At 51.4% G+C, this 140,430-nt stretch overlaps 3 protein-coding genes and 1 non-coding gene across 7 annotated transcripts; 3 read left to right on the forward strand and 1 right to left on the reverse strand.

Moving 5' to 3' along the window:
• The first annotated feature begins 1,025 nt into the window (after positions 1–1,025).
• PITPNM3 (PITPNM family member 3) lies at positions 1,026–98,058 on the forward strand. 2 transcript variants are annotated; one of them, XM_027517742.1, is made up of 20 exons: positions 1,026–1,104; positions 19,148–19,243; positions 29,276–29,383; positions 53,719–53,766; positions 70,453–70,529; positions 71,083–71,318; positions 74,502–74,691; positions 75,093–75,215; positions 75,841–76,025; positions 79,452–79,624; positions 80,866–81,036; positions 82,829–83,020; positions 83,561–83,709; positions 85,592–85,708; positions 88,577–88,693; positions 88,979–89,127; positions 89,410–89,559; positions 91,447–91,630; positions 92,040–92,168; positions 93,863–98,058. In XM_027517742.1, exons 1-20 carry the CDS (start codon positions 1,083–1,085, stop codon positions 94,163–94,165), a joined length of 2,919 nt encoding a protein of 972 aa, XP_027373543.1. In that variant the 5' UTR covers positions 1,026–1,082; the 3' UTR covers positions 94,166–98,058. The 2 variants fall into 2 exon arrangements, with proteins under 2 accessions (XP_027373543.1, XP_027373544.1); XM_027517743.1 differs by lacking the exon at positions 53,719–53,766.
• TRNAK-UUU lies at positions 82,498–82,570 on the forward strand. The gene has a single exon. It is a non-coding gene; the product is annotated as a tRNA-Lys (tRNA).
• A 158-nt stretch (positions 98,059–98,216) lies between the features above and the next one.
• On the reverse strand, positions 98,217–102,853 carry PIMREG (PICALM interacting mitotic regulator). 3 transcript variants are annotated; one of them, XM_027517745.1, is made up of 6 exons: positions 102,786–102,853; positions 101,922–102,251; positions 100,485–100,780; positions 99,897–99,992; positions 99,229–99,278; positions 98,217–98,854 (listed from the first exon to the last, which is right to left on the reverse strand). In XM_027517745.1, exons 2-5 carry the CDS (start codon positions 102,213–102,215, stop codon positions 99,245–99,247), a joined length of 720 nt encoding a protein of 239 aa, XP_027373546.1. In that variant the 5' UTR covers positions 102,216–102,251; positions 102,786–102,853; the 3' UTR covers positions 98,217–98,854; positions 99,229–99,244. The 3 variants fall into 3 exon arrangements, with proteins under 3 accessions (XP_027373546.1, XP_027373547.1, XP_027373545.1); XM_027517746.1 differs by having other exon boundaries at positions 98,217–98,893; XM_027517744.1 differs by lacking the exon at positions 99,229–99,278 and having other exon boundaries at positions 98,217–98,893.
• Positions 102,854–108,585: 5,732 nt separating this feature from the next.
• On the forward strand, positions 108,586–117,954 carry AIPL1 (aryl hydrocarbon receptor interacting protein like 1). Its single transcript, XM_027519396.1, has 6 exons — positions 108,586–108,681; positions 109,417–109,596; positions 114,591–114,779; positions 115,808–115,984; positions 116,091–116,232; positions 117,752–117,954. Exons 1-6 carry the CDS (start codon positions 108,586–108,588, stop codon positions 117,952–117,954), a joined length of 987 nt encoding a protein of 328 aa, XP_027375197.1.
• Positions 117,955–140,430: the final 22,476 nt, after the last annotated feature.

The following is a 140,430-nucleotide window of genomic DNA, read 5'->3' on the forward strand; positions in this document are numbered from 1 at the left end:
CAGCCGGCTATGGGGGTGTTGGGAGCTGCCAGAGCCTGGTCAGCCATCTGTTGGGCCCATGGATCTGGCCCAGCCCTGGGCTAGGGATAAGACTGCTCTCTCCCCTGGGCCTCCCATCTGGCTATCCCCCAAGTGCCACCGAAACAACTGGGCTTCTCTCATCACCTTTTAGGGCTGGACCGTGAATCCCTGGCCACCACCAGGCAGAAGCTACAACACCAACCTCCCCAACCTCTGCTGGGCCTGTTTACCAGGATGTCTGCCCCCCAGGTTTGGGAAGCGAAGGGGGACTATTGCTCACCGCTAGGCTCCTGGCCTCCCCAAACTGCTCCAGCCTGGAATCCCAGGGGGGCTCTGCATGTGTTTTTACACTTTCCTTTAGAGCTAAGGGCACAGAAATCCCTTCCCCTCTAAGGCTAGTTTACACCCAGGTTCTGGATCCTAGAAAACGATTCCATGGAGTGGGGGCTGATGGAGGGTCCATCTCGTCTCCTATCCCTGGAGCCACCTCCCTCTTGGCTTCCCGGGAACCTCCCCAGGTCCTTTCTTCCTTTCTGTCTCTCCTCTCTGTTCTCTGTCACTCTCCAGGTGCCAGGGTCTCGAGTCTGCTCCAAATTTCTCTCCCAATCTCCCGTCGGTGTTTCGGCCGCAGAGGTGTCTCTAGCGCCCAGTCTCCGTGGCTCTCGCCCACGACTCCCGGTCCGCGTGCCCATCTCCGCCCGGACCGCAGTGTCTCCGCGTCTCCGCGCCCGTCCGGGACTCGGAGCGGAGCGTGTTGGAGCGGCGGCCGCGGCCCCGGGCGGGGGTGCGGGCCCGCGGGGGCGGCGTTGGGCGCCTTCCTCCGTCAGTCCCTCCCCGGCAGCGCGGGGGGGCCGGCGCGGCCGCCGCTCGGCGCCTTTAAGGGAGCGGGAGGGAGCGGCGAGGCGGCGGCGGCTGCGGTGGCGGCGGCCGCGGCGAGCGGGGCGGGGGCGCGGGGCGCGGCGCTCGGAGTCCGCTCGCGGCCGGAGGCGGCTGGGCGGCCGGGACCGGGCTGGGAGCCGCGAGGAGCGCGCGCAGCGCCGCCGGAGCCCGCCGCCCGGGCCATGGCCAAGGCGGGCCGTGCAGGTGAGGGCGGGCGCCGGGAGGGCCGGGCCGCCGGCTGGGGGAGGGACTCGCGCGGCTTGAGGTGGGGGGGCTGCCTGTTCAGGTGAGCCCCCGGCGCAGGTGGGCGGAGGTTCTAGGCGGGCCGAGCGGGCGGCGGCGCGGCCGGCCCCCTGGGAGCGTGGAGAGGGGGCTCCGCGCGCCCCGCGTCCTTCCTGCGCCCCCGGTCACCTCGTGGGACACCGCGTCCCCTCGCCACCGCCCCTCTGGAAAGGGCTAGGTCCGCGGCGCCCCTGCCCGGCCCGGCGGAGGGGAACGATCGCCACCCTCCCGAGACCCTGGGCAGACCCGGGCGCGGGGAACGAAGGCGAGGTCCCGCGGCTGCAGCTCTATCCCACGCCCCTCGCCCAACCCCAGCGCCAACCAGGACGCGCCCCCTTGTCCTGCCGCTCTCGCTATCCAGGGCGCGACAACCCCCCCACCCCCCCGCCCCCAGCTCAGGCAGGAGACCCAGATTTCTTCTGGGGAAGGAGGGGTGCTCCGCTCTGCACCGGCTTGTGAGCAGTCCCGCCCCCTCCCCCTCCCGGACCCTGGGAAGCAGCGCCTCAGGGGCCGAGGTCTGAAAGGGGGGGTGCTCTTCTGCGGTCCCCAGGGCTCTGCCCTCCCCCAGACCCAGGCCGTGTAGTCCGGGGTGTGAGGGAGTGGGCGTTAGTCATTTGTTCATTCATTCAGCCAGACGTTCATTCACCAACATCTGCTTTGTGCCAGGCCCAGAGCTGGGCACTGGGATGAGGAGGTGGACCGGACGCTGCTCCTGTTCGCACTTTCTGGGCCCGAGGGTGACTTGGGAGGTCGCTGCAACGAGGGTGGCAGCAAGCCTGGTCACGGCAGGGCCGGCTTTCGAGGCTGGCATGTGTAAATCTCCCATGAACTCACACCCAGCCTGTGACGTTGGCAGGTGCCATGGCACCCCCTCGGACTCAGCAATGGTTTGGCACGAACCCCACCCTCTCTCCATCAGTGGTGGCAATGATGGAATGAGTGTGAGTTCACTTCTGCACACACTTCGAGTGGATTCTGCTGGGCTGTGTGTGTAAATCCACTGCCGCCCCTCGGATGCTGCCCTGATCCTGGGCCGGGTCCTGATGCTCCTATACATATGCTGGGTGTGTGCTTTGGGTGCCTGAGAATACACTCCTGTTCTGTCCCCTGGAGTCCTGTTGGGGTGGGGCTGGTTGTGTGCGACACAGCCAGTGAGGAACACATCTGAACACTCCCTTTCTCACTTCCCTCCCTTTTCCTCTCCAAAGGGAGGCTCCAGGAGATGACACCCATGGGGCTGGAAAAGGCGGCCTCCCTGGGTCCTTGCCCACCCCCATTCCTCACACAAGAGCACATGGCAGGTGTGTGTCCCCCCCACTGTCCTCGTTCCCCGTGTGCACACGTGTGCAAGTTCATGCACACCCCTTGCACACATCATCTACCCGAGCACCATCAACACAGCAGCAGTTAACAATTGCTGCTTTTACTAGGCACTAGGCAATGTGCACCACCATCCCGGTAGGCAGGAAGTGTTACTCTTCCCTTTTGAAAACATCTGCAAACAGAAACTCAAAGAAATAGCTCCATCCAGGTGGCCCAGAGGGTCTACGCAGAGCCTGGATGTCGGGCCAGACTGTAAGGACTTCTAACGATGGATTTTCTCCATTGCTACCCTCAGAGGTTCCAGCCCTTCCACTTTGGTCTGTGGGTTGTTTGGTCTCTAGACCGAGAGTCTGTGGGAATTTGTTCCTGTGACAGGTGAAGAACTGCTCTGCCCTGAGCATCGGTGCCTCATGCTATTCTAACATCTTGTCTTTCCTGCTGCAATTTCATGCTCGGCCCTTTCCCTCAGGGCAGCACAGACCCCACTTCTCCTCCATGGGTCCAACAGCCCAAGCTCCTCCCTCCCACGCTCAGCTGCCACCCCAAGGAGCCTTTGGGATCGACCCTAGCAAGATCGGATTACTTCTCCTCTTCTGAGTTCTTCCAGGCTCCTTTGCATTTTGTAAAAGTCCCTTCTCTTCCTAAGCCTTCTAAGCTTGCTGACTTGAAGACAGCAGGCGGTAATGTGTGCATGGAGATTGAAGTCTGTGAGGATGGACTGGTGAGCTTTACAAGAGAGGGAGTCCTCGGAGACAGGAGCCCAGGTCCTTCTCTTTACAGCTAGAGAAACTGAGACCCAAGGAGGGGATGTAACACAGACAGGGGTGGCTATTGAGGACCATCTACTGTGGATGGACAGATTGACAGTCAGAAATGATCAGAACTTCATCCTGGGGGTGACATTAGAACTGAGGAAGGGTGAAGGCTGTGAGAATCTGGCCTGTGAATGAAAGAGTCTGCTCTGTGGCCTATGAGGTGTTCTATCTAAATCTGGCCAAGAAGGCCATTGACTAGAGATAGAGGTTTGGGCCTCAGAGCTGCCCTAGTGCCTGACTCCAAGGTCACCAACACTGTAGTCCTTTGAGAGCAGCCCAGACTTGTGCAGTGCACACCCTAAGCAACCAGCCATGGCTGTGTCAACAGAGTCACACAGGAGCTGAAGGGAGGCAGTGAAAGGAGCTTCCATGTTGCCAGGAGAACCCAGGTACAAGAGAAAATGTAATCAAGTCTTAGAAAGGATTGGATAAATGGCAGAGGGTGGATCCCAAATGGGAAGGTTTTAGTCACACAGACCAGGATGGTTATAGTGTGTCCAGTCTTGAGAGAAAAGGCTAGGCAAGAAGAGCCCTTGGTCTTGGCTTGAGGGAACGCTTGATCTACTGGACAAAGGAGGAGAGATGCTACCTATGGGATGAAAGTCTGTAGTAGGGAGGAGAGTGGGAGAGTGGTAAGGGTCTGGGAAATGACCTCTTACAATACAGAGCTATCTGGTTATCAGGCCTCAAGTGTGTTGTAGACAGGGAGGAGGCCAAAGGGGGCTTGAAACAGTGAAGGCTGAATTCCTCTAGAAGCTGGGCCTTTAAAGGCTGGCAGAATTTGGACAGAAAGGTGGCAAGGTGCAGGTAAGACCTCCTAGTCTTGGGAATGGGAAAAATGTGCCTGTAGAGGGTATAAAGGGGGTGGGTGCGGAGGAGGTGCCAAAGGGTGGAGAAAGTTGGCTGGCTGTGGAGAAGGTTCCTGGAGGGGTGCAGAGGGCTTCAAGAAACTCTGGAGAATATGGAAGATGGAAGGGACGCGTAAGGTTTGGGTGTTTTGACAGATCCCTCCTGGGAGGGCAGAGAGAGAGGCCAGCCAGGCAGGGCTCAGTAGGGAAGGGTTTGCGCTGGTTCCTGCCAGCTACCGGGCCCCTCCCTTCCTCCCTACGCCCCTCTGGCCTCAGCAGGTTGGCAGGCGGGTCAACCCCGGGGGCAGGACAAGTGGAAGGCCCCGCCGGGGCAGGAGCCGAGGCAGCAGCCAGGACGGTTTTGGAACCTCTCTGGCTGGGCCAGCGCCGCCACCTGGAGAGGCTGGGCGGGGGCTATAGGGCTGGGCCTTCTTCCAGGCTGGAGGAACCAGTTTATTTGCTCCCAGGTGTTGGGGAGGAGCCAGCAGGCTGGAGTGTATCAAACCCAGTAATTTGAGTCAGTAAAATACTGATCCTTTAGGAGCAGAGCTGGGGGCACGCCTTCAGAAACTCATGTTCAAAGCATTTGCCAGGAGCTGACACTGAGGCCTGGGGAGGGGGGCCCAGTGGAAAAAGGTGGTGGCAGAATTGGGCCCAGAACCTGTGTCTCAGGGATTTGGTTTGAACCCGATTCTGCTGTGTCAGCTGCCCTCTCACCATCCCAAAGTCAGACCTCCTCCTGGGCCTCCGCTTTGTGGTCCCCGGGTGGTGTGTATGGTGGGGGGATGGGGGTGAGGGAAGTGGCCGGATCCCTCAGAGGACAGAATGTTTCAGAACTTGGGAAAGGGACGAGCTCTGAGATTCTCAGGACTTTGGGGAAGAGCCAGGAGATTTGAGGCACGACTCAGAAACCCCCGAGCCTGGGGTACCAGGATGGCTTTACTGTGTATCTGCTGAAGGGCCTCATGATTCTGCGTGGAGATGGCAAATGCACCTTTGCAGGTTCCTAGGGAGCCGTGTGCACATGCTCAGTTGCTTCAGTCATGTCCGGCTCTCTGTGACCCCATGGACTGTAGCCCTCCAGGCTCCACTGTCTGTGCGATTCTCCAGGCAAGAATACTGGAGTGGGGTGCCATTTTCTACTCCAGGGGATCTTCCAGACCCAGGGATCGATCCCATTTCTCTTACGTCTCCTGCTTTGGCAGGTGGGTTCTTTACCACTAAGGCCACCTGGAAAGCCCCTAAGGAGATGGCTAGGGCCAAATCAGACACCAGTGCCCCAACTCAAAGCCCTTCTAAAGCTCTGCCTCCAGGAAGCCTTAGCGGCCTTCTGTGCAGTCATAGAAGTGCTGGAGGTTGGGCCTGTCTCTGGTTCCTCTGCTGAGTTACCTGTCATAGCAGTCAACCTGGCAGGCCCCAGCAGGCTTCAGCTTGAGGCCCTTTGGTGCCTCTTAGCCCTGCCTGTGGTGAGGTTTGGGGTAGTGAGTCAACACAGCACGGTTCGTGAAACAGAGTCCCACAATGAGCACGTGGTCCTGGGCCTGTAAACCCTGGTGGCGGTCTTGGCTGGTGTTTGGGAGTCCAGTGGTGGTACACAGAGTCTGAGGACATGGCTAGACCCCCTTCTCTGGGGCCCTGTCTGTGTCAGACTGGCCAGAATGTGTGATGCTTTCTCATATATGTCTTAGTGGACTGCAATAGTTCATGGATAGAAGAGTCTTGGAGATCTTCCGGTCCTACCGGTTAATAATGCAGGTGGGAGACCAAGGCCAGAAAGGCAAAAGGTTTTACTCTGAGCTCTGGTGTCTTCAAGAACAGAGGGTATGAACTCCCAAGATCAGTGAGGACTTGAGGACTGGGGGCTTCTTTTTAATCTGGGTGCCTCCTAGAAATTCCCTGGGATTCCAGGCTTGGGAGAGGGTCAGTGACTAGCATTCCAGGAACAATCTGGCTCATTTTGGGTAGCAGTCAACATGCTTTCCCATCCAGCAACATGCCAGCGTCTCTTTGAAGTAGGGCTGATGTCATTCCCATTTCATGGATGATAAAACTGAGGCCCAGAATGGTTAAGTATCTGATTCCAGGGTCACACATGAAGTTAGAGGCAGAGCTGGAATTAGAACTCAGGTCTCTCCTTCTCTTGGATTCAGCATTCCTGGGAATTTGACTGTGTAACAAAGAACAGACCTGGCTCTGTCACTGGTTGCTCTTGAACTGCCCCTCTGGGCCTCAGTTTTCTCGCCTGTAAAAGGGGGACGAGAAGGAAAGAGCTGGGGGGACAGGACAGCTCTGAGTTTGCTCTAGTTGAAACACTGCTCTCTTCTTCCTCAGCCTGTCTCCCCATTGCTTCACTGCATTTCGGCCCTCACCTCCTCCCATCTCCCTCCTCATGGGGACCCTCCCAGAGGCTGGTGGGGATGGGAGGACAGATGGGGAGCTGAGGATAGGCATTTGGAGAGCACCTGCCTCCTGGGGGTCCCAGGACCCCGGCCTACCACCACATCTGCAGCCAGGAGCTTTGTGGAAGAGGGTGGCCAGGGCCCCCAGGGAAAGGGCTGGGGGTGGGAGTGGGGAGGAGAGAATGCATAACAAATGAGTTTGGAAATCAAATAGGATCTGAGCTCCCCACCCACTCCCTCAAACCTCTTTATACTCCTTCTTTTAAAATTCTTGTTTTCTGAAGAGAAGGAAAATGCTACCCGGCACCCCTTTTGCAAACGAATGGGCGCCTTAGTGAGTCACGCAGGAGGTAAATGCCACCTCCAGGGCCCCATGTCTGCCTGCCTGCGGAGGCCTGCACAGCTGTGTGGCCACCAGCCCCCATGGGGGTACACGTGTGGGGTGCCCCCTGCCTGTCAGAGGCTTTGGGGTGGGAACTGGGTGCCTGCAGTGGAGCCTCCACCCTGCCTCCTCCAGGCTCTCTCCAGGGTGGCATTTTATGAGGTTCAGTTGTGGGTGGGACCACGGCTCAAGTTGGGGCCAGGCCGAAAGCAGGCATGGCCACATCAGGGCTCCGTTGGAGACTCGGGGAGGGGCTACAGGGGCTTGGCTGTGACCTGTCCGTGGGGTGAATTCAGGACCTTCAGGGAAGGTTTTGTGGCTGTGGGGCTGCCCAGGCTGGGGGCTGGTGGGAGAAGTGGGGGCAGGTGCTAATGAGTCTGTCTCTGGAAACCAGAGTTCAGGGGCACTAAGCTCTTCTCCCCAGGTGTCCTGGCAGGGGCATGGTGTGTGTGCTTGTCTGGAGTCTTGTCTTCCTTTTGGATGGTCGGCCTGTTAATTTGCAGACCTAGGGCTGGGGAGGCCAGGGAGGAGGTGTTCCTCCTTCCCAGATGACCTGTTATTCCGGAGGGAGGGAAGTGGCCGTCTGTTAGCCGGGGATGCCAAACAAGGGTTGAAAGCAAAAATAGAAACATGTCGGGCTTTGTGTCTGGGAGGGGCACCGAGTTCTAGTGGATCCAGAGGCCTCTTCCGAGCTGTCTGCCGCTGATGCTGTGTTTGCTTGGCTCAGTGTTTGCAGAGCACGTCACTCCTGCGCTCCTGACCTCCTCGGGGATGCATCTAGGTGTGCAGGCTCTGGGCTCGGGCTCCAGGGGCTGCAGCTCTTCTGTGAGGCTGTCTTCAGGGGGTTTGGAGTGGCTGTGGCCACCCATCCGTCCCTCAGACACCTCTGACCTTCCCTGGATGGCTCCCGAGTGGTTCAGCTCACTGCTGTCTGGATCAGAGCTCCTTTTGGCCTCCCATTCCCTTCTCATCCCCCGACTTCCCACCTCCCGTGAAGCTGGTCTCAGCTGACCGACTCTGGAATCATCCCTTGTGGTAAAAAGAGCTATTTTCAGCCTTCCCATTACTGCCCAGTGGGGGGGGGGGTGGTGTTTATCCCTTGCTGCCGTTTTGTTTCCTTCTTGTTCAGTGTAAACTGGAGCGGTGTGGAGAGCATTCCACAGCCCCACCTGCGGGGTCCCGGCTGGCAATTCCCTGGTGCTGTGATTTGGCACCAGAGGCAAAGCCTAGTGGGGCCAAGGCCACCTTGGGCCCCCTCCCTGTGCTATAGTTGACCCAGGGTAGCAGGGTCACCAAGGCTCCCGTGGAGTCACCTCGGCCTTGGCTTGTGGGGGCCACTCCCCTGCTGCTGCCCCATTCAAACTGATGGCAGCCTTTGGTGACCTTACCGGCAAGCTGGGCAGCTCACTGAGGTGGGGAGAGTGCTTTAAAAGAGCCCCCAGCATCCTTTGTTGAGTCTATGACAACCTCCATCCCCCCAATCTGGCCTCCCCACGCCCTGGTTGGATGCCTGGGTCCCTCCTGGTCTCTGTTCCCTGGTCTGCATTGCGGGTCCTGGGGTGATTGGAAGGGGCCCCTCTGTCCTGGTTTTTGGGGCTCCCCTCCCCCTCCCCCACCCTTCTGAGGAGCCTGCAGGTGGCAGAGCCATCAGTGGTGAACTGGCAGGTGCATTGGGAGCTCCCGTTAGAGGCAGGAGAAAGCCTCTCCCGTATGGAGCAAGAGTCTGGTGGGACGGAGTGGGGACATCTGGGGCTGGAAAGAATTGTTCCAAATAACTCAAAACTGTTGGGAGCCGAATTGGCAGAGCAAAACGAAAGTACAATAGATAGCCAAAGCTATTAATCACTAATTATCTCCTAAATAAAGTAATTAATGGGTATTTAAGTGGCATATTTATGAGACACCAGCAGGTCTTCAAAAACCACATTTTTTTTCCCCCCAGAGCAACTAGTTGGGCCAACTGTGTCCTGCTTGGGAGACTGGGGTTGTCATCCCACCCTCAGGCCTGCCAACCTCCCCATCGACACCCCTGGGCAGGGAGTGTGACCCCATCTGAGCTTCTCCCTTTGTCATCACAAACAGGAGCAGAGCTCCTCTGAACTGACCTCACTGGGCTGTCCTGGGGACCGTAGGAAGTGCCTGCAAACCCCTGGCAGTGGTGGAAAATGCTGCACAGAATTTAGTGTTAGCTGCAAAAATAGCCTTGAAGTTATATGCTACAGCCCCTTGATGGTGCCCAGTGCTGTTTATGGCCAGGGTCAGGCCGCAGTCGGTGGCTGGAGGCATTGCTTTTTTTTTTTTTTTTTTTTTGAGTCGTTGCTGAATGTGTGGTTGGGTCAAGGCTTAGTTTGTGGCATGGCCTGTGGTCAGCTTCATGGCCTGTTTGAGATGGGGTCCCAGTTATTCTGTGATTGGGGTTGTGACTTGATCTATGGGCAGCTTGAGGTTAGGCTATGGTTGAGGTCAGGGGTGGGCCGTGGTTAGTCTGAGGAAAATTCTGCAGCCTGGAGTCTCAGCCTCAATCCTTGAGTCCACCCCTGGACTGATGGAGCTACCTGGGTGCCCTGGAGACTGTATTCCTTCCAGATCCTGCAGGATCTGGGCTTCAGGTGCTGGGAACCCCAGCATGCAGGCACTTCTGGGGTGCCTGGCATGTCCCCTGAAATAGCCCAGCACACGAGCTCATCAGTGGTGCATACAGCAGTTTGGGAGATAGTTAGGACCTGTTTCTATAGCAACCAACCCCCAACCAGCACTGGTTTCCTTCAATAATGCCTTTTTCTGGAAGCAGCTTCTCCTGGCCTCTTGTTTCTCCCTGGGTGGCCCCATAGCCCCTTGAAGGCTGAGCATGGGCTGTTTGGCCCTGATTGATCTTGTCAGGCTCATCCTGACCCAGAGAGGGGCCTGAGGACATTCCCTATGGGATACTTTCCTGAGAGAGGGCTCTCCTGAGATCTACCAGCATGGTGCTGGGCCATGCTGAGCATAACAAGAACTTTCTCTGGTCCTGGGCTAGGAGAGGCTACAGGCCTGGGGAGGATACCTACTGAGTGTTTTCCTGGAGGAACCCACAGCCCAGTGTAGCAGGCAGGCCTGGACCTAGTCTACAGACAGGCGCTCTGATGGGCACAGGTAGAGGATGTTACGAGACAAAGAAGAGGCAGGTGCCCAGACCAGCGTGGGGGTCAAGGAAGGCTTTCAGCTGGGGGCTGGGGGCTGGGGATCGAGGGTATTTCAGGTACCAGGGGCTTCAACAGCAAAGTCTTGGAGGGAAAGGACATGGCATGGTGGAGTGGGGGTGCTTCCCAGTAGTGACATGTTACTGGAACCCAGACTGATGATGGGCAGTGGGGCTCGGAGAGAGTGTAGGTCCTGGCTTTAGGTAGCTCAAGATCTGGGGGATGGGGGCAGACAAGACACAACCCCAGGGAGCTGCACTGGCAGAGAGGAGAGAGGCCAGCCATGCACCAGAAGCAGCCCCAAGAGTGTCAGGGCTCAGGCTGTTCTAGCTTCTGGGTGAGGCCAGCAGTTCCTGCCCTGCCCTCGGGGCTCCAGTTCCAGGGGCTGGAGGAGAAGGAGAGGGGCCCATCCTTGGGAGCGTCCACTGTGAAAGGATCAAAGAAAGCCCCGCGGATATCATGATTTATTTATTTTATTTAACAAACCCTTTTATAGCACTGTCTGAGTGCCAGGCACTATGCCAAACCTTTTTCAAATATTCATTCATGTGATCCTTCTAGCAGCTCTAGGGGAAGACTGTTATGATCCCCATTTTACAGAGGAGGAGACTGAGGCACAGCGTGCTGTAGTGACATTTATTAAGATCACTTGAGAAGTGCCAGAGCTGGGATATGAACCAGCCCTTCCCTGGTGGCTCCGACGGTAAAGAATCTGCCTGCAATGCAAGAGACCCGGGTTCAGTCCCTGGGTCGGGAAGATCTGCTGAAGAAGGAAATGGCAACCCACTCCAGTATTCTTGCCTGGAAAATTCCATGGACAGAAGAGCCTGTCTTTTCACTACTGGGAGCAGAGAGGGGACAGTGTGGGGCGAGGAAGGCAGGGCTCTGGGAGGAGGGGCAGAGAGGAGGTGGGTCACATCCCTCCCTCCCACTCCCTGCCCCTCCTAGTCCCTCCTCACACCCCTGCCTGCCTGTAGGAGCCTTTCCCAGATTGTGTGCATCTCTCACTGCATCCAGTGTGTAGAAGGACCCCTGGGACCTCAGGTCAGAGCTGAGGAACGGTGAAGTGTGCCTCTATCTGTGTGTGTGTGTGTGTGTGTGTGTGTGTGTGTGTGTGCCTGTGTGGGCCACATCTGGGCTCTGGACTCTACATGTCCTGGCTTCCCAGGTGGCTCAGCAGTAAAGAATCTGCCTGCAATGCAAGACCTGCAGGAGATATAGGTTTGATCCCTGGGCCAGGAAGATCCCGTGGAGGAGGGCATGGCAAATTATTCCAGTAGTCTTGCCTGGAGAATCCCATGGACAGAGGGGCCTGGCAGGCTACAGTTCACAGGGCACAAAGAGTTGGACGTGACTGAAGTGACTGAGCATGCGTGCATGTTCTCTACATGTCTGTGTCCAGGGCAGCCTGATAATTTAGCAGCATTGATGATCAGCAGTTAAACCCAGATGCTTGTGCTTGTAGAACCTGCCATTCTCGTGCCCGTGTGTGTGTATGTGGACACAGGAGACAGACTGGAGACAAGGGACCTGCCTGAATGAGCCCTTTTCTTCCGAGGCACAGATTGCCGGGATCCAGCAGGCTGGCCAGGTCTCAGTTTCAGATGTGTCCTCAGGCAGGACTGGGCACAGAAGCTGTGACCATGGTCACGGGCGGCAGGCTCAGTGCCGGGCACCCACTTTGGCCAGCTCAGAGGTGCTGTGACTCCCTGGAGGCCTGGATATTGTCACTTGAACCCCTGCAGGGCCATGGCGGTCACAGCAGACGCCCATGTTCCCTCCCTCGCTCTTACAGTTGAGGAGAAATTTCTGGGTCCAGCATCTCTTGGAAATGGCCTAAAAGATTGCTTTGACCACTGTCTCTCCTCCCTCCTCTGTTCCCCAGCCTAGCCAACTCTGCCCCTACTTCCTTTAAGGCTCAGTTCTGCCTCGTCCTCCAGGAAGGCCTCCAGGCTGCCTGCCTCTGGAAGGTGCTGTCTACACCTCTCCGGGCTAGGTTGATGTGGTATTTCACCCAGGGGCCAGGCCGCCCACCCCTCCTTTGTCCCTTGCCCTAAGCCGGGCCACGTAGGCTGGGCCCCAAGGCTGGCACTGGGGCCAGGGATTGAGCCCATTCAGCTTTGTCAGAGCTCATACCTCCTAGGCAGCATCTGGTTCAAGGTCTGGCCCAGGAGGAGTTGGCCAATGCCTCCTGCCTCCCTCACTTTACTGGGCCAGGGCTTTCCTTGCTGTGGACTCTCTTTCCCCTCAGACTGGGCTCCCAAGAGCAGGGTGGTGTCTCCCTTCTGGGGTGGGGAGCGCTGACCTTCAGGCAGGAGCTGCCCTGGAGTCCCCAGCAAAGGGCAGAGCACCCACTGTTGGCTCCTGTCTGTCTGTCCATCTTCCAATTCCTGTGTCCATGGGAACCAGGGCTAAGGTGGGGAAGTGGGTGACTGCTGGCTGCACTCATGCTGGGGAGACCCAAGCCTGTGACAAGGTCAGGGAGACTGCACTGGGCCTGATGGTGGCGGGCAGATGGATCAGGAGAGGAGCAGGAATGGCTGCCCACAGCCTCTCCCCCTGCACCCCACTCCTTTGAGCTCTGCTGGGGAACCAGTGCACCATGGGGTGTGAAGGATCGTTTGTTTCTCTGGATTGCCAGGGAAGGATTGGGGTATTCCCTTTTCTCTTTTACCCTGATTTAGAGTGTTTTTTTTGGTCTGTGCTGGATGGCTTGTGGGATCTTAGTCCCCTGACCAGGGATCGAACCCACACCCCCTACATTGGAATCATTGGACTGCCAGGGAAGTCCCTTGATTTAGAGTTTTGAATAAGTGTGATAGAGAAGGTGGGACAGAAGGAGAGTCTGTTGGAGGATGTAGGCTGAGCCCTGGAGACCCTGCAGCCTGGGGGAGAGAAGCGAGGAAGAGACCTGGGCTCCTGCCCTGAGCTCTGCTGCAGAGCACACCCTGTCTGGTGGTCCTGAGCACAGGCCCTGGAGTCAGATGGACCTGGGTTCGGATCTTGCCTCATCCCTTATGAGCTTTATGACTTCAATTGAATGACATCACACCTCTGAACTTTATTTCCTGAACTGTAAGATGGGAATTCATAACACCTGCTCTATGGGACTTGGTTAGGATGAGTTTAGATAATACCTGTGAAGCTGCCAGCAGATCATTTTTTGATCATTTGCTTGTTTAACAAACACCTCTTGGTTCTCTTCTGCCTGGGACCCTATACTGGACACAGAATGCAGAGGGGTGAAGGACAGGGACCTACCTTAAGGAGGTTGTGCTTCTGGGCCTTTGCCCTCACTGATCTGGGATCTAGGCACCCACCTTCTCTGACTCTCAAGACCATATGTGGCCTTTAGCGACCTGACCTGAGACCCCCTACCCCTTGGGAGATTTTCTGAACCTCTTGGGCATCTGAGTCCCCTCTTCTGGAAGTAAGCAGGTGATAGACTCTGGATAGAAGTGAGAACCTTAAAACCCACCTGTCCTGAGCTCCCATCTATGACAGGCAGGTGAGCCCTACCTGCTTGGGCTCCATTTCCTCTCTCACCTCTTCTTATACCTGTTTCCCTCTGTCACTGGCTCCGGCCACGTGGGTTTCTTTCTGCCCCTTACAGGTAACTTTGCCCTTGCAGTTCCTTCATCCAGGAAGGCTCTTACTCTCATCCTCTGCCTGTCCATGCCACGCGTGTGTGCCAGGAACGTGCATGCACACACATGGATGTACACACCAGTGCTTAGGATGTCTGGCTCTTTCTCACCATTCAAGTCTCCACTGACCCTCCACATTTTCAGAAGTCTTCCTCTCATGCCCTCCCAAGACTCTATATCAGTGTTTTCCTTTTTTGAAATATGACCTTTGCCATTTGCTAAAAAAAAAAAACCCTGCATGCTGGAGGAAGAGATGAAGGGAACATCTTCCTCCATAAGCCAGGTGACGGCTGCTTCTTAACATGATCTGTCCTTTTTTTTTTAAAAATAATTTTATTTATTTGTTTTATATTTGGCTGCTCTGGGTCTTTGTTGCTGCTCGAGCTTTTCTCTAGTTGTGGAGATTGGGAGCTACTCTCTAGCTGCAATGCGTGTCCTTCTCATTTCAGCAGCTTCTCTTGCTGCGGAGCGTGGGCTCTAGGGGCCCCAGGGGCTCAGTAGTTATGGCGCGTGGGCTCAGTAGTTGTAGTTCCTGGGCTCCAGAGAACAGACTCAGTAGTTGTGGCACACGGGCTCAGTTGTACCATGGCAATGTGGGATCTTCCCGGACCAGGGATTGAACCTGTGTCTCCTGCATTGGCAGGTGGATTCTTTACCACCGAGCCACCAGGGAAGCCCACATGATCCATTCTTATAAGTTCTTTTTTGCACCAGGGTAGATAACTGAGATCCCCCTACGTGTTAAATACCTGCCTTTCCAGAGGCTGTTTTGAGCAGCCTGTCTGCAAAGAGGGAAGGACTGTAGCAGGTTCAAACTTAGAGTGTGCATTTAAAAACCAGTGAAGGTATTTTGAAAACAAAGAGGATGGCACTAAACCAGATAAAAGATGCTTTTAAAGAGAAAATCAACTGTAGATACTGACCACAAAGGAGATTCAACACTCAGGTGAAGGGTTCATGTGGGAGGAGAAACAGCACTGGTCCAGTGTTTATAACTCACTGGGTGACAGAGTTCTTTTGGAGCCGAATGCCCTTGTCATCATCCCTCGGTGGATGTACGGATCCACGCATTCATGCCTGTCTGTTCTCTAGGCTATGATGACACTGTAAGAGACACTTGAGGGAAAGGGCACAGTGGAGGTGGGAAGAGACGGTTTTCCTTTCTTCCTAGCACTTGCCACTGCTGAAAGGATTATTGCTTCCCTGTTTTAGGTCTGCCTCCTCTGTCCCCCTGTAGACTTACGCTTTGGGAGGGCCCCACTCTGTCCCTCTTATTCACCTCAATGTCCCCCAGCACCTAATACAGTGCCTTGCAGGATGGGCAGCTCCCTTTGACACCCCCGAAGCCCCACTCCCTTTCTGACCATCTCTAGCTGGAAGAACATGTCCTTCAAATGGAGCTGAACCAGGCTCCTTGCAGGCTTCCCCGCTGCCGGGCTCTCCCCACTGGGACTCCCAGCAAGTCCAGCCCATCACATGGTGTGGGTGTTGTGATGGCCTAAGGTGGTGGTAGCCCCAAGGATGGATGCGGTGGGGGAGGCGAGGGAGGGACAAATTCCAGAGCTCCCCTCTTTTCCTCAGGCCCTAACACAAGCTCTCTTTAGGAGGGGGAGGTTGACAGGAATGCTTCTGCCCTTCTTTGTTCGTGGCTGAAGTGAATACTGTGCGGGTATGAGACCCACCATAGCCAGTCCCTTCTCGTTGAAACTTCGCTATTTAAATTCAGGAGACAAATCGACACAGATATATCTTTAGATGAACCCACCACTAATTAAACTCTTGCTGCTCATCATACAAAATTCAAGGACCAAATAGATGAGGTTAATATGACTGTCCTGACTGTCCAGATTCTTGCTTTCTTAGAAATGGAATAGATTTGGACAGCAAGGGATATTTGCACATTCATATCATATGTCTGATAGTTTTTATATCCTTGATATCTGTTGATTGAGAAAACATAAAATAAATGTAAAATCAGGAAGGATTTTAAATGATTATATTTTTTGAACCACAGAAATCTTCGCATACATTTAATGTATACCTATGCACTTCTTTATTTTATTGTATTTTGGTGCTATTGTAAATGGTATTATTTTCCAAATTTCAAATTCCATTTGTTCATTTCTGACATACAGGAGTGCAATTGACTTTTGTATTTTGATTTTCTATCCTGTCATCTTACTATCCTCAATAATTAGTTCCAGTAGGGTTTTTGGGGTTTTTTTTGGTAGATTTTGTAGAGTTATTGTTTTCTAGATAAACAATCATGCCATCTGAGAATAAAAGCAGTTTTATTTTTCCTTTCTCATATGTATACCTTTTATTTCTTTTTCTTGTCTTATTTCTCTAGCCAGAAATTCCCCCATATACATTTGGGAAACGGTCCCATAGTCATGTTAGAAATACTCACTTATGGTGTTTTTGGATTCTTCCAACTCCCTTGCAATAAATCCAGGGTCATAGGAAGGAAATTGCTGATCAGACTGTCATGCCCTCCACACTGTTGTGTGAGAACGAAAAGCTTAGAGCGTCCCCACTGGGAATGTGGGGGAAGACCCAGATTTACACCCAGAAGTGACTCCCAGGTCAGTTTTCCTGATGATCTCTGCCTTTTCTGTGTTTCAGAACGTGCTTTTTGCTTGGCTTCAAGCCATGAAGCTCAAGTGGGGTGTGTGTTTGGGAGTTTGTGGTGGGTGGGGCAGGAGGGCCAGGCAGGAGGGCTGGGGCCCTGGGCTGACCTGTGCTGGCCTCTCCCTTCAGGAGCAGTTTGTGTTCTGGGATCTGGGCTCAGGGCAGGAAACGGTGTCAGCACCCTGCAGGGTAGCTGGGTGCAGTGAGCTGAGGCTGCAGCGGCTTTTCTGGGGAATGCGTCATGAGGTGTGTTCTAGCCAAGGCTGGGGGAATGCCCACCTCGTGCTGGTTCATTTACATCTACTATGTGCCAGATCAGCTCCTCAAACATCAGTCAGAGTTGAAAAGTTTCAGGGGAAAGTCTCTTTCTGGTTACCTATTGCACAGATGGGGGAACCAAAGTAGGGGCATTGCTGATGCAAGAAGCCATGTGTACTAGATGGCCAGGGCTGAACAGAGGAAGATAAACCCTGTGTGCAGGGTGATTTTACTGTTTTCCATTGAATTACAATGCAGTGAATTGTAAGATGCATCACTATTTTCTATACCCCAAGAAAGAATAAACAATGCCAACAAAATTAGGACATGCCACCAAGTAAGATACACCCCAGTTTTAAAGCTGTTGAAGTGTGGAAAAAATGTACGTCTTAGCACTAATAAGATGAATTTATGAAATTAATGGGCATATGAAGTTATATGTGCAGTGGAAACATGGAGTTTTCCCTGCCTCTTCTTACTAAATTTTGCTCTGTAGAGGTAATCCCTATTCCATTCTTCCAACAAGCTCGTGGGGGCACGTATGAACTTTCCTCACTTTATAGCTGGCGAAACTGAGGCACAGACAGGTGACATCATACAGCATCTAAGAGGTGAGGGCCTGAGCTTGAATCTGGGGCTCTTCCAACCTCAGATCCTGAGTTCTTAACTAACATGCTGTACATATCCTCAGTGTGCAAGCAGGAGTATATTTTTCAAAAATGAGATCAAAAGAAACATGGTTCTGGGACCCATGTGCATTTTTTTTTTCTCTTAACCATACTCCGTGGGTATCTTTCCATGTTAATACATAAGGAGCTACTTTATTTTTCTACCTACTGCAAAGAATCCCCTTGCTAACTGTGAATATACATCTGGTCCTCTGTGGGTGGACACTGGGATTTCTTCCGGTTGGTGGGTATCACCGGAACACTGAGTTGATCAACTGTGTATTGCCATCTTTGTCTACTTCTCTGATTACTTCCTCAGGAAAATTACCAGGTCAATTTTCTCCCAACACTTTTATGGTTTTAGTGTTTCCAATTAGACTGGAATTCATCCACAATCTCCAGTATTTCACGTGTCTTGGGAGCCGTCGGAGGGCTTCCTGAATGTGCCAGATATCAGCTGCTTTCCTGAGAGTCCCAAAGTGCCAAGTAAAGAGGCTCTGAAAATGGGGGGCGGGAGAGAGAGGCTCCTGACCCAGCTGTATCTCTGGTCTTCCTTCCCCTGGTCCTGGGGCAGGAGGTGGGTTGGGGCTGAGTTTGGGGCCCCCAGGGGGCCACATTCTCTGCATGCACTTGTTCCTGTCTGCTCTGGAATACCCCCCAGCCTACGTTCTGGCCTCTGCAGATATTAATAATAATAGTAGGCATCATCACTGAGCCTCCCGAGATACTGGCGCTGAGCATGCATTATTTCTGATCCTTCCAGCTCGGGATTGATTGTTGTTGATATTTTATAGACTGAGAAACTGAGGCTGCAGTATTCAGTGGGAATGGCTGCTAGGTTGTAAGTAGCAGAGACGGGGCAGAACGCAAGCTCCGGTCCCCTTTCTCTTAGTTCGGGGCTTTTTTCCCCAGGGGAGGCTGCAGTCCCAGCCTGACTTGCACACGTGTGCAGCAGACATCACTTCTGCCCATCAGGATGTCAGCTTCTCCTCTCCTGCACCCTCTTGAAGCTGGCCATGGCTACGTGACTTGCTTTGGCCAATGACACCTGCGCAGAAGTGTGTCACATGTGAGAAGACGTGTTTACGACTGGGCATGACTTTCTGTGCTCTCCTCCCCTGCTTCTGAAAGCCTTGGAGTCCCTTTTTGAGATGCTGGCATCGTATGGTGGCAGCTATGAGTGACTGCCGTGGCCAGAGCCCCCTTCCTACCTGTGTGTGAGTGAGAAATGAACTATTATTGTGTTAATATTTAATTACGCATCCATTTCTTTTTGGCTAGGTCTTTCACCGCAGCGTGAGGGCTTCTCTCTAGTTGTGGCATGCGGGTTCCTGGGCTTAGTAGTTGTAGCGCGCACGTGGGCTTAGCTGCCTCACGGCAGGTGGGATCTTAGTTCCCCAACCAGGGATCCAACCTGAGTCCCCTGCACTGGAAGGTGGATTCTTAACCACTGGACCATCAGGGAAGACCCTGTTATTGTTTTAAGATCTTTTATTAACACAGCAAAACTTACTTGATGCTTCCTGATACATGTGTCACCTTGGCAATGTCTCTTAACTGCCTCTGGTCTTGGTTTGGGTGTGTGCAAAATGAGCACCCTTGTTCCTGCCCCGCCAAGCCATTTCAGAGAGGTGTTTGGGGCTTAAATGAAAGCACAGCAGTGGGATGGCTCTGTGAGGGGCAGGGCACTTGAAGTCAAGAGGGCAGGGATGTGCAGAGTGCTGACCAAACCTTGGTCCAGGGTCGTCTGCATCTACCTCCTTCGTGCCAAGACACAGTCACAAGCTTGGCTAACAGGTGTGTTTTCTTTGGCAGGTGGCCCTCCCCCGGGCGGTGGTGCCCCCTGGCACCTTCAAAATGTCCTCAGCGACTCAGTGGAGAGCTCGGATGATGAATTCTTTGATGCTAGAGGTGAGTGAATCCCATCCTCCCATCGATAGCTGGGTGACCTTTTTTAGAAGCGCCAAGAAAGGGTGCTACTGGGAGTTGATCTCTCTCCCTACTCAGACTCTGTAGTTCCTTGCTTCATAATCACCCAGTCTGTACGTTCCCCCAGGGCTGGGGCTCAGCGCCCCGTCACGCATTCTTTGAGCTATTTACTGAGTTGCTCAACTATTTCAGGTGCTCACGGTACTGCAGGAAACCAACAGACATGGTCACTGCCCTGGTCAAGCTTACAGTCTAGTGGGAGAGGCAAACATCAAGCAGTGACATGAAGGAAAATACAATCACAAATGGAGAATAAGGGACTTCCCTGATGGTGCAGTGGCTCAGACTTGGTGCTCCCAATGCAGGGGGCTCGGGTTCAATCCCTGGTCAGAGAACCTGATTCCACATGCCGCAACCAAAGATCCTGCATGCTGCAACAAAGATCGAAGATTTTGCCTGCTGCAACTAAGACCTGGAAAAACCAAATAAACTTATACATACTAACAAAAACCCCAAATGGGGAAAAATACCTCTGAATAAGAAGAATCAAATGTTAATAGAGTGATGATGGGGATATCTAATTTAGGGTGGAGGTCCTTAACATCCTCTCTGTAGAACTGAGGGTAGGAGTTGGCTAGGTGAAAAGTGAAAAGAGCCTTAGGCAGAGGACATAGCAGGTATCATGGTGCTGAAGCAGGAAGGATGGGGCCTTCCAGGAACTGAAGGAAGCCTGTGTGCTGGGGGAGAGGAGAGATGAGACTACGTGTAGGTAACATGAAAGATCAGCCTACAGATGGGATGGGGAGCTGGAGTAGAGTTGGAGACCAGTTAGAAAGATCATAGCAGACTTTCAGGGGAGAGACGATGGAGGAGAGGATATATCAGCTCTGCATTTCGGTGCTGGGTGCTTGGCCAGCACACCAGATGTAGCAAGGGGCACTATATAAGTGAGGACGGAAAAACAAGAAGCATTATAAAGGGGACATTCCTGGTGATCCAGTGGTTAAGACTTTGCCTTCCAATGCAGGGCGTGCAGGTTCGATCCCTGGTCGGGGAACTAAGATGCCACATGCCTTGGCAAAAAATCCAAAACATAAAACAGAAGCAATACTATAACAAATTCAACTAAGACTTTAAAAAAAAAATGGTCTACCTCCAACAAAACTCTTTGTATAAAAGCCTTGTAAGGATTGGAGAAGAGGGCACTAAATGGGGCGAGCGTTTCAGACTAAAAGATTGACCTGAGCACAGTCTCAGAGTTGGAGATGGGCAGGGCAGGTGTGGGGATCAGTGCGAGGCAGAGTCTGCCTGGACTTCAGGAGAGAGGACCCTCCCAGCCGTGCTCCTGAACTGTGCAGGGGTGGGTGAGACCCACAAGCCCAGGAGGGTCTTCAGTCTAGGAGGGTCCTCAAGTCTTGCTTGGCCAACTCAGCTCCCCTTTGGGAAGTCACCGTATTTGGGAGATTGACTTACTCCTGAGATAGAACCAGCTTTGAAATGCCTGGCTGAACGGGGTCTTGAAAAGAGAAACGGAGCATGTGCTGGGAAGACCTCTGGACTCAGAGCAGGACAGTTGGAACATGATCTCAGACAGTTGGAACTTGGCGTCACAGAACATGCCATTGACTTGTTCTGTGATGTCGGGCACGTCTGTCACCTGCTCTGGGCCTCAGTTTCCCTATCAGCTCTGTGTCTCCAGAAATGGAGACTGATTTGGGGAGGAATCACAGTGGGGTTGGCGGTGGGATGCTGTCCCAGCATGAGGCTCTCCCATTTTTGACTCTGGGTGCCGAGTCCCCTTCCTGATGCCAGCCCCACACCAGCCCATTTTGGGCTTCTTGCCTGTCTCCCATTGGTGTCTGCTTGGAGTGGCAGCCGGGGCTGACTTTCTCCATAGCAACTAACCCACAGTGTGACAACAACGGCTTCAATATTTTGACGCTTAGAACACTTGCATTTAAAATATTTTTGCAGTTCATCAGGGCTCTGCATTCCCAGATGACGAGGATGGCTCACGGAGGGATGCGTCTGCAGGAGGCGCCGGTCAGCTCCACCTCCATCCCAATGGCCTGCACACCTGTCTTTCCTTTGAGCAGCTGTGGCTCCCTCCTGCTGCCCTCCCCTGCGGACCCTCAGCATTCTGTCCTCTGCTCCTATCATCTCACTGCTCGCTCTGCAGTTCCCAAGTTGGCCTCATTTCTGACGCCTCTCTTACGAGTGGTCCCACCTTCTCTTCCTTCATCTCATCTCCTCCCCACTGTCCTTACTTCCTCCATCTTTCTGTCCCTCCACTATCCCAGGATTGCAGACTCTCCTGCCTCTTTCCCTGACTTCCACCTCTCAGCACTGCCTACCGGACTCTGAACCTCACTTCTCCGCATGCCCCTTCCTAGGTCACCTCTCCCAGAGCATCCATAGCTCTCAGTTGCATGGTCCGCCCACAGGCTGCTGGAACCTTCTTCAGTTCTGAGTTGCCAACTCCCCACCTCCTGTCTGTTCCCTGAGGTGTCCCCGGGCAAGGACTCTGCATGTTTCCTTGGCTCGGGGCAGTAAGAGGTGAAGCCAACCTCCTCCGTTCCCAGGAGCTGACTCAAGCCAACCCGGCAGCTCTCTCAGCATCGAGGGTCCAGCCGTGGGTGTCCGTCCGGCTTGCTGGGTGTGCTCTGAAGGGTCGCCTTCCTGCCTCTTTCCCCGGTCCCGGGCTGAGGTCTGACCTGACCTGGTTGTGGTCTCGGTCCCCACCTGCATCCTCCTGCCTCCGTGGTTCCGCCTCCCCCTGCAGTGGAGCCACACTGTCAGGAACAGAGGCCAGAGCATGGAAGGGGCCTGTCCAGATCACACATCAAGGTGGGACAGGGGCTGGAGCCAGGAGCTTAGTGTCCAGGCCAGGCCTTTTCCTTTGACTTATTAATGAAATGGGGCCCTCCTCCCTCCGTTTCTCCCTCAAGCTCCAGCCCATTGGTCCAGCACTGGGGTTAACCAGGGGGACGGGAGATCCTCATGGATCATGGTCTGGTAGCAGAAGAGAGACTCTTAGGCTCTGGGGGGCTCTGGTTGTGTATGTAAGGAAGGGGAGGGACAAGGAGGGGCACTCAGGACTATGGAGCTCTCTGGGTCTATAGCAACCCCCGGGCAAGATGCCGACTCCCTGGGCCATGGCAGCAGATGTGGGGCCTCAGGGTGATGCTGCAGGGTGGGTGATGGGGTCCAGGTGCCCCAACCCAAGAGGCTCCATACCCTATCCTGTTGATAGAGTCCAAGGAGAGCTGGGGAGCCATGGCAAGGTTGGAGTGCAGAGTGAGGGGAAACCCATGGTGGCCAAGAAGTGACATGCCTCAAACCCAGATCATGTCAGGGCTGGGGGTCCTCAAGGTCTTTGAGTTCAACACCCCCACTCCATTTTATAGGCTGGAAAACTGAGGCCAGAGAACTGGGAAACTTGGTCAGGGTCACACAAAGAGTCAGGCAGAGCAGGGGCTAGAATTCAGAGTCACTCATTCCCTCTCTCAAGTAATTATTGAGCATCTGCCCATCAAGTACCAGGCAGTGTTCCCTGTATGGGACACAGGGCAAGTAGACCCCATCCTGGTCCCCATGGATTTATTTATTTATTTTGGTCATGCAGGCAATGGCACCCAACTCCAGTACTCTTGCCTGGAAAATCCCATGGATGGAGGAGCCTGGTAGGCTGCAGTCCATGGGGTCGCTAAGAGTCGAACACGACTGAATGACTTCACTTTCATTTTTCACTTTCATGCATTGGAGAAGGAAAGGGCAACCCACTCCAGTGTTCTTGCCTGGAGAATCCCAGGGATGGGGGAGCCTGGTGGGCTGCTGTCTATGAGGTCGCACAGAGTCGGACATGACTGAAGCGACTTAGCAGCAGCAGCAGCAGCAGTAACAGCAGCAGCGGTAACAGCAGCATGCTATATGACGCATAGGATATGTTTCCCAACCGATCAAACCCATGCCCTCTGCATAGGGAGTACAGAGTCCACAGACTCCAGAGAAGTTCCCTGGACTGTACAGTTTAGTGATGATGGATGGGAAGACAACACACAAGTGAGTTCTATGGATAAGTTCCATAAATAAAATAATACAAAGGAACAGACATATTGGCAAAGAAGGTAGATGAATGAAAAACGAAAGGTGAAAAAATGAAAATATGTTCACCGTCGTTAGTTATTAGGAAAATACAAACTAAAGCCACAATGAGATACTGCCTCGTACCTGTTAAAATGGCTAATTACGACAACCGACCAGAATGTGGAGAATTGGGACATTCAGACTCTGCTGGGGGGGATGTACAATGGGACAGCCCTTTCAGAAACCAGGTTGCAGCTTCCTAAAGAGTTGATCATCATTAACTACCTTTCCACCCCTAGGTTTTTAGCCAAAAGGAAAGCAAACACATGCCCACCTAAAGATGTGTCCCTGAATGTTCATAGCAGCTTTATGATGGCATCAAAGTAAAAACAACCCAAATGTACATCAATGGGTGTTCAAATAAACAAATGGCAATACATCCGTGTATTTGATATCGGCGATAAGAAAAGAATGAGCTGATATACCCAGTGATATGGATGAATCTCAAAGTAATCATGGGGAGGCAAAAGAGTCAGGCTGAGAAAGAGTGCATACTATGGTTCTATTTATAGAAAACTCTAGAAAAATGCAAACAAGTCTATAGCAACAGGAGCAGATCTATGGTCTCCTGGGGGTGGGGAGGAGGGGTCAAAAGGGATAGGAGAAAACTTCTGAGGGTGATGGTATATGCCCACTATCTTGATTGGGGTGATGGCTTCCTGGGTGTGCACAAATGTCAAAACTTATCAAATTGTACTTTTTTTTTTTTTTTTTTGTCATCCTGTGCCGCTTACAGTTAGTTCCCTGTAATCCTTAGTTCCCTGACCAAGGATTAAACCTGGGCCCTTGGCAGTGAAAGCGCCAAGTCCTAACCACTGGACCGCCTGGGAATTCTCAAATTGTACATTTTAAATATGAGTAGTTTATTGAGTGTCAAATGCTGTTAGAAAAATGGAGGCACCCCCCCTCCAATATAACATATGGGGCTGTAATAGAGTGACTGAGTGAGTAGGAGGTCCCCAGAGGATGTAGCCTTGAGCTGAGAGCTGAATAACAAGAAATGACACATGTGGGGATCTGGGGCAGCGTTCTGGCCAGGGGGAGCAGCAGTGCAAGGCTTTTCCTGGAGCGGTGAGTAGGAAGGTGGATGCGGCCAGAGTGAGCAAGGGGGCACCGGCTTAGTGCTCTGTGTGAGGACAGACCGGCCTGGTACCTTCCAGATATGTTTCTGGGGCGGCCTTGGGCACCCTGCTCCTGCTCTAGGAGGGAGACTCAGAACTCAGAATCTCTAGGAGCAGAGGAAAGTGGTACAGGTTGTCTGGGTTCAGAGCATCCAGGTTCTCCCCAGGGTTGGGGCACTGACCGGTTACTGTCTGACCTCAGGCATGTCTTGAGTCTAGGGGCTCCAAGTCCCTCCTCTGGAGCACGGCAAGGGTACAGGGTTTGTCTCATGGGTGGAGTGGAGGATGTCGCTGTTGGAAGCTGGACAAAGGAGCCCCCGGAGATGTAAAGCACAGGTGTGTCGCTGACCCCTGATCCTCCCTTTCTTTGGAGGAGCAGAAGTAGAGAAGCAGATGCCAAGGAGCTGCCCCAAAGGCTTTTGGGAATGGGCTGAGTGGGGACCCCTATGTGATGAAGAGAGGGCGATGGTATGGCTGCAGGTGGGGGAATGGGGCAAACATGCAGCAGCCAGGGAGGTTAGTGATCATGTGTCCCAGAGGCCTCAGAGCAGGGCGTATCTAGGTCCTTGGAAAGACTGGCATGTGGGTCTGTGGCAAGGAGTGAGAGAGGGAACTGGACCAGCTGATGGTGGGAGGTGACCGAGCCCTGGGCTCCATGAGCTGAAGGTGAAGCCTGCCTGGCACAGGGCAGGGAGATTCTCCGCTCTGAAGTCCTGAGGGTCCAGCAGACACAGAAGCCCCAGCGTGGGAAGAAAGGCTTTTGCTGTATCCAGGCTCTGGCCAGGGGAGGAGTCAGTCTGGGGTCAAGGCCAGGGTCATGGTGCTGGGGGCTGAGCTGAGCCTGGCACCTAGACTGGGCAGGAGCTGGGGTTCACTAGGGGTGAAGTACATGCAAAACCCGTGTCCACACAAGAGGTCACCAGGGCTGGGAACTGGCACGCCAGGAGCAGTCATCAGTAGTTGGAAAGCGAAATCAATAACCAGGATTTTGTCTGAACAAGCCCTTTGTGGCCTCATGGCCTCTGTTGGGAGGCTTGTACTACAATGAAGAGAAATAGAGCGGAGGCTCAGGGCTGAGGCACGAGGCTCCCTGGTTTGTCTGAATGACTCTAAAAGGAGCTTTCTTGGCTGCTCTTTCCATGTGTGTATGTGTGTGTGTGTGTGCTGATGTGTGTGTTGGTGTGTGTGTATGTGTTTCTTGCTTCCACTCAGGGGACAAGCCCATTGTTGCCAGACTGAAGATCTAAGGCTGAGTATTGAGAGCAGGGGCAGAGGATTGGCCTAGAGAGGGAGAGAAAGCTTGTCTGCAAGCTGGGGGAGCAGCTGGAGAGACAGGGATGGGTTGTGGAGGGAGTGTGCAGAGAGTGCAAGGGAGCCAGGGAAAATACGAGAAAGCAGAGAGGGAGAGAGAGCAAGACTCAGTCAGGATGGGAGAGGACACACACACGCAGATACACACACGTGCACACACACACACGAACACAGATACACAAACAGACACACCAAGAGAGCACAGGAGAGAGCTGAAAGAGAGACAGTGACCCAGAAGGAGAGGGTGAGGTCAGAGACCTGCAGAGACAGAAAGATCCTGAGGGGCAGGCATGCAGAGAGAGAAAGAGAAGCCCAGAGAGGGAGAGAGGACAAGAAAGAGAGAGAGGAGAGAGGTTCTGGGATAAAGACAGATCAAGTGCCAAGAGTCATTGTGATGGAGGCCTAAAGGGAGGGACACATGTGACAGACAGCCTGAGACAGAGAAACGTGAGGACCCAGAGGGACAGAGATCAGGGAAAGGGCCAGACGTCAAGCAGAGGGGACCATGCGGAGAGTCTGAGAGGAGATGCATTTCCTAGAAAGACAGACAGAAGACCATGAGGGAAAGATGGAGGCGGGTCAGGTAGATAAATAGGAAGAGGAGGAAAGATGCCAAGGATGGTGCATGCTCAGCCTCAGAAGCTGGGAGCTCTCGGGGTTCTGATAGCGTCACAGACAGCCAGAGACAGGGATCATGCATGGCAGAGGAACTGGAAGCTAGGATGTGTGAGCACCTGCTGTATACCCAGCATTAGACCAGGAGCCCTAGCTCACTCATCTGACTGTCAATTTCCCATGTGGTTTTTTTTTTTTTTTTTCACTAAACTGATTTCCTCCAGGATGGAGGTCATGTCTCACATGCCATATAGCACTGCTCAAGAATCCATTCATTGTAGGATGAATATTAAATGAACAAGCAGACCGCTGCATGATTGGGTCACTGAGCCAGGAGACACAGGCGCTCAAGGTGGGTTACAGGCTGACCCTGACGCCTCCACTGTGGAGCTGGGACAGAACGACATAGGGGCAGACAGCAGCAGAACTAAGTATTAGAGGAGAACACCGCATGCTCTGGTGGTGAGAGGGGTGGTACCTCACCTTCCTGTGCTTCTACCCACATCTATGCTCCTACTGTGTGCTACTGATGCTTACTGACTCTTTACCTTCATTATCTCACTTAGTCCTCACAGCAATCCTATGACATGGGCATTACCCTGATATTTTATGGATGAGGAAATGGAGGCTCATGAAGCCTAGGTCATTGTCCAAGGTCAGATCGCTAGCAGATGGTGCATCCAGGATTGAAAAGAGTCAATCTAACACCATAATAGAACTCTTAAACCCCCGGTGATCCTGCTTCCCCAACATTAATGCTACCTGATATTTGTTTACAGCATTTTGACTTGTGTAGACTTTTCAAGTTTACTATGTCATTTGTTCTCATGAAAGCTTGCTAGAAAGAGTTGTGGAACCAGAGTGTTATTCCTACTTAAGAGATAAGAAAACAGGAACAGTTGAGGGCCATCTGTAAAGGTACGGGTTCACTTGGAGCAACTCAGGACTGAAATTCAGTCAGAGTTCTGCCCAGAACACAATGCAGCCCACAGGTGTAAACCATGTCCAGATGGAACACCCCAGGCTCAGGAAATTGTCTGGGTGCGTGTGGCGCTTGGGCTGCCGATACAGGATGTCCAGGGCAAGCCATCAGGAAGGCAGGATTTTAGGACTCTTGAAATAGTATATCTGGGTTTAAATCCTGGCTCTAGCCAGTGATCTTCAGCAAGTTACTTAACTATTCCATGCTCCTTGTCTATAAAATGGAGATAATAAGAATTTTATCTTTTTAGCATTGTTATGAGAATGAAATGAATTAATATTTGTAAAGCACATAACAATCTCAATGCATAGTAAAGATTTGATAAATGTCATTAAATAGATCAAATAAACACATCAAGTAAGACAGGAAGGGGGAGTGTTCCAGCCTGAAATGGGGTCTAGATTATGGATTCAGAACTCTGGACAGTTCCCCAAGCTTCGGATCCACCATATTGATTCCATCTGCTCTGTGAAGTTCTTTGGCAGTGAAATGGGTCGGATCAGACCCATTTTTTCTCGGTTATGATGAGCTTGAGGATTCTTCTCAGTACCCTTTAATGTCTGTTCTATGAGAAAAAGCGCAAAGCTCTTTACCAGGAAGGCTTGACTCTTTAAAGAGAGGGTGGGGTCATTCCTGTGGTTTATCCTTGAGGAAATGTCCCTTTTTGAGATGAGGGACAGCACCAGATGTGTGTAGTTGAGGTGTAGGATCCAGGGGCTGGTGTTCAGTGTGGTTAGGGAATATGACCTCACCAATTCCTCTGATTCACCCCTAATTCACCAATTCCTGTCCTTTCAGACCAGGAAAGGACAAGACTAGAGACAGGGTTGAAGGGAAGACTAGAGGGAGGATGGAAACATTAAGAGGTTCATAAAGTTGAGATGTAGGTTGAAGTTTCCATATAGCTCACAGCTTAGAGGCAGAAGTCTTCTGCTTTCTCAGTTATTCCAAAGCTGCTCTGATCCCAGCCAAATCTTGGTATGCTTAAATACTGATGGCAACTCCCTCCTTGCGTGAAGAAATGTCCTTAACATCTCCCATGTATAAACAGCCCCCTGTGCACCAAGACCTTTATATTCATTAGCTCCTTTAATCCTCATAACAACTCTATGATTACATGTTGCCAGTCCCATTTTACTGATGGGAAAACTGAGGCTCAGAGAAGTCAAGTAATTCACTGAAAGAAAAACTGCTACCCAGGGGCGAGGCTTTGCTTCTTCTTTTCTTTTTAGAAATTAACGTATTTACTTTTGACTGCATTGGGTCTTGCCTGTGGCACGTAGGATCTTTCACTCCACAGCGTGGGGTCTTCACTGTGGCACAGGGTCTTCTCTCTAGTGTGGCATATGGGCTCCAGAGCATGTGGGCTCCGTAGTTTTGGTGCATGGGTTTAGTTGCTCCTCAGCATGAGGGATCTTAGTTCCCTGACCAGAGATCAAACCTGAGTCTCCTGCATGGAAAGGCAGATTCTTAATTTCCCTGGACCACCAGGGAAACTCCAGGGCTTTGCTTTTACTTCCCAAACACACTACTTTTCAAGAAAGACCACTCTTGGCACTAGGAATGCAGCCTTCTTTGAGTTTTCAGTCTCTCTCATGACTGTTTCTTTGTTACTTTCTTTTACTGTAACATGGAGGTCCTGTAGGATACAACAATGCATTCTTGGAATGAAAAATTTCTGCATGTCTTATACCTGTCTATAACTACCGACACCTTCAATAGTCGAAATCTACTTCAACTCACAGGAAGAAATAAACACTCCTTTGAGATATAAGCTCCTGTTAGGGCTACCTCTACACAGCTTTGCCTGTTCATGCCCCTCTCTGCTTCTTTCCACAGAGGAGGTGGCTGAAGGGAAGAATGCCATCCTTATCGGGATGAGCCAGTGGAATTCAAATGACCTGGTGGAGCAGATCGAGACCATGGGGAAACTGGAGGAGCATCAAGGTGAGATTCCGTTCCTCTGAGGTCTGGGTGTATACCTATATGTGTTTTGGAGAGTGGTGGTGGGGGGGTCAAAGTGATGGCAATTTGGGGCTAGAACCTGGGTTTTCTGTTAAGAGTCATCTGTCTCTCTTGGGACTTCACCTACAACCCCTGAAATCTGTGGCCTGCAGGAATGCTCATGGGGACTTCTGCAGGATTTTCTGTGGCAGAAAAGCTCTAGGATACTTCAACAGAGCTTCCTTTGTCCATTGAATGATCATTCAGGAGGGTGGGTAGTTAAGGGCAGGTGGTGGGGTCCCAGCTCCTAGGATTGCCAGGCCTATGTTGCTGGAATCTTCTGGTAAGGTAGGATAACCACTGGAGGAGCCTTTGAGAATGGGCAGGGGAGAAGAGCAGCAGTTGGAGTTGTCGCTTCCTTTGGTTGAATTGTTGACGAAGGAGGGGGCTGAGGATAAATCCAGAGCCTTTTTATGGAGGGGAGTTTTGACCAGGAGCTTAATCCGCAGGCAAAGCAGGCATATCTTTTCAGGCATCCACCCCTCCTGTCCATCTGACCATTTAGCATCATGAGCAGAATATTTGTTGAGTAGCTACTATGTATATGTGCTTGGTAGAAAGGACCAAGGGCTTCCCAGGTGGCACTTAGTGGTGAAGAACCTGCCTGCCAATGCAGGAGACATAAAAACATGGGTTTGATCCCTGGGTTGGGAAGATCCCCTGGGCATGGCAACCCACTCCAGTATTCTTGCCTGGAGAATCCCTTTGACAGAGGAGCCTGGCGGGCTGTAGTCTATAGGGTCGCACAGAGTCAGCCATGACTGAAGCGACTTAGCACACATGCATGCAGGAGGCACCAAAGGTGATTTAACTGAGGCTTCTGTGCTGTGATATGCGATGCAATGTAAGTCAAAACATGGGTGGGGGGAGTCAACCCTTAATCTGAGGGTTATTGGGTCAGAGGGGAGAGGTGGAATTTTAGAAGGAGGCAGGAGAAGAAGCTCAAGGAAGCATTCTTGACAGTGAACCTATGGAGCCAGGCTTTGAAAGGCAAGTGAAGGATGAAACCAAGGAGTTCATAAAATCTTGGATGACTTAGGGGAACCTGAGGCTCAGAGAGGTGCTGCAGTTGGTTATGGTCACATGGGAGTGAAGAGCAGAGCTGGGGCTAGAACCCTATCTGGGATCCAGGGTGCCTCTGCTTCTGTTAGCTTTTCCTATCCCTCCAGCCCCCTAGTATATCACTCCTCTTACTCCCCTCGTCCCTATCTCCTCTTTTCCTTTCTCTCTTGACCCCATAATTTCTCAGTTATGGTCTGGGCTGGGCTACCAATCCGGAGGTATTCAGTGAAATGGTCCTGCTTCAGCCCAGGAGAATGACCATCTTGGTACTGGCCATCTTGCCCCAGCATCTGTTCATTTTCTTACCCCTGTCCCCATCCCTGCTTCCCCCATTCAGAGCCCTCCCCAAAGCAGGTGGCCCATCCTGAGAAATGCACAGGCCTGGGATGACGGTTCCATTTTACAAACGAAGCACCCAAGGCTCAGAGAAGCTGAATCTTGCCCAAGGTCCTTCAAAGCTAGTAGCAGCATCACCCTCACATTGCTAGTCTCCTGATTCCGAGACCAGGGCTTCACCTTCCAAACTGGACCAAGCTGGGCAGTTCTTCGACAGCAAGGAGATTGAACCAGTCAATCCTAAAGGAGATCAACCCTGATTATTCACTGGAAGGGCTGGTGCTGAAGCTGAAGCTCCAATACTTTGGTCACCTGGTGCGAAGAACAGACTCATTGGAAAAGACCTTGATGCTGGGAAAGATTGAGGACAGAAGAAGAAGGGGACTACAGAGGATGAGATGGTTGGATGGCATCATCGACTCAATGGACATGAGTTTGAGCAAACTCTGGGAGATAGTGAAGGATAGGGAAGCCTGGCATGCTGCAGTTCATGGGATCGCAAAGAGTAGGACATGACTTACTGATTGAATAAGAGCAACAAGGCAGCTCTGAGCTCCTGCAAAATCAGGTCCAAGCAACCCAGAGTCTTAAAGGCAGGGCCCTCCTGGACCACTGTCACATTTACAGAAAGGATGGGCTCTGAGTCTGGTCCCTAAGACCAGTCCAGAGACGATTTCCCTGTCTCTCCAGCCACACATGTGCAGACAGACACTGGGTCTGCTCTTTCCTCCATTCCCACAACCTGGCAGGAGCCCAGAAGGGGTCATGGACTCCAAGTGCTTCCCCAGGACGGTGTTTGGGAGCAATGAAAAGACAAACCCAGACTTGTACTCACCACCCATCTGGCCATCCCCTCCCATCCCAGCCCGTACTTGTCTGCCAAAGAATGTGTGACTCAGACGCAGTGTGAGCTAAGGAGGTGGTGAGTGAGAAGCAGTGTGAGCTGGGAGGGCAGGGGAGGAGGAAGCCGAGGGAGGTCGATGGGAGAGGCTGAAACCGAAGCTCTGGAAGCTAAGAGGTCTGGGTTTGAACCTTGGCCCTGCCTGCCGCTCCATGACTTTGTGGCCAGGAAAGTCACATCACCTCTCCAAGCCTCGGTTTCTCCATCTGCAGAATGGGGCTGGCACACAAGTTGTACGCGTTAAATGAGCTGATACTTGCAAAGTGCATTCAGTGACAGGTCATTATAACGTGGGATGGGGAAGAAGAGGGAAAGGTCTTGCACAAATATAGTTCTAGCAAACACTTTGTGGAGCTCATGAGAGGTTGGATTCGAGGCAGTTGCTTGCCTGAGTCTGAGAACTGATGCTGTTTCCTCTCAGTATGAAATGGGGAGCAAGAAGGAGAGAGGGAGAAGGAGGGGATGAGGAAGAGGAAACCAAACCTGTTTCGTTCCTTCTGAGTTCCATCCCTCTGTGGACTCACAATGTAAATTTCCACAACACGGCAGAGCACACGTGCCAATTTCATTCATTCCAACAGTCACTTTTGGAGCTGAGACATGGGCTCAACACAGGATGGTGGGGAAATAAAGACAAGCAGGCTGGCCTCATGGTCCTTGTAGGAGCTCACAGCAGAGGAAGAGGGTCATGGTCAAGGCAACAGTGTAGTAAGACAGGCTGAGTCTGGGGCCGGAGGAGAGAGCCTCGGGAGACTCTTTTGGGGAGAGGAAGTTTCTGGAAAAGGTTGCAGTCAAAATTGGTGGTACACCTGAGGTAACCAGAATTGAAAAAGACAAATGCACCCCTGTGTTCATTGCAGCACTATTTACAATAACTAGGACATGGAAGCAACCTAGATGTCCATCGACAGATGAATGGATAAGGAAGTTGTGGTACATATACACAATGAAATATTACTCAGCTATAAAAAGGAACCAATTTGAGTCAGTTCTAATGAGGTGGATGAAGCTAGAGCCTGCTATACAGAAAGAAGTAAGTTGGAAAGAGAAAGACAAATGTCGTATATTAATGCATACATATGGAACCAAGAAAGATAGCATGGACAATCCTTGCAGGGCAGCAAAGGAGACATAGACATTTTGGACACAGTGAAGGAAGGAGAGGGTGGGATGATGTGAGAGAATAGCATTGAAACATATCCATTACCATATGCAAAATAGATAGCCAGTGGGAGTTCGATATATGACGCAGCGGTCTGTGACAACCAGGAGGGGTGGGATGGTGAGGGAGGTGGGAGGGAGGTTCAAGAGGGAGGGAACATATGTATACCTAATGCCAATTCATGTTGATGCATGGCAAAGCCATCATGATATTGCAATGATCCTCTAATTTAAAAAAAAATGTGGTGATATAGATCAAGCTCTCACCCTGCCTCCTTCAATGTTCCTGCCCTTAAACGCAGGACTCACTCCAGAGACACCCCCCTGCTCATGGTTCATATCCTGGCCAATCACAGCTACCCTTGATGATGGCCCCAAATCCGTCTCCAGTCAAGACCTCCCCCTTGGGCTCCAGACTCTTACTTTCAAGAGCCCCCTACTTGCTCCACCTGGATGTCCCGAAACCGCTTCACACTCTGCAAATTCCAGATGGAATTTGGACCTTCTTCCTTCTGAACCTTAATTATGTTCTATAGCCTGTTCTTTGATCTTCTCAGTCATTTAGAGCCTGTGTTGCATAGATACGTTCAGACTGCTCTGCTATCTCCAATTCTTGAGGGTGCTAATTCTGGTGCATGCGTGTGTGTGTGTGTGTGTGCGCATTGTGTGTGTGTGTGCATTGTGTGTGTGTGCGTGTATCTGCATGCATGCTATCTGTCCCCCATGAGTTTTGTTTCTTCATTTTTTACTGTGACCTCATCCTGGTTAGCACCCCACCCTTTTCTTTTCTATGGGACTCTTGTGTCCCCCAGCTTTTGAAAATGTCGTTCTAGAGATTGATCTTGTATTTCTGCTGCACCTGAGGGTCTCACTGATCTTGGACATTTATATGCTGAATTTACAGATTTGTTTCCATTCTGCATGAGTGGTGTAAATTTAGACCCTACACCCATAGGTAGAAAGGGCTTAGAGTTTTACTCATGTGTGAGTGTTTTCTCCCACTGTCTGTAGATGGTTTTTTTTTTTCTGCTTCCCCAAAGGAATTTTGCTTTTTTTAAAAAAAATTTATTGAAGTATAGTTGATTTAAAATGTGTTAATTTCTTCTGTACAGAAAGGTGACTCAGTTATGTATATATATATTCTTTCCCATTATGGCTTGTCACAGGATACTGAATATAGTTTCCTGTGCTATAAAGTAGGACCTTGTTGTTCTTTCTGTCTTTGAGACTCTTTTGGGGGACTTGTTATTTTTACCCGTATTAGAGTATTCTCTACGGTAGATGTACCACAATTTATTTAACCACTGTGCAGTGATAGGCATCGGGATTTTTCACCATTAAAACAATGATCCATGCATGAAGAGTATAAGAAGTTGAAACTTGTAATAGATACTGCTAAACAGTTTTCTAAAAGAGCCATGCGAACGTATATCTATTCCAACTGTGGATCAGGTGAACCATTTCTCCCACAAGCTCACCAGACTTAATCTTATCAAACATTAAAATTGTACCTGATTGACAGGTGAAGACGTTTTCTTGCTCTGTTTTGTACTTACTTGCTGGCTAGTGAGAGTGATCATTTTTTCATAAGTGTGTTGACTATTTTCTTTTTTCTGTTTCTTAATTATGGCTTTGTTCATCTCCTATTGAATTGTCTTTTTATTATTAAAAGTGAAAGTGAAAGTTGCTCAGTGATGTCCAACTCTTTGCAACCCCATGGACTATACTGTCCATGGAATTTTCCAGGCCAGAATATTAGAGTGGGTAGCCGTTCCCTTCTCCAGGGGATCTTCCCAACCCAGGGACTGAACCCAGGTTATTGGTTTCTAGGAATTCTTTACCTATTTTATGGATATAAGTAATTTATCTGCTATAGATTTGAAATATTTGTCTCTTAAATTCCTGCTAGTTGGCTGAATTTTCATATTAGCTCTAATAGTTTGTCAGTTAACTCTTTTTTTTTTTTAGGGAGAGAGTGTCAGATTGTTTACAAATCTCAGCAATTATATCCTTGCCAATATTGAGCCAGCTTACTTATTTTTCTTATTCAATTGCATTGCACAGGATCTTCAGATAGACGCTGAGTGGCAAGAGTGATCTGGGCTTGTTTGATCTCCCCCCTTCTCTTCTCGTCCTTTTCCCTCCCCCTTCCTCCTCATTCTTCTCAGTTAAGTTACTGAGGAATGATTTACATTAGGTAAATTAAGCCTTTGTAGTATATGGTTTTTACCGCTGCTTCTTAAATTCCACGACTTCCTCTTGGATTTACTTGTCTGTTAACTGAAACATCTCAAGACATTCTTTCAAGTAGGAACTGCAGATAATCATTTTCTAAGTCTTTGCATTTCTCAACATGCATTCATTTGGCAAGTTTGCCTGCATCCGTAATCATCTTCCAAACTATCTTTGAAGACGTTCCTCGTGGCCTTCTTGCCTTTAGTGTTGTTGGTCAGACGTCTGAGGCAAATTTCTGAGTAATCTGTTTTTCCTCCTTGTTGAAACTCAGTTTTTAAAAGCTTCTTTCTTTGCCTTCTAAACTCACAACCAAGTTTGCAGATGAGGTTTTGTTCTTTGCCGCGTCTGAACTTGGTGTCCTCTTTTTTTCATCACTGTGACATTTTCTTTCAATTATCTCTTCAAGTATTTCTCTCTGTGTTTTTTCCTTCCAAAACTTCTATTAGGTAGGTGCTGGAACCATGTCTCAACTCTCCCTGTCTATTCTTATGTTCTGGTCTTTGCTGGGTTCTGGAGCAGTCTGGTTCCAGCTAACCAACAGTGCACGAATTTTTCTCTTCTTTGGCTCTTTCCTTTCTTCTGATTAACTCTTCTATATAGTGTGTGTGTGTGTGTGTTTTAAAAGCAATCATCTTTTCATTTTCAGGCACTCTGGTTGATTCTTTTTCATAATAATCTAATATGGATGCCTTGGACTCATTCTATGCTTTTTAGAGCATCTATCTCCTTGTTCTTTTCAGAGTTTTCTGGTAGGTCAGAGGAGGATAGAAATAAACCACTCACACGTCAGACTGGATTAATTAGCCAAAGATCCATAAGTGAGATTACAACACAGAGCAGGAGCGAGTTTGGTTCTAATTGTCTAAGGAAGCACACAGCTGTCATTAACATTGTCCAAGGAAAGCAGTCTTGCCAAGTTCTTTTTTTAACTGAGACACAATTCACATATCATAAAATTCATCCCTTTAAAGTGCACAATTTTATGGTTTTTAATATAGTATTGAAGGTGTGCAATTATCACTATTATCTGGTTCCAGAATATTTTTTCACCCCCCTTCCCTCTCCCACAAAAAAAACCCCATATCCATGAGCAGTCACTTCCCACTTTTCTACCCCCAGGCCCCTGGAATTTCATATACATGCAGTCAAACAATGTGTTTTTTGTGTCTGATGTCTTGTCTAGCATAATGTTTTTGAGATCCTTCCATATTGTACACTGAATCAGTACTTCATTCCACTTTGAGGGTGAACAATATTCTATAGTATGGGTATATCAGGTGGCTTCCCCGGTGGCTCAGAGTGTAAAGAATCTGCCTGCAGTGCAGAAGACCTGAGTTCAATTCCTTGATTGGGAAGATCCCCTGGAGAAGGAAATGGCAACCCACTCCAGTATTCTTGCCTGGAAAATCCCATGGACAGAGGAGCCTGGCAGGCTACAGTCCATGGGGTTGCAAAGTGTCAGACACGACTGAGTGGCTAACACACACATGGGTATATCACATATTGGTTATCCATTCATCAGTCAATGGACGTTGGGTTGTTTCCACTTCTTGGCTATTATAAATAATGCTGTAAAAATTTTTGTGTACAAGTTTTTGTGCAAACATATTTTCTTTTGAGTATATATATATATGTATGAGTAGAGTTGCTGTATCATGTGGTAACTGTTTAACTTTTGGGAGAACTGACAAACTCTTTTCCAAAGTGGCTGCACCACTTCACATTCCTACCAAGAGTTCGAATTTCTCTACATTCTTGCCAACACTCGGTATTGTCTGTCTTTTGGGTTACCGTCATCCTCGTGGGAGGAAGTGGTACATACTTGTGGTTTTGATTTGCATCTCCCAAGTGAAAGTGAAAGTGGAGAGTGAAAAAGTTGGCTTAAAGCTCAACATTCAGAAAACAAAGATCATGGCATCCGGTCCCATCACTTCATGGGAAATAGATGGGGAAACAGTGGAAACAGTGTCAGACTTTATTTTTCTGGGCTCCAAAATCACTGCAGATGGTGACTGCAGCCATGAAATTAAAAGACGCTTACTCCTTGGAAGGAAAGTTATGACCAACCTAGATAGCATATTCAAAAGCAGAGACATTACTTTGCCAACAAAGGTTCGTCTAGTCAAGGCTATGGTTTTTCCTGTGGTCATGTATGGATGTGAGAGTTGGATTGTGAAGAAGGCTGAGCGCCAAAGAATTGATGCTTTTTGAACTGTGGTGTTGGAGAAGACTCTTGAGAGTCCCTTGGACTGCAAGGAGATCCAACCAGTCCATTCTGAAGGAGATCATCCCTGGGATTTCTTTGGAAGGAATGATGCTAAAGCTGAAACTCCAATACTTTGGCCACCTCATGCGAAGAGTTGACTCATTGGAAAAGACTCTGATGCTGAAAGGGATTGGGGGCAGGAGGAGAAGGGGACGACAGAGGATGAGACAGCTGGATGGCATCACCGACTGGATGGACGTGAGTCTGAGTGAACTCCAGGAGTTGGTGATGGACAGGGAGGCCTGGTGTGCTGCGATTCATGGGGTCGCAAAGAGTCGGACACGACTGAGCGACTGAACTGAACTGGACAACTAATGATGTTGAGCTTCTTTTCATGTGCTTATTGGTCATTATTAATCTTCTTTAAAGAAATATATATTCAAATCTTTTGTCCATTTAAAATTGGATAGTCTTGAGAAATCCCTGGCAGTTGAGTGGTTAGGGTGTCATCCTTCCATTGCAGAGGAAACCAGCTTGATCCCTGGTTGAGGAACTAAGATCTCACATGCTGTGCAGTGTGGCCAGAAAAACATTGGGTTGTCTTTTTATTGTAGAGCTGTAAGAGTTCTTTATATATTCTGGATGCTATATCCTTATGAGTTATATAATTTACATATATTTCTCATTCTGTGGATTGTATTTTCACTTTCTTGTTAATGTCCTTTGGAGCACAAATTTAAAATTTTTATGAAGTCCAATTTATTTGTTTTTTATTTTATTGTTTGTGCTTTTGGTGCTATATTTAAAAAGCTATTGGCTAATGCAAGATCATGAAAAATTTATTCCATGTTTCCTCTTAAGAGTTTCATAGTTTCAACTTTTATATTTAGGCCTTTGATCCACTTCGAGTTAATTTTTGTATATGGTGTTAGGTAGGGATTCAACTTCATTCTTTTGCATGTGGGTAACCAGTGGTACTAGCAACATTTATTGAAAAAAAATTATTCTTTTCTCCATTTAATTATCTTGGTACCCTTGTCAAAAATCAATTGATCATAAACATATGGATTTATTTTTTTACTTTCACTTCTATTCCACTGATATATATGCCTATCTTTATGCCAGTATCACAGAGTCTTGATTACTGCACACTTATAGTAAGTTTGAAATCAGATGTGGGAGTCACCAACTTTTTGTATTTTGCAAGTTCTTTTCTTGCAAGTTTGTTTGGTTCTTCTGTGTTTCTTGCATTTCCATATGAATTTTAGAACCAATTTCTGCAAAAAATACACCTGCAATTTTGATAGGGATTGTTGTTGAATCCTATAGATCAATTTTGGAAGTATTGCTAATTAACAATATTAGTCTTCTAATGAATGAACGTGGAAACTCTTTCCATTTATTTAGGTCTTCTTTAATTTATTTTAATTATGTTTTATGTATAGGTTTCAGTGTACAGGCCTTCAGATCAGATCAGATCAGATCAGTCGCTCAGTCATGTCCGACTCTTTGCGACCCCATGAATCGCAGCACACCAGGCCTCCCTGTCCATCACCAACTCCCGGAGTTCACTGAGACTCACATCCATCGAGTCAGTGATGCCATCCAGCCATCTCATCCTCTGTCGTCCCCTTTTCCTCCTGCCTCCAATCCCTCCCAGCATCAGAGTCTTTTCCAATGAGTCAACTCTTCGCATGAGGTGGCCAAAGTATTGGAGTTTCAGCTTTAGCATCATTCCTTCCAAAGAAATCCCAGGGATGATCTTCAGAACGGACTGGTTGGATCTCCTTGCAGTCCAAGGGACTCTCAAGAGTCTTCTCCAACACCACAGTTCAAAAGCATCAATTCTTTGGCGCTCAGCCTTCTTCACAGTCCAACTCTCACATCCATACAGGAAAAACCATAGCCTTGACTAGACGAATCTTTGTTGGCAAAGTAATGTCTCTGCTTTTGAATATGCTATCTAGGTTGGTCATAACTTTCCTTCCAAGGAGTAAGCGTCTTTTAATTTCATGGCTGCAGTCACCATCTGCAGTGATTTTGGAGCCCAGAAAAATAAAGTCTGACACTGTTTCCACTGTTTCCCCATCTATTTCCCATGAAGTGATGGGACCGGATGCCATGATCTTTGTTTTCTGAATGTTGAGCTTTAAGCCAACTTTTTCACTCTCCACTTTCACTTTCATCAAGAGGCTTTTGAGTTCCTCTTCACTTTCTGCCATAAGGGTGGTATCATCTGCATATCTGAGGTTATTGATATTTCTCCTGGCAATCTTGATTCCAGCTTGTGCTTCTTCCAGTCCAGCGTTTCTCATGATGTACTCTGCATATAAGTTAAATAAACAGGGTGACAATATACAGCCTTGACGAACTCCTTTTCCTATTTGGAACCAGTCTGTTGTTTCATGTCCAGTTCTAACTGTTGCTTCCTGACCTGCATACAAATTTCTCAAGAGGCAGATCAGGTGGTCTGGTATTCCCATCTCTTTCAGAATTTTCCACAGTTTATTGTGATCCACACAGTCAAAGGCTTTGGCATAGTCAATAAAGCAGAAATAGATGCTTTTCTGGAACTCTCTTGCTTTTTCGATGATCCAGCAGATGTTGGCAATTTGATCTCTGGTTCCTCTGCCTTTTCTAAAACCAGCTTGAACATCAGGAAGTTCATGGTTCACATATTGCTGAAGCCTGGCTTGGAGAATTTTGAGCATTACTTTACTAGCGTGTGAGATGAGTGCAATTGTGCGGTAGTTTGAGCATTCTTTGGCATTGCCTTTCTTCGGGACTGGAATGAAAACTGACCTTTTCCAGTCCTGTGGCCACTGCTGAGTTTTCCAAATTTGCTGGCATATTGAGTGCAGCACTTTAACAGCATCATCTTTCAGGATTCGGAATAGCTCAACTGGAATTCCATCACCTCCACTAGCTTTGTTCATAGTGATGCTTTCTAAGGCCCACTTGACTTCACATTCCAGGATGTCTGGCTCTAGGTCAGTGATCACACGTCTTACACTTATTAAATTTATTCCTAAATGTTTTATTCTTTTTGGTGCTATTATAATCAAAATAGATTGTTTATTGCAAGTGTATAGACATACAATTTATTTTTGTAAACTGGTATTGTATCCTTCCTCTTTGCTGAACTCATTTATTGGTTTTATTTTGGGGGGATTCCTTAGGATTTTCTATTTATTCTGCCTCCAAATAGAGGTAGTTTCACTTCTTCTTGTCCAATCTGGATGGCTTTTATTTCCTTTCCTTGTCTCATTTTCCTGACTAGATTCTCCAGTATAATACTGAATAGAAATGATAAACAAGAACCAGGCTTCCCTCGTGGCTCAATGGTAAAGAAGCTGCCTGCCAATGCAGGAGACATAGGTTCTGTCCCTGATCTGGGAAGATTCCATAAACCAAGGAGGAACAAAGCCCATGTGCCACATCTACTGACCTCAAGCCCTAGAGCCTGGGAGCCACAACTCCTGAGCCCACCAGCTTCAATTGCTGAAGCCCGAGTGCCCTAGAGCCGATGCTTAGCAACAACAGAGACACCGCAGTAAGAAGCTTGTGCACCGCAGCTAGGGAGTAGCCCCCGCTCGCAGCAGCTACAGAAAAGCTCATGCAGAAATAAAGACCCAGCAACAACCCAAAACAAAAATAAATAAAGAAGTGATGAGAGCCAACATCTTACCTTGTTTCTGATCATAGGGGAAAACTTTTAATTCTTTCATCATTAAATATGAGTTAGCTGTGTGTTGTTTTTTTTGTAGTAGTCTTTTATGTTGTTGAAGAAATTCCCTCCAATTACTGGTTTCTTGAGTGGTTTTGTAAAGGATGTTAGATTTTGCCAAATGCTTTTTCTGCATCTACTGAGATGATCATGTGGTTTTTGTCCTTTATTATATTATAATGATTGTAATACAATATGTTGTCCTTCAGTGTATTACATTGATTGATTTTCATATATTGAATAATCTTTCATTCCTGGGATAAATTCCACTTGGATCTTTCCATGGCACTAATCTTTTATGCTCAGGGTTTACAAATCTCTTCCAGATTAATTTATACTAATAGTCTATGAGCTGTCACTTAAAAGACTCTTTACAATCAGGGCCCTTCTTATTTTGAAACAAACTTAGTGTCATCAAGGCCACAATCTCATTGAGACAAAGGGAGCGGTCGTCGTATACGTGTCCTTGATCAATTTTTCTGCCTCCAGCTTTCCAGACAACTATTTTCTTTTTCCCTACTACTTGCGTTCTGACTCTAGTTTATAACCTTATTTCTAGATATGTAGTTCTTAAAGAGTGGTCCCTGGACCCACAAAATTAGCATCACTTGGAAGCTGTCAGAAATATGAACTTCAGACTTATTGAATCAGAATCAGTAGGGCTCAGAATCTGTGTTTTAACTAGCCCTTTGGGAGATTCTGGTGCTTGCTAAATTTGAGAGCCATTTATGATTATGATATTAAGTTGGTTGAAGGAACCCACAGATCCATTTTCCTGCACTCTACTTCCTTCAGTCATTGAGTCTGCTATCTTTCTTCTACACTGTTGGTTTTCCTCTAGTATTTAGTCATATTTGGATACACACTCTGCTTTGCGTTTGCAGCTCCCCCTTAGCCTCTCTCTGAGTGGTGTGGTATGTCTGTTGACTGCAAGCTTCCAGCATCTTATTATTGGGGAGGGTAGGAGCTGCTGCTGGCTGAGTTGAACCATTAGCTTCTGGGTATTTTGCTCCTCTTGGGTATTTTCAGCCTCCCAAGCTGTCCTGTCCCTCAAACTTGGCCCTTCTCACACTTGGGCATGGATGCCTCTGCGTGGTGAAAGCAGGGGTGAGGGGGGAGTCCAATCACCTGGCTTCTCTCCTATGGAAGCCCAGACAGTGGCAAAACCTTCTTTTGCTTCTGTGTTTTCCACCTGTGACCCTGCCAGTCCCTCTGGGCTGCCTCCACCTTTGGCTCCAGACCTTCCTTTGCAGGATTGAGGTTATGGTTTCCTTTCACATGGCTTGGTTTTATGGACATTTGACCTTCACAGTCACACAAAAGCTCCAGGCAGAAAAGGGTCTCACACTAGAGTTTATGCTCTGCTGTTGCCATCTTGAAATTCTTAATCATTTTAAACAAAAACCCCATATGTTCATTTGGCCTGGGTCTTACAAACTCTGTAGCTAGCCCTGCTGCCCTCCATCCAATCCCTCTGTGTTCTGCCTTTTAGAGGTGCCTCACAGTCTCTGATGTGCCAGGACATCCTTTCCTATTTTACAATGCTGTGAAAAATGAAAAAGTCAAAGTGTTAGTCACTCAATCATGTCTGACTCTTTGCGACCCCCATGGAGTGTAGCCTGCCAGACTCCTCTGTCCATGGAATTCTCCAGGCAAGAATACTGGAGTGGGTATCCATTCCCTTCTCAGGGGATCTTCCTTCATTGCAGTCAGATTCTTTACCATCTGAGCCACTAGGGATGCTGCTAAAGATTCACTCACATAAAATGGTTAACGTCATTTTCTGGGGATTTGGGACAGGAGAAAAAGGCTAGATCAGTTTGCCAGTTGACCAATTTTAGCCGATCCTACTGTGATGCTTCTAAAATATAAATCCAGGAGTATCATTCTGCTGTGGAGTTGGCAACTAAGTTTTTGCTTCCTGCAGAAGGAAGTATAAATCCCCCCAGCCTGGCATGTAAGCCCATCCTGATTCTATCCTTTCTTCTAACAATTGTCATTGTCTATTGTCATTATCCCTGCAGGAGTCAGACAGCCCTGCAATGGCTATCATGAAGGATGTTATGAATACATTGGGACTGTCAGGTCATGGCTAGATCTGGCAATCTCAAGGTTATCTCTACTCTGGTATTCATGACTTCCAGGCCATACCTCCCTCTTCCGTTCACACTGAGTTCCAGCCAAATGCCCAGGGGCTGCTTGCTGACTCTCAAGCCCACTTGAGCTTGCCTGTTTTTCCCCCAGTTTCCTCTCCTCTTGTAATTCTGTGCCCTTCCCCAGGGAGCCTCCCTGATGGCCCAGTCTCTCCCAGACCACCTCCCAATTGCCCAGCATAGCTTGCTTGGTCCACCTGTGTAGTACTGACCTGTGTTCTTTCAGCTGTGCCTTTCTGGGTGGGTACTCTGCCTCCCTTTCTGAAGTTGAAGCAGTGAGGGGCTCATCACGCATTCATGCCCTCCCTCCATCATTTATGCATTCAAAACACATGTACTGTGACTTACTCTGTGTCGGACCCTGTGCCGGTCAATGCTGGGGACACAGTGATGACTCAGAAATGGACTCAGAATTGACTGGCTCCCAGACTTGGCGGTGGGGTGGTTACAGGCCAGTGAGCTAATTACCCTAACAAGAGTGAGAACAAGGTCCAGAGGGATCAGAGAAGGACGTGGAGCCAGGGCTGAGTTGTGAGGCATGAAGGAGGCCTCTCGGGACTCTGGCCAGACCCATGAGGGTGCAGCAGGAGGAGGGGATGGCAGGTGTGAAGATGCGGCAGGAGGCATAAGAAGGCAGGGAAGTTCGGAGGGCTGCACAGAGTTCACCTTGATGAAAGTTGGGATGCTAGATATTGGGCTGCTGCTGCTGCTGCTAAGTCACTTCAGTCATGTCCGACTCTGTGTGACCCCATAGACGGCAGCCCACCAGGCTCCCCTGTCCCTGGGATTCTCCAGGCAAGAACACCGGAGTGGGTTGCCATTTCCTTCTCCAATGCATGAAAGTGAAAAGTGAAAGTGAAGTCGCTCAGTCGTGCCCGACTCTTAGCAACCCCATGGACTGCAGCCCACCAGGCTCCTCCGTCCATGGGATTTGCCAGGCAAGAGTGCTGGAGTGGGGTGCCATTGCCTTCTCTGGATATTGGGCTGAGTGGTGGCCAAAGGGGTCACGCGGTCTGGGAGAAGAGGTAGGCGTGGGGATGTTGAAGATGAAACCCTGAACATCAAGGTGCGGAGTTGAAGCCCTTTTAAGAGTATCCCTGGGGACCCATGGAGTAGTTTAAGTGGGAGTGACAAGCCATATTTTAGAAAGAGCGTTCTAGAAGGTAGTGTAGAAGATAACAGGAGGGATCAGGAATGAGTGTGGAGGGTATTGTGATGGGCCAGGTGAAAGGTAATGAGAGTGAATCTTTTCTTTAAAAATTATTTCTTTTCGGCTGCGCTGGGTCTCCACTGCTGCGGGTGGGCTTTCTCTAGCTGCGGGGAGCAAGGCCTACTCTCCAGCTGTGGTGCGTAGGCTTCTCATTTTGGTGACTTCTTTTGCTGTGGAGCACAGGTTCTAGGGCTCGCGGGCTTCGGTAGTTGCTGCACGTGGGCTCAGTATTTGTGTGGTACACAGGCTTACTTGCTCTAGGATCTTCCTGGACCCGGGATCGAACCTGTGTCCCCTGAATTGGCAGGTGGATTCTTAGGCACTGGCCCACCAGGGAAGTCCGGAGGGTGAATCTTGACCTTGCAGCTCAGCAGAGGCTCAGCATCTGGGGAGCACCCTGAGCAGGGAGGGAGGTGTGTGGTTTTTTTTCCTTCTCAGCCCTACTTCGTGAGTTGAGTTACCAGGCTGGCCAGAACCTGGTTCAGACCCCCAAATCTTGGCAGATTGCGAGTCTTCAGCTGCTCATATTCCTGCTCCATGGGGTCTTCCCAGATACTTTTCTGACATGTCAGAAGCTGAATTCCTGATTCCTTCTTCTCTAAGGCCCATCTGCCTGAGTGGCTTCCCCGGCGGCCACTCCATCCTCCCAATTCAGGTGTTTGGTGATTGCGTGTCTGTTCTTGCCTGCACACTTTGCTTCTCTTGCTCTTGGGGAGCTCACAGTTTGATGGAGGGGGATTGGAAAGAGGAAATATAAAATCACGCAGGAACCATGAGAAGAATACACTGTAGCAGCATCTTCTTGGAGGAGATGACAGAGCTGAGATGCGTGTGTGAGGTTGGGACAGGCAGGACTCGTGAGTGACAGAGGACCAGCCCTCCCGGTACCCAGCCCTCCCTGTGTAGCCTGTCGTGTTCGTAGGGGTTACTGGCAGCTTCTGCATTTGAAGAAAACTAGTTGGGGCGAGGCTGTTGGGCCCAGGGGCCCTGGAAAGCTTAGGCCAAGTGGGGTCTCATTTAGACAGTGGCGAAGACAGCTGCACATCTGGTTAATCACCCTCGTCCTGGGAGCCCGCTAATCAGGAAGCCGGCTTCACCGCCTCCAACTCCTCTGCACGCCTGCTGGCGGCTGCACGGAAAGACAGAGCTGAGCCAAGAGTCAGCGGCTGGGCAGGGAAGGCCAGCTCCCCGCTGCTCGGGCTCCACACCTCCCTTGTCACACAGCAAGCTCCTTCTTGTCCAGGTTGGTGGCCTTACCAGGCCCCTCGGACGCCGGGCTCAGGCATTCAAGCTTCAGTAACCCTGAAGTTCGGCTCCAGCCTCTGGGTGCTTCTCCCCAGCGCTCCTTACAGACAGCCCATTCTCCATGCCCCCCTGCTCTCCCCTCTTCAGCCCCTGACACCCCACTTCAGGAAGCACTGTCCACATGGCCTGAGGCATCACCGGAAGCCTCTGCTCTAGAAAGCCCCTTTCTGGGACTTCCCCGGTGGTCCAGTAGCTAAGATTTCACGCTCCCAGTGCAGGGGGCCTGAGTTCCATCCCTGGTCGGGGAGCTAGATCTCACCTGCCACAACTGAAGATCCTGCGTTTGTTGTTGTTCAGTCACTCAGTCGTGTCTGACTCCTTGCGACCCCATGGACTGCAGCATGCCAGGCTTCCCTGTCCATCACCATCTCCCGGAGCTCGCTCAAACTCAAGTCCATTGAGTCGGTGATGCCATCCAACCGTCTCATCCTCCATCGTCCCTTACACCTCCTGCCTTCAATCTTTCCCATCATCAGGATCTTTTCCAATGCAGGCCACAACTAAAAGAAAGAAAAAAAAAAAGATCCTGCCTGCTGCAACAAAGACCTGGTGCAGCCAAATAAATAAGTAAATTTTAAAAACAAAAGTAGAAAGCCCCCCCCCCCCGCCCCCAGTAGGAGGCAGAGGTCATGGGAGAGCCTCCATCAGGTGTGGGGCATTGAAAGGGACCAGATCTGAAATCGAGTTAGTGACTTTCTCCTTCTGAGCCTGTCTCCTTATCTGTGAAGGTGGCCTTTCCCACCCAGGTGTGAGATCTCAGTGACCTAGCAGGTGGGTCAGCACCGGGCAGACCACAAAGCCCCTGCAGCCCAGAGGCAGCCTTTCTGGTTTCCACCACTGAGTCCGCATGGTGGGGGGAGCTCTGACCTCCCTTTGTAACAGTCTTCCTTCTACCCAGGCGACACCAGTGTGAATCTGTAGCAGCATCTCAGTGACACTCCCTCCTGGCTTCTTTCCACCTCTGCACCTCTCCATCACCCCTGCCCCCAGTCTTAATGCCCCAGCTCCACTCCCCCACCAGGCATTATGCCCACTGAAATCCTGCCCAGGCTGCAAATCCTATTTCTTTACTGGTAATGAAATATTGTTTGATTTCAGCATCTTTTAAACCATCCAGGTGAGTTGCTCCCAGGACCTGGCATGAGAACAGGGAGGTGATGGACCAGACCTAGCTCATCCCTTGGCTGGACGCCTCCCCATTCCCCAGGGTCTGGCAGACAGTAGGTCCTGGAGAAACACTGGAGGTGTATGTGCTGTGGTCAGGGCTGCGACCTGTGCTCTGAAAAGTCCTGGGTTTGGGGTGGTGGTGTTGTTCAGTTGCCAAGTTGTGTCCGACTCTTTGTGACCCCATGGACTGCAGCACACCAGGCCTCCCTATCCCTCACTACCTCCTGGAGTTTGCCCAAGTTCATGTCCATTGAAACAGTGATGCTATCCAACCATCTCATCCTCTTCTGTCCTCTTCTTTCGCCTTCAATCTTTCCCAGACTTTTCCAATGAGTCAGCTGTTTACATCAGGTGGCCAAAGTATTGGAGCTCCATCTTTAGCACCAGTCCCTGGATTTGGGATGAATGATCTCAATTCTGAATGATTTCATCTTCATATCTGTGCTTTGTAAGTGCCGCCTGATGGACAGTGGAGCACATGCCGGGGGCTGGGAACTTGGTTTACGCGTGGTGCTGTCCACATGGCCTGAGCCATCGCCGGAAGCCTCTGCTCTAGAAACCTCCCTTTCCCTCCCTTCCAGGATGGGCTCTTGGCCTCCTGCTCTCCTGCCCTCTGGCTCCCTGGCCCCACCCAGCTTCCTCCTCCCTGTACCTGCCCACAGAGAGCTACTCTCTTCCCCCAAGCAGGGGCCTGGGTGCTGGGAGAGTTGGGGTCAGAGGCATAGATCCCAGTTTCTCAGGGCAGAGCAAGTGTCCCCGCCAGGGGCTGGCAGGGCTGCAGTGCGTTCGGTGGGTGATTCAGACAAAGCAGGCCTCTCACCCACCCATCCAGGGACCTAAGGCATTTTGATGCAGAGGCTGTAGTACTTTTGGGAGTCGCGTGCCTGCCCAGGGGGTTGGGACAGCAGGCAGTGGGAAGGGTGGACGCATGGCACCCAGCTTTCTTGCTCTCAGTCATGGCACAGTGCCCAGGTCTGGCAGCTGGTGGGAGGGGGAAGCTAGGTGGCTGCTGGGCTTGGGGGCCGAGTTGAGGAGTGGGGCCCCCAGGCACCTGTGAGTGTCTACACTCACCTCTTGAGTATCCCTGTGCATGAGAGAGCATAACATTAAATAGCAAATAAAAGCTACCCAGACAGGTCAAGAAAGGACAAAGGGAAAAACTGTATTTTTTAGTGCCTTTTAATAGTCTTTTTTCTTTTTCCTTTTTTTTTCGCCACATCACAGGGCTTATGGGATCTTAGTTCCCCAACCAGGGATTGAACCGGTGCCCTTGGCAGTGAAATCATGGAATTCTAACCACTGGAGCACCAGGAAATCCCTAGTTTTTCTTCCTTTCTGAACGAGGGCCCCTGCATTTTCATTTCGCACTGGGCCCTGCTAATGATGTAGGTGGTTTGGGGCACAGTAGAAATGGCAGGAGACTCGGGTTTGGAAGAGTTAGTGACTCCCTCTGCCTCTCCAGGCACAGTTTCTTCTCTGCTGCGGTGCCTGCTCCCCTACTCCTGCCTTTCCTTGGGCTCAATGTACAGCAGACACAGTCCTGTTTTCTCTCCCTGTCAAAGCTCCCTTTGCCCCGAGGCTCTCAAGTTGTGACTCTGCCACACCCTCCCTGGGGTTCCCGGGTCAGAGTGAGTCTCTGCCTCCTTCTTGGTCATCTCACCTTGACTTTCTCATCTCCGCATCCCCCACGGCTCCTGGCACAGTGCTCAGCAGAGAGATGAATAGAAGGGGTTTTGTAAGTGAGTGTCTTCATCTCCGTGTGAGGCTTCTGTCCTGCTGGGTGGAGGGAGCCGACTTGCCCTGTGGACTCAGCTTGTTCTCAGACCACATGCTCGTGTTCAGCTCTGACCCATAGATCTGACATCCGATGCGGGGTTTGAAGTCACCTCATCGTGCTGGCAGTGGGGGCTACTCTGAGAGGATGCCCAGGCCTCTTTTCCACCTGGGTCTCCTCTCTAGAGCACATGACCCCTGGCCTGGGGAGCACCGTGAGCTGGCATCCAGCATTAACCATCGAGTCTCTCCACCCCGCTCCATCTGGAGTCATGCTGGTGACAAGGGAGACAATGCCTTGAACCAGTTGTTAAAAGTATTGATAAATAAGTAAATGAACCAACAATAAGCCCAATCCTTGTGGCTCAGACGGTAAAGAATCTGCCTGAGCTGCCGGAGACCTTGGTTCAATCCCTGCGTTGGGAGGATCCCCTGGAGAAGGGAATGGGAACCCACTCCAGTATTCTTGCCTGGAGAATTCCATGGACAGAGGAGCCTGGTGGGCTACAGTCCATGGCAGGCTACAGACCAAAGTGTCAGACAGGACTGATGCGATTAACACTTTTACTTTCACATCTTGAATGGCTGCTGTGTGCCAGGCTGTGTGCTAAGGACTTTACACTCGTTAATCATTTGATCTTCACAATAACTCTCTAGGTAGGCGCACCACTACCTCCATAGAGTAGAAGACTGAGGCTTGCGGAGGTTAACCTGTCCAAGGGTACATGTCCAAGATTTGAATCCAGGTGTTTATCCATAATGCAGTACAACCCAAGGGCTTTCGGTACTTGTAGGGTCCTCAGAGACCACTGGACCCACACTCAGTCAGCCAGTCAGATCAGTTGCTCAGTCGTGTCCGACTCTTTGTGACCCCATGGACTGCTGCACGCCAGGCTTCCCTGTCCATCACCAACTCCCGGAGCTTGCTCAAACCCATGTCTGTCGAGTTGGTGATGCCATCCAACCATCTCATCCTCTGCCGTCCCCTTCTCTTTTTGCCTTCAATCTTTTCCAGCATCAGGGTCTTTTCCAGTGAGTCAGTTCTTCTCATCAGGTGGCCAAGTATTGGAGCTTCAGCTTCAACATTCAGTCCTTCCAAAGAATGTTCAGGACTGATTTCCTTTAGGATTGACTGGTTTGATTTCCTTGCAGTCCAAGGGACTCTCAAGAGTCTTCTCTAACACCACAGTTCAAAAGCATCAATTCTTTGGCACTCAAAACGTGGTCCACTGGAGAAGGGAATGGCAAACCGCTTCAGTATTCTTGCCTCAAGAACTGCATTAACAGTGTGGAAAGGACCACACTAGATTGTGGGAATGAGGCTCAGTGAGGGAGAGGGATTTGCCTCAGTTCACACAGCGAGTCCATGGGAGCCTGGAAGGGAATCTCAACCTCCTGACTCCACCTCTTTGCTCTTTCCACTCTCCACTCCTGCCTTTGAGAGTACCCAAGGGCTCTGATCCCAGGGAGGAGGGAGACAGATTGGGATTCAGGTGACATGAGGTGAGAAGGCAGCCCTGGCAGACAGAGGGCTGCAGAAACAGGGTGATGGATTCTAGTGTGTGGCAGGTGGGATGGTGGAAGGGAGTCGCCCATCAGCTCCTGGATTATTGGTGGGGAGGTGGTGGAGGTTCCTATATGGGAGCCACCCTTGAGTCTGCAGGGAAGGGACCTGCAACTTTGTCCGGGGAAGGGCTTGAAGGGCCCCCAGGAGAGGCCTGGAGGCAGCTTCTCTCTGTATCCCAGAATCTTCCTTGGATAATCAGAGTCTTTGGGGGAAGCTGTGGACACATTTTTTTTTTTTTCAGGGAACTAACTCAGACTTGCTCAAGAAGCTGGGGATACCAGACCTGGTGTCTATAGGTTCTGCCATCAAGGTCAGAAGAGAGGGTCCTACCGGGACAGCAGGATTCTGCCTCTAGCTAGAGATTTCAAGCTGGAGGTGTGACCTCTGTGTTGCCTACCCTGCACCTACATGCCAGTCTGACCACTTCTGTGCTGTCCCCCAGGTCATGGACCCTTGTCCTGGCAGAGCTGGGGGACCCTTCAGCAGGGCGGAGTGAGGCCTTCCATTGGACAGATGTGTATAATTGAGCCCCCAAAATGTGGTGCCAGAGAACAAGGGCCAGGACTCCTGATACCAAGGGGCTCCTCCTGGCTGAAGATCCTTGGGGGTGTTGGTGGCTCCCTGTGGGCTGAGGTTGAAGACCTGGGACTCCAGTCCTCAGATTCCAGCCTTGCTCTGGCTACAGGGAGTTTTCTAGATCCTGGGGGTTTGGCTCAGGTCCCTTTCTGAGCCCTCCAGTCAGATGGGGTGGGCTCCAGGTGAACATTTCAGATGGAAGGGATTTGACCATTGCTGAACCTGACCCTGTGAGGCCCTTGGGATGCAGAGATGACCTTTGTGAACAGCGGTCCTGAGAATTGAGGCCTTTGATGGGCAGGCAATGTAAATCAAAGCCTTTGTGGAAGATGTGGCCCCGGGATTGATTCTCAATCTAGCTGGTAGGATACAGAGGGTTTGAAAGAGAAAGATGGAAAAACTGTAATGGTGTACCAGTGATTTGGCTGGTGGAGGTGAAGCAGGAAGGGGTGGGCAAAGGTTGGTGATGTGGGCGGGGGCCACTTTAAGGAGAGGCTTTCTTGTCAGGCTCAGAGTTCGGTGATGGGAGGGCTTAAAGCAAGAGAGTGGCTTGGGAAGGCCAGCTTTCAAAAGATTAATCTGGTGAAGTCAGAGGCAGAGAAATCCAACAGACAAATATAAAGCCAGAGAGGTGAGTGTCTGTTAAGAGTCGCCCTTACATCCGCTGCGCCTGGGTGTGTGAATCAGTACATACACCTCTCTGGAGAGAAATCAGGCAATAAACATCAGGAGTGTGAAAAAGGTTCCTGCCCTTTGACCCAGAATTGTCCTCCTTTGGCTGTATTTTAAGGAAATCATAAAACATGCAGAAAGAGCTTCAATCACAAAGATGTCCTTCACAGCAGTAATTATAATGGTGAGATTTTGAAACTTTCTGCCAATAGGATAGTTTTATTTTTATTTTTAATAAAAATTTTTATTGGGGTATAGTTGCTTTACAATGTTGTTTTATTTTCTGCAAGGTGGATCAGCCATATGTACACCTATATTTCCTCGTTTTTTGGATTTCTTTCCCATTTAGGTCACCAAGGAGCACTGAGTAGTTCCCTGAGCTGTAGAGTAGGTTCTCATTAGTTATCTCTTTTATACATTTACAATAGGGATTCCCTGGTAGCTCAGCTTGTAAAGAATAAACCTGCAATGCAGGAGACCCTGGTTCAATTCCTGGGTCAGGAAGATTCTCTGGAGAAGAGACAGGCTACCCACTCCAGTATTCTGGCCTGGAGAATTCCGTGAACTGTATAGGGGTCACAAAGAGTCGGACATGACTGAGTGACTTTCACACACACGTACATAGCCGTGTATACATGTCAATCCCAATCTCCTAGTTCACCTGGAGAAAACCATAATTCCAAAAGATCCATGCTGCCCAATATTTATTGTAACACTATTTACAATAGCCAGGACATGGAAGCATCAACAGAAGAATGGAAAAAGGAGGTGTGGCACATTTATACAATGGAATAATACCCAGACTTAAAAAAGGAATGGTATTGTTCCATTTGCATAGGAGAGGTATGACGAATTGCTAATAGAATAATTTTAAAGTCAACCATGATGTGGTTTGGGCTTCCCGAGTGGCTCAGTGGTAAAGAATCTGCCTGTCAATGCCGAGGATGGTCACAAAAGAGTCCGACACGACTGAGCGACTCAACAGCCACAACAATGATGCAGGCTCTCAGTAGGAGGTTCCAAAGCCATTGGAGTGATACTTACAGAGGTTTCATAGCTTTATGTATTTCTTCACGCTTCCACTTAAAGTACACAAGGTGTGTTTTGTGCTTCTTTATTGTCTATGATACCTTTCAGAGCCAACCACCATTCACCTATTTGTTGGGAATACAGAGATAAATGACATAATCCCTGCCCACAGAGGGCTGGTTTGATCTCAGTCGGCCCCAAAGAAATGTGTGTGGAAAAAAGCCTGGAAAGAATGACATAGAATGGAGCCAGTTTTCCCTCAGTTGTGGGATTATAAGGAATCTTTTCCCTTTTCTATGTTGGTTGGAGTTTTCCAAATGTTGCATAAGGAGCTTGTATTACTTTCATAATTATAGAAAAAAGCTTCTCATCAAAAGACAGGAGCTTTGCAACAGCTTAAGGAGACAGGATGGATTTCTATATTTAGGGAGTGTGTGTGTGTGTGTGCATGCGCGTGTGCTTCATTCATTTATTCATTCAACGAATATTGGCTGAGACACACAGTTCTAGGCCTAGGGACACTCCAGTGCACAATACAGAAGTACTTTCCCCTGGGGAGGGCCAATCTGGTGAACTAGGAGAGGGTAAGGAGGAGAGAAGCAGCCAGAGCCCCCAGCATCCTGTGACTGACTGAATGTGGACATGGGACAGGGAGGGGGTCACGGGTGGTTCCCAGGCTCGGTGAGAAGGTGGTGCCTTCGTTGAGGTGGAGACTTGGGAAGAGGGGCAGCTCCAGAACCCACTCTGTGGTCATGGTGCACATGGGCGATCTGATGAACAGATGTCCAGGAGGTGGTGTGGATCAAGCACTTAGGAGAGAGGCTGTACTAGAGGCAGAGCTTTCCGGTTGTCTGCAGGGCTGTGGTGACCCTCATGGGTGAGAGTAAGAGCAGAGAGAAACCCACATAAGCATCTGCTTTATGAAGGTGAGCAGGCAAAGGTGAAAAGGTGTCCAGGATGCACTCCCCGGGCAGTGGCATCAGGGATCCTGCTTCGTCGTGTATAAAGGTATAAAGAACCCAGATCTGGGGGTGGCAGGGGTGGGGCAGGGCATGAGGGGGTGGGGGAATCCCTCCGCCCACCCCCTGCTCGGGGAGGCAGCAGCCAGACAGGAGGGACTGAGGTGGCCACTGTGGCCTCCCTGTGTCTGGCCAACAGTGATGGGGTGTCCACTCACCTGTCTCTTCTTCTTCTGCAGGAGAAGGGAGCACGCCGTGCACTTCCAGCCTCCTCCAGGAGAAACAGCGTGAGTGCCCCCCAACTGCCCCCCAGGAGTCTCTTTTTGTTTGAAGGGTCCAAACTCCCTCACCCACTTGGGTGGTAGGGTCTTCACCACTGCATAGGACCAGAGGGCTGGGGCCACTGTCTGCCTCCGGGGCCTGAGGCTGGGGGTTCCAGGAGGAGGAGGCCAGCAGAGCAGGTGGAACCACGGGAAGCCTCGTGTGGGGTCTGCTTGTGGGTAGACAGGGTGGGGGGAACGGGAATGGGGAGAAAACCCTCTGAACCTTTGAGATCGACTCTTTTGGGTGACTCGACTTCCAGGAACCGCAGTGGGTGACCCGGTCACCAAGGCTGTGCCAGGGCTCAGGACCCTTAGGTCCCATCACTCGGAGGCTGTGTCTGCAGAGTGGGGTTCCCAGGTGCTTGTGGTCCTTCCAATGATGCAGGCTCCTCCAAGTTTCCTTCTGCTTGTGTTTTCTCAAGAGGCTGAGCGCAAGGTTAGACCCAGGAGAGACTTGGTAAAGATGTCCGTTTCTGACGCAGCAACCTCAGGCCATCTTTCTTGGAGGTTTGGAGTGGACTGGAAGATGTCTTTCCTGTTGACAGTATTGAGTTTTACACGAGGCAGGGGTATGTGTGTGTCTGGGGGAGTCTGGGCTCAGACTCCCCTTCCTTCTCTCTCCTGCTCTCCTTTGATCTGCGGTTGCAGCTTTGTGGGGCTCAGCCCATTCTCAGACCCTACCACCCCATTCCCCAGGCTGAAGTCTTTCTTCCTCCCAGTTCTTCCATCCATCAGTCACAGAAAGGGTACCTACAGCACCAGCTTCCCATGACCTGCCCCGAGTAGGTGCATCGGTCTCCGAGAAGGTTTCTGTGCACCTAACGTCCAGTGGAAGTTCATAGATGAAGCTCAGGGGTTGGGAGGCTTGGGTATCTCTGAGAGGGGTGCCCCCTCCTCACCCCACCAAGGCTCAGGCCAAAAAGTTCACGGGGCAAGGGGAGGGGCAGCGCAGAGAGTGGGCAGTTCTCTCTCTCTCTCGTGTCCTTACAGGATGTGAGGAACCAAGCCCTGTATGAGGGGATCTCTGTGTTAAAATGTACCCGCAGGATTTTTTTTTTAAACAGCTTCCTTTATTTATTTACTTGTGTCTGCACCGGGTCTTCGTTGCTCCACAGGCTTTTCCCTAGTTGCGGCAAGTGGGGGCTACTCTTTATTGGAGTACACGGGATTCTCATTACAGTGGCTTCTTTTGATTTTGGGGAGCACCGGCTGTAGAGTGCAGAATCAATGGTTGTGGCATATGGCATGTGGGATCTTCCCGGACTAGGGATCGAACCTGTGTCCCCTGCATTGGCAGGAGGATTTTTATCCACTGTACCACCAGGGAAGCCCCCCAAGATTGTTTTTTTTTTTAACGATATGCACGCTTATTATTTTATTGACCATGCCATACAGCATATGGGATTTTAGTTCCCTAATTAGGGATCAAACTTGTGCCTCCTGCAGTGGAAACATGGGGTTCTTAACCACTGGACTGCCAGGGAAGTCCTTACCCACGGAATTTTGATTTATAGAGGTGACTGAGTGAAGCCCAGAGAGATTAGTGCTTTTGACAGAAGGATTTGTTATTTACACTTCTCCAGGGGAGGGACCATGGGGGAAGCACCAGGTCGGTCAGGAGGCAGAAGGAGCGTGGGGAATGCATGGCCCAGAGCCCGGATTGTGTTTTCCACAGGAAAGGCATGGCAGGGCAGAGGAAACAGCTGAGGGCTGGTTGGTCTGAATAATGTTGCACGCTCTGGGCTACAGGACGGTCTCTAGTTCTAGGGTTCCTGGGCAGGGGGTTGGATATCGGCTTGATGGGTGAGAGTTAGATAAAGGAGTTGATTGGAGGTAAGGACCCACGATTGGTTGGTTTGCACAGAAAGGCACGTTGAGTTGTTTATTATCTCTAGGAATTAGCATGGCCCGGGAGGGGCAGTCTCTCCTTGGCAGCTAGACTCCCCTGGAGATGTCAAAATATCATAAAATAAAAGCAATGGATTAATCATGTTCATCAGGAATGTGAGAGAGAAACCGAACTCAGGTCACTCCTTCTGGGCCTCTGGGAGGAAGAAACCACAGCATCCTCAAAGGGAAAAAACATGGCCACCTGCCGTGGGGCTGTCTCCACGACGCCAACCACAGGTCTGTTCTGCATAGATGCAAATACACTGATCAGACGGTTGGTGTCTTCTGCACTTGGTTGGAAATATGTGTGTTTAAGGAGAGGCAAAGCCATTTTTTTTTATACCATGGTTATAGATTTTAGTCAGAATGATATTGCTGAAGGTTGTCATCCACGTCTGCTCCTAAAGCATATTCTTGTTTAGTAAAGAATAACTATAGATGCATGGAAGAATTTCAGAGCTGAAATGGTCATTGAGGGCGGTAATTCCCAAGCACAAACCCAACATTTTTGACAATGAGACAAAACGACAGTCTGTAATGTGTTTTATTGTGATGTTGAACCCATTCAGTTGCGAGAACAGGATTTTTATTCCATAATTTTGTCCTGTCTACACATTATGGCATTCAAATACCTTTTCTTTTATGAAATAATGGTGGTAGTTGTTGGTGATTTGCAGCAAAATAAATGTCTGTGACCCTGAATAAAAACAGAATAATGGCAATGCCTGACATTTATAATGTGCCCTATCATTTATGCTATACTTCTGTGTATATTATCTTATTTAATTTTTACATTTGGTTTTTCAAAACGTCACTAAAAACAAGGTGGGAGGTGGTGCAAATTGCCCTGACTGAGGAGTCAGAAAATCCTGGGACTCGTGCGTCTGAGCTTTAAAGGTATCAGACCTGGGTCTGAAGCCCAGTTGCTTCATTTGCTCTCTGTGCTGATTTGGGCAAGTTACCTAACATTTCTGGGCCTCGGTTTACTCCATTGTGGAAAGGTGGTCATAATGTCTGCTTTACTTCTAGAGTCACCGCGGGCATAGCGGTCATGTACGTGGGTGTCAGGGTCTGCACCCCACACGTAGGAAGCGTTTCCTGGTTCTCACTAATTATGGGCTTTTGGATGAGGTTACTACACCTGGTGCAGGTGTAGGAGCTGCATCTTAGCATCTCTTGGAGTGCGGTCTTTTCCGTGCTCTACTGGTTCCGTGGCCGGCTCCACGTCACTCTCACAGTCTGAGTGCCCAGGGAGCCCTCCTGAGCTGGCCATAGAGACTGGGAGGAGTTTGGGGATGGGCCTGCTCTGTTCCCCATCCCTTCTCCAGTTGAAGCCACCATCGTCTTCTCTCCTGGACAAATCCAGCCCCCCATGCTGGCCTGCCTGCCTCTGGTCTCTCCCACTTTGATTCTTCCTACAGAGTGTCAGAGAGACCTTCACAGGTGGCAGACTTGTTCTCATACCCTGATGCCCTTTCGTGATTCCTCTCCAGTAAAGGATGAGACTTTCCTCGGCATGACCTAGCTGCCCACCTTTCCCACATTGCTTTCCCCTTCCTTTCCACACTGACTTCTAAAAGGAGCTCCAAGCACAGTTTTCTCTTAAGCTAGATGAAAAGCTGGAGCAGTGCATCCAGCCCCCTGGAGGGGATGGTAGCAGATGCTAGCAAGAGATGCTAGGAATGACTTGGGCTTCCAGAGTGATTCCCTCAGGACCCAGTCCTCTTGGCCTCTGCCCTCTACTCCATTCACAGCTGTTTGGATCAGGGAGTGGGTCTACCCATTTCCTGCCGGAACCTACTGTCACCACAGAGGAGGCTGGGGGCACAGCCATTGGTTTGGTGGGTGTAGTAACTCTCCTTCCCCTGCCCACGAGGTCCCATTCCAGGGAGGAGCGTGACTCCCAGGAGACCCATGGCTGCGTCACTCTCTCCATCCCCCCTCCTTTGCCCTCCCAGCAGCTTCCCAAGGCACTGGGCACTCTACATGGATCTTCACGAACACCTGGATGCTGGGAAGGGCTGCAGTCATCACAACTGTGTCACACTGAGAAGATGAATGCACGCATGCTAAGTCCCTTTAGCCGTGTCCAACTCTTTGTGACCCTATGAACTGTAGCCTGCCAGGCTCAGGGGTACACAACCTTCCACCGAAGGTTCTCAAACCCAGATCTCTTCACTCCTCTGTCTCCAGAGCTTAGTCTCATGTCTGGTCTGAGCTCCCATTTTCCCCCTTTCTGGTCACCCCAGGTACTGGGAGAAGTGTCCACTGTCCCCTGTGTCACACAGGTACCCTCTCCAAGAGCCAGCTCCACGAACACCCCCCCAAAACCGTGCAGTCCAGGATGTGCACAGAAAAGTGCAGGTCAGAGGGACTTCCTCTCTCTCATCTGCACCTGTGGGGGGTGGGAGGAGGGGGCAGGCAGACAGGAGGACTTCCTACTGTGCCCTTGGAGTTGGACCCAGTCTGTGTGGAATACAGTGTGACCTGCTCATGTGACCTGCACTTGTGGTCATCAAATGGCTTTCCCAGGGCCAGTGTAGGGCAGCAGGCAGTGCCCAGGGCATGGGGTGGGTCTGTTCATGGCCATGCCTGCTTGTTAGAGCGAGGTGAGTAGTGGATCTCTGAACTCAGTGGACCCCAACAGTGGTCCATACTGAGTCCCAGTCCTGGTCCCAAACCATCCCTTGATCTTCATCCTGACCAAACCTCTACCCAAGGCACTGACAAAGTCCCAATGTCTCCCAGGCTGTGTCCTGGCTCCAGTCCCAGATTCTGGGCTGACCTGGACTTCTTGACCCCAGTAACTGTCAGAAGAGCCCATAGGTTATCCCAGAAAGGGAGAGGGGGAAGATGACCATGCTGTAATGGGGACGTGGCTTGACTTCACCTCCCACTGCCTGGGATCAGGGACTAAAGAAATAGCTCTGAACGTCCAGACCAGCCACCAAAGGGCTACCCATCCTGTGTACCCTCATCCCCTTGGCACCCCCAGGAGCCCCACATAGGTGTGGTGCATGAAGCCCCCAGCCCATGGCTGGCCTCCCCACTGTCTGCCTGGTAACTGGTATCTTTTCCTGGCCTGTGTGGGCAGCTTGCTGAGCACAGCTGCAGACGGGCTATATTTAGCCGGCTTTAATGAGCTCAGGGTGGCAGACGTCCGCCTTGGGAGCACTTTTCTTGCGTGCGTGTGCGTAAGCCGATGCTTGGCATGGTCCATTCGTGTGTGTGCGCGCGCACGCGCACATGCAGGGAAGTGTGTGCCTGTGCATTTGTGAGTGTGCACCACTGTGTGTGTCAAAGCATCAATGCAGTCATTTACGCGAGTCTCTGTGTGCTGTGTCTGCTTCGCCTGGGACGTGTGCAGCTTCTGACACACAGAGGGGCACAAAACAGGAACAAATGATTAGTTCATTCATCTGCTTGTTTGAAAAATATTTAATGAGCCTTTTTTATATGCCAGGACCTTAATAGTCTCTGGGGATAAAATGGCACAAAAACAAACCCAGTTCCAGCCTTGAAGGACCTTACAGTCTGCTGGGTGTTGGAGGAGGGAAAGACAAGTGAAATAACCACAAAACGGAAAGTATAAGGATTAGTCCCAGGAAACAGAAAGCCATGGTGCTTTTGGGAGGAAGAGAGTGAGAAGGGAAGACCCCCTGGAGGAGGGAACACTGAGGTTTCTGTAGGGGCTATCTGGGCATAGAGGGTGAGAGGTCGAGTCCAGACACAGAGAACAGGATGTGCAAAGGCCCTGTGGCCAGAGGGGCAGGAGATGCTTGAAAACAGTCAAAAGGCTGCCGTGGTTGAGCTCAGAGAGGGTGAGATGAGTGGTGGAGAGGCAGGTGGAGATTGGGGCCTGCGGGAGGACCACACAGGCTGTGGTCAGGATGGGGGAAGCCGCGGAAGAGGACAGTGGGGGCTGATGTGACAAGATTTCTGTAGGGCAATTAGAGTCTAGTCATGATTCTGTTGGGGATTTCCAGCAGGAAAAGGAAGGCTCTCAAGCAGCGTGACTGGGGGAGAGTCTAGTGGGCGGGACTTCCTTCCCTGGTTGAGGAAACCTACGGGCAGAGGACAATGCCCTGGGCCTCTCCCAGCCCTGAAGGTCACTGTATGGAGAGTCCTCACCCTGAACCCCGCAGAGCCTGGCCTTGAGGAGAGGGGCCGTGGAGGGTCGGCCTGTGGTGATCCGGTGAGGGGGAGCCTTATTGGGGAGTGGGGAGGGGGAAGCTGGAGGGGAACTTGGAGCCTGTACTGCAACATCCACTGACTTACTTGTGAAAGAACCACCCCTTCCTTTATTTTTTTTTGTAAAGCTGTTTCAGTATCGAGACAGGGATGTTTCTTTGTTTTTCTAGAGGCCACTTTGTAATTTTGACTCTGCAGACCCACCCAGCTGGACTGGTGAGACAGCCCCACTCTGGGATTCCAGGGGTTTCCCTTTTCCTCCTCTTCCTGCCTGGGTTCCAAGGCCCCCAGGACTCTTCTCCACCACCACTGCGTGGGCACACACGTGTGTGCTGGGAGCTCTCTGTCCACACTCATGGCCTCTGTGGGGCCCCAAGCCCCAGCTCCCTCTGTCCTGGTCTGTGGCTCCTGGCTTAGGGGCCAGGCTGCTTGTGGCATAGGGCAGTCAGACCCTCCTCAGATCATCCTCTACCTTCCTGGACTTGCAACAGTCCCCTGAGTTGGGTGGGCACCCCTGCTAGGTCTGCCTTCTCCCTTAGGCCTGGGGCAGAGGGTGGCGATCTCTTTTTAGTCTCAAGGAACCTCTGTCTCCTCAAATCCCTTTCTTCTGAGAACAAAAGGGCTTTTGGAAATAAGATCCGGGAAGCTCTGCCACAAAGCTCCCCAGAGGCAAAGAAGCTGGAATGGGGAGGACATACAAATTGGTATCTCAGAAAAAAACAAAACAAAACAAAAAAACAACACCCTGCTCCGTGCCCTTTGAAAAAAATTTGTATTTTTAATATGTCTCTAGAGTAGATAGCACACGGACATGGTATAAAATAGAAAATTCTAAAGGGACGAAGGTAATGAGGGTGTCTCCCTTTTTCCAGAAGCCACAATTGTGACTAGGTTCTTCTAGAACATTCCAGAGATATTCTCTGCATACACGAGCATCTCCATGAATATTCATTTATATATATCTTTATATATACCCCACACAGATGGTAGCATCCGGTGCCTTCCAGTCTGCACTGTACTTTTCTCAGATGATAACGTATCGGGAGTATTTGACTATTGAATACATCGAGGGAGCATCCTTCTTTGCAAAGCGTGCATATTTCGCTGTGGCCTGCTTTATTGAACCAGGCCCCTGTTGGTGGGCACACAGGTTGCTTTCCTTCTTTCCTTTTTTCCTCTTCTTTTTTTTTTTTGGCTGAGCTACATGGCTTGTGTGATCTTAGTTTCCCGATCAGGGATCAAACTCACGCCCCCTGCAGTGGAAGTGTGGAGCCCTAACCTACTGGACCATCAGGGAATTCCCACAGAGGTTGCTTTCTGTCTCTTGTCCATACCATAAGGGCTGTGATGATGGTTAGTGTTGTATCCACGTCGTCCTGCACATAGACTTGGGATTGCTGGGTCAAGGGCATTCTGTGTCTGGAATGACCTTGCCACACTGACCTCCATGGAGGTTGATCTGGTTTTTTATTTCACCAGCAATGAATGAGGAGGGGCTGATTTACCACACCCTGGTGGGAGGCTGGGTGTTGATAACTGTTCAGCTGAGAAGTGAGAAAGAGGCATTTTAGAGCAATTTCTTTTCTTTTTAAATTAATTTTTACTGGAGTACAGTTGCTTTGCCACGTTGTGTTAGTTTCTGTTGTACAACAAAGTGAATCAGCTGTACGTACACATGTATCCCTTCTTTTTTGGATTTCCTTCCCATTTAGATCACTACAGAGAACTCAGTAGAGGTCCCTGAGCTATGCAGTTGGCTCTCATTAGTTATCTATTTTATACATAGACCAATAGTGTGTGGGGCTTCCCCCGTGGCTCAGTGGTAAAGAATCTGCCTGTAATGCAGGAGTCGCAAGGGATATGGTTTCGATCCCCTTGGAGGAGTGCATGGCTACCCAGTGCAGTATTTTTGCCTGGAGAATCCCACAATCTCCAGAATCCTCCTGGAGAGGAGCCTGACGGGCTACAGTCCACAGCATCGCAAAGAGTCAGACACGACCGAAGTGACTGAACACGCATGCATGCACCAGACTGTGTATATGTCAATCCCAATCTCATAACTCATCCCACCCCTTTCTTTCCCTCCTTGGTGTGCATATATTTGTTCTCTACTTCTGTGTCTCTATTCTGTTTTGTAAATAATCTCATCTGCACCATTTCTCTAGACTCCACATATAGGCCTTAATGAATGATATTTGTTTTTCTCTTTCTGACTTCACTCTATATGAAGGGATTACCGTGGGGGAGTGTGCTGTTGGGTTCCTTTGTGTGCTGACTTTCAAGCAGGGCCAGGGCTGGCTTGATGGGGGTCCCTTAGAGAGTAGGACCCCAAAGTTCAGGCAGCCTCGCTCCTCTGCCTCCCTCCCAGGGATTGCTCTGTAGGCCGGCTGTGGTGTGGAGGCATTTAAGCATTTTATTTATTTATATTATTTTTCATTGTGCTGGGTCTTCATTGCTGCATGTGAGCTTTCTCTAGTAGTGGTGAGCAAGGGCTCTTCTTTATTTATTTATTTGGCTGTTCCAGTTTTAGCTGTGGTATGTGGGATCTAGTCCCCTAACCAGGGATCAAACTCAGGCTTCCTGCATTGGGAGCATGGAGTCTTAGCGGCTGGGTCAGCAGGGAAGTCCTGGGGCTATTCTTCATTGCACTGTACAGGCATCTCATTATGATGGCTTCTCTTGTCGTGCAGCATGGGCTCTGGAGCACTGGCTCAGTAATTGTGGCTTTCAGGCTTAATTGCTCAGCAGCATACGGAATCTTCCTGGATTGGGGATTGTACCTGTGTCCCCCTCTTTGGCAGGTGAATTCCTATCCACTGCACCAACCAGGGAAGTCCATGTGGAGGCACTTAAAAGACTGACAAGAACACTCCTTTCCTACCCGCACCATCGGGGGTGATGCTTCAGGAGGATGAAAGAGCCCTTGCTGGGTGACCTGAGTTCATATCCGTACCCTTTCACTTAACCTCTCCGAACCTCAGTTTTCTCATCTGTAAAATGGGCAGAACACCTCGGATGAATGTGAAGTGTGCCTGAATGAGGACTAGAAACTTAAGACACATTTGAGGAAGACTGCGTTTATTATAGGAGAGTCCCCAGGAGAGAAGATGCCAAGCCCTTCCAGCATTGCTGTGTAGTGGCAGGAAGGGTTCTTAGGTTGTATGTCTGAAACCTTCCCTGGGCTCGATTCAAGATAGCCACACTGGTTTCCCCCAGGGGAATGGCTCCTTGGAGCTATCCCCAAGCTCCCTTGTGGTGGCCAAAAGTGTGTTTTCAAGAGTTCGGATCTGGGACCTAGACCCTAGTGAGGGTCAGGCCTTAGTGGAGACCAGTATCCCTGGAGGTTTGGCCTCATTCTCCAGATGAATCCAGGCTGACTTGATGGGCTTCTGACCCTGAAAGGGTTGAGGAGTCACAGGAGGGGCCCCGGCCTCTAGATCCCCCGCTCCTAGATGAACAGTTCTTGCCAGCACCCCTGCTGAGTGACCACTTACACCCTTACTTGTACAACATCCTGAAGGGCAGAGAGCATCCTGCCTTTGGGCCAGCATGGGTCACTCTTGAACTGTTAAACAGTCCTTAGTTGTGCTGATTTGGAACTCTCCAGAAACTATCCCCACTCCCATTCATCCCACACCTTTGCTTCCATGACCCAAACGCAGCTCAGCTGGGATTTGCAGGCTGCCACTGTGTCCTATGGAGCCTTCTTCCCCAGGCTGGGCTTCATTCCTTAACTTTCCTTCCCAGTTATTGGGTTCCAGACATGTCCTCAAAGTGGCCTGAGCTGCAGGGACAAAACAGGGATGACCCCTCCTCATTCCAAAGTCTCTAGTGTGTGCAGCCTCAGAGGCTGACTATCTTTAGGGGGTCCCATTACCCTGGCTCCAACAGTTTGCAGCCTTTGGTCACATGACTGGCCTTGGCCACATGACATCTTTGTCGTGTGACCTGACCTTGATCATGTGACCCTCAAGTACTAAGAGATCCTCATAGTCACCTGCTGTATGTCTGATTCATCTTGGTACTTTCAGCCCTGACACAGGTTTGGGCAATAGCCAATGGAAGAGGAATTGGCAAGTCATGTCAAGTTGAATTTTTAACTCAAATGCAGGATGGTGACTCACTCATCGGGTTTCCCATTTGTTCTTTCCTTCCATAACATTTCTTTTCCTTTTTGCGTTCTCTCATTTGCTCTCGGCTCCCAGAGGGCAGAGCACTTCACTTTGTTTTGTCTGTAGTATTTGCATTTAGTAGAATCAGGAGTTGTATGATAGCGTGTTGAAAATGTTCTTATTGTAAATATGACACATACTTGTACTGCATCCATTCGATGTATTCATATAGTTTTAAATGAAAAGAAATGAGTTTGCTAGAGGAAAATTGGAAAACAGAGAAAAGTAGAAAGTTAAAAAAAATCACACATTGTCCCACCATCCAGAGAAAACCACTTATAAACACTCTGTGTTTTCTTCCGCTATCAGGCCTCTAACCCTTCATCTCACCCCTCCACCTAGATTGCTATTTTGCATAAAGCCCAGGAATGGGGCTCCAGGGAGGAGGGTGGCCTGAAGTCTGTCTGGTGAACAAGGTCGGTGGCTTTTTTAATTGTTCTCTGGAGCCCTCAGTGGTTGCCTAAGGCAAGGGTGAGGGGAGTAAGGAAGTGGGGCTCTGGGCCCCCCAACCTGCTTCAGCCAGAGCTGCCCACTTTCACATGTTCTACAAATTGGCCTCTTAAAGAAAATTGCGCTGGACAAAAGATTTCACTGTTTCAAAAAAGTTTTAAAACTAACCAACAAAGGCTCATTCTTTTCCCTGCTTCACACCATCCCATCCGTGTCCTGGCCCCATTCACAAACCCACACTCCTTGAGCTGCTTTGACAGCCGAAGGTTCTGACCTGGTTTGTCATCTGCCAGAGTCCCTCCTCCCCAAGATGTCCTAAGCCCTTGGTGCTTGCTCAGGTTCCCAGTCCAGTGACCCCACCCAACAAGCAATGAGATGGGGTTGGCCAGAGAGGTCCAAGTGAGCCTATCAGAGCTCTGGGGGCCATTGCTTCCTTTTCTAATGGCCCCCCAAACACTTGTTTTGTTTTTTTTTTTTTTAATTTGCAATAGATCTTGTCTGGAATTTGACATGACACTCCCTAGGTGCAATCAACCACTTTGAAAATCCAGGTGACATCTGCCACCTGCCATGTTCTGGTTCCTCTTCCTTCCTCTAAGATCCCTCAAAGCAACTCACCCATCCTGCCTGCAGGTCTCATTAGGGTCCAAGGGTATTATTCTGCTGGGCATGGATGCTTGAGCTCACGCAGCACGCTTGGACTCATGGAATCTCGGACTGCCTGACTCTTAAGAGGGAACACAGGGGACTTCCCTGGTGGTTCAGTGGTTAAGACTTCACCTTCCAATGCAGGTGGTGTGGGTTTGATCCTTGCTCGGGGATCCATGCCTCATACCCCAAAAACCAAAACATAAAGCAGAAGCAATATTGTAACAGATTCAATAAAGACTTATTAAATGGTCCACATTAAAAAAAAAGCTTTTAAAAATAGAGGGAATATAGTCCTACCCTCTCATTTTGCAATGGTGGGGAGAGTGCTCAAGATCACCCTCTGACTAGGGCATACATTTCCCATCCTAGAACTCTATGTCCGTATCCTGTGTGTGTGCCCTTCTCCATGTGGGTCTCCCTGGGGAGGGGGTGGGTTGGGGCCGTGGTCTGAACCTCCTGCTTGCTGCTGGATGAAGCTCTAGATATTCCCAGACATTTCTAGATCTAGCTCCTGTCTCCCGCTTCAGAATGGGACAGCCAAGCCACTGGGCTCATCCAGAAAAACATGTGTGTGTTTGCCCATGCGTGTGCTTCAACGTGCTCTAAAGGATTAGGTATTTTTGCAGACCTGTCTCAGAACGTGCCATGTGGTCTCAAGCTGTGTCTAGTTCTGTTCAGTTGACCCTGGGGGGTGACTTAAGAGAGAGACAGGGTGACTGTCAGGGCTGGTAGAAGGAGGGTAAAATTCAGTGGTCAGCTTTAGCCTGGGGGCACTGCCAGCATCTACTCCTTGTGGGTCCCCAGTCGCGGATGGCAAGAGAGATGGAAACGGAGTCTTCGGCCAACCCGGGTGACACTCTGCTTAGGGTGCCGAGTGTGTGGGTGACGACCTTGGCTTTTGTCTCGAGAGCAGTGCGGCACATTGGTAATTAGAAGGGATAATCACGATTTGTGCCTTTCCAAGGTTGTGATTAAGCAAAAATAGCCTCCATTCTTCAACTGGCAGGAGGAGCCATGGTGAGCTGCGTGGGCCACTGGTCCGGGTGCCAGTGCTGGCAAGGGTGCCGAGCACAGGCATGGCAGTATCTGACTTGCCTCAGAGCTCATCACAAAACGTTGTCACAAAAACAGCTGTGGGCTCACCCCACCCCAAATCTGGGCACGGCAGGGACCCAGCCTGAGTAAGGCCTTGCAAACAGAAATGAACAGGAAGTGGGAAGAAACAGGCAGCCTGACAATGAAGTCCTGGGGCTCCTGGCATGTGGCTTCCCACCACCCAGGAACCCCTGCCGCCAGCTCTTGTCACCAGTGGCTCTGGGGCAGCCTTTAGGGGCAGAGTGATGAGGCCCAGGCCAGACTGCTCTAGAATTCCCAGAAGTTCCCTGATAGCACTCCTCTGGGGACTTCCAAGGAATGTACCTCCCAGTGGATGATGCTCCCTTGATCCTGATTTCTCCTAGGGGGCTGATAGCATAGAGATGTCTCCTAGGTCATGTGCACCCTGGGATCTTCACTTGCAATAAGTTTTCACAAAAATGCCATGACCACTGATAAGCCCTGCTCTCAAGTGGTCCATAGTCTGATGAGGAAATAGACAAGTAATCTCACAGCCACAAGCCAGGCCCCACCAGGCACACTGTGAGATAACCATCTCTGAGTAGATCTCAGAAAGCTTTCCAGAGGTGGTGACAATTGAGTGGGGTCTTGAAGGTTAGGTAGGAGTTTGCTGGTCTGCAGAGGAGGAAGGCCTTACCAGGCAGAGGGTTCAGGATGAGCAAACGCATGGAAGAGTGAGAGCTGTGTCTCTGAGTGATTCAGAGCCTGTGGCCTCACTCATTGTGGTAGGAATGTCTGGTTCTTAGAGGAGCAGAACCCTTGTGGGCAAGATACCAGCAGACGGGTACTAAACTGCCTTTCAGCTTGTCTATAGAGGTCTCTTCTAAGACTGGAGATGGGGAAACTTTGCTCCTGTTACTCAGCTCTCAAGGGGCCAGGATCCAGATCTGGCAGGTGAAGTCTACCCTCCTCCCCTCTCCTAGAGCAAAGCATCTCTGACTTTTGTGCATTAAAAGGAAGCAAGTCTGTGTCTTCAAACAGCTTGCGGGGGTCAGGCTCTTCCCCTCAGCTAGAGAAGGGTTGAGGGATGCTGAGGGCAACCCTGCTGGTCTCTTGTCTCCTCTGAGCCAGGAACTGCCTCAGCATTGTTTGCGTCCAGGACTCAGCATGGTTTGATGCCCAGAGCATCATGTGGGCCCCAAGGGAGCTGACCACAGGAAGATCAAGGATGCAGGTGCTCTGAGTCTGTGTAATCAGCGAGGGTACAGGATGCGGTCCCCACCTAACACAGGGCATGGTGCCCAGGAGATGGCAGGACCCTCATGTCTTCCCTGCAACTTATTTATAGCCTCGCCATGGTAATTTGTGGCAATCACAGTATTTAATTCTGTAATCACACTGCAAGCAGGCATCCAGCCCAGTGAGGCTGGGGAGCCTGCCAGGTCTCAGGGAGGGACTTGGGGGCAGGGCAGGAGTGTGGAGGCGGTGATGTCCCCATCAGCTTCTAGCCCCATTGTGTCAGCCGTGGCCCTGACTCTGTGCCCCACCCACCCACCCCGATGCACCCTGGATCATAGTAATTAATAAACAACTACTAACACTTACATAGCACTTACCATGTTCCAGGCCCTGTCCTAAGCACTTTTTGTATATGGGTTCCTTTATCCTCATCATCCACTCTATAAGGTAGCTTCTATTATTTTGCCCATATTCCAGATGAGGAAACTGAGGCACAGAACTCACAGCTGGTAAGAACCTACATTTTGGGACTTCCCTTGGGGTCCAATGGTTAAGAATCCACCTTTCAATGAAGGGGGACATGGGTTTAATCGCTGTTCATGGAACCCAGATCCTATGTACTGTGGGGCAACTTAGCCCGAGTGCCACAACTATTGAACCTGTGAGCTCTAGAGCCCATGTTTCATAAGCGAAGCCTGCGTGCTGCATCAAAGATCTGGTGCAGCCAAAAAAAAAAAGGGCCTACATTCATGTTCAGGCATTCTGGCTCCAAAGTCCACGGTCCCAGCTAGGTCTCTCCCAGCCCCAGAAGTGAGGGGTCTCCCAGGCTTCCCGCCCGTGACCTCAGCTCTGCCCAGCTCCTGGTTCCTCCTGGTCCACCTGCCCCAGAGCTGCACACACGAGGATGCACACACTACGAAGCATGGTCGCTTCATCCTGGGGAAGTGACCGTCAGCGTCCCTTCTTGGGGTTTCCCCTTAGCAGACTGTTTCAAGTGCAGTGGGAAGAGGTCTTAGGGACTTCGGTCTTCAAGGTGTCACTTATCATTTTGTGCTTCTGTGTTTCTCTCCTGCAGAAAGGAGATTGTCATACTGCCTCATTGGGAAGTTCCTGTGGAGGTCAGGGGGATGGGAGGGGAACCACTTTGTCAGGCATCGTCTTCCACTAAGTGTGGGGCAGCTCGCTCAGTCTTATTAGTTGTGTGGTTTGGGGCAAGTGATCTTGGTTGTTGGAGCCTCAGTCTTCTCGTCTGTAAAATGGGGCTAATAAGAAAAGGACCACAGCTCAGAGGCTAACTGTGGGGGCTATATGAGATAGTACCTGTAAAGCTCATAATGCCTGGAACATAATAAGTGCTCAATAAGAATGTGCCCTTTACTGGTGTCTTTTATTATGATCTTGTCCTGAAGATGGGGTGCAGGCCTCTTTTAGCCAAGCCCAGGGCAAGGTCTACAGGATGTTAGAAATAAGGCAGAAGAGCCTGAGCCACTGAAGGAACCTGAGTAAGTGCTGGGCAGAGTCCAGCCTCAAAACAAGTTTTTTTTCTTCCTCCTTCAAGGCAACCCCCTCCATCATCGGGGAAACGATTTCCTGTCTGTTTGGGCAGCAGCTCCAAGCTCATAAAGCAGTTACCCTTAGACCAGAGTTGTGTCCGTGAGGACACAGTATTTCAGAAATGCACTTCCCGGCTAAGCAAAGCTTCTCACTTGGAATTCTTTGCAGAAGTGCCCTCCCCTGGGGCCAGAAACGGCTGAGATGTTGTTGACTCAGAAACATGTTGGCCAGGGCTCTCACCCACACCCACCAGAGGGTTGCCCACAAAGCCTCTGGGAAGGCCGCTCCCCAGACGTGACTCCTAGTGGGTGCTGCAGTCTCACAACAGGGGGTGGGGGCGGAGTGGGAAGCAGAGAGGGCCATCCTGTCTAGAACCCGCTGCTTTAGCGGTGAGTGAGTTCCCAGTCATTGGAGGCAAACAAGTGGCTCACAGTCCAACCATGTGGTTCAGCCACACAGAGGAAACAGTACCCTTCTTATGGGGAGAAAGGAGAGGCGGTGAGGATTTCTGCGTGGCTGGCATCACTGGGTGGGCCGTGAGGGGGCCATTGGATGTATTAAAGGCCTCTCTCCACCTGAGAGTCCAGTGCAGTGGCTTTCAGAAATGTGGGTGTTAGATCAGACAAACTGTTCTGTAAGGGGTCAGATAATCCTTTGTCGACTGTAAGGACTCTGTGATGACCAGTTGACTCTGCCACTGTGGCACAGGCAGCCACAGACAATACATAAATGAAAGAGCTGGCTGTGTCCCAATAAAACTTTATTTACAAAAACAGATGGTGGGCCAGATTTGGTCCACAGCTCTCGTGTACGTAGAGGAACAGGAGCTCAGGCAGGGCTGGATGCTCAGAAGTGCTTCCTAGGGGAGGGGGTGGCTGCTGAGAGAAGCAAGGAAAGAGTCTTGGCAGTGGTTGGCCCCGAAGCTCGTGGGTGACAGCTCATGTGGTCCTAGATGCTGGCTTTGCCTCTCGGAGGCTCCACCTCCCCGGGACCAGGGTCCCATCATTTAAGGCTTTGCAGTCACTTTGAGAGCTTCAACCAGATCTTTAAAAAGTATTTTATCCAGCATCTCTAGCTATTTTCAGAGAATGCTTGGTCCGAGTTTCCATCTGTATCTGGGAGTCACGAGATGACACTCATCCTGCTGCTGAAGTTACTGGGAGAGGAAGAAAGAGCAGGAGAGTTACCTTCTGGGACACCCCTCCTGGCCTCAGGGACCTCATCATGTCTGGCCTCCCTGCCGGCCTCCCTTTCCCAAGGAGGAGAAAGGTTTTAGGTTGTGTTGATGTAGGAAGTTGGGGCTGGGTGGCGTGGCCCTCCCAAGCTCCAGATGCTATCGTTCCAGTTCTCCTGGGAGCCCAGGCCATGGGCCAGCCAGGGCCCAGGGAGTGTCCAGTCTCTGTGAGGGAGGCCTGAGATGCTGAGTCCTCCATTCCCCACCCTACAGGAGAACTGTACCGGGTTTCCTTGAGAAGACAGAGGTTCCCAGCCCAAGGAAGCATCGAGATCCATGAAGACAATGAGGTGGGTTTCTGGGGATGTCTGGGCCGCCTCTGGGTTCAGAAAGCTAGGAAGAGTCGCTAGCCGGTAGACAGGCCAGCCAGTCTTCACCCAGCTCCTCACTGGCCTTTCTGTGTGACCTGGTGCTGGTCTCTGTCTCTCTCTGGGCTTCCCTGGTAAAGAAGCCACCTGCCAGGGCAGGAGACAGGGTTTCGATCTCAGGGTCGGGAAGATCCCCTGGAGAAGGAAATGGCAATCCATGCCAGTATTCTTGCCTGGAGAATCCCATGGACAGAGGAGTCTGGCGGGCTACAAGTCGGATACACTTGAGCGACCAAACACACACTGTCCTTCTTTGGGCTTCCAGGACCCCGTACAAATAAGAAGAGCCTTTTGGGACTCATCCCACACTAACACAGAGGGGCTTGCCCTCCTGTCAGCCCATGCCCCTCACTCTGAACGCACAGGAGGTGCCATCAGAGTCCCCTGTGTGTGCGTGGTTCTCTGAGTGTCCCCTGCCTTCCCACCCCACCCCACTGCCTGTCTCTCTCTCTATCCTGATTGATGTCCCCCTCAGGAAGGCTGCCCGCAGCGCTCCTGCAAGACACACGTCCTCCTGCTGGTGCTGCACGGGGGGAATGTCCTGGACACGGGCTCGGGGGACCCATCCTGCAAGGTGGCCGACATCCACACCTTCAGCTCCGTGCTGGAGAAGGTCACGCGCGCCCACTTCCCCGCAGCCCTGGGCCACATCCTCGTCAAGTTCGTCCCCTGTCCCGCCATCTGCTCGGAGGCTTTCTCGCTTGTCTCCAAGTGAGTTCCTTTCTGCTTGTTTGGGCTGGCTGGGCCGGGTCGGGGGTGCCTAAGCAGAGGGGCTGCCCCTGCCACATGGGCAGGTGGGTGCCTGCCAAGGCCTCCCTGGGATGTCAGATCCTGACTGACCATGAGCATCACTGGAGGAAAATGATCAGCAAGAATCTAAAGGGATTAACATGCACCAAATTCTCTTCTGCCTGGGACTGGGTGGCGCTGGTGCCCCGCAGTACATAGCTCAGACTCCCTTGCTGTGCTCAGCAGGCCCTGGTCTTGTTGGTCCAGATAATGAAGTTGAGGCATTGAGAAGTTAAGCAGTTTCCTCCAGGGTTACGCAGGGACCCAGGAGTCAAAGCCAGGCAGCCCCACTCTTGATCTAAGTCAGAGCCAGTAGAGATCGAGGTGGCACATGGTGTTGTGGACACTCAGAGAGAAGGCCAGGGAGGCTTCCTGGAGGAGGTGATTTTTGGGTGTGCTTTGAGAGTAGCGTAACCTGGTGAGGGGTGTGGGCTCTTCAGTCATCCTGAGCTTGAGTTCCAGCTCTGTGACCTGGGTGGGGGGTGGGGTGGGAAGGGCAGGAAGTTGTTTAACCTCTCCCTATCTGTTTCCTCATCTGTAAAGTGGGGATGATCATGGTATATCAACCATGTCTTAGAGTTTTTGTGAGGATTCTGTGTGCTAGAATGGGTGAAGCACATGGTAGGGCACAGGGATGGGCTGGGACTTGCGTCACCATCCTCGTAGGAGCACTGTCCATTGGCAGACAGTGGGCTGGGGCGGGAGGAGGGAACCCCACTGGCTGGAAGTGAGGCAGTGTGCTCTCAGGGCCTTGGCTCCTCATCCAAACCTGCCCTGGAAACTCTGCAGGATAGACTGAGAAACCGGGGGCCCTCAGGACCTGGGGGCCTATGGGAGACCCTGTCCAATGATCCAGGAGCCAAGTGCTCTCCAGATGCCCTCCCTGTTGAGGGGGTGCCTGGAGCCAGTCGGGAGCCCTGGATGCACCTACAAAGCAGTGCCTAGTATGTGTGGTAGATGGCTGGGACTGGAGCCGGGAACTTTCTGTAGTGCAGTGAGAGGGAGGCCAGTGGCACCTCTGTCCTGGCCTTTACCCTCTTTCACAGCCTCTGCAAAGAAGAACCCCCTTGGGGAGGGTAGAAAGGGACCCCCAGCCTAGTGCCAACTCCCTAGGGAGATGGAGAAGGGGCTCTGCGTCAAGTGTGGCTGTAAGGAGAAGGGCTCAGCTCCGCTGGTTGGTGGGTGGGAGCACGGGGAGCACATGCAGGGGTCTCACATGTCCCCTCTGAGAGAGAAAGGAAAGTCTCCTCTGCCTTTGAGATTCGTCTGTGTTCCCAGAACTCGGGCTGGGCAGATCTCTATCAGAGCTGGAAGAAAGGAGATTAGCTCAGGAAGGAAAATGTATTTCCCCAACGTGTTTAATGGCCCAGATCCCGGGTGTGATTTTTGTTAAACTGCTAGGCGGTAGGCCTCCCCCTGGGGCGTCTGAATCCGGAGGGGAGGAGCCCTGGAATCTGCATCCTGACTCCCTCTGGGCTTTGGCTCGGCAGCGGGTTTGGGAAGCTGAGTTGAAAGAAGACTCTGTCTGTCACACTCCAACAGTCGGAGTTAATTGTGTTCCTTCACAATCAATCTCAGTCCTCCAGCAACCCCCTCGCCCCCAGGATATCTGACCTCCAGAGCTGGGTCACCCAGTCCAGGCCGATCTCCAGGAAGACATATGGCCCAGGGACACTGGAGGGGCCGGAAAGTGGGAGCCCAGCGCTCCCCCAGGCAGCATCTTGCCTGGGCCATCAATCAGCCCTAATCACTGCTGGGAGGGAGCTCTTTCTCAGATAATTAAAATCTCTCCGGCTGCAATTGAGGGCTGTTTCCTCTAATTTGTGATTTTTTGGAGATGAGGAATGGCTGTCAGGCTGGCCTTGCGCAGCAGGGGCTCTTTGTCACCTGCCCAGGGTGCCCTGCACCCTGTCACCTTCCGCAGTCTCTGTCAGACTCCCACTGGGATCAGTGTTGGGTCCTGGGTCAGCCCGAGCTTGGACTCTGGGGGAAGGGCAGGCTCTGGGGAGGGGGTGTACAGTGCCCCCCCTCTGCTGAACCTCCCAGCCAACTGGGCCTGATGCCCCTGGGGACAGAGGTAGGACGGGTGAGGGTGCAGGCAGGCACGGGCCACTGGGAGCTGGTTCCAGATGAGGCTGAGCTGCCCAGAGAGAGAGGGGCAGAGAAGTGAGGGAGCCCATGCAGGAGCTGACAGTCAGTCCACTTGTTGGGGGATGCTGCAGGACAGGCTCTCTCAGTCCTTTCTGGGGTCACAGACCTTTCTGCAAAGCCCATGAAGGCTCTGGATCCCCTCCCCAGAAAGACAGACATGATACCATACATGCAGGCGCATGGCTGGTGTGTGAGCCCTATGCCTGGCACACCCTCTTTCCTCTTTCTAGCTTCCCTAAAGACTTCCTTGAGTCATAGATCAAACCTCACCTCCTCCAGGAAGTCTGCCATGATGACATGTTCCCACCCCCTTTTGGCTGCCAGGTGGCACTAGTGGTAAAGAACCCATCTGCCAATGCAGGAGACACAAGAGATGTGGGTTCGATTCCTGGTTGGGGAAGATCTCCTGGAGGAGGGCATGGCAACCCACTCCAGTATTCTTGCCTGGAGAATCCCATGGACAGAGAAGCCTGGCAGGCTACAGTCCACAGGGTCGCAAAGAGTCGGACACGACTGAACCAACTTAGCATGCATGGATATGGGATCTTAGTTCCCCACCAGGGATTGAACTCTGCAGTGGAAGCATGAAGGCTTAACCAATGGACCACTGGGGAAGTCCTGACATACCCCCATTCTGACCCACACCAGTGGTGGCCTCCTCCATAACTGGTGTGTCCTTTGAGGCGGGCAGAGAGCCCTGCTGTCGTGGGAGACTCCAGGGGCCACACGATGGCTGGCACGGGATGGACACACAGCGGGTCCTCACAGGCTAGCCACTCCCCCCATGCTGGGATTCACGGCTGGGGCTTTGTCTCCTGCCTGGGTCCTCCTCAACAGCCCCGACCCCAGGGCCCAATTTCTGGTCAGCATGTGCTCTCTCTCGCCCCGTCCACGACTCCAAGCCCACCCTCCTGCCTGGTCCCAGGTGGACTTACCTTGGCTTCCTGTCTGCAGCCTGAACCCATTCAGCCACGACGTGGGTTGTCTCAGCAACAGCCAGGACCATGTCCCTCTGGCCGCCCTGCCCCTGTTGGCCATCTCCTCCCCACAGTACCAGGATGCGGTTGCCACTGTCATCGAGCGAGCCAACCAGGTGTATGCGGAGTTCCTCAAATCCCCCGATGGGATTGGCTTCAGTGGGCAGGTAGGACAGCCTGCCCTCACCTCCCTGACCTTGTCCCTGCCCTGAGAGATGTTGGGACCTGCCGGAAGGATCTAGATCAGGCTGCTCTGCAGCCCTAGCTTCTGACATCCTAAGAGGCTTTTGAGATCTTTGGGTCTGTCCTCATTTTACAGATAGGAAAACTGAGGCCAACACCTGAGTTCTGATTATCAGCCCATGCTGATCTGTGACCCAAGTCTGACCCTGACTGTAGCCTGGTTTCCATCCTCAAGCGGACCCTCCTGTCCCCATGTTGGGACTCTCAGTGCCTCCCTGGGACAGGCTCCTTGTTCCCCTGTGGACCGGCTGGCTGCACTCTGGCTGGGTGTGGGGCAAGGGGGCAGCAGTGGGCAGGCCCGCAGTCCCAGCTCTGCCTTCTGCAGGTGTGTCTCATCGGGGACTGTGTAGGGGGCCTCCTGGCCTTCGATGCCATCTGCTACAGCGCGGGACCCACGGGTGACAGCCCTGGCAGCAGCAGCCGGAAGGGGAGCTTCAGCAGCACCCAGGTGCGGGCCAGATGGTGGGGTGGGGGAGGGGATGTCCCTGGGAGCCCCCCCCGGGGAGCAGGGCCTCTCGTGGGGGAGCAGTGTTAGCCCTGGTTGGTGCTGTGACATCCAGGTTACAAAGTGTTCACAATCCTGCAAGAGTGGTGGGAGATTACTATCACAGGTGAGGAAACTGGAGCTCAGAGAAGGCTCATTTAGCCTCAGCTCCCCAGAGAGCTCTCCAGAGTCCCACTGGATCACTGAGACCTTTTTTTTTATATATAATTTTAATAAGTTGATATTTTGTATTTTCGTTTTTTAAATTCAGTTAAAGAAATTTTCTGGGTGTTTTTGGGCCATGTGGCAGTAGGATCTTAGTTCCCCAACCAGGGATTGAACCGGTGCTCCCTGCAGTGGAAGTGCAGAGTCTTAACCACTGGAAGGTCAGGGAAGTTCCTTCAGTGAGCCCTTTGGACTTAGGGGACAGCCCTGTGCCTAAAATCCCATCTTTTTTGTGTGTGTGTTGTGGCTCCCATGCTCCTTTTGGAAGAAGTACTGCCTCTCGCATCTTAGGAGAAGGGGGTTCATTTGTCCTGGGGCCCCAGAGTGACCGCAGTGCCCTCCTGTCCTCTGCTCGGCCCCCAAGGACGCCCCGGTGGTGGTGGAGGAGGATTGCAGCCTGGCGGGCAGCAAGCGGCTCAGCAAGAGCAGCATCGACGTCTCCAGCACCTTGGAGGATGAAGAGCCCAAGCGGCCATTGCCACGGAAGCAGAGCGACTCCTCCACCTATGACTGCGAGGCCATCACCCAGCATCATGCCTTCTTATCAAGGTAGCCGCTCCTTGTGCCTGCCCTGCCGCCTTCCAGCAGAGCGTCCAGGGGAACAGAGCCTCGGCCCAGTCATCTGGGAGGCCTGTGACCAGTCACATGCCCCAGCTTTTTCTATGGGGGGCCCAGGGACCAGCACTGAAATGCAGGGACTGAGGCCACGCCCCACGGACCCTGCACGGAGACCGGGGACTCTGCATGCTGGGCCTGCCAACCCCATCCGCTCAACTTGCAGAGAGATGGGACAGTTGGTCTCACCAAGAGGGTAGATGCTGCCCAGCCTACTTCACTGATGGTTTTAAGAATCTGGTGAAAGAACAGAAGTAGGTGTGTTTTGTATTTCTTAGCATTTCTTAGTATTGTGTTCTTGGTATTTCTCAAATGGGCCAGCAAAGGCCAGGTAGGTCAGGAACTTTCCATGGATCACACAACCAGTTACTGGAGAGCCGGGGTCTCCCAGTGCCGGGCACCAGTATCCTTTTTTTTTTTTTTTAAATTGGGGTATAGTTGCTTTAAACGTTGTGTTAGATTCTGCCGTAAGCAATGCACTTTTATTCAAAGACCAGCCAGGTCCCTCCATGGAACTGCCCACCCTTTAACTTTCTAGAAGGAGCACGTTAATGGACACTGGTTAAATGAATCTGTTGTTCTTCAGTCTTTCCGACTCTTTCTGACCCCAAGCACTGTGCAGCGTGCCAAGCTTTCCCGTCCTTCACCATCTCCTGGAGTTTGCCCAAACTCATGCTCATTGAGTGATGCCATCCAACCATTCATTCAGGATTCATATGAGTATTTTTTCAGGATTCATATGAGCATTGAACATAAGTCCAAGTGAGAAGAAATGCCTCTTTTCTTCTCCCCTTTCTCCTCAGTTCTCTCCTCCCATCCTCCTTTTCTATCCAAATGATAAGTAGCACCAGGTCATCACAACATTTGGAAAATGTATCCTCTCACCACTGCTAACACATTGGATATTAATTCCTTTCAGTATATTTTTTACATGCTTTGCTTGTGAAAGCGAAAGTCTTAGTCGCTCAGTCATGTCTGAGAGTTCAGTCATGTGTTTGCGATCCCATGGACTGTAGCCTGCCAGGCTTCTCTGTCCATGGGATTCTCCAGGCAAGAATACTGGAGTGGGTTGCCATTTCCTTCTGCAGGGGATTTTCCTGACCCAGGGATTGAACCCAGGGCTCCTGCATTGCCGGCAATTTCTTTACTGTCTGAGCCACCAAGGAAGATTTGCCTGTAGGTTTACTTAGAGAAAAAAAAAACAAAACAAAACTCTTATATTATGGTCTTTCACCATATGATGAAAAATATTCTTAATATAAATATTCTGATAAATATTCTTAACAATGTTTTATTAAGTGAATGGATGATATCTTGCACAGTCCCAGTAACTGGACACTTCGGCTTTTTTTCCAATTCTTTATGATTATAAACAGCAGTCCGGAAACATCTTTGTGCATAAATGTTTAGGTATATATTAGGGCTATTTTATTCAGATGGGTTCCTGGAGGAAGAATTATTAGGTCAAAGGCTCTGCATATTGAAACCTCTGACTATTCAAAGGCCCTCTGAAAGATTATTCTTGAGAGAAGCAGCTACATTTCAAGTCAGGTTGCAGGGTAAAATCCTAACATTTCTGGTTCATCCTTGAAAAATCCTTTAAGAAAACCCCACATTTGGAGAGTGACGTGAAGTTGGAGGCTCTCAGTGGCTGGTCCAGTGCAGCCAGCTCTTTCCTCTGGTGCAGGGACAGATGGCTGTTTCTCTGGCAATTAAGTAGTTGGTATGTGTTTAGGGACCACGCTGTACATGAAATATGAATTGTTAAACAGCAGGGTCGTCATTCTCACTGCAAGATGCTCCAATTGCAAGAGGCAGAGGGTGTGTGGGGATTCAGATTCCACTGCCCAGACCCTCGCCCACAGGCGATGGGGGACTGGCACACATTTCGAAGCTTATTTCTAAAATTCCCTTTTTCCTCCAACTTGCGTATTTTGGTGGAATTTGCATTCCATTAATGGATTCATGGGGCTTCCCAGGTGGCTCAGTGGTAAAGGATCCGCCTGCAATGCAGGAGATGCAGGTTCAGTCTCTGGTTTGGGCAGATCCTCTGGAGAAGGAAATGGCAACCCACTTCTTGCCTGGGAAATCCCATGGACAGAGGAGCCTGGCGGGCTACAGCCCATGGGGTTGCAAAAGAATTGGCTGGGACTTAGCGACTACACAATAACAAAAATGTATTCATAGATCGTGTGCCACTGGATTTTCTGAAACCCTGAGTGGTACCTGAATGCAGCTGAAAGTTTTGGGAGGTCCCCAGTTTTCCTGCCTATTTTTGGCAGCCTGCTCTGGGTCTGCACATCAACTTGAGCTCTTTGAGGCAATGGTGCCTGGGATGGGAACCATTGGAATTCTGTGTGGCTCCTGTTTTTCTCTTTAAGCTCGATTTCCTCTGTGAGCTGGAGGGGAGGAAAAACCAAGCTGTTTGCATCTGTGTCTGCGGGTTGCCTGGAACACGAGTTACCATGAAAGCCCTCATCCTGGCAGGACCGATGATGCCCAGCTGTCCGGCCAGGCTGGGCTTCTCTGTTGGACAGGAATTCACAGTGTGGCCATCACAAAACCAGCACGATGAGGCAGGAGGCTTAGGTTTCATGTGCTCAGTCCGTTTTAAGGAAGATTATTTTATTGGATCACAGTCACATGGGTTTATTCACGTATCGCCCGAGTGCCATGCAGCAGTGTGAAGTAGATGTGATGGAGGCGATATGGACCCCAAAGTCTGAAATATTTACCATCTGGCCCTTTATAGGAAAAGTTGGCTGACTCCTGCCTTAGTCAAATGTTGGCCAGGCCTTGGTGGCAGATGCTGAGATGGTCACCAATTTGTGTTGGTGATCAAGCAAGTGGGTCCCGGGCTGAGCCCTGCCGCAGAGATCCAGCGCTGGGTGCTGCAACTCAGACATCAGGCTGCCCTGCTAGGTGCTCACTCCTGAGTGCTTGTTGTTGTTCAGTCGCTCAGTCAAGTCTGACTCTTTGCGACCCCATGGACTGCAGCACACCAGGCTTCCCTGTCCTTCACCATCTCCCAGAGTTTGTTCAAACTCGTGTCCATTGAGTTGGTAATGCCATCTCATCCTCTGTCGCCCCCTTCTCCTCCTGCCCTCAGTCTTGCCCAGCATCAGGGTCTTTTCCACATCAGGTTCCCAAAGTACTGGAGCGTCAGTATCAGTCCTTCCAATGAATATTCAGGGTTGACTTCCTTTAGGATTGGCTGGTTTGATCTCCTTGCTGTCCAAGGAGCTCTCAAGAGTCTTCTCCAGCACCGCAGTTTGAAAGCATCGCTTCTTCAGCTCTCAGCCCTCTGTATGCTCAGTTCCCCCCCTAACCTGCACTCCCCTGTCTTCCTCCCTGGGCCAGCATCCACTCCAGTGTGCTGAAGGACGAAGCCGATTCCCCAGCAGCCGGGGGCCCCCAGGTCCCCGAGGTCAGCCTGGGCCGCTTGGATTTTGAGGTGTCCGACTTCTTCCTCTTCGGCTCACCCCTGGGCCTGGTCCTGGCCATGCGGAGGACAGTGCTGCCCGGACTGGATGGTGGGTGTGATGCTGGCTGGGGCCTGAGATGCCTTTGAGTCACTAGGGCACTGTGTCAGGACCTGGAACTGGGGAGAGTAGGGGTGGGGAGGACCAGAGAATTGGGGGTAGATGGAAAGAGAGGCAAGGAAGAAGAAGAAAGGGATGGAGGCAGGAGGGAGAGTGGGGCAACTTCCCCGATGGGGCCAGGTGAGGCAGCCCCTGGTGGATTTCACTCCCTACCACAGGCTCCGTTGCCTGGTTGTCATGCTTTCTGGGAAGAGAAACCCTACTGTACCCACCCGCTCCTTCCCCAATACCCAGGTAGGCCCCCTGCAGCCAGGTTGGTCTTACTGCCCCCTGCAGATCCGCCCCCTCCACCTCAGTGCCTCTGCTTGCAAGGTCCCCACAGCCTTGAATGCCTTCCCCCATTCCTCTGATATACTTCCAGAGGTGATTTGCACCAGAAGATGGTTTAGCAGTGACTCTGAGGATATAAGAGGCTGGAGGCCCCTGGGAGCACAATGGATCAGGGATCCTCCAAATTCTTTTGTCCCAAAGCTTACCAACAAACTGCACTACGACTGTTGATCGTAGATACAAAGTCGGGAGTGGAGGGGCTCTGATAGAAGTAGGGGAAACAGGCAGAATCTCACAGCTGTGGTTAACGTTGCTAAGAAAACCTAGGGTTCCCGGGATGCTGGACGGTCCAGTGCCCTGACTGAGACCGACAGGGCAGCGAGATGATGCGATGAGGCCTCAGTGGAGACACCTGCTGGTCAATGGGAGAAGTGTTCGGCCCTCTCTGACAAACTAAGTTTACTTACTACCCCAGTTCTGGGAATTTAGCTGGGCAGAAGAAAGAGGCAGCTGATCCTGAATGAAGGACCCTAGGTCTGCTTCATAGATCAGGTAGCAACTAAGTGACAGCCAGAATTGAAAGGAGTTTGATCAATGGAAACAGTGGAGGACATCCTGCTAAAAGCAGGGGGAGCTTGAGCAAAGGCACAGAGAATGGAAAGCAGCTGTCCATCACGGCCCCAGTGCTGGGTGCCTACAGTGGTGCTTCCAAGTGGGGTAGGTTGGCAAGGCCTTGAGGGTTAAGCTGAACCAAGTGGCTTTGATTCTGTTGGTAGCAGGAGCCATGGAAGGTTCTTGAGCAGAGGAGTAGGTTTCTCAAAGTTGCAGTCGAGGGAGCCTCCTAGGACCAAGGCAGCAGGTGTTCAAGGGGCTTCCTGTGTGTCCTCCCCCCACCCCCCAAGGTTTCCAGGTACGTCCCGCCTGCAGTCAGGTCTACAGCTTCTTCCACTGCGCAGACCCCTCCGCCTCCCGGCTTGAACCACTGCTGGAGCCCAAGTTCCACCTGGTGCCACCTGTCAGCGTGCCCCGCTATCAGAGGTTCCCACTGGGCGACGGACAGCCCCTCCTCCTTGGTAAGCTCTCGGGGGTGTCAGAGTGTGCTGAGCTGGAGGCTGGGCTCCATGCAGGTGGTGCCCTAGGGCCACCCTCTCTGGTCCAGCCCGTCCAAGCTGTCAGATGTCAGAGTGGCTAGACTCACCTGAACAAAGTCTGAACAAAGTACTTTTGGGGGAGTGGGGGGTGGCGTGGACAGGAAGACCTCTGACTCACCTGCCTTTGGGGCAGCCCACCTGTGTGAGCTCCTGCTCTGCAGGAGGCATCTTTGGGCTCTGCCCCCTGATTAGCTCCTGTGTCTGGGGCCAGCGTAATACTGGCTGTGTAATACTGAGATGTCAGACCTGATTGCAAGTCTGGGATCCATGCTGAGTGCCTGGACTCTAGAGGTGCAGGTCAGGGAGTGGGTCACCCTGGTGGGCTTCTTGGAAGAGGGGGTCTTCAACCAAGGCATTTGTACAGGTGAAGAGCTAGAGGGTGGGTTTTGAGGGATCTTCTGGGTGGAGGAGCAGCAGGAGCAAGGGAGGTGGACTGGGGGAGGGCCAGTGGCCTACGGGGCTCACATGGGGTAAGCTAGGCATGGACTGGGTTGAGGCCAAGGGGAGGCCTGGGATGGACAGTCAGGGCTTGGAGATCAGAGCCTTGAAAGTTTAGCCAGACCCTGTTCAGAGATTTGGGCCAGATTGGAGTTGGGGGGCCGGCGGGGGGGGGGGGGTGGCGGAGGGGATGTGCTGCCTTGCGTGTGTCTTATTCAGGATTTAAACCCAGCTTACCCCTTTCCACCCCATATCAAAGGAAACTTAGTTTCCAAAGTCCTGTTTTGTCAGGAGTTTTTATTAATAGAGGGGTTCTATAGATAGAAAAATGAAAGTCACTCAATCGTGTCCAACTTTGCGACCTCGTGGACTATAGCCCTCCAGGCTCCTCTGTTCATGGAATTCTCCAGGCAAGAATACTGCAGTGGGCAGCCATTCCCTTCTCCAGAGAATCTTCCCAACACAGGGGTCAAACCCAGGTCTCCCGCATTACAGGCAGATTCTTTACCTTCTGAGTCACCAGGGAGAAGGGCATCCTAAAATGTGCCGGTCTCTGGTCAGGGCATCCTCCTGCCCCCAGAGGGCGCCCTTGCCCCCAGGCTCATTTACGTCCGGGCTCAGCCGCAATCCTCCAAGGCTGAGAGGAGTGTGTTACAAAGCTCATGGTTGTCACCTGTGACCTCAGCTGGGGCTTTGGGTGCAGTGTCCCAGAGGTGCCCTCGGCAGCTCTGTTGGGGTTGGAGTGACGGTTGGGACCCTGACTTGTGCCTGCATAACCCATGGCTTGGAGGATGTGAAACCAACGGGTACCTGGTGAAGGGGTTCTGGTCAGGCCCTGGGATGAGAGGTGTGGGCTCCTCCCCAGGTGCCCAGACTCCCACCCAGCATGGGGCTGGCACTGCCCGGGCAGCTCCATTTGAGACCCACCACTTGTCCTTGAGGCGGGGCTAAGTAGCTCAGTTGGTAGAGCATCAGACTTTTAATCTGAGGGTCCAGGGTTCAAGTCCCTGTTCAGGCATGCTGCCCTCTATTTTGGGCTTCCCTCACAACTCGGTTGGTAAAGAATCTGTTTGCAATGCAGGAGACCAGGGTTCGATCCCTGGGGTGGGAAGATCCCCTGGAGAAGGAAATGGCAACGCACTCCAGTATTTGTGCCTAGAGAATCCCATGGATAGAGGAGCCTGAAGGGCTACAGTCCATGGAGTTGCAAGAATTGGACATGATTTAGTGACTAAACTACCACCATGCAGACTTGACTGTGAAATTCCCCCTCCAGCTGATGCCCTGCATACCCACAGTGCCCTCTTCCTGGAGGGCAGCTCCCGGGGGAGCCCGCCGCTTCTGGATGCCCCCGCCTCACCCCCTCAGGCCCCGAGATCCCAGCGCCAGGCACGGAGGATCAGCCAGGGCAGCTCCAGTGAGAGCTCGGAGTCCTCGGACAGCTTGGCCCCCGTGGGTGCCTCCCGCAGTGAGTGAGGGTCTCCTGGGCCCCACCTGGATTCGCGGGAAAGGGGCTTCCTCCGGGTGGGCACTGGTTCCCTGCCAGGGCTGTTGAGGATCGTGGAGGAGGGGAACAGGACATCTAGACTGAGCTCTGATCTCAGAGAGAACTGTGACCTCTGACCTGGACAGGGGTCCTGACCTCTGACTGTGGTCTGAGCTCTGACCTCAGCCAGAGCCCTAATCCCAATGTTCAGTTTCCCCACGGGAGTCCCTCTGACCAGCAACCCTGGGGTGAGACTCTATATGTCTGTGGATCTGGCCCTCGTTCTGGGGATCAGTTTGCAGCATGTGACCTGGAGGCCAGTTGGGTGGGTGAGGGGACTGGGGGGGTCGTTGAAGCTGGGGAAAGACTGGCACATGTCCTAGAGCTCATTTTGAGCTGAGTGCTCTGGCTCCAAATTCGTGTCCTAGTGGCGTGTCCACCACTGGATCTGCACCCTGGGGGTCCCACACGCACTGCCTCTTGGGTCAAGGTCCAGTCCTCACCTCCCTCTCGGATCCACAGTCACAGCCAAGTGGTGGGGCTCCAAGCGCATCGACTACGCCCTGTACTGCCCTGACGTCCTCACAGCCTTCCCCACCGTGGCCCTGCCCCACCTCTTCCACGCCAGCTACTGGGAGTCCACGGACGTGGTGGCCTTCATCCTGAGACAGGTATGCCGCCCCTGCCTGGGAGGGCCCAGCCTCCAGGGAGAAGACGCTTGCCTTGCCGGTCACACTGGACACTGGAGCATGGCAAGTGGAGGGGGGAGTGACCTGGACAGACAACCGTTTTCATAAGGAATATGACTTCTGGTCAATGTCATGGCACTTTCTAGACAATTAAATAGATGCCATGTAGGAGAATGTGCCCATGTTTCAACTTGGAGATTGGAGTCATCACGCCTGTTCTCCTGTGGGTCTCAGTGTCCTCATCTGTAAAATAGGTGGAGCAGAGAGGCCAGTGACTGAGAGAGAGCCTGGGAGGAGGGGGCTGGACTGCATGCACCTTCCATGGCCAAGGAGGTGGAGACACAAGAGATGCGGGTTCGATCCCTGGGTTGGGAAGATCCCTTGGAGCAGGACATGGCAATCCACTTCAGCGTTCTTCTTGCCCAGAGAATCCCATGGACAGAGGCGTCTGGCATGCTACAGTCTAGGGGGTTGCAGAGAGTCAGACATGACTGAAGTGACTGGGCACATAAAAGATGTAACTCAGGAACAGCTAGATGGAAGAGATGCAAAGGACAGGGTATGGGGAAAGGAGTTGAGTTTTCCATGCCCTCTCAGAGGGCGCCACTGTCCCCAGAGCTCCATGGCTTACCAACCTGGAAGCTCTCTGAACCCCATCCTTTTGGGTTTTTATGGAGCCTTCTTTACACAGACTCGATTGATTAAATCCTGCCCATGGGTTCTCCTGGCAACCAGCCCCATCCTAAGACACGGTGCAACTCACTTCATTAACATAACAAAAGACACCTTTGTACCTCTTGCTTAGGAAATTCCAAGGATTTTAGGAGCTTTGTGCCTGAAGCTGGACAAAGACGAAACATTTACTTCTTATTATAAATCACAATATCACAGATTGAGGGAGTCACTGTGGATAGAGAAGTTCAGGGAGGAGTCCTGGAGCCCCTCTGGGGAGAGAGGAGGAGCCACTGAAAGAAATAGAGGAGGACACCCCTTGAGGTCAGAGGTGGATCAGAGTGGATAGATGGGAGGGGGCCTCTGAGCTGGGCAGGATGGAGGTCACGGGGCCTTGGCAGGAATAGCTTCAGTGGAGCCACGGGGTCAGAAGCCTGCCTGGAGTTGGGGGAGGAGAGGCAGCAGTGAGGAAGGGGAGATAGTGCAGGCTAAGTCTTTTGTGATCTGTTGCTGTCAAGGAGATCAGGGACATGTGATGGTTGTTGGAGAGGGATCCTAGAAAGAGGTGCCAGAACACATGTTTACTATTTATTTATTTATTAGATTTTTGAAAAAAGAGAAAAAAACTGTTTCTTTTTTTTTGTTTTGATCAGGCCGTGTGGCATGAGGGATGTTAGTTCCCTGACTAGGGATCAAACTCGAGCCTTAACCACTGGACCGCCAGCAAAGTCTCTATGAGATGCTAAGGAGTCGGGATGCTAATTTAGATGCTAAGGAGAATGAGCCAGTAGTGAGGGGCTAACCAGTGATGCAGGGTTGACAGGGGAGCTTGCTCCATCATGTTCTTGAGCAGGTGGGTGGAGCTGGGACCAGGGCTCCAGCTGGCCTTCGATAATGGTCACCCACCATGACGGGGGCAGGGGGAAGGCAGAGAATGGGTACAGACCCAGGTGGTTCCTAGGTTGGGGTGTCAAAAGCAGGGGCTGCTCCCAGGGCAGAGCATTTGAGAGACAGTGGTCTGGCCCCAGCTGTCAGGACAGGTGGGCAGAAAGGCTGCCCTGAGGGTCCCAGGCTGGGAGGTGGGGAGGCTTGGAGAAGGGCCTGGCTGTAAGCTGGAGGGCCCTGACACCAGGAGGAGGAGGCGGGGGTGTCCGGACAGCCTGACCCGGAGTCCTGCTGGGCTGTTGATCAGGTGATGCGCTATGAGAGTGTGAACGTCAAGGAGAGCGCTGGCCTGGACCCCGCGGCACTGAGCCCTGAAAACCCCCGTGAGAAGTGGCTTCGTAAGAGGACCCAGGTCAAGCTGCGGGTATGTGCTTGTCGGAGGCGCCTATGGGTTGGGGCTGTCCCCAGGGGATGGGGCATCCACATGGCCAGGAAGGGCTTGGGTTAGAGCTCCATGCTGATACATGCTGGGATTCATGCTTAGACGAGGCCCCCAGGATTTCTGTAGAGGTGGGGTGGGGGTGTGGAGCAGATGAGATGGGGGAGCTGGTTCCCTGTGGCCTGGCTCCACAGGAGCACCATGGGTGCAGGTCCAGGGCACTGAAGATGGAGATGAGATGCCAAATATGGAGCTGTATGCCAGGCGTCTGTAGATGGGCACATGAGTCAGAAAGAGTTCTCCCCACAACCGTGGGGCTCACAGCCTGGGGTGGCATTTGCCAGGACATAGAGGGAGGCCCGGATTAGGAAGAAGGTGGAGAGAAGGATTGTCAGGGTAAGCTGTGCAGGGCTTCCCTGAAGAAGTGTCACCTCTGCAAGGTATTGAAGTATGAGTAGGAGTTCGGCCCACATACATTCATTTACTCAGCAACAATCATCCGTGTTCACTTTGTCCCTGGCCTTCTGGCAGGCAGTGGGGCACAAGAATATACAGACAGAGCCACTGCTATGGGGGGCACTTATAGTCTTGTGGGAACCTCAGACATGAACCCCAAGAATAGTCTTAAATGGTAGAAGGTGATCCATAAATCAGCTCTTTTTTGGTAAACATTTTTATTGAGCTATAACCACACTTTACACAGTTCACCCACTTAAAGTATGCAATTCAGTGTGTCTTAGTATAGTTACAACTGTGTGCAGCTATCATCACAGTTAATTTTAGAACATTTTCATCACCTCCAAAAGAAACCCCTTACCCTTTAGCCACTATCCCCCTCCGCAGCCCCTTACTCCCACCCCTAACGCTGAGCAACCAGTAATCTACTTTCTGTGTCTATAGATTTACTTATTCTGGACATTAAATGTAATGCAATCATACAATATGTAGTCCTTTATGTCTGGCTACTTTCACTGAGCATAATGTTTTCAAGGTTCATTCACGTTGTGGCTTGTGACAGTACTCAGTTTCGTTTTATGGCATCTTTCCATGTGTTTATTTCCATGAATGGAATCTTCTGCCATCAGAATTCTTGTTGGGGGGCCTGAATTCCTCACTTGACTAAGTGTCTCCAGGTCAGGGTCCATGACTGGTTCCTCTCTACATACCCAGAGCCCAGCCCAGGGACCAGCGGGGATGAGGTACCCGCAGATATTTGTTGAACTATTGAATTAAAATACTGTGGGAATTGAGAGAAGGTAGAGACTGTGTCCAGGAGAAGGCAATGGCACCCCACGCCAGTACTCTTGCCTGGAAAATCCCAGGATGGAGGAGCCTGGTGGGCTACAGTCCATGGGGTCGCTAAGAGTCGGACACGGCTGAGTGACTTCACTTTCACTTTTCAGTTTCATGCATTGGAGAAGGAAATGGCAACCCACTCCAGTGTTCTTGCCTGGAGAATCCCAGGGACGGGGGAGCCTGGTGGGCTGCCGTCTATGGGGTTGCACAGAGTCGGACACGACTGAAGCGACTTAGCAGCAGCAGCAGCAGAGACTGTGTCCAGAGAAGGCAATGGCAGCCCACTTCAGTAGTCTTGCCTGGAAAATCCCATGGATGGAGGAACCTGGTAGGCTGCAGTCCATGGGGTTGCAAAGAGTTGGACACGACTGAAGCAACTTAGCAGCAGCAGCAGCAGCAGAGACTGTGTCTGGAGAGTCCCCAGGTGCTTCTTAGAGAAGAAGTTGAGTCAGGTCATAGTGGATGGGCGGAATGTGGAGACAGAGGACCAGGGATGCTGTGGAGAGTCAGGGGGTCGGGGGGATGGGGAATCAGTGTGAGCGAAGGCCCTGAGGCCTCTCTGGAGAGTCAGGGGGTCGGGGGGATGGGGAATCAGTGTGGGCGAAGGCCCTGAGGCCTCTCTGCAGAGCCTGACCTGAAAGAACCAGCTGGGCTTCCAAGGGCAGCAGCGTGAGAGGGGACTGAAATGGTTTCCCAGCAAAGTTTTGATGCCAGGCTCAGGATTTGGAGCCAGGAGCTTAAAAGTTCTGTGCTTTGTAAAGACAGTGAATCTGCCATGGGGGCTGTGTTTTGAATAAGGGGCTCCTTTAAGATGCTACTAGCAGAGTCCACGAGAGAGGTACCTGGGGTGTGGGCAGAGACACTGATGTAGGCAGTTTTGTAAAAATTCAGTGGTCTGGGGTCTTGAAGCCAGGCTGGGAGTGGTAGGTAGTCCTGGCTGGGAGCTGTGGAATGAATTAAAACCAGACATGAAAAAGGATGGGGATGCTGGGATATAGTTACAAACAAATGATGCGATGTCCAGAATTGCTCCAGAATAATCTGGATTGGGGCAGGGGTGGGGTGGGGGATCCTGCAAAGGAAGAAGGGAGCCAGAGGCTGTGACTGGTTTCCAGCCACATGAAGCTTCCTACACTGTTCTCTCTACTCTTCACATTTAAATCGCCCACTAAGCGAAGACGGATGGTAAATGGCTACTGGATATGAGCCGTGATGTGGAAGGAAGAAGCGACGGTGACCCGAAGTTTCCAACCTGGCCTTCTAGAAGGATGCCAGGCTCTGAGGACTGGCTGTCACCTCTGGGCCGTGGGGAGCGTTAAGAGCAGAGGATATTCATTTGTGGGAGTCTAGCACGCCTTGGAGATGATATGAAGTTTTTAAGGGTCTGTTTTCTTCAGGGGTTCTGTGGGGACACGTCTTGGAAACTTTAATGGGATTAATAAGGAAGAAAGGCAAGATTTCACAGGGGACCATCCTCCAACCCATCCTGAGGACAATGCAAATCAAAAGCAAAGTCAAGTCCCCTTGCAGAGGTTGAACTGGTTTCTGTCCTTCCAGAATGTCACTGCCAACCACCGGGCCAACGACGTGATTGCTGCCGAAGACGGCCCCCAGGTCCTGGTGGGGAGGTTCATGTACGGGCCCCTCGACATGGTGGCCCTGACCGGCGAGAAGGTACAGAAGCTGGGCCCTCCTTCCTGGGTACCAGATGGCACCTGGGCCGAGGGCTGCAGGGAAGGGCTCGCTGCATGAGCTGGGAGATGCTCACCCGGGTCAGTGAGGGATGGACTGGGTGCTTTGGAGAAGCAGGTATGGCTGCAGAGGAAAGAGAAAGGATGGTGGGAGCCAGGAACTAGCATTAAGTGGGGACCCCGAGCCCTGCGGTCTTGGCAGAGAGCTCCCAAGTCCAGCCCCTTCCCCAGCTTTCAGCGAGTCCCCTGGCCCCCTCGCCTCCTGCAGGTGGACATCCTGGTGATGGCAGAGCCGTCCTCCGGCCGCTGGGTGCACCTGGACACAGAGATCACCAACAGCAGTGGGCGCATCACATACAGCGTGCCACGGCCCAGGCGCCTGGGGGTCGGTGTCTACCCCGTGAAGATGGTCGTCAGGTCAGACCCAGGGGACATTCTCACGGTGGTTTCACCCAATTCCATGGCCCTTCCAGGCCTGTTCAGAAGATGGGGTCCTGGGGATGCTGTCTTGGGCCCCATCCCTGTCTGCTGGGAGAGAGGAAAATGGATGTGGTTACAGCTTTAGCATCAGGAGGTGCCACCGGCTTCTCTCTCATCCTGGCCCCGATTGAGCTCTGACTCTGACCAAGGGCTGATGTTGGCCTCAGGCTGACACCTGACCCTGAGTGCACAGCTAACCCCCAGGTGGGCACTTTTCAGGGGTGACCAGACCTGCGCGATGAGCTACCTCACAGTGCTGCCCCGGGGCATGGAGTGCGTGGTCTTCAGCATCGACGGCTCCTTTGCCGCCAGCGTGTCCATCATGGGAAGTGACCCCAAGGTCCGGCCAGGGGCAGTGGACGTTGTCCGGTGAGTGCTTCCTTCCTGCAGGGGACATATCCTCTGGGGAAGGAACCAGTGACTGTGCGGGAGGTGGGCTGTGTTTTTCTAGTTTCCTCTAGGAATTCCACTAGTCTCTGGGCTGGGAGCCAGGAGTCCTAGCTTCACCTGCAGGAGTAATTTACTGAGCGTTCTTGAGAAGCTCCACCACCTTCCAGCCTTCTGTTCCTCCCTGCCTCCCTCTCTCCGTTTAGCCTAACACCGTCAGAGCATTCTGTGCAGTGAATCAGGACGGGTCTCTTGCATTCAGATCCCAATCAGGATAAAATTGTTCTGATTACCAATCGCCATGGAGCAAATGGCTCCATTTTTAGTGACTTATGATAGTAGTTTATTATTCTATGACATCGTTTTGATTGGGTTCTGCTGGGAGGTTCTCAGAGGGGGCCTCTCCAGAAATGGTAGTCAGATTGTGGTCTGGGCTGGGAGTCATCTAAGGGCTGGATGTTCAAGATGTTCAAGATGGGTGATGAATTCTTATATCTTGTTCCTTGGCTGGGGTCTGTCTTTTTCTCTCTCCATGTGGCTGCTCCAGGTGGCCAGCCTGGGTGATCTCAGACTAGCCAGACTTGGTACCTGGTGACGGGCTTCCCTGCTGGTAACTGGCCTACTATGGTTTCCAGATACCCAGCTGGAAGCTACAAGCCTTCTTAGTACCCAGCCTTGGGATTCAGTGTCTTTCCCACTACACTTGTTCTATTAGTTCCAAGCTAATCCCAGGATCAGCCCAGTTTCAAAGAGGAAGGGAACACATAAAGGTGTGAATGCTGGGACACGTGGCTCACTGGGGGCCCCTTCTTTCGAGACTAGCTAACGCACAGTGCCAATTAAGAGACTGGACTTTTTATAGCTGATTGGAGAAAGCAGAGCAGGCTTCCTGGGAGAGGTGGCATTTGAGTCTGCCCTTGAAGGACAGGCACATATATATTTCAATCCATGCCACTGTACAAAGATGAGCACAAACAGAAAGGCAAAAGGAAGAAAATACAGGACTGAGTTTGATAGGCCAAGAAGGTGAGAAGGACAGGGAAGAACAGACCATGTGTAGGGATAAGTTCAGGGCCATTGCGTGTTGGAGGCCAGTTTAGGACAGGGTGGGAAGTGTGGCTGGAAACAACCTCCCAGGGCTGTTGTACTGTGGAGAAATGTGCAAAAGGATTTTGCCAAGAGAAAAACAAAAGAGGTACCACTTGAGTTCCTCCCTTCCTGTCTGCCTCCCTCCAGTCTTCCGAGGCCGGTTCTGGGCCAGGCTCTATGCTCTGGGACTGATGCAGAAAGAGCTCCTAGTTGGAGGAAACTCACAGTCCAGTGGAAGAAAATAAGTCATGGGCACAAGAAACTGTCCTCCAGGACTCTGAATCGTCAGCATGCCAAAAGTGGACCGATAGCGGTCCTGGGAGTTCTTGGGGACCAGTTTAGTAGGCCTGAGCTGAGGCTTAGAAGTGGAGTTAAAGTGAGAGGGTGGAGTGAAGATGCTGCCTGGTAGAATCAAAGGCTCGCTGACTGGCAGGGAGACGGAGGGAAAGGGAGGAATCCAAGTGGCTTGTCTCTGGCTCCAGAAACTTGAGTGATGGCAGTGGCATCAGGGAGAAGGGGACCCAAGCAGAGAGGGCAGGGGTGGGGGACCAGCTGGGCTGTGGGCATGCGGTTGGCACCTGTGGCCATCTGGGGGGAATGGCTAGGACTCATGGGGACTCGGGGTGTGAATTTCTGGGTCCCCCTTGTTTTCCCCTACCATGCCCTGGAACAGCTCCTCCAGCTTCTTGGGGGTAGGGGGGAAAGCAGGGGGTGTGGGCTGCTGGGCAGTGGGTGGCTTGCACTGGGCGAGGGCTGGACCCTGAAATATCCTCTCCCTAGGCACTGGCAGGACCTGGGCTACATGATCCTCTACATCACGGGACGGCCAGACATGCAGAAGCAGCGGGTGGTGTCGTGGCTGTCCCAGCACAACTTCCCACAGGGCATGATCTTCTTCTCCGACGGGCTGGTGCACGACCCGCTACGGCAGAAGGCCATCTTCCTGCGCAACCTGATGCAGGAGGTGAGGGTCCGGCGGGGGAGGGGCTTTGGCCAGGGAGGGGTGAGTCCTTGGCCACCCTCCTCGGCCGCTCCTCCTCCCTTAACCTGGGGGGAGCCCCTCCTTTACCCCACATGCTCCGATTGTCCAAGCGGATGCCCAGTTGGCAAAGCACACTCATGTGCATTTCATCGGTCCTTTTACTGCCCAGCGAGGTGTGTATCTCCTCCATCTCCACTGATGGATGAGAATGGTGAGGTTTAGGAAGGGGAGGCCACTGCAGAGGGTGGCCCCTGATGCAAGGTGGACCCGTGACCTGGAGTCTGTCTGTGTGCAGAAAAGGGCCCCCCACCAGTGCTCCCCGGGGGGACATCTAGGAATCCTTCGTGGCGGATGCGCTGCCCCTGCCCCCATCAGCTGCCCTGTATTTCAGTGTTTCATCAAAATCAGCGCAGCCTACGGCTCCACGAAGGACATCTCCGTCTACAGCGTGCTGGGCCTGCCGCCCTCCCAGATCTTCATTGTGGGCCGGCCCACCAAGAAGTACCAAACCCAGTGCCAGGTGGGTGGAGGTGGGGGTGTGGGGCTGGTAGAAGCAGAGAGGGGGAGAAGGTGGTTTATTCCGTTTTTGTTCATTCAGTCATCTGTTCGTTCTTTCACTTGCTCATTCATTCATTCGACAAACACAACTGGGTACCTGTGCAGGGTGTAGGTGGACTCGGATGTCACGTCATCTAGTCTAGAAGGGGAGGTGGAAAAACTAGCCAACAACGACAGTGCAGTGTGGCAATAGCCATAAAGAATGGCAGGGGAGACAGAGAATTGTGGGCCCTAAAGAGGAGCAGCTAAACCTGACTCAGGGACAAGGTTGATTTTTTGAAAGTTGGAAGGGGTTGTCTGTGAAGGGCCTGAGCTTGGATGAGCCTTTATGACAGAGGCAGCAGCAAAAGGAAGGGTCAGGAGGTGGCAGAGCAAGTGTATATTCTGGGAACTGACTGCAAGTGACTCAGCTTGGCTGAGGGTGATGCGGGAGGGAGCCGGAGCAGGGTTTGGTGTGGTGCATGGCGGACGGCCTGTGTGTCTTGCCAAAGTTGGGACTGGATGGCTGTGGAGGGGGTTCATGATTCAGAGAGATCCCTCAGGCTGTGGTTGGAGGGAGCATCAGAGGAAGGGAAGAGGGGAGGGGAGCAACGGCAGGGTGGCAGCAGGGCAGTGAAGGCCTACGGTTTGAGAGGCACTTCTAAAGCAGGATGGATTGGATTTGGTAACGAAGGGATCAGATTCTCAGGATGGGAGAAACGGAATGTCAAGGCTGGCCCTTGGTTTCTGACCTGGGCAACCAGGTGCGCGTGTGCTAAGTTGCTTCAGTCGTGTTTGACTCTTTGCAACCCCATGCACCGTAGCCCGCCAGGCTCCTCTGTTCACAGGATTCTCCAGGCAAGAATACTGGAGTGGGTTGCTATACCCTTCTCCAGGGGATCTTCCCGACCCAGGGATTGAACCCCCGTCTCTTACATCTCCTGCACTGGCAGGCAGGTTCTTTACCACTAGTGCCACCTGGGAAGCCCTGGGCAACCAGGCAGGTAGTACCATTACTGGGATTGAGAAGCAGGTGATTGATGGGAAGGTGATAATGATCTCTTTGTACCATGTTGAATGGAGGTGCTTGAGAGTGAGCATCAGGTGGAAGGGCAGAGATGGTGGGACCTCAGAGTGGGGACTGTTAGAGTAGGGCTTCTTAACTCTAACCTGCACACGGATGACCTGGGGAGCTTGTTTAAATGCAGATTCAGATTCCTAGGCGTGGGGTGGGGCCTGACAGTCTGCCTGTCAAAGGTCCAGGTCCTGCTGATGCTGGTGCTCCACGGCCCACACTTTGAGTAGCAAGGTTCTGCAGGCCCAGCAGAAGGGATTGGCCAGGAGGGCCACTGTGGGGACCAGGAAAACATCAGTGAAGTTCCCTGGGGTAGAAGCTGGAGGAGGGGAGAGACTTACCTTTGGGGGACCTTAGTGAAAGTGACAAGGATGAGAGAGCTTCAGGAATCCAGGAAATCCCAGGTGTGTCCCGTGGGTCAGACCGAAGCACTCAGTTGTACCAAGCCAGACAGGGAGCCTCTAAGAGTAATGAGCAACCTGGGTCGGGGAGAAGCTGGGTGCTCCAGGGAAGGGGCGATGTTGGGGCTGGTGGGGGCGGGGGTTGGAGACTGGACCAGGGCCCGCCTGCCCGCGCTGTCCTGACGCCTGTCCCCTCCGCAGTTCCTGAGCGAGGGCTACGCGGCGCACTTGGCGGCGCTGGAGGCTGGCCACCGCTCGCGCCCCAAGAAGAACAGCTCGCGCATGATCCTACGCAAGGGCAGCTTCGGCCTCCACGCGCAGCCTGACTTCCTGCGGAAGCGCAACCACCTGCGCCGGACCATGTCGGTTCAGCAGCCCGACCCGCCCGCCAACCCCAAGCCCGAGCGGGCCCAGAGCCAGCCCGAGTCCGACAAGGACCACGAGCGGCCCCTGCCCGCGCTCAGCTGGGCGCGCGGGCCCCCCAAGTTCGAGTCGGTGCCCTGAGGGCCGGGCGGTGCAGCAGAGCAAGGTCGTGGGGGGCCCACCAGGGCTGCCTGCGGGGACGGGAGGGGCTGCCTTGTCCCCGGCAGACACAGGCTGTTTCCTGCTTTTTCCCTCCCGTGTCTGTCCAGCAAAGTGTCCAACCAGCGAGGCGGGAGGGACCCTGCCTGGCCTTGGCGGGGAGGCTCCCTGGGCGGCAAAGGGGTGAGATCCAGGGGTCTCAATGCAGTCGCTGCTGCTCCCCTACGCCTGCAAGGCAAGCCCCAGTCAGGGTGGATGTCTGTGTAACCCCCGGGGGCAGGCTTGCCTGGAGCCCGAGTGTTTGACAAAGTCGACCATCTCTCTGAGTTCCGGAGGCTTGGGCAGTGATGGTTGGCAGGCCCTAAACGGAGGCGCCCCCCAATCAGGGACCAATAGCCGCTGGCAAGTGCAGCTTCTTGGTTGCCTGCTGGGGTGAGGGGAGAGGGGCAAGTGGCATTTGTGCCCGCCCCCTGGCTACGTCCCAGGTCACCATCCTGGGCCTGGCTCGCCTGTGGCCAAGTGGCCACTATCTGGGAGTGAGATGATGTCCAGTAGGTTCATCCTATGTTTGAGCTGTCTGTCCAAAGACGGTTGGGGGCGGGGTCTGGTGCTGACGGTCTGTCCTCCTGCAGCTGTCTATGGTCCCCCCTTTCTTGTCCTCTGTATCCTTGCCTTTCTCCCAGGGCCCTGGAGGACAGTCCTGCCTCTTCCCGGAGTCCTGCCCTGGTGCCCTCCGCCGTGAGGCTGCGGCCCTGGGCTGTGGCCTAGCTGGGCTGGCTGAGAACCCTTGAGCCTGTTGCTTGCCCTCGCTGGGCCCTGCCTTCCTTCTGTAATTGGAGGGGTCTCCCCAGCTGAGATCGTGGGGCGCTTTTGACTCCTAGCCTGTCCTGCACTTCTGCCCTCTGCGGCTTTTCAGGCCTAAGAGCCCTTCAGAGTGCCCAGTGATCTATACCCTCCCCGCCGACTGAGAGAGGGGCTCTGGGGGCCCACCACTTCCAAGGAAGCCCCTCTGCGGGGGTTGCTGGGAAAGGGGGTCCCTGCTCCGTGGAGATGTTGCTTTGCACTGATGCCCAAACCTGGCGTCCCAGGAACAGAGACATCTCCCCGCAGGCCCTGGCCTGGCTCCTCCTCCCCAGCTCGGCTCAGAGTGATTTCTCCCCTTGGCTCCTGGAAGGTAGACAGCTGAGGTCCCAGAGCTCCGGGGGTTCATGTAATTTTGGCTCAAACTGTTGTGTTCTCTGCCCTTCCCCCGGCCATTCAGCTTGGTTTGATGCCTATAACCTCCTCTTGGGTCGTCCCTTGAGGTTGGCAGGGCTTGGCTCTTCTGGGGTTCCCTCAAATTCTGCCCAGGCCTTCCTGCTGCTGAGCCCCTGGCCAGGGCATTGGTCCCCTGCACTTCTCCTGCTTCCTGGCCCAGACCCACGCCTGCCGTGTGGGGTGCTTCCCGGGCCGCCTCCGAGTCCCTCCGGGCTGTCGCTGAGGCTAGTCCAGCTCTTTTAGCCGGGCTCTGTGTCGGGGGCTGGGCTGCCCCGGGGCCCAGACGTCTGTTCGCCCAGCAGGCACCTGTTTTGCTTGGTGTTGCTTCTGCTGTCTACCTCTCGCAGCTCCCATGTGGCCAGGGTCCTCCCCAGTGGCGGCTGCTGGTGGGGGCAACTGGCCCTGCTGTTGTGAATCACCTGGCACACTCGACGCCCCTCTGGGGCTGGAGGGGTCCGGGCTCCCAGCCCCCACCCTTGCTCTACGAGAACTGTGTCTTCTGCAGCTCCACTTCCAGCGCTGCATCTGCACCCAAACCCAGAGCTGCTGGCAAGTCTGTCGGGGAAGGGTGATCACCCCCAGCTTCTTCTCTGGTCCTGCCTTTGGTGGTTCACGACAGGCCCATCCCTCCTTTAACATTTTACCCTTCTTGGCTCTCCATTGGGCACCAGCTCCTATGGCATAGTCACCCCAAAGCCAATCTCTCCCCTCCTTTCCAAAATAGACCCTGAATTAAACTCGGGCAGAGCTAGTCTGCTTCTCTGAAATCCATCTCCTTTTTGCAAAAGCCACTGATGTATTACTCTCAAGTGATGAAATAATTAGCGTGAGATACTTTTCCCCCAGCTAGAGTACCTCTACCCCTTTTTTTTCTGAGAACCCCAGCCTGGGAGCAAGAGAGGCTGGGACCCTGAAGAATTTGGAGTGTGGGGGAACACGATTCTGTGGTTGTGGGGGTCAGAGCTGGGACGTGAGCCCCAGCAGAGGGCCCGCACCCTTTCCTTTCCAGAGCTCCGGTTTGAGGCTCTGATGACTTGCAGCTTGATATGGAAGGTGTACAATGAGGTATTCTGAACACAGTGTTTTGGGAGCTGCAGTTGGTGTGTGTAAATGTGTGTACGTGGGGTTCTGTATAGTGATCAGACTCGTTTCAGTACTGCTTTCATGGCAACTCTGTAACCAGTATGCACTTTCTCTGCTAGTGGTTTGTTTGATTTTTGTCCATCCAGTTGAGTTGGAGAAAAACAAAGAACCAACTTGTGTTCTCTGGAGGGGTTGCCGCTGCCTCTCCTGGAGTAGTTCTGTGACCCCCAATCCGGCTGTTTCCTAGAGAATCCTTCCAGCTCCTGGTGTGCCTGCTCCCAGGGGCTGGGAAACAGATCTTCCTGCCTGACCAAAGCTCCTTGTTTCTTGCGTGGCATGTTTGTTCTTCCTAGTCCGGGGGGCTATCCCGATAGATGGCCTGCCTGCTGCCTTCCCCTGCCTTCGCCCTGTTGGGGGTTCAGGGTGCATCTGTAGCCAGGGCCTGCTCTTCCAGCCTCATGGCATTTTTCTAAAGATCTCAACTCCTCTCTTAGGCTCCGCAACAGATACATTGAAAAAAAAAAAAAAGTTGGACTCTTTCCTGCACTTGGGTAAATGGCCCTCCAGTCTGGGTGCTGGGCCACAGAAAATAAACAATTTTGAACCCCAGTATTCCAGACATTACTGGGGGTGGGCTCTAGGAAAGGGGGGAGGCTGGATCTCATGGTTTTTAAACTGTACTTTTATCACTTTGGAGCCCAGAACCACGCCCCGGAAGTGCCCTGCAGATGAAACATGGCGCCAGTGTTTCAGTGGAAGCCGGACCCCGAGGCATGTGGAAATGGGTCCCGAGGTGGTGCCGGTTGTGCGGGGACACTCACCCACCCAGCCCAGGTGCAGCTCTGCCTGCGGAGCCTCAACTTGACCCCGCCTTAAATGACCAACCTTCCTGCCGAATCCCCGGGGGGTTGGGGTGCCAAGTGCTCTGGAAACCTACTCTCTTTTGGCTCAGCCAAAGGAAACGTCCCCTCCCCTTCCCCTGACCCCGGGCATGGGGGAACTTTCTTAAAAATCCTAAGTAGTGTTCAGTCCAAGCAGCGAGGCATGGCCTGGGTCCTTGACTCCTGGCTGAGAAACCAACAGGGTGATTGGGGAAAAAAAAAAAAAAAATCAAGAGTTTGTCCCCCACCCTCATGCACAGAAGGAGAGGCAGGTGACATCAAGGAGGGGTGGGACCGTAGGGCGGCCGGCTGGTGGGGACTCCTGCCCTCGGACCCCGCTGTCCTTTTCTGTTTGTTTACTTGGTGATGGCAGCCCGTCGGATCTTGTCTGTCTGACTGTTTCTAAGTGTGCAACTCGCAGTATTATTTGTGGTGGATGGTTCTGTGGTGAAAAAGATTTATTCTATTTCTCATGGCTGCCTTGTACAAAATCCATTAGAAAAGAAAATGTAAAATATGAGATTTCTAACAAGACAAAAACAGCACTATGAAGTTAAAAAGATTTTTACAACTGGTCTTGATTTTGATGTGAGCTGGTTTTTAACTCTCAAATGTTGTCACTTAAATAAAAACCTTATTTGCCTTTAAAACATACCTTGCTCTGGACTAAGCCGAGACCTTTCTCGTTGCTCGTGTTCCCCCTGATCTGGGGGCAGGCTGGCTCAGAGTTGGGGTGGGTGATGGTGACAAAGCCAGGTCCCAGACCTATTGCCCAGAGTGGTGTGGGGGGTAGCGATGACAGCAAACAGATGCCAGCTACAGAAAGAGTCTTTATTATGAAAAACCAGTGTGATCCAGGAAAGTCACACACTGGCTTCTTTCTAATAAAATGACAAAGCAGATTTCTTAAATAATTTACAAAGGGCAGAAATCGCTACTGAATAGTGTGTGCCCTCTACGCCCACAGTGCCCTGTGCTGAGAATGAGAATAGGTCCCTGTGGACCCAGGATCTGGGGCCTGGAAACCTCTCCCACCCCTCCTTCTGGGGTTCTTGTGTGGGAAGTAGGGCTAAATCTGGGTTCTCAAGAGCCCCCGCACTGGTGATAATATGGTCTGACTCTTTGTAGACCCCACTCCTGGATACATAGCTCAGGCTCTCAAATATTACCTGCCATCTGCACTTCACGTTACAAACGAAGCAACTGTAAAGCTCATACGTGGGTTGAGTTCCTAAGCCCCAAAGGGAAGTAGAATGAATGGTTCCCCCCACCCCTCCGAGATCTCCCTGAGTCGCTTGCAGGCTGTGGCAGGTGGTCCCTGGCGGGCCGGGAGGTGGCTGAAGCAGGAAAGCAGAGGACCCCAAGCAGCCCCCACCTGGGGCTTTGTGAGTCAGGTCCTTGTTTGTGGCAGCTCAGGGGCACCACCAGCAGCTCCCGGGAAGTGTGGATCCTGAGTGTGAGGGCATGGTGGTCAGCTATGGCTTGCTTCCTGCAAGACAGAGCTCCTTCATACCCCAGGGGAAATGGGAACACCAGAGACTGCCCCCCCACCAAATGAGGTTCTGGAAGGTGGTTGTGGCTGTTGGGGGTGCCCCGCGTGTGCTCCATCAATGATGGGCTCAGTGAGGTTAGCCACAGCCCTGGCTCCCAGCAGATCAGAGGATTTGCATGCTTTCGGCTCTGTGGGGCCCATCAACTCTACATCTTTTTCCAGCAAAGACTCAGTTCCAGATATGCCTACGAGCTCATGGAAGAAAAGGAGAAGGAGGAGGAGGGCGAGAGAGAAGAAAGCTCTGAGAAAGAGGCTTGGAAGGAGGGCATTACCTGAAGGGTGCTGTCCTCAGTCTCGGATGAGAGAAACAGTCATGTCGCCACTAGAGATGGGAGAGCGGTGGGGACAGTGCTGCTGTCTGTCCTGGGTGCTTCAGGCTCCGAGGGGCCCTCCCCACCCAGGCTAGACAAGACCAGACCTGGCAGTGTGGTGGGTACACGGCCCACTTGGCATGTAGTCAGCGCCAGCGGGGACCCACCTCAGAGCCTATCACAGCCACGTACGTATGACCCCAGTTAGGGCAGCTCCAGGCGCAGGTGCTGCCCCAGGACAGGGTCCTAAGCAGACAGACCAGGCATTTCACAGCAGCCACGTCACTTTCCCCAGTTCCAGGGTGGGCATGGTGGAGAGGAACCATGGAGAGTGAGTGGTGGAAGAAGGGTGGATCTTTCAGGAACCAGGTACCCCGTCACATGTGATAGACACATTTTGGGGCCCAGGGCCCGGGGGGCCACATCCATCCAGGTGTGTCCTTAACTACCACCCCAACCTAAATATTTGATCAAGGAGGAGACCAGGGCATGTTGCAGAGGCTCAGAGAGGGAGAGAGATTGTTAGACTCACACAGCAGAGTCTGAACAAGAGACCTGCCTAAAAAAGTGGGCTGGCTCGCAGGGGACTCTCCTGGCCATGTCCTTTGAAGCACGGTAAGCTGGCTCACCTGTCCTCCGCTACGATGGCCTCCTCTAGCTCTTGGGACACCTTTTGGAGATGCCGGATTCCTGCCCCCACAGGCTCCAGGTCACTGTCAGACTCACTGGACAGAAGGAAAAGCCATGCGTATCAGTCACTAGCTGGAAACCTGTGGCAGGAGCCTATTCTAACCCAGCACTGGGACCTGGTGTACAGGCCCCAGAGATGACCATGTGGGCTGGGAACTGATCATCCCAGACCCCCATTCTAGGAAGTGTTGTCAGAGGGGCTTGGAGCAGATGGCAGAGAACAGCTGGAGGCCATTGTCAAGGGTAGATGATCCTGCAGATAGGTGAGCATCCACCCACTGACCCTGCCAGGTGGCTTCAAAAACTTTTGGTGGAGCTTGGATGACTGTGATAGTCTTAGAGTTAAGCTTGCCTCTTCCTTTGGCAGGTGGGGAAACTCAGGCCCAGAAGGACCTCCCCAGGTCCCCCATAGTGGGGCGCAGAGCTGAGCCAGAGCATGGATGTGGCTCAGCTCAGGGTGTCCTGAAGGTGCTCAGCAGCCCCCAGGGCCCAGTTAGTATTTGAAGGGCAGGCACTACCCCACTCACCTAGGGGAGCAGAGGGGCTCTGCCGAGGAGTAGGGGCTCCGGAAGGCAGCCTCCCTTCTGGACCGTCGCCAAGGGTGGGCACGGGAGCTCATCTGGACAGAGAGGCGGTGGTACTCTTTCTCCCAGGGGCCCAGGGTTGAGTGGGCAGGGGCGGCCACAGATAGCCGGGTGCTCCTCTGGCTCAGGCTGTGAGCTGGGGGGCTACTGCCCTTCTGGGCCCCTCTCTTCCTCCTCCTGGCTTTCACCTGGGTTTCCACCAGCCACTTGGTGCCACTTTGGCAGGACTCCTGGATCCTCTGTGACATGGAAAAGTCAGTGTGGACAAGCCAGGAGTGAGCTACCTGATTCCTCAGGGCATCCCCCAACCCCTCAGCCCACCAGCTGGTCCTACAGATCCAGGCAGCCTTTAGGCTCAGAGTGAAGGATGCGAATGAGTCCATGAGGCCACAGGTCCATGGCAGGGACCCAGCTTAGGCCCCCAGGGATAAGTGCATGGGCAGCAGCAGAACCTCTCTGGCTCATGGAGCCTGCTGCTGCTAAGTCACTTCAGTCGTGTCCGACTCTGTGTAACCCCATAGACGGCAGCCCAAGCCTGCATTGGTCTAAATCCAAACCCTCTTTCTGGACAGACTCAAAGGGGAGGACCGGGGGAGACCACACCTACCCCCAGGAGACAGTGAAATAATTCTAAACATGTTTGGCACACACCCTACCTTCTCACGCCCTGCCTTGCTCTCTGTCCTCCAGCCATACCCAGACTAAGTTCCTGCCAGTTCTCTGCAGCATCTTGCTCTCCTTCAACCCTGGGCCTGGACTATTTCACCTGTCTTGTACACTCCTCTTACCTCCTCATACCTCCCCTTTCCTGGGGGAATTCCATGGAGTCACCTCCTCCAGGAAGCCTTCACTGACTAAGCTTGTTTTTGGTGTTCCCCCACCATTAGCCCTTTGCATGCAATTTCCTCTCACAGTATAACTCTATCATCTTGTCTTGTGATGTTCTGTTTCCTCCACAACACTGTTTTCATTCACTCATTCAGCTATTTGTTGAGCATCTACTGTGTGCCATGGCGCTAGTGGTAAAGAAACTGCCTGCCAATGCAGAAGAGATAGGAGACATGGGCTTGATCCCTGGATTGGGAAGGTCCCCTGGAGGAGGGCATGGCAACCCACCCCGGTATTCTTGCCTAGAGAATCCCATGTACAGAGGAGCCTGGTGAGCTACAGTCCATAGGGTAACAAAGAGTCAGACATGACTGAAGCGACTTAGCATGCATGCACTACTGTGTACCAGGAATTGTTTGGAGAGCTGGGGACACAGTAATAAATCAAGGACCCTGTCTTCACAGAGTCTCTATTCTTGGGGGCTCTTTGGGGGCAGCCATTTTTCCACATCAAGGAAGCCCTACATCCATACCTGGACATGGTCGGCATTACCTGGGACATGGCACCCAAGGTGCTCTTAGCTGAGCGAGCTGCAGCCTGGAGGCCCTGCTGCCCTGGCTCTGGGGTTTCCAGGCGTTTCCAGGAGGGGCCCACCCCGAGGTTGAGGCTGACTGCTCTCAGGGGCAGCCGTCTCTGGAACTGTCTGCACAGGGAGCCCAGGGCCCCGCTGGAGGTGTCCGGGTGGCCGGCTACAGGCTGCAGGGCCTCGCTCTCCTCCAACCGCTCCTGGTTCTGGAGAGACCTCCGACGCAGGGAAGCCCCCACAGCTGGCCATCGAGAAGCCATCTGACTGTTCAAGAGTCTGTTCTGTTCCCACAGACCCTGGGGAGGAGATCAATGGGAGATCAGCAGGGTATCCCCCATCCCACTCCCAGGATCCAGTGAGACACCGGGTACCAAAGGAAGAGATTCCTGTCCTGGGGCCCATGGGGTGGGGCGCTTGTCAACCGTGGGTGCAGGAAAGAGGAATTCTTCCTAGAAGTGAGGTCAGCGAGGCCCGGGAGAGGGCAGAGTCTGAACAAGTCCGGCCAGCAAGGCGTCCCTTGCTGTGAGTGTCTGGATTAACTGTCTTTTCATCCCAGCCTACTTTCCGTTATCTGCCTCAGGCTGGGAGGGAGGCAGTCAGGACCCGCCGGCCTTCGCTGAGCCTCAGCACTTGGCCCAAGGCTGGACTAGGGACTCTTTCACGAGCTCGCCCTAACCCAACGCGCGGAGGTGGGCTGACCAGACACCCCGATGTCCATCCGGCTATACCAAGAAGCCCCACATGCCGTGCCCGTCCTAACTAGAGGTCCCCACCCCACCTGCTCCCGTCCCTTCTGAACAGAACCCCACCACGCCCCGGCCCGCACTCACCCAACAGCTCCCGAGGCTGACCAGACGACGAGCATAGCCGCTCCTCGCCCATCCAGTCGATTTGAAACACCGCGCGGATCCGCCCCCCTGGTCCTGTCCTCACAGCTGATTGGCTCCGTCCCCGCCTCGCGGCCACGCCAGGGATCCGATTGGCTCCTACGCCAGTGGCTGTGAATCCTGCTCTCGGATTGGCCCGGCCGTCCCCATTCATTTTCTGGAGGCCCGCTGGGCAGGGAGCCGGGCTTAGAGGACCCTTTGTATCTACGGGCCCGCCCGAGTTTCCTGCAGAATCCGTAGCCCGCGCCGGCTCAGCCCCGGCGCCATCTACTGACGCTCGGTCTCGGGCCACTGACCCCATCCTTAACTTTATAAAGGGTTCTGGCTGGCCTGACTGGGCGGGGCGAGGCGGGGTCCCCGGCTCCTAAGAGTCCCTCCTATCCTGCCTGAAGGTCTCAGTGGTTTTGTCAGAAAGAGCCTGGGCTGGGAACTCGGAGCCTTGGGTTGCTGTGGAAATTTTGTTTCCAACTTTCCTCATGACCCTCTGCCTTCCTGAGACTGTCCTTCAGTTCACCAAACTTGCCACCCGCACGGATCCCCAGGAAAACCCATCCTGGAAGAGGGGACAGATTGAGTGCACCTCCCCAGCCCCCTACCCCCACTCCAAGTACGCCCCCCACCCCTGTCCCACTGACCATCCCCTCTATCCAGCTGAGTGCCTCCCTCCTTCCCTTTAGCATCCAAGCTAAAAAATTCACCATTTAGAAAGCCCCCATCCCCCCTCCCCCTCAAAGTAGTCCCTACTCCGTTTCCTCACTGCCTTCCTCACCTGGAACCTGCCCCCCCCCAAATAAAACCCCCCCATTCCCGAGTTTCAACTTATGGGTCCCTTGAAGGTCAGTCCTTAACCCTGTTATTCACCTCTGGGTCATCTCCCCCACACCCTGGTAAAGGGACTCTCCCCATGGGAGGAGACCGATTCAAACGAGTCACTTACTATGCACCTGGCCGTGGTGCAGTGATTAAAGAATCTGCCTGTCAATGCAGGAGAGGAGGGAGACATGGGTTCGATCTTTGGGTTGGGAGGATCCCCTGGAGAAGAGAATGGCAACCCACTCCAGTATTCTTGCCTAGAAAATTCCAGGGACAGAGCAGCCTGGAGGGCTACAGTCTATGCAGTCCTAAAGAGTTGGACTGGAGAAGGAAATGACAACCCACTCCAGTATTCTTGCCTGGAGAATCCCATGGACATAAGAGCCTGGCAGGCTATAGTCTATGGAGTCGCAAGAGTGGGACACAACTGAGCAGCTAAGCACAGCACAGAGTTGGACACAGCTGAGCACACGCACCTGTGCACTATGCACCAGGTACTAATTTCCAAGCACTTTACAGGAGGGACTCAAGAGCCCCTCGCTGCAGCCTAGGACTAGATGAGGAAATGGAGGTGTGGGGAGGTCGGGTCAATTTTCCTGTTTATATGCAGCAAGGATTCAAACTCTGTCACCCTGGGACCAGGGTCCATGAGCCTCTCCAGCATAGCACATGGCCTCTCCTCAGGCTGCACCTCTCCCCACAGTTGTACCCAACCAGCACCTGGCTCCCCTTCTCCTCCTGGGTGCGGTGGGCACCTTAAACCAACATGCTCCAACAAGGTCACGCTGGTGTCTCTCAACCCCCCTTTTCTCCTTCCTCATTCCCCTCACCTGTCCTTCCAATTATTTACTTGTGTCTGATAGATTAAGCTCTGTGCTGACAATGATCCACAAAGGTGAACCAAATGGGTGAACTAACTTGGTGAACTAGCTCAAACCTGGTATGTGGGGGAAAGACAGACATGGATGAGTCAAATAACAAATCCTCAATTCATCAAAGAGAATTATGACACAAAAATTATGTCACTTAAAGCTGAGACCTACAGAATGAGTTCACCAAGCAAAGAACGTGTGTGTGTGTGTGTATGTGTGTATTTGGGGGTGGGGATCTTCTCCCACAAAGAACATCATGTCTGGGGGGCCAAGGACTCAGGTGAGACCCGCCCCCCCCCCCCCAGCCCCCAGCACACATACCTATGTGTAACTGAAACAAAATCTTCCTGAAACAATACTTGACAATGTGTGGGGTGCTTTGACATAATTTCTATTCAGTATTTAATTTTTTGAAAATGCTGGTGACAACTTGCTGCATTTGTTTTTCAGTGGTTCACTAAGAGTTCCGAGCTGTGGTTTGAAAAACCCTGCTCTGTTCTGCATGTTCAACTTCTTCCCCAGTTGAGTTGTTTCCAAAGCATCTGAAGTGTTTGTTCCCACACTTCTGGTATGCTTGTTGAATTTGTTATTGTAATTAGGGAATTTCATTCATGTCCTCTTCCAGTGAAAGATGAAGGGGAAAAGAAAGAGTTATTATTTTTCTGGAAACTAAGCTGAATGTGTGTGAAAGACTCAGGGAAGATGACGCACTTGGAAACAAAGCCTCTCAAATTAGATTGTCTTTCACCATTGTCCATCCACGCCTGTCTGCCTGTCCCAGTGCCTGGCACGTACATCATGGGCACTGATACAATAGCTTATATGTGTCAAGCCCTTACATGTGTGTGCTAAGTGCATTTCCTTTTCTTAATCTTCCTTAATCCTCACAGCAACACTATGAAGTAGGAGCTATTTTTATTCCCATTACACATGACAAAACTGAGATTCAGACAGGTGAGGTGTCTCGCCCAAGAGGGAACAGAGAGTGGAGCTGCAACTTAAATCCTGGAGATCTGACTCTGAAACCTGAATTCCTAACCTTGGGTTCCATGGCCTCCTCAAGTGTCAGGACGGAGGTGGTGATGCCCCAGAGGCCCTCCCTGCTTGGAGCTTTTGGTCCCCCTCCCTCATCTCCATGACTGACAGGGCAGGTGAAGGAGAGCAGTCTCCATGGCAATAAAAGAAGGAAGAAACATTTTCTTCTGAATGAGGAGCCTCTCTCATTGCCTTTCGAGGAGGGTGGAGTGTAGGAGTGTAGGAGTGGAAAGGAGGATGTACGGAGGGGAGCAGGCTCCCAGGGAAGGAGTGGTGGGTGCAGGGGCTCTTGGTCCTCCTTGCAAGAACTAAAAACCAGTCCGTGGTCCAAGGCTGAGGTTTTCTAGGTCCAGCTCCATCCATGACTCTTGGGGAGGAGGTTGGAGGAAGAGAAGGAGCTCCAGCCTTGCCCTGCCCTAAGGGCTCCCTGTCCAACAGAGTACTTTCTCCAGTAAACTTGACCTCCTAGAATTGCCAGTGTGTTGGAAGAAGCAGATGTTAAACTGTGTTAAATGTCATGAATGTGAGATGCTAGGAGATGATGAAAGGATATAAAAGGAATTGGGGGTCGGGCAGGTTTCCCTTAGCATATGGTGTTTTAGCTGAGGAGTTAGGGGGCAAAACAGAAGAGTTTTTCCAACAGAGGGGTCTATTTTGGGAGGCCAGAGTGCCATCAAGTTCCAGGAGTAGAGGAAGGCCAAGTAAGATGGAGAGGCTAGGGGCTGGGTGGCAGGAGGCAGGGCTGGCAGGATCCTATAGGCCGGGGAAGGAGCTTAGAATTTATCCTGATGGCAGTAGGGAGCCTTTGCTGAATTTTCAGAGGGAACTGGGATTATTAGAGTTCTGTTTTTATGAAGCCCATTTAGAGGTTAGTTTGGGGGCCAAGCAGGGACTGGGGTCCATCTAGAGGCTATGGCCTGAGCACCTCTTTCTTCTCAGAAGTGAAATGGAAACCTCTGGCATCAGCTTCAACAGCCCCTTCCCCTCACATCCCCCAGTCTGACCAGCCATGGGCCAAATCTGTGAGTTGGACCCCTGGGTGTGTGTGCCTTTTTTCCCAACTGTGTTGCTTGGCATGCATGCTCTTAGTTTCTCAAGGGATCAAACTTTGTGCCCCCTGAAGTGGAAGCGCAGAGTTCCCACCGCTGGACAATGGGGAAATCCTCACATGTGCCTTTCGACTCTCTGCAAAACAACTGAAGCAGAGGGAGAGAGCGAGCAGTGCAAGACCCAGTTAGAACTTTTTCTTCTGCTGTGAATGATATCAGGGACAGAAAATGCCTAAAATGTAAAGCCTAGTAGCATGAATACTTATGAACCGCCCCCCCTCCACCATGTAACCATCAGCTGGGTGAAGAAACAGAACGCTGCTGAGACCCCAGAAGCAACCCCTGCCCCTGCTCTCTGGCCTCCCTCCCTTGACTTTTACGGAAATCTCTTTGATTTTCCTTTGTAGTTTTACCGTCTAAATACCCATCTCACCTCCTTTGCAGGCGGACTGCTTTAGGTTGCTGTGTAGCTGCAGAAAGAATGGAACGGAAAAGAAGGGCCACTGCCTTACCCCCACTCCACCTTAACTCCTGCCCCTAGAGAAGGACGAAGCTGGGCCCACGGGAGGAGGGGAAGATTCTGAGCACTGAGGGATGGGTTCTGGAGGGGTGACTGGGCTGCCCCAGGCTGGGTTCATGGCCCAGACCGGCTGACCCAGGTTTGGCCTCCTGTATGCCAGTGGTTTCTCACGGCAGTCAAAACTTTTAAGGGTTCTGGGTTTTTTGGGTCCCACTCACTCCCTAGGGGGAGGCTTCTCAATTTCATAGAGAGGGAGGTGGGAGAGGTTGATTTTCCCATTTGGGAAAAAAAGGAGACAGGATGGGTGATACCCAAGGCCACATGGTCAGAGAATAAGAAGGGGGATCAACCCTCTGAACGCAGCTCTTGGGCTCCTAGTGCCATCTTCTCATCTCTCTCATCCTGTTGCCTGTCAGCCTCTGGTCAAGAAGAGAAAGCCTTTTGCTGCTCCGGGTCCTCTCACCCTCAAGGCCTGGGGGAGCCAAGGCATAAGAACCTAAATTGACCACAAGGTGGCGCCAAACACCATGTCTTCACATCATTTCTCACTTTTAAACCCTAAATGCTGGGAATAAGCTCTGTCTGGGTTCCAGGGTACAGGGCTGAGACCCTCCCAAGGGAACGAGACCGCCCACTGCCCCCAGCCAGACCTTGTAGGGGGACAGGAGCAGGGCTGGTGGGGGTGCCTCAACTTCCTCAAATGGCCCCCTTCTCTTTTAGGGCTCTCCCAAACCTGGTGGCTCAGAAGGTAAAGAATCCGCTTGCCATGTGGGAGACCTAGGTTTGATTCCTGGGTTGGGAAGATCCCCTGGAGGAGGAAATGGCAGTCCACTTCAGTATTCTTGCCTGGAGAATCCCCATGGACAGAGGAGCATGGCAGACTATAGTCCATAGGGTCGCAAAGAGTCAGACACAACTGAGCTGCTGAGAACAGCACAGCAGCCAGAAACCTGCCTGCCCTTCCCTCTGGCCACTATGTTACATCCGCTGGTGGGCAGATCTTGGGGAGGAGAGGGAAATAGGAAAGGGGAAATAGGACTGCAAAGGCTGCAAGGCCCCGGCCTGGGCTCCAAAGCGACCAAGAGTCTGAGACAGGGTCCCAAGTTCAGACAGGGCAAAGGGGGTTTCTGGTCCCCTGTTCTTTCCTCCTGACCTGTGATCTCTCTCCTGCTCATTCTTGACTGCCTGTCTTCAAAGCTCCAGCTGTCTTCCCTCCTTCTTGGGGTGGGCAGACAGAACAGAAGCTGAGGTGGTACTGGTGGATGTCAGGCAGGATCCCTGCCTCACTGCTAGAAGCAGAGGCTGGGGCAGAACCCAGGCTACCAGGAGTGGCCCCACCTTATTCCTCTTGTTCACACCCCGCCCAGCAGGGCAAATCCCCACCTCTTAGCCCTAAGTACCTTCCGCTAGCAGATTATCTCGGCTGGGCTGGACATCTCCCCACACCTGGAGCCATGGATGCCACTCTGCTCCTGAATGTGGAAGGGATCAAGAAAACCATTCTGCATGGGGGCACAGGGGACCTCCCCAACTTCATTACTGGAGCCCGAGTGAGTGAGACCCACCCCCTAGGCCACACAAAAATCCTTCTGCATTCTAGCTGGGTCACGGGGCACTGCAAACACCCTTCTTCTGCTTTGCCAACAAATGGCCAAGAGGTCCTTCCTGGAATTATCAGCCTCCATCCCCACCCTGGGCATCTCCATAGCTCTGGCTTGATGCCCATTTCCCGGGGTGTTTTTTTTTTTTTTTTAATATTTTTCTATTTGGCAGCACTGGGTCTTAGTTGCAGCATGTGAACTCTTAGGTTTTGCATGTGAGATCAAGTTCCCTGACCAGGTATTGAACCCAGGCCCCCTGCACTGGGAGGGTGGAGTCTTAGCCAGGACCGCTAGGGAAGTCCCCCAGGTGTTTTTGATATATTTCAAATTGAACTTCAGTGTGGAGTGAGGGTGGGACTTTGGGAATTTTCTGAAGTCCCGAATGTTGAATGAGAAGGAAGGGTATGCAGGGTCAGGGTGTTTGTCCGGGAGTCTCTGGTGGGTTTCCTGGATGACGGAGTGTCTGGGTCAGTGGCCTCAGATCTAGGGTGTATTGAAGGAAGGACCTCCTGACCTGCAGAGCTGTCTAGAGTGGGATGGGGTCCTTTAGGAGGGGGAGCACCGGCTGGGTGGGGATGCTGGTGGGAATTGAGCAAGGACGGCCCAGGGAGTCGGAGACATGGGCGGCTTCTGGGGGGCCTTGGGAGGTGGGTCTTGATCAGGGTCCACTCTCTTGGTGACCAGGTGACCTTTCATTTCCGAACCATGAAATGTGACGAGGAGCGGACGGTGATAGACGACAGCAAGCAGGTGGGCCACCCCATGCACATCATCATTGGGAACATGTTCAAGCTGGAGGTCTGGGAGATCTTGCTGACGTCCATGCGGGTCAGCGAGGTGGCCGAGTTTTGGTGCGACATCATCGTAAGTAGGCCCCGCCCATTTGCCACTGTACTGGCACGCCGGCTGTGTTTCAGGAAAGTGAGGGTAAAATGAAACTCTTTGGGGAAACTCTGCCTCCTCCTCCTCAGCCACTGTAATGATGAAGGTTGTTGTGTTTTAGTTGTTCAGTTGTGTCCGACTCTTTTGCAACCCCGTGAACTCCATGAGCCCGCCGGGCTCCTCTGTCCATGGAATTCCCAGGCAAGAATACTGGAGTGGGTTGCCATTTCCTTCTCCAAGGGATCTTCTTGACCCAGGGATCAAGCCCGTGTCTCCTGCATTGGCAGGGGGGTTCTTTACCACTGAGCCACCAGGGAAGTCCCAAGGTGGAGATGGATTCCCCCATAAGAACAGGTGATGCTAAAATGAGAATCGGTGTCAAGGCTGGCTGGTAGGATATGGGAGCAGGGCCTGCCTCACAGCCCTCACTTTTGTGCAGGATTATTGGATACTGGAGACTTTTGGCCACAGGTCACTTTTCTGCCCTCCTCTCCATTCCTACTGACGTTACAAACTTGTTTTCTCATGTAGGCACTCTTAACAATCACCCGGAGAAGGCAGTCTTCTTGGCCTTTGACCCAAATGGAAATGGCAAAGCTGACTGCCTTTAAACCAACATTTCTTGTGGAAACTTTCAAACTTATACAAAAGTCGACAAAAAGTATAATCAGATTCCAAATACGCATCATCCTATGCCGGGCACCATCAATCCATGGCCAGTCTTATTTCATCTAAGCCCATCCGCTTTCCTTCCTTATCCCATATGGTTAGAGCACATTTCAGACACCGTATCGTTTCACCTGTAAATACTATAATTTGTATCCTTCTCTAAAAAGAAAGATATTACAAATATAATCTCAATATCCTTATCATATTTTCAAAAAAATTCAACAATTTCTTAATGATATCTAATATCCAGTAACTTGACATTGTGGGCTTCCCTGGTGGCTTAGAATTCACCTGCAATGCAAGAGACATTGTGTGACCCTAGGGAAGCCCCTTTGCCCTGATAGCACTCTATCTCCTCATGTAGAAATGAACAAATCCTCATTTTAGGGGGCAGTTGTAAGGATTACATGATATCATGTATACTAGGGCAAATCATGGTATGGGGCAATTGAGAAGTGGGAGCTATTATTTTCACTAAGAAGCATTTTAGAGACTAACTCCCTTGATTCATTGATGAGGAAGTATAAGACTCAAAGAAGGAAAGTAGCTTGCTCTAGGTCAAACCATCTCGGAAACAGCATCAGGGATGGATCCCTGGTTCCCTCTTTGTACAGTATCCCTTTTTGGCTACTATGGTTATTAGACAGGCTGCAATGCCATTCTCTACCACAAGAATTCCTCTACCAAGGAATTATTCATTTCTTCATCAGTTAGCAAATATTCCAGGTCTCAGATGGTAAAGAACCCACCTGCCAATGCAGGAGATACAGGAGACCCAGATTTGATCCCTGGGTCGGGAAGATCCCCTGGAAGAGGAAATGGCAACCCATTCCAGTATTCTTGCCTGGAGAATCCCACGGACAGAGGAGCCTGGAGGGCTACGGTCCATGGGGTCACCAAGAGTCAGACAGGACTGAGCAACTAACACTTTCACTTTCACATTAGCAAATATTAGTTGAGCATCTTTATCCTGATGTTTTAATTTTTAAAAGATGGCTTATTTTTAACAAGTCTTCAGAAAATTGGCTTTTTTTGTGGTTTCAGTTAGTTTAAAATGGTATCTATTGACTTTGCTTACAAAGCTCCTGTACTTTTTTTAGACCTTTTCAGACTTTTTAGACCCATATGTGCTTGTCATTTAGGCCATATGTTAGACAAGCTTGGTCACCAACAAGGGCCCCTTCTCCATAGAATGCATGTTTGCTAATGTAGGAGTGTAGAGTGCAGAGAGCTGTCAATAAATTCTTGATTGGTTGATTGACCTGTTGTTTGCAGAACCACAAACTGCTGTTATTCCTGGAATGTGGGCTTGGTTCTTGGTTCCCTGTGGGGCCTGTGTTCTTTTGGCCACATCATGCACACAAGTGCCCTGCCCATCTCACAGGCTGGTCATTTTTACGCCACAAAGATTACTGGTTTTTCCAATAGCCCCGCCCCCCATCTTTTCCCGGTTCACAGCCACTATGATTTCGCATGTCCACATGCATGTGCACACACACACACACACACACTTCTCAGAGTTATTTTGTTGTAACTGTTGTTTACTCACTAGGAAGTGTCTGACTCTTTTGTGACCCCATGGACTGTAGCCCTCCAGGCTCCTCTGTCTATGGGATTTCCCAGGCAAGAATACTGGAGTGGGTTGCCATTTCCTTCTCCAGGAGATCTTCCCAACCCGGGGATTGAACCTGTGTCTCCTGCATTGGCAGGTGGATTCTCTATACCACTGAGCCACTGGGGCAGCCCAGAGTTATGTACTCACCTACATATTCATCTTTTATCCACTTTTCTATCCATTCACTCATTCAGGCATCAATTTATCCATCCTTCCCTTCAACCAATTACTCATAATCCATTCTTTCATCACTAAGCATCCAGCCTTCATCTATCTGTATGCCTATCTATCTGAAAACATTCAGTGGGTACCAGGTTTGGCCTGTGCTAGGTGTTAGGAATGAAACAGGCCAAATCCCCATCTCTCAAGGAACTTGAGTTCTGGACAAGAAGCAGACACCCTGGTAATTACAATGCAGGGCAGGTAGCACCATAATATAAATAAGGACAGAGGGATTTAGAGCCACGGGAGGGGAGTGACTAATTGCTTGAGGATCATAGCAGGAATTTCTCCAAGAAAATGACATCGATTTGGGTGTTGAAGGATGAATAGGAGTTCACCAGGCTTAGAAGTGGGGAGTGAGGTAGCATCCAGGCCAGGAATTGTGAAGAGGCAGGGGTGGTCAGGGGCTCTGACAGCTTCTGCCCTGAATTGCACTGCCTTCCCCTCCACCCAGGGAGCACACTGGTCTCTATGCTGAATTTTCTGCTGGTGCCCAGTCCAGTGAGGCCAGAGGTTGTGTGTGTGTGTGTGTGTGCGCACGCGTGTGTGTGCTCAGTTGCTCAGTCGTGTCCAACTCTTTGCAACCCTATGGACTGTAACCCACCAGGCTCCTCTGTCCATGGAATTTTCCAGGCAAGAATACAGGAGCATTGCCATTCCCTACTCCAGGAGATCTTCCTGACTCAGGGTTTGAACTCACGTCTCTTGAGTCTCCTGCATTGGCAGGCACATTTTTTACCACTGAGCTGCCTGGGAAACCCAAGGCCAGGGGTTACAAATGCAAATTCCACAGGGGCCAGGGACCCTGGGTGACTGAAGGTTATCTGCTCCATTCACAGGGGCAGATTCTCCTGATCTCCAACTGGATGGCTGCTGTGTGAAAGGGGCAGGTCTGGTGTGGCCAGAGTGTCTGAGTTTTGGACACAAACCAGAAATTTTCATTAGTCTGTGAACTCTCTCAATGCTTAAGTGTTGACGACTCATTAACACAAAACCCCCACCATGTGAAGGATGAAACGAAGTCAATCTGGGAGTTGAATGTGGCCTCTCGAGTGCCAGTTTGTAATCATCAGATAGTAATAGATAGAGCCCCTCAGACAGAACCAGGCTCTGGCCTTGAAGTCCCAGAGAGGGGCATGGTCCTGGGGTCCCCAGGCCAATCTCAGTGGAGGTGCTACGGAGATGGGTGTGGAGCCATGGAGTTCTGGCCTCTATACTTTTTCCTGGGATTTCTGCCCACTCCTGGTGGCATCCCACAGCCCAGCGTGCTGACTAGCATCCTGGTGGTGCTAGAGTGGTACTGGTCTGAGGTCTGGGCCTTGGTCTGAGGTCATGTCCAACCAGCTGCACAGCTGCAGGGTTGGCACTAACTGCTGACTTTCTGGGGAGCTCGCGGCTGTGTGCGTGGGCCAGGAGTGAGCTCTCCCTGCAGCAAGCTGTTCCCCGGGGGCCCTACACTCCCTTCATCCAGGCTTAATCTCAACAGGCTTAACTGCCATCTGGTCATCTTGCTCATGAGGACGCTGAAGCTACTCTGGGCTAATCCTGGCTGATGGGGGCGGGCAGGGTGACCTTCATCTTCTTACTGGTGACTTGGAGACCAAGCTGAACCATTCCTGCTCCTTCACTTTTGGGGTGTCTCTTTACTGGAGTTGCCGTGCAGGAGGCTGAGATGGGCCATCTGAGGACCCGTTCCCAGGAGAGCAGTTCTTGGAGCTCGTCTGTGGGGCATCCTAGCTCACTGAGGACAAGCAGCTGATTTTCCTAGCCCATCTCCACCCCCCGAGGGTGGCCACCCAGTTCCTGTGCTGGGTGAGGTTGTGATGAACTGGCCTTACCTCAGCACCATCTCATTTAACCCCTGCAATAGACCCACTACCTGACTGGTGCAACCCAGGGGGCAGGAACTCAGGGGGCTGCAGTGATCCAGGCTCGCTGCCAATCAGCAGTGCCATCAGGACACCAACCTGGCCCTCAAGGACTTGGAACCCTGGTCCTTCCACTACTTTCCATGCTGCCCTCCCTGTGAGTCACAGGCTCCATGGACTCAGGGTCTCCTTGGGAGAGAAGCCTGTTAGAGTCGACCACAAGGGCTGGCAAGAGGCAGCCTAGCATTTTGGCTACAGCATGGACCCCAGAGCTGGGTTTGCATCCTGACTCTGTCATTTGCTAGCTGTGTGACCTTAAACAAATCACCTACCCTCTCTGGGCTCTAGTTCCCACATCTATAAAATAGGGAGGATAATAGTGCCCCTCTCATAGGGTCATCTGAAGGATTAAAAGTACTAACGGTGTAGAGCACTCTGCATTCAGGTAGCTGCAGTAATTAGATGAGTAGTAACAGCCATGGGACAAGTGTGTGTGTGTGGGGTAGAGGTCCTGCTCTGGGAGGGGCCCAGAGTGGGGCTCTCTGTGGCCCAGCTGGCTCTGAGCAGACAGGCTGATACTATCTGCCCACCTTTCCCCATAGCACACAGGGGTCTACCCCATCCTGTCCCGGAGCCTGCGGCAGATGGCGGAGGGTAAGGACCCCACGGAGTGGCACGTGCACACGTGTGGCTTGGCCAACATGTTCGCTTACCACACGCTGGGCTACGAGGATCTGGATGAGCTGCAGAAGGAGCCTCAGCCACTGATCTTCATAATCGAGTTGCTGCAGGTGTGACCCTAGGGTGTGGGAGGTGGGGTAGGGACGGTCCCTGCATCAGAGAACAACTGGAGCCAGTGGGCATCAAGGGAACCCAGTCCCATGGGTCACTGGACATCACCCAGATCCTATTTAGAAAACCAGAAAGGGTTCCTAAACCACGGGAGAACTGGAATTGGACCCTCCCACTCCACCAAAAAAACATCCTTTGCCTTTTCCAAAGGAAAAGCCCCTTTGAGACCCATTTTAAAAAATGTTATTCTTTTTCTTTTTGGAGGCATTTTATTTCTGTTGGTTATCTACTTCCTTTTCCCCTCAAAAGTTTAGAATTATATTCTCAGCCCCAGTCCCTGTGGTTTGTGGGTTCCGATCTGGTTTTCCAATAGTGGGAGAACTGCATGGAACCATCCATACCATCTCCCTCGGACCTCAGTGTGACTGATGGTCCCTGTCTGTGGGGTGGTGGGAGAGCATCAAACCAGAGCAGGACTCAGCTAGTGGCCAAGGTTGAGGTTCAGCCTGAGGGTTACATGGGTGAGTACAAATAAATAAGAGAATTGCATCAACAAGGGACCTTTTCAGGGTCTGCTTGAACAGTTGCACAGCTTGTGCACTGCACAAGACCATGGCCTCTAAGGTGCTCATTAGAGACAATATATATTTGTGATTTTATAATGATAATTTTCCAGTAGATGGCAATAAAGTGTCTTGTTCTAACAAAATGAGTGTCATGGCAATTTTCTGAATATTATCAGTAAAGTGTGTTGACATATTACCTTTTCTTACTTTGCACAAAGGCTCTGATTTAGGGTAAAGCCATGGTGGTGGGGAGGCGGCGCTTGCTTCCTTTCCCTGTTTGCCTGTGTTTGGTCAGCAAGCATGGTTCTGCCCACCAATCCTCACTGTGGAAAATGCAAAGCTGACTTTAGCCAGATGTTCTGGGTCCACTGTCTCTGGTCCCTTGCAGGGGAAAGGGCCTGCCCTACTGGGCTGCGGGCACCCAGGGTCCCTGTGTCACTGACCTGCAGCTCTTGGAGCAGGTCGAGGCCCCGAGCCAGTACCAGAGGGAGACCTGGAACCTGAATAACCAGGAGAAGATGCAGGCGGTGCCCATCCTCCATGGAGAAGGAAACCGGCTCTTCAAGCTGGGCCGCTACGAGGAGGCCTCCAACAAGTACCAGGAAGCCATCGTCTGCCTGAGGAACCTGCAGACCAAGGTGGGAGGCTGCCTGCCAGTGGGGATGGGAAGTGGGGTGCGCTGGCCATGGCGGTGGTGGGGAATGGTGGGGGCGCGGCGGAAGCAGAGCTTTCTCCACCGGACAGGAGAAACCCTGGGAGGTGCAGTGGCTGAAGCTGGAGAAGATGATCAACACCCTGATCCTGAACTACTGCCAGTGTCTGCTGAAGAAGGAGGAGTACTACGAGGTGCTGGAACACACTAGTGACATCCTCCGGCATCACCCAGGTGGGCGGGGCGGGGCGGGGCTGTGTGGGCGGGGCGGGACGGTGTAGGCGGGGCAGGGGTCCAATCTTGCCCACGGGTCCGAAGTCACATGCACAGACCTTCGTCGCTATCTCTTCTGACCCGGTCAAGACATCAAATCTTCCAAGCCTATAACGGTATCACAGGTGATGGATGAACGGTGCTTTGTGGTGTTGTGGGAGGTTATTTTATTTTACAGTGAATTAGGAGAAGGCAATGGCACCCCCACTCCAGTACTCTTGCCTGGAAAATCCCATGGATGGAGGAGCCTGGTAGGCTGCAGTCCATGGGATCGCTAAGAGTCGAACATGACTGAGCGACTTCACTTTCACTTTTCACTTTCATGCATTGGAGGAGAAGGAAATGGCACCACTCCAGTGTTCTTGCCTGGAGAATCCCAGGGACCGGGGAGCCTGATGGGCTGCCGTCTATGGGGCTTCACAGAGTCGGACACGACTGAAGCGACTTAGCAGCAGCAGCAGCAGGACAAATAAAAGTCACCAAACCTGTGTGGAGCAGTCAGTGGGTTTTAAAAGGGGGGACAATCAGTATAGAGAACAATATTAAGTACATCCTAGTAAACTCCAAGAGTTGGTGATGGACAGGGAGGCCTGGCGTGCTGTGGTTCATGGGGTCGCAAAGAGTCGGACACGACTGAGACTGAACTGAACTGAGTGAGTGCCGAAGAATTGGTGCTTTTGAATTGGTGTTGGAGAAAACTCTTGAGAGTCCCTTGGACTGCAAGGAGATCCAACCAGTCTATGCTAAAGGAAATCAGTCCTGATTGTTTATTGGAAGGACTGATGTTGAAGCTGAAACTCCAATACTTTGGCCACCTAATGCAAACAGCTGACTCATTTGAAAAGACCCTGATGCTGGGAAAGGTTTAAGGCAGGAGGAGAAGGGGAAGACAGAGGATGAGATGGTTGGATGACATCACCGACTCAATGGACATGAGTTTGAGTAAACTCCAGCAGCTGGTGATGGACAGGGAAGCCTGGGTGCTGCAGTCCATGGGGTCACAAAGAGTCAGATATGACTGAGTGATTGAACTGAACTGAACTGATTATCTGTGGTGGGGGGGATATGGCAATATTTGTGAAGACGATGTTTGAAGAACGTTACAGGATCACTTACCTTGCGCCACACACTTCTCTGCATTTCTTTCTCTTAATTCTCATAATGACCGTGATAAACAGGTTTAGGGATAGGACCTGGAGCTTGCATCATTTGGGGAGCCTCTATAAGAAAAGACTTAAAAAGTTGTGAATGTAAAATTAGTTACTGGGTCTTGGAAGGGTCCGTGGGAAGGGAGTGGGTACTGCGATTATTATCGTCATCCATATTTTATAGTGGAGGGGCTGGGCTCCGGAGGTACAGAGAGGTTAAGGGTCATCATGGCCAAGGTTAAAGGTTGCGCTAGCTGGTGAAGCCCAGCCGCTTGTCGGGTGAGGGCTGCCTCCTGGGCCAGGCGGCGGATACAGCAGGATCTTCCCCACAGGCATCGTGAAGGCCTACTATGTGAGGGCCCGGGCTCACGCCGAGGTGTGGAATGAGGCGGAGGCCAAGGCGGATCTGGAGAAAGTGCTGGAGCTGGAGCCGTCCATGCGGAAGGCGGTGCAGAGGGAGCTGAGGCTGCTGGAGAACCGGCTGGAGGAGAAACGCGAGGAGGAGCGACTGCGCTGCCGGAACATGCTGGGCTAGTGCGCAGGCGCCAAGCCTCCTGCCTCCGCCCCCCGCCCCTCCACCCGCCCCCATCCCCGACCTCCACCCGCGCCCCCACTTCCCCGCGACCTCTACCTGCCCCTCCCTCCAGCCTCCCCATCCCGCCATCTCACTGTCCCCCTGCACTCCCAGTCCAACAGCAGGGTACTGAACATTTCTGGTGCAGTTGGTCAGGATTTTGGTGTCAGTTTTTCAACTTTTACATTAATTTATAAAATCAAAATAATGCGTGTCGACTGACAAAAATGCACAACCTAGAAGGTGAGAATTATGTTATATTCAGCGGACTTTCTAAGGACTCACGCGCCGGAAGACAGCCTCTCAGCTCGAGGGACTGCTCCTAAGAGGTAAGGGAGGAACCAAGATACAAGACCAGGTTCTGGGAATTTCAAAAGACTGATGTTAACTAAAGAAAGCCAGATATCCCAAGTTAACAAGTTTAGCACTTTTCTATGTATAGGAAGATGCAAGAGTCTGGACTCAGTAAAATCACTCCTTCGAGACGCACCTTAATTGCATTGGCGCAGTATCCTGCTTTTCTCCATCCTGAATCCCCTGTGTGTGCACACTGGGGTCGGCTGCAGTGCTGAGGGCTTGGCAGCCAGCAGTCCCTCAGGGCTCACTGTTCGGGTAGCTGTAGTGTCTGCTGGCTGCAACACCCTATGTTGACTGATATGGCAAACAACATTTTTTACTGACACATGACCAGGGTTAAAAAAGAAAAACCCAAAGGGCAGAGACGAGCTTATGAATAAAAGTGAAATTTCCTGCCCAAACTCCCCCATCCCCTAGAGCCAGCCATTTTAATGGACCCTGTTTTTTGTTTTTGTTTTTACTATTTTGGTGATTTTCTCTGTCTCCGAATAATATGTGTAAATCAGTTTCCCCACACGTCCTTTTTACCCCATGTTAGTGAAAGGTGAGAATTGAATGCTTTGATGCTCTTGGATCCCTTCTTTCCTTCCCCTTGTAATTTTGGGGAGTGTATTGCTAGTTCTTTGGTTACTTTTGTAGCTTGGTACATTTCACCTAGAGCTCTCTACTGGGCTGCAGGGATTCTCCCGTGTGTAGGATGAGGGTGGCAGAGCTGCAACCTCCCCTCCCATCTCCCACTTCTTCCCTCAGCGATCTGATGTACCTTTACTCTCCCATCATCTTGGCTCTTAACATCTCCGTTTTGTCACCAAATTAAGTCTTCTGTGCTTTGCCCACTGGTTGACTCTAAACTTTGAAAATCAATAGACATCAGTTACATGAATGTGGTTGTGCAACGTGATTGCATTTTTCTGTGGTTCTGAATTCAGGACCCCTGGGCCACCAGGGGGCTTCCCAGACAGTAAAATGAGGATATTCCTGGTTTCAGGGGTGGCAGCGTCTGTTTTAACATGGGAAAATTTTTCCTTTTCTTCCCTTTTGTGGCACTGGCAAGATTTGAGGTTTAAGTCCTCCCACTGTGGAGGAAAAAGGTCAATCAATTTTTGGTTGATTCAAGCTTAGTGTCTGATGGGCTGCCAGGTATACTGTCCAAAAACCAGGTGGAGATTTTAGAGGTGGTCAGAGGAAAGGGACATTATGACCTGCAGAAGCTGGAAGGAAGGAAGGAATGTCCTAGGCTGGAAAGAAGGCTCTGGCTAGAGAAGGAGGAGTGGGGTGAAGGCTGGGAGATGGGAGCAGAAGGGACCTTCAGCATCTCCGGACTGCGCTGGAAGAAAGGCCTGGGTGGGATCTGGGCAGTCTCAGAGGCGGCTCAGAACAGATGAAGAGCCTGGCAGAGGCATTATTTGAGGGCACACAGTGGCCTGCAGGCTTCCTAGCCTCCTGTCTTGTCTATCTTCTGTGTGCAGTGTCCCTATCGTGGCCCCTTTTCCTGGGGACAGTGAGGATCTCAATTCAGCTATGGTCCTCCCAGCTGGACTGATGCCTGGATGTGTCTCAGGACCTTGTGTGGTCTGGTTCAAAGCATCCTGGGTGGAAGTCTCCCCTCCTGATGCCCCAGGACATTTGCAAGTCCAAGAAAAAGGCATGGACATAGGACCCCCAGGAAGTGTGGTTGGAGACACCTTGGCATTAGTACTTGAGGGAGTGTTGAACTCAAACAACTGGGAACCCCAGTCCCTCCCTGAAAAACTGGAGCAGCTCTTAGGGACGTTTCTGTTACAAAAGCCCAGGCAATTCCTTCTCACGCACCATCTAATGGATTAAAATCAGGTCACATTTTGGTTCATGACTTTCAAAGCCAGTTTTTGTCCAGCCTCATCTGCGCTCAGCCTCTTTTTAAACTGGGGGCACGAATCATAATCAGCCTTTGACATACCTTCCGGTTTACTCAGCCTCTTAATTGTGGTTTTTGCACTGTCTCCCTCTTCTTTCCTGGTCCAGCCCTCTTGGTGCCCTCTCAGTAGACTTCCCGCTGCTAATTTCTACCTTGTAAAGCACACTTATCTGCGTGCTTCTTTTGGGTGAGTACGTGTGTGTGTGTGTGTGTGTGTGTGTGTGTGTGTGGTGGGGGGAAGGAACAGAGACACATTATCTTCTTGTTACTATCATCCAAAGGCAGCACATGGGAAAACATTACCACTTTCCAGAATCCACAGCATCTCGTACTTCAGCTTACTAGTGCTGGAGAGGTGGAATGCAGAGATGGGGAGAACTGACTGTGCCCCACAGCAGGCAGCCTCCCCATCCAGGCCTTTGGTCCTTGCATTGGCTTCTTTGTGCCTCCAAGGAGGTCTTGGCTGGCCAGGTCTAGGTGGATGAATGCAGGAGTGGATGCAGGAGATTGCAGGGGAATCTCCCTAGGGTCCCTTTTGACAGTTTCCAAGGGATCTCACTGGAAAGCTTTGTTCTTGAGCAGCCAGCAGGGGGCAGCAGAGAACAGATTGTAGTTTCTGGTCCAGCAAGTGGACTTTCCAGAGAAAGCTTAGAGTTCTGGAGGTGGCAGCTCTCCACCGGCCCTGACCACCCCAACTCCTACAGGGTCAGGCTGGCTGGCGACAGGGAATAGGTGTTTAGAACCATAGAATCAGCCTGCCAGTAGACTCAGGCCTCAGTCTCATTCCCTTATACTGATGGGGAAACAAGCTCAGGGAAGGCCAGAAACCTTTGTAGATTCAACTTCAAAGCTGGGGAAGACCTGGGGCTAGCATCCAAGTTTCCCGGCCTCTGGGCTGGGCCTCTTTGTTCTCCATCATGTTGTCTTTCTCACCAGACAGTCCATATGAGGGTTTGATGTATTTTTTTTTTAAATGAAAGGAGAAAAATATGACACTTCTATTAGAGAGTAACCCAGAGCATGGCTTCAGGCTTAGTTTGGGAGCAGTTGTGGAGTCAGATTTGTTCTCTATTACACCCGCTCTGAGCTGCTCCCTCCCTCTGCGAATCATTACTGCTTAACCAAGGCATTCTCTCCCCAGCATGTACCACCCTCCTGACCTCTGTCTACCTGGGGTTGACATGTATCCAAGACCAGAGAGTGATCTGAGAGGGTGGCAGAGGGCTGCGAGCTGGGCAGAGGGACCCCTGGGTATTGTGCAGGTATATTAGATTTCTATTGCTGCTGTAGCTAATTACCACAAACAATGACCTAAAACAGCACAGATTTATTCCATTACAATTCTGGAGGTCAGAAGTCCTAAAATGGGTCAGCAGGGTTGTTTTCTTTCTCCAGGGGAGAATCTGTTTCCTTATCTTTTCTATAGAGCCCCCCGTATGCCTTGGCTGTGACCCCATCCTCCTTCTCCAAAGCCACCAGTGAGCATCTTTTACTCTCTCTCTCTCGATGTCCCTCTACTTCCATTATCACATACCCTCTTACAAGCACCCTTGTGAATGCACTGGGCTCAGTTGGAGCAAGTTCTGGGAAATGGTGAGGGACAGGAAGCCTGGTGTGCTGCAGTCCATGGGGTCTCAAAGAGTCGGACATGACTGAGTAAACAGTGACGATGGGTAATCCAAGATCATTTCCTCACCTTTAGATGCTTAACTTAATCGCATGTTAAGATAACTTATCTTTCTTCAGTGAAGATAACCTATTCACTGGTTCTGGAGATGAGGATGTGGACATCTTTGGGGGTCATAGGCAATGGCACCGCACTCCAGTACTCCTGCCTGGAAAATCCCATGGGCGGAGGAGCCTGGTGGGCTGCAGTCCATGGGGTCGCTAAGAGTCAGACATGACTGAGCGACTTCCCTTTCACTTTTCACTTTTATGCATTGGAGAAGGAAATGGCAACCCACTCCAGTGTTCTTGCCTGGAGAATCCCAGGGGTGGGGGAGCCTGGTGGGCTTCCGTCTATGGGGTCGCACAGAGTCGGACACGACTGAAGCGACTTAGCAGCAGCAGCATAGAGCCTTCCACAGTCAGCTGGTCTCTTTTTGTCCCCAGATCTGTTCTCTGGCCTGCTCTGTCCCTTGAGAAGCTCACCATGCTGGTGTGTCCCAGCTCCCTGGCCTTCCAGCCTCTGGTTGGATTTGGCAAACAGGAGGCACCAGCAGGAGATTTGGTGGGAGGAGAGTCAGGCTGGGTCTTGGTTTCTCCCACCCCTTCTTGCTTGACTGTGGTTTAACAACGTCTGTGCCTTTTACCCTGTGGTCACAGTTGGGGTCAGGAGCCCTTCTGGGCCGCAGCTCCCACCACTTCCCGGAGCAGTGGCACCTCTCATGATCCTTCCCCTGCTGTTCCCTGGGTGCCGCTCATTCTTTGCGGGTTTACTTATCCCACCTTGCACCTTTATTCAACTCTCTGTGGCTGTACCTTCAACTGGGCCCCCTGTTTTCTGCCAAGATGCTGCTGATGAGGCATCAAGTCTTCTCCAGACTGGAGGGAGGGAAGGAAAGCTGAGAGGTAGGGAAACACGTGCAGCACCATCCAGCTAGTCAAAGGTGGAATTTGAATTCAAGCCCAGGTGAATGGGGACTAGGGTCAGCATTTTCCTGCCCCACTGGGCATGCCCCCTTTTAGGGGTGAAGACCCCTCCAGTGGCAGAACCCCTGCCATGAGATGGGCTCAGCTAAGAGGGGCATCTAAGGGTTTGCTGTGTGTCCTGAAGTTGATGGCCTGGCAAAGGGCTAAAACACATGCCCAGTTACTGCTTGTCACAGGCCAAGCCACCTCCTCGTCTAGGCAACCTGAGTCATATGCATTTAGCCAGGAGTTCAGCCTTCAACAGTTTGGGCTCTGCTGGAGGCTTGGCATGAGCCCTGGAGATGAATCAGTGCTCATATTTGAGTGCTTTTTCCCTGCTTCGTGGTGGACTGTATTGGTGCCACTTGGCAGAGGAACCTCAGCTCGGGGTGGGGGGAGCAGTGTGGGGATGGGGAGATTTGGCTTGTCCGGCCTCACAGCTGAACTCAGTAAGTGGCATTGGTGAGGCTGACCAATAGCAGAACTGACATTTCTTTTAATTTCCTGCAAGGATTGCTCCTATGGGGTCCAGGAGCAGGTGAGGGTGGAGAGAGCTGGGAAGTGAGAGGCCAGCTGGGCCTCCCCTGACTCCTGATTCCCCCCAAATAATCAACCCTTCATAGAAAGTGCCAGAGCCCTGGGTTCACCCATGCCCACTGTCCATGTGATGACAACCTGGCAGCCCGGGTTTGAGTTCTCTGACAACCGCCGTCTGGATGCTTCACTTTCACTCTTCCTCCCTGGACTTCCCACATCTCCTACTGGAGACTCAGTCTTGAATTTCATGTTGGCCAATCAGCCTGTGGATGAGGGATCCCCTTGACCGCCTCCAAGTACTTGTTGTTTTGGGGGAGGCTGCCCCCTGCTCAGCCTCTCCCCCCACATCCCTCCATTTCCCAGGACTTTCAAGGAAAGGTTAGGCACAGCCCCGCTCTTATTTATGGCCGTCGTGCGTGTGCAGAGTTCCTGGCCTAATTACAATTGCTCCATTACTCCAGGTATTCTCATTAGTGCGAGAATCTGATGAACAAAGAATCTCGCCTTTCCTCCTGCCACCAATAAAAATATCATCTGAAGATGTAGTGGAGCATTTGTCTCTCCTCAGCAGTCTTGAGGCTGGCAGTTTTTACTGAGTGTGACAATTTCTGGAGGGCAGCGAATTTCGTCTGCTGTGTTCTATGCTGCATCCCCAGTAGTTAGAATAACACCTGGCCTGTGCCGTTGGCTCAGAAATACCATTTCCTTATGAAAAACACAACTCCATTCTTGTATGTGGGGGACCCTCAGAAATCATTGTACAGCTTATTTGGCAGATGGAGAAACTGAGGGCCAGAGACGAGAAGGGGCGCATCCAAGGTCATGACAGTGAGTCTATGATGGATCCAGGGCTAGGAGGAAATGTGTCGACTTGCAGGCAGCCTCTTCTCCACCAGCCCACTTACAATTTGCAGCTTTATTTGCATCCCAACATTTTTCTTTCTGCCTCACTAATTTTTTTCCTGTACTCTTGGGTGGTATGTTAGGATTCCCCTCTCTTTTTAAACCTCCACCCACACTCTGTTCTCCCAAATTTCTTACGAGGCTCCTGGTTTGCCTGCTTCCTCTCTGATGGGCTCAGCTTCCCTGGTCCCCAGTTGGGGCTGCCAGTGGGTCTCACCTTCTCAGTCTGTGTTACGAAGGAAGGAAGGAGTCCTGTGCTCTGCAGGGCTGGTTGCCCAGGGCAGGACATGACCACAGCCAGGCTGCTAGCTCCTTGATGAGTTGGGAGAGAGACCCCCCAGAGACAGAGGCAGAGGGATCGCTCTCCCAGTGGTGACAGGTGAGCAGCATCACTGGGTAGAGTTGGCAGCTTGTCTCCCACTTGGTGGCCTGAGAAATAGGGAAGAAAGCTGATCAGGGAGAGAGGAATGAGAAAGATGTGTAGAGAGGCGAGAGAGGGAGTGAGGAAGAGTAGGATGATAACAAGGAGAGGAGGAGAGAGAAGGAGGAGAAAGAGGAGAAAGAGGAGAGAATTGTTAAGATCTGATTCCCCGTGTGCAATACCCATGTGTCCTAATAATGTCAGACCTTCTGCAGATGCTTCAAAACGCCTCACTAGACCCTCCTGAAGAAAGGGCGGGATGGGATCAGCCAGCGGGCAGATGCCCAGTTCACAAAGATCAGCTGCGGAGTCATCTTCAGCCCAGGTCTGAGGCATAGGCATGAAGGGCTGAGAGGGGCTTGGTACAACAAAAGATAGTACAGGTCGCCAAGGTAGTTTGTGGCTTTCTAGTAGCCATCTTAAAAATATAAAAGAGGAAATTGCAGTCCATGGGGTCGCAAAGAGTTGGGACACGACTGAGCAACAACATCTTAACCCAATCTGTCAAGAATGTTATCAGATTATCATTTATGAGATGCTTTGTGCTCTGGTTCTCACTAAGTCTTTGAAGTATGTATGTGATGCTTCTAGCACATCCCAGTTCAGATCAGCTGAGCTCCAGGTGCTCAGTCATTACATGGGTAAAGGCTACTGGTTTTTAAGATTTTTTTTTTTTTTGATGTGGGCCATTTATAAAGTCTTGGTTGAATTTGTTACAGTATTGCTTCTGTTTTATGTTTTGGTTCTTTGGCCATGAGACATGTTAGATCTTAGCTCTCTAACCAGGGATCAAACCTGCAACCCTGATTGGAAGGGGAAGTCTTAACCACTGAAGTGCCAGGAAAGTCCCTAGTGGCTGCTGTATTGACAGTGAATATACCCGCCTTCCTGTCCAGACCCTGGACCCTGTAAATTAATTTTACTCATTCTTGAGCTTCGTAGAAACAGGCACATGTGCATGCATGCTCAGTCACTCAGTCATGTCTGACTCTGCAACTCCATGATCTGTAGCCCGCCAGGTTCCTCTGTCCATGGGATTTCCAGGCAAGAATACTGGAGTGGGTTGCCATTTCCATCTCCAGGGTGTCTTCCTGACCCAGGGATAGAACCTGCATTTTCTGTGTCTCCTGCATTGGCAGGCAGATTTTTGCCATTGAGACACTGAGAAGCCTTGAAGAAACATGACCCAACAGTATATTCTCCCCTGTGTTCTCTCACTGCAAGTGCATAGACCAGTGTATTCATCTAGAGGGATGTTCTAGGAGGTTTTGGCTGGAGGGCACCGATGATAGTTTTGGTGGGGGTCAGGGGGACAGACAACAAGTCAAAAGAAGGCCACAATCACGATCATCCAGTTGTGTTGACAGCTCTATCAAAATCTACAGGGCCAGCACTTACCATTGTGCATGCTGAACACTGCACAATTTGGGGGTGGGGGGAGTGGGGTGGCTATTTACTTCATTGCTGTCTTGGATGTGTGCAGTTATTACAGATCCCAGAAGATGGCAGTAAAGTGTCTTAATCTGCACAGTTGCTTCATTGGCTAGTGCCAGGCTGCACATTCCAGCTAAGCTGCACTGTGAATGTTAGTTTGCCAGGGTAGAGCCTGACGATGTCCCCAGCTGGTACTGTGGGCAGTAGCAGTTGGCCAGAGCCAGGCTAGGAGGGACCACGGGTACCTGGGACCCTGGGCTTTCCTCTCCATCCTGCAGAATCTCACCCTTGAAGGGTGTAGCATGAGGGAGGGATAGCCAGGGCTGGGATGGGTGGTTAAGGCGGGAGGAGTGGTGGTGGGCTCTGAACTGATCTCCCCTACAGACTGCCTCCTATTAGATGATAGAAGGTATTCCCCGCTCCCTGCCACCCCCTGGGAAGCTCTGGAAGAAGTTCCACCCTCCACACTTCAGATCTGAGTCTGTGTTGCTGGGGTTCTGTTCTGGGTGGGTCTATTTCCCAGCTGGAGTGCAGGCATCCTGCTCTTTTTCAGGATTCACAGGTGGCCCCTGCCTCTTGTACAGTACGTGAGCCCATGCGGAGTTTCTCCATGTCTCCCTGTGGTGCTAGAGAACCTCTTCATCTCATCAGATGGGTCCCCACCTTCATTCTCTGTACTCAACCCCAGAGGCTGATCTGTTTGGACACAGCCCCCCTCTGGCTTCAGTTGACTTCTTCCCAGCTTCTTCTTCAGAAGAGAGAGATCAGAGTTTTATTTCCTCTGCTTTCTTTCTTGGGGGGATTTCTTGGCCTGACTGATTGAAGGCCACACCTTCTTCAGGGCAGCCCTCTTGCATCCAACCCCAATTGGATCAGTTGCCCATGGCTGCTTTAAGGAATTGCCGTACAGTTGGTGGCTTAAAACTACACAAATATACCATCTTACAGTTCTGGAAGTCAGAAGCCTGAACGGAGTCTCAGGGAACTAAAGTCAAGGGGTCGGCAGGGTTGTGTTCCTTCTGGAGGGTCTGGGGCAGAATTCCATCCTTCCCTGTTCCAGCTTCAGAGGCTGCCTGCATTCCTTGACTTGTATTATCATATCTTCTTCGATTCTCTGTCTCCCTCTTATAAGGACCTTTTTACAAAAATATTTATTTTTATTTATTTATTGGGTTGTACCTGGTCTTTGTTGCAGCACGTGGAATCTTTACTTGTGGCATTCAAACTCTTTAGTTGCCACACATGGGATCTAGTTTCCTGACCAGGGATTGAACCCAGGCCCTCCTGCATTGGGAAGGTGGAGTCTTAGCCACTGGACCACCAGGGAAATCCCAGGACTTTTGTGATTACACTGGGCCCACCCCAACAATTCTGCAATATCTCCCCACCTCAAGATCATTTTTGCAAAGTCCCCCTTTCCATGTGTGGTAATCCATTCACAGGTTTTGGGATTTACTAGGACCTGGACATCTTTGGGGAACCATGCTTTTCTCGGAGTTCCGGCTATCCCATCCTCCCCCACTTCCTAGAGCAGGAATTTGCTTAGTCGCTCAGTTGTGTCTGATTCTTTGTGATCCCAGGGACTGCAGCCCACCAGGCTTCTCTATCCATGGGATTCTCCAGGCAAGAATGCTGGAGTGGGTTTCCATGCCCTCCTCCAGGGGATCTTCCCAACCCAGGGATCAAGCCCAGGTCTTCCGCATTGCAGGTGGACTCTTTACTGATTGAACCACCAGGGAAGACCGGAGCAGGAATGGCCCGAGGCTGTTACTAGTCTAGGATATGCACTGTTACATATGGTTTCACTCCATCCTGCCCTCACTTTTATAAAGTCTCCTTTAAAGACTTTCCTCAAATTACCCCAATTGAGGGCACTATTGGATCCCTGATAAACCCTGACTGACACACCTGCTCAGTTAATGTAATCTTTTCTGCCATCTTTGAGGTGGAGTCTTCTCTCTTCCCCTCCCTGCCCGTGCCCATTTTATCTTTGAGGAATTTGAGAGATGGAGTGGTTATCTAACTTGTCCAGGGTTGCCTGGCAAGGTCATGGCAGAGCTGGGGTTTGAACCAGAACTAGCTCTGATCTCAGGGCAGAATTCTCCCACCTGCAGTCACTGCCTCCTGTAGCCTGGCCTGGAATTTTTCCATCCATTCGGCATTCACTGTCTGGATGGTGGCATTGTAGTGATTTTCGTAAAACACAGGTGACTGCTCCTCAGTGGTCGTCTCAGCTGTCCTCTTTTTAAAATGTTTATTTATTTTTGGGTTGTCGTTGCTGCGAGCGGGGCTACTCCCTAGTTGAGGTGCACGGGCTTCTCACCGCGGTGACTTCTCTCGCTGTGGAACACCGGCTCTAGGGTGCTTGGGCTCAGTAGCACTCGGGCTTCGTTGCTCTGCTGCACGTGGGATCTTAGTTCCCAGACTAGGGATCGAACCTGTGTGCCCTGCACTGGCAGGTGGATTCTTACCCCCTGGACCGCTGGGGAAGTCCCTGGGTAGTCCTCTTGCATGTGACACTGGGACATTGCTGCTGGCAATGGTTGGCCAGTTAAAGCTGCCCATGAGTGTTGTCCATTGGCCAAAATCATTCCTGGGGTCCTTCTGAGATCATCTCAGTGATCATCCCTTCTGCTACCTCTAGGGCCACAGTAGAGGTCAGCATAGGATGAAGGTCACGAACAACGGCTCTGGAACTGGACAGGCTTGGATTCCTAACCCAGTGTGACCACTTAGCAGCTGTGTGACGTTGAGCAAGTTACTTAACCTCTCTGATCCGCTTTCCTCATTTGTACAATGGAGGTTACGATTGTTGCTGCCTTACGAGGTAGTTGGTAGGAGTGCATTTGTAAATACATGTTCTGAAGTGCTTAGAAAGGCTGACCATGACCGTGGGTAACCCTGCTGGCTGCTTTTCTTATTTTGATTATTACCCATGCTGTCACCTCAGGGTCACCTCGGCACACCCTTTGGTCACACCCCAGCAGTCTCAGCCTTATGTTTGCCTTTGCAAAGCCCTGTGTTCTGGTGCCCTCTGTATTCTGGCAGAAGCACCCCCCGTTGCCTGGCTCTAGGTGAGCATGAATTTTCACAGCCGCCTTGTAGTCCTGGCAACTCCTGCCAGTGTGGAAGTGAGGGATTCGTGGCCTCAGGGAGCCTGCTGCATATTTTGTGCCAAAGTGAATGGTGTGACCTTGCCCGGACATCTCTTTTTTGTAATAAATGTTGCAGACGGCCAACACCGAATCTTCAGTTCTTTTGCAGCTACTTTTCAGGACTCCTTGGGGGAATTCTTAGCAAGAAAAGCGACACTGATCTCAAAACTTTGTATTCATCCTGCCGACAATTTTGCCCGTATCTCTTTAGAAGTGCCTTTTCTTTTCCTGGGACTTTGCATCTCCGGCTGGCCCCTCAGAGCTGTCTTGTCAGTTCCTGGGGCTGGCATCAGAAGCCCCCATCTCTGGGTGAACAGCCCTGAGTTCAGATCTGAAGAAGGAACTTGAAAGACATCCTTTGGCCCACGGAGAGGGGAGGCTTGGCAGCAGGGTAGCAGGAGCAAAGAGGCTTCCTCTGATTCAATGAAGCCATCAGCTGTCTCTCCAAATGCTCCTTCCCCTCTCTGCCTTGTTTTGGTTAATTTAAGAACAGCTGCCCTCGATGGGAACTGATTTCTGGCGGTGTGCAGAAGCCAGCTTCCCAGGAAGGCTGCTGGCATGGGATGGGCAGGTTAGCTGGGGATTTAGAGCCGGTGATCATCAGAGTGTGCCACTTCAGTGCTTTCTCTCTTCCATGAGGAGCCCGAATCAGGCACGATGAGTAACTTGGTTATTCCTGGGGAGAGTTAGAAGCAGCTTGGGAGCCTAGAACTATGGTAGAAGGATCCTTGTGATGGACCAGATGGCTGGTCACCAAAGTCTTTTCCTTTATCTCTGGGCACATAGCTGGCCTGCATCCCAGTTCCGCCTGCAGTCAGATGGGCTCAGGTGCCTGAGCCCTGGGCAGTGGAATGGGGGTGGAGTTAATGTGCCCTGCTCCTGGGCTTGCTGCTAAAACTCTCTACTGGTCACCTTCCTGTCTGCCAAATGATGATGCCCAAGTATCCCTGAAGCCACTTACTCTGTGAACCGTGTAACAGGATGCTTCAGACCACTTGCCATCTCTTTTTGTCTTTTCATTGCATCCTTCCTCTTATTTTTATCCATGGCCTTTCACTTCTCACTTGTCTCCTGTAAAATACTTTCCCCTATTATGTATGAGATTCCTGACTTTCAAGCCATTCAATATACTGACACTTTCTGGAGAATCCATATATACCTACCCACACTGCCAAGAATCGGATCAGCAGAGCTGGTAACGTTCCTAACGGAGGACGCATCCTCCTAGGATGAAGATGAAGTTGTGGGAGATCTGGCAACACTGCCTCCAGTGGAAAATTCAGATAGTCCCTCAATATTGTGACAAATGAACTCTTGGTTATCTTTGAAATAAAGAAACAGAAGCACAGATACTTAGTATCGCTCAGTAAATTCCACTACATTCTGGGCATAAGAGTTCAGGTTGCTACCAAGGAAGAAGGGCTATGCCTTCATCCCCAAGTCCACATTTTACAGGACTTGCCCTTGGAGCCCACCACAAGGCAAGTGCAATTCCATAGTCATCGTCAAATTCATCAATAAGAGTTTCTTCCCACTAAAACGGAGATTGTTCTGTAAGTAAATCTCAAACAGAGGAAAGCATCTAATGAGAACTGTAATGCTGCTGCCCAACGTGCACTGTATTATTCCAGCCCATTTTATTCTTTTTTAAATTGCCAATTTAAAAATACTTCCATTCCAAAGATATGAAAAGATTAGCTCTCAATTTTCAATTTTGGCTTCACTCTTACTTTAATGGAGCATCTTTCACCAGTGGTTTTTTTTTTTTCTCTTCAACCCTCAGCCGTTGCATTAAAATCTTCTCGGGGAGGAAACACCCACCCTGGTTTTGAGTAAAGAAAAGGTGAAATTACTAAATAAAACACAAACTGTCTAAAGAGACACATGAAGCTGGAAAGCAGATGTGAAAGAATCGAGTTATCTGTTGCCTGTTCGTTATCGCCGTGGGCTCACTGGGTCACAGCTTTGTGTCTTCCAAGGGAAAAAAGAATCCATTCAACAAATGGTTTAAGATAATAAAACCTGAAAGAACACATCCCCCTTTCATCTTAATGAGAGTCCAATTCATAACAGCATTTTGTATCAGACAGTTCTGAAGGTTTTTTTTTTCTTCCCCTTGTAGAATTGTTTGTTAGCTGAAGCATTGTAGCCTTGGAGAAGCACAGAATTACTGGGGGCGGGGGGCGGGGAACCATGCTTCTTTCCAGAGTGAACTTCCTGGCAGTCAGCATGTAATGGAAGAAAGAGCATGTTTAAATTAAAAGTATTCTTTAGAACACATATTCAAACATGCATTCCAGTTTAATTACTTAAGCTATGTGTCCAACAGTGATTTCAGGCTATTGAACAAACGCAGCATCTTGACATGGGTGCTGAAGCTGCATTTGTTGAGTGATTGCTGGGCGCACACAGTCACATTTCCAGAAATGTGCCACTTATTAAATTGGAACTCTCCTGCCCTTCCTTTCCCAGGATCTGACCAAACAAGGGAATGAACAGGGCTGCTGTGGGGAAGGAAAATGGCACTTTCTTTTAGGGCAACTTCCAGATTACTCTGAACCAGGAATGTCTTTTATGACCAAGTCTGACATTCTAGATTTCAAATGTTATCTTTGTCCTATTGGGGATCCTGAGTTTAAGCACTTGTAGATCTCACTTGCCGGCTCTTTCTATATTTTGTCCATCTTCTTAACACAGTTCAATCATAGTTTTAGCTAAATCAGTATCTTGTGTTTGCGTTATTGTGACTGTATAAATGTTTTCACTGCCAAGCCAGAGGTGTGACACAATGCTGCTTCCTTCCACGTCCTTGTTTGACTTTTTGCTTTCACGGTATTGTGTGGAATCTCACCTTGCATCCATGGCGTTGACCATCAGGTCTGTACTGATGACTGTCACCTTCCTGTCCCTAGCCCTGACCTCTACCTTGAACTCCAGACCTTCATATCCAGTCACCTTCTTAACGTCTCCACTTGGACATCAATAAGCTCTCAGTCTTAATGTGTCTAAAACACAACCCCTTATCTGACCTTCTGCCCTCCCTTCCGCCCCACATTCACCTGTATTCCTCCCTAGCTTGGTGAGCAGCCACCCCATCCTTCTGATAGCTACAGCTAAGGTAGCTACAGCCAAGCTATCAGCTAAGAATTTTGGAGTCCTTCTGATGTTCTTCTTTCTCTGGATACTCCACATCCAGCCTCAGCATATTCTGTTATCTATACCTGCAAAATACACCGAGAATCTGTTTCTCCTTACCCCTTCTGCTACCATCCTAGTCTGGGCCATCATTAGCTCCTCTCACTTGGATTTTTACAGTGTGTCCCATAATTGGTCTCTCTACTCTGCCCTTGTTCTCTGATGGTCTATTTCAACACAGCAGTTGGAGTGATTCCTTTATTTTTATTTCTTAAATCTGTGTTTTAAAATTGTATTTATTTGTTTATTTTTGACTGTTCTGGGTCTCCGTTGCTGCACGGGCTTTTCTCTAGTTGTGGCAAGCAGGGGCTACTCTTCACTGTGGCACGTGGGCTTCTCTTTGCAGAAGCTTCTCTTGTTGCGGAGCATGGGTTCTAGGGCATGTGGGGTTCTGTAGTTGTGGCTCTGGGGCTCTAGAGCACAGGCTCAGTAGTCGTAGCACATGGGCTTAGTTGCTCTTTGGTATATGGGATCTTCCCGGACCAGGGGTCAAACCTGTGTCTCCTGCATTGGCAGGCGGATTCTTTACCACTGCATCAGCAGGGAAGCCCCTGAGTGATTCTCTTAGAAGATAAGATGTTTCCATTGTCCCTCTGGGTCCACCCTGGCTCTGGTCTATTTCTCTTCATGCCCTGAGAGGTTGACCACAGGGGCCAAGTCAAGAGGATCCCTTGCTTTCTGGGTTCTGTTGGGTTTGACCAGTGGGAGGCCTTGGCAGGAGTTCAAATTGTGGCAAAAGAGTGAGGTCGGGGGACCTTGGGTTGGTTGTGTCTTGGCTGAAAGTAAAAGCCCCCATCACAAAGGCCTCCCTGCATTTCCTCTCTCCAGATCTTGATGACCGTTTCCCCGCTTCAGGTCCAGAGATGGTCAGCGCCTCTTGCTGTCACCAGCCCTGGGTACCATGACCTGCCTCTTCATTTCCCTTCACACTGCCCACACTTTGTAAATGGCCCTCATCACAGGCTCCTCCATTGTCCCATGAGACAACTGTGTGTTTGCAGCTGAGACCCCACTGATCAGCCTCCCCTCCTCACCTCCAATCCTTCTAGTACCTCTTCATCATTCTGGTCTCCCCCTACATGTCACTCAAGGTCAGTGTAATGTTCTACTCATTCCTAGAACCCTCTTTTTATCCTTTGGGGCACTTTTTGGTGCATTTAATCATTTACTGTCATCTTCTCCACTAGCCTGTGAGTCCATCTTCTGGGATGGGTCTTCTGCCCGTCCTCTTATTCCCAGCCCCTAGCAGAGGGTCTGTGGGGACTCTGAAAACATTGCTCAATGGGGGAGTGAATGAATGACAGAAAAGGCCCTTTCCTCCAAGAAGCCTTCCCTCTTCGTCCTTCAGCATCAGTGGCAAAGGCTCAGGCCATTCTTGCAGCCTTCGTCACTTTTTACCTTGTTCTGCATGGTTTGCGGCCACATCTGCCAGCTCTCCCCACCCTGACCTCACTCTGGATGATCCAAGTCACACCTTTTTTGAACCTCCAATGCTTTGAGCAGTGCCTGGCACATAGTAGGTGCACAATAAATAATTGAGAGGTGAATCAATGATGGAAGGACTGAGTCTGGGAACAGACCTTTTTTATCTGTGGCTCAACCCCACATGCCCCGGGGTGGCATATTTAATTGTCATTTTCTTTGTGAATTCATGATTGTTTCATTTCAGTGTTGTTTTTCCAAAGATCTGCTTCTCCCAGGGCCCGTGGAGATTGCTTTGAACCAGGCTGATCAAATGCTGGGCAGCTGCATAGGAGGGAACACAGGCTCAGGGGAAAGGGAGGCTGGAGGCAGGCTGAGCCTGGGGCCCTGGAAACCATAGACTGTATGCTAAATTGCTTCTGCCATGTCTGACCCTGTGCGACCCCATGAACTGTAGCCCGCAAAAATATTAGCGTGGGTTGCCATGCCCTCCTCCAGGGGATCTTCCCGACCCAGGGATTGAACCCACCTCTCTTATGTTTCCTGCATTGGCAGGCCAGCTCTTTAGAGCATGCCACCTGGGAAGCCCTGGAAACCACAGACCAGACCCCAAAGAATCAGCGGACACGACGGCACAGTCAGAGACAGGGCAGGACTGCGTTCCCCTCGCAGGAGGCGCAGGGCTCAGAGACCATGGTGCAGGTGGGGCCAGTGCCTTCTATCCCAGCTGTCCCCAAATCCTCACTTCTTCGCTCCTGCCCGCCCCTGCAGCAACTGTCTCCTAATCCAGCTGGTTCCTTCCGCTGAAGTAGGGGCAGAGGCATGGGCTCTGAGATCCGGTGTGTCTGAGTTTCAGTTTGGGATTTGCTACTTCTGGTTGTGTGACCCTGGCCTTCATCTCCCCAGGCCACAGTCTCCGTACCTTCAAAGTAAGAATCATAATAATGCTTGTGCAGACTGTCGTGAGGATTAGCGAAGGTCACAGATAACACCGTGATTAGCAGTGTGTAATGTTAGCTTTGATTAAAATTGACGCTGTTGTCAACTGTTGTCTTCATACTTGCTTCAGCAGCCTGAGCCCAGGGCTTTGACTGCTATGAGGGTGCCCAGTGGGGCTTCCTCAGTGGCTTGGCAGAAAAGAATCCGCCTACAGTGCAGGAGCTGCAGGAGATGCGGGTTCAATCCCTGAATCAGGAAGATCCCCTGGAAGAGGAAATAGCAACCCACTCCAGTATTCTTGCCTGGAGAATCTCATGGACAGAGGAGCCTGGCGGGCTACAGCCCATAGGGTCGCATAGAGTCAGACATGACTGAAGTGACTTAGCACACACACATGCATGCAAAGTGCCTAATTAAGGGGACCATATCCAGCCAGTGGTGGAATGAGCTCCCTGTCACTGGAGGTAATCCAGAAGCTACCAGCTGGCTTCTGTTGGGCTTAATGCCCTGGATGGAAGTAGCGAGGGCCAGGGTGATGGGCCTGGAGGGTCCCCAGTCAGTTCCTGAGGGGAGGTTTTCGTTCTGTTAAACAGTGAGCCAGGGACTCCATGTGTTAGCGTGCTGCCTGGCAATTAAAATCGGGAGAGTTTAATCTGAAGAGAGTTCCAGCTCCGTTGTTTGCCCTTTTAATCTTGTCTGTTGCCATGGGAACGGCAAGTGATTGCAATCACCACTGTTTGTATTGTGAGCTCGCTCCCATCAATACAGCTTTTGAAAAATAAGAAATACAAATCCTGACTTCAGCATGCCACTCATTACTATTCAGAGCAAACCCCTGAGAAGTTCTGTCAAACGTTTCCTTTACCGGAGCACGGGCTCTGGTTTGAAAATACCCAGCAGCCCAGCCCCTGGCCTGCTTCCTCCCACCCTGCTCAGCCAGGTGGCTCTGCAGAGGGTGTGTGCAGGGGACCAGCCGCCACGGCCTGGAGGAGCCGGGTGAGGCATCGGCCACTCGACTTCCCTCACTGCCGCCGGTGGCACTCCATTCCAAGCTCGTTATTATTATGTCGATGGATCATAATCATCTTACTTACCACTTTCTGAAGATGAGGACAGAGACGGATGCTATCCAGGTTCAGAGTCCTTGCAGAGTGATGGGTGAGGAGGAGCAGGTTGCCTGCGCCAGCACCTGAGAGGTTTATGACATGTCCTGGCTCGTGGGTGCCTGTGGAGACTCAGCTGCCCCCAGCCCTCCAGATCTCTTTGTCTGGATGCTCAGATCCAGAGGCTGCCTGAACGAATATCACTCCAGCCTCCTTCAAGTAAATGCCCAATGCCTCTGTCTCCCTCCTATGCTTATAGAATGGATTATCAAGAGAATGTGAAGATGTTGGCCTAAGGCCTGAAGAGAATTGATTACAGCACTTTTCTTTGAGTAGGGAAAGACTCCAGAGAGCATCTGATCCTGCCCGCCTTGGGACAACTGAGATCAAACTCCTGAGCAAGGGAGTGACTTGCCAGAGGTCACAAAGTGAAAGAGTGCCTCCCTGCTCCTGTCTCTTGGTTTTGTGTAAGTCCGGTCTCATTTGCGAGGCATGCCCCAGGGCACCATATTCCATAAACTTTCCTAAATTAAAACTATTTTGTATTTGAAATACATAGATATTCAAGACCACTTTTCTTAGGTCAGATACAAGTTGGAATACCATTTTTTAAAAAATGAGTTTAATTCTGGAAATTGGTACTTTGTTGATATTATGTTCTCAAACCAGAGCCACAGGCAAGGGGACGGGATAGATCCTTATTGATTTCAAAATCAGCCTTGGCCTCCAGACCTGGTCTTGGGGATCTTCTAGCTATGTGAACTTGGAGTCTCTGCTTCACCTCTTGGGTCCTCTGTATCCTCCTCTGTAAAATGGGGAGAATGGAGCTTGCCTTGTCAACCTCACATCATTTATGAGGCTTTCCCAGGACTTCATGGATACAGATGCATTTTATCAGGTATAAAGAATTGTATTGAATCCTGGCTGTTATTGTCACAGAGTCTTAGAGTTCCTGGTTTCAGCAAGACTAGAATTTCTCTCCTAGACCAAATGTCTACATGATGGATCTAAGTTTTTATTTTTTTCATTTGGATGAAAATTTCTTCTTTGATGTTTTGACATTACACTAATCTGAGATTTTCTGGTGTAGATGATAAACCAGTGAGGTATGAGAAGTAGCCTGTTCCCTCCACCCAAACTTACAGGGTCTAACTCTAGAAATGAGCCAGGGGTTCATCATTCATTCATTCGATAAGTACTGGGGCTCCTCTGTGTGTCAGGCCCTATGCTGAGCTCCAGGATTCAGTGCAAAATGCATACAATGGTCCCTGCTTTGTGAGGCCTTCATTTGTTCTCTGCCTCTCCCATCAGCTCCCTGGTAGGACCATAGTTTTCAGCCTGGCATTTGGAGCACCTGTTTGAAGCCTCAGAAAAAGAGCTGAAATCTTATCTTAAAAACAGATGCATTTTCAATTTAAACTAGATTCTGAATCTTCCAGGGTGGGAGCAGTATCTTGTGGACCCTTGTGTTCCCAGATGGAGCACAGAGCCCGTCACATAGTAGAGGCTTGGTATTAGTTGAACGTAACTAAATTCTCAGAGATGGCTGTCTAGTAAATCGCCAAAGACCCCGTGCTTTCCCTTCCACAGTGCAACATTGTTGCTAGGAATTGATTGCCCAGCCAGGGACATTTCCATCTAGGTAGGGACACATGAATGGGTTTCCCAGGTGGCTCAGTGGTAAAGAGTCTGCCCGCCGATGCAGGAGATAAAAGAAAGGTGGGTTTGGTCTCTGGGTCAGGAAGATCCCCTGGAGGAGGAAATGGCAACCCACTCCAATATTGTTGCCTGGAAACTTCCATGGACTGAGGATCCTGGCTATAGTTCATGGGATCGTAAAGAGTTGGACACAACTGAGCACACACACACACACACACACACACACACACACATGAATGTACATGGAAGTGATGTGTGACATTTCTAGCTGAAAGAGCTTAGGAAGTAGGCATTCCTTTTTTGGCTCCTTATCCCTTTTGCCAGTTGGATGTAGGAATCAAATTATAGCCCATGGGCCAAATCTGCCCTGCTGCATGTTCTTACAAGTAAAGTTTTATTGAAACATGGTTATTCTCATTTGTATATGTGTTTTGTAAATAAAGTTTTATTAGAACATGGCCATATCTATTCATTACCCACTTTCTCCCTACAATGGCAGAGTTCAGTAGTTGTGACAGATGCAGTCTGGCCCATAAAGTCTAAAATATTTACCTTCTGGCCCTTTACAGAATATGTTTTCAGAACCTTGCCATGTAGGATGGTGGGGACACAAGATGGAGGGAGCTGGGACCCTTGAATCCTTAAGTGGAGGAAATTTGTCTGCCAGCCAGGAACACCCACTCACACTGGACTCTTGGGTGAGAGAGATGATCTTTCATTGTGTTAGGCCCTTCAATTTTTGGTGTTATCCAGCAGCAAGAAGCATTACCTTAATTGATCCCCATGCCATGTAGGAAGTACGCAGGGGCTTTATGCTGTTGAGTGCTGGGTGGACACCTGCTTCCAGACTTCTTGATGAATTTTTATTTGAATCTGTGCAGAATGGATTTCCCAAAGTTACTGTCTCAGCCACAGGTGGCAAGAGACAGAGACAAAACTAACTTGCCTCCAGTGTTGTGGGGAGGGTCATTGAGAGGATGCCAAGGGCATGAGAGAGAAGAGGGTCACACAGCAACTTGGGGACAAGAAGGGCAGAAGAGCGAGGCCTCCTGGGACCTGGAACTGCACCTAGGACCTGTGTGAGGCGGGTGACAATGTGGGCTGTGGGCTCAGGCAGCCTGGGTTTGCACCCCACAGGTTCAAACTCTGCCATTGTAGAATTCACAGGTTTGATCACCCCGAGTTGCTGGGTGATCTCGGGCAAGTTCCTTCCTTCTCTCTGAGCCTGTATCCCCATCTCTTAAATGGGGGTAATAACAGACCTACCTTCTGGAATTGTTATGAGGAATAAATGAGCAAATGAGCAAAGAAACAAACAAAACACCAAAAACCAGAGTGAGGTCTTTTCTAGGTACAGACCTGTTCACAGTACTCATCTTTCCATCTTAAGTTCCTTCCTGATGGAGACAAAGCTTCTTTCCAGAGTGGCTCGGCCTCACTCTGGGTCTCTGCCTTCCTCTTCCTAATTCCCTCAGTTCGGTGGGATTGCTGTAACCTCTCCCCTAAACTTCCCCAGGGCCCTTGCACATGCTGTTCCTTCCACTTGCAGCATGAAAAAAAGGGCACTGGAAAAAGAGGAGGACAGGCTGGATAATCTAGGGACCCAGCTCTGACATTCCAGGTACCTCGGGTGGAGTTGGGAAGGGGTGAAGTTACTTCAAGGGTCCTGGGAGGAGGGTGTTGTTGAAGTACCACCCTCTTGGAGGTGAGAGGGTCAGCTGGCCTTCTTCTCTGCTAAGACTCAGGGTCTCACAAGCTGAGGAGACAGTCAGGGAGAAAATTTGTTGTCCAAATGTCCAAGTTCACTTTGGGCATATTGAAGAAAAAAAAAAAAAAGCTATTTCCTAGTATCTAAATCTCATTAAAAAAGCAATTTTGCAATCAATTACAATGCAATTTAGCCACTAACTGTTTAATTATGTTAAAAAAAGAGAGAGAGACGAAGAAGCAGCAGAAGCGAGTTTGTTCCTCCTGTCTTCATATTTATGAGTTGGGCCGAAAGAGCTTGTCTTTGGAGGGCTGTGGAGTAGAATGAGTGGCTGGCTTGGCCCAATTACCTTACAAGTTAAACTTTCCGAGTCAATATATTACATTCGCCTGAGGAGGTTGTATCACATGGAATATACTGCAGAGGGAGAGATTCCTTTTTCTCCGAGAGCTTGGACCTTTCTTATTCTGTCATATGCTATAAAATTTGTATCATTCTAGGCATTTTTTCTTTTTTAATTAAAGGAACATTATTTCTATAAACTATCTTTTAATGCTGTGGAAAGAATTTGCCTTCTGGAACCATCTCGGTTGAGGAATTGAGGGCTGAAATAGAGATCTGAATCTGCAGAGGACTGGGGGAGGTCAAGGCTAGGGAGGGTGAGATACGGAGAAGGCTGGACATGGGCAGGTCTGCTGTCCCCAGAAGGAAAGAGCCTGGAGGGAGGCCGTGGCATCTGGGGCCATATGGAGAGGGGACCATGGTTGCTGCAGCATGTGCTTCTTATCTTGAGGGACAGGGGACCGGCTCCCCTGAGGTGCTCTGTTGTTGATGAAGAGCGGTGTGCCCCCCACCCTGCTGAGCTCCTTCCCATCACCTCATCCTCAGGCCAGTTCTCACTCAGGGTTCCCAGACTCTGCTTCTCTGCTTTCTGGTCCACATCCGTCCAACTCCCACTCTTCTCCTGGTGGATGCTTTCGAACCTGTGTACCATGACCTCAAGCATCACACACACTGTCCTTCTGGCCCAGTGGCTCCCTTCTTGCCACAGGAAGGGTTTTTGGCTACAGAGGACT

Source organism: Bos indicus x Bos taurus, chromosome 19 (assembly GCF_003369695.1).
Source record: "Bos indicus x Bos taurus breed Angus x Brahman F1 hybrid chromosome 19, Bos_hybrid_MaternalHap_v2.0, whole genome shotgun sequence".
Taxonomy (NCBI): Eukaryota; Metazoa; Chordata; class Mammalia; order Artiodactyla; family Bovidae; genus Bos; species Bos indicus x Bos taurus.

Coding starts and splice junctions, on each gene's coding strand:
- PITPNM3 (XM_027517742.1), top strand. CDS start 1,083: ATGGCCAAGGCGGGCCGTGCAG. Junction 70,530..71,082: donor AGATCCATGAAGACAATGAG/GTGGGTTTCTGG, acceptor TGTCCCCCTCAG/GAAGGCTGCCCGCAGCGCTC. Junction 92,169..93,862: donor AGTACCAAACCCAGTGCCAG/GTGGGTGGAGGT, acceptor TCCCCTCCGCAG/TTCCTGAGCGAGGGCTACGC.
- PIMREG (XM_027517744.1), bottom strand. CDS start 102,215: ATGGCTTCTCGATGGCCAGCTGTGGGGGCTTCCCTGCGTCGGAGGTCT. Junction 99,993..100,484: donor GAGCCCCTCTGCTCCCCTAG/GTGAGTGGGGTA, acceptor CCTTCTGTCCAG/TGAGTCTGACAGTGACCTGG. Junction 98,894..99,896: donor GCCATCGTAGCGGAGGACAG/GTGAGCCAGCTT, acceptor TCTGTCTTGCAG/GAAGCAAGCCATAGCTGACC.
- AIPL1 (XM_027519396.1), top strand. CDS start 108,586: ATGGATGCCACTCTGCTCCTGAATGTGGAAGGGATCAAGAAAACCATT. Junction 108,682..109,416: donor ACTTCATTACTGGAGCCCGA/GTGAGTGAGACC, acceptor CTTGGTGACCAG/GTGACCTTTCATTTCCGAAC. Junction 114,780..115,807: donor TCATAATCGAGTTGCTGCAG/GTGTGACCCTAG, acceptor CTCTTGGAGCAG/GTCGAGGCCCCGAGCCAGTA.